At 38.1% G+C, this 124,580-nt stretch overlaps 4 protein-coding genes, 1 long non-coding RNA gene and 1 pseudogene across 11 annotated transcripts; 1 reads left to right on the forward strand and 5 right to left on the reverse strand.

The window, feature by feature from the left end:
* Positions 1–1,315: 1,315 nt before the first annotated feature.
* Positions 1,316–3,849, reverse strand: LOC122829955 (potassium voltage-gated channel subfamily A member 10-like). The gene is made up of 2 exons (XM_044114898.1): positions 3,769–3,849; positions 1,316–3,424 (listed from the first exon to the last, which is right to left on the reverse strand). The coding sequence occupies exon 2, from the start codon at positions 3,238–3,240 to the stop codon at positions 1,516–1,518; it is 1,725 nt and encodes a 574-aa protein (XP_043970833.1). The 5' UTR covers positions 3,241–3,424; positions 3,769–3,849; the 3' UTR covers positions 1,316–1,515.
* A 28,447-nt stretch (positions 3,850–32,296) lies between these two features.
* On the reverse strand, positions 32,297–38,264 carry LOC122832070 (potassium voltage-gated channel subfamily A member 2-like). Its single transcript, XM_044118441.1, has one exon. It carries the CDS (start codon positions 38,163–38,165, stop codon positions 36,663–36,665), a length of 1,503 nt encoding a protein of 500 aa, XP_043974376.1. The 5' UTR covers positions 38,166–38,264; the 3' UTR covers positions 32,297–36,662.
* A 13,802-nt stretch (positions 38,265–52,066) lies between these two features.
* On the reverse strand, positions 52,067–53,671 carry LOC122832061 (potassium voltage-gated channel subfamily A member 3). Its single transcript, XM_044118429.1, has one exon. It carries the CDS (start codon positions 53,669–53,671, stop codon positions 52,067–52,069), a length of 1,605 nt encoding a protein of 534 aa, XP_043974364.1.
* A 4,720-nt stretch (positions 53,672–58,391) lies between these two features.
* Positions 58,392–75,068, reverse strand: LOC122831265. 2 transcript variants are annotated; one of them, XR_006370665.1, is made up of 4 exons: positions 75,020–75,068; positions 58,906–58,982; positions 58,701–58,820; positions 58,392–58,595 (listed from the first exon to the last, which is right to left on the reverse strand). It is a non-coding gene; the product is annotated as an uncharacterized LOC122831265 (long non-coding RNA). The 2 variants fall into 2 exon arrangements; XR_006370664.1 differs by lacking the exon at positions 75,020–75,068 and adding an exon at positions 61,515–61,623.
* A 14,910-nt stretch (positions 75,069–89,978) lies between these two features.
* LOC122832086 (neurotrophin-7-like) lies at positions 89,979–121,496 on the forward strand. Of its 6 annotated transcripts, none has more exons than XM_044118516.1 (3): positions 90,009–90,059; positions 118,641–118,732; positions 120,284–121,496. In XM_044118516.1, the coding sequence occupies exon 3, from the start codon at positions 120,295–120,297 to the stop codon at positions 121,141–121,143; it is 849 nt and encodes a 282-aa protein (XP_043974451.1). In that variant the 5' UTR covers positions 90,009–90,059; positions 118,641–118,732; positions 120,284–120,294; the 3' UTR covers positions 121,144–121,496. The 6 variants fall into 6 exon arrangements, with proteins under 6 accessions (XP_043974418.1, XP_043974451.1, XP_043974443.1 ...); XM_044118508.1 differs by having other exon boundaries at positions 90,042–90,059; positions 118,628–118,732; XM_044118491.1 differs by lacking the exon at positions 90,009–90,059 and adding an exon at positions 101,228–101,885 and having other exon boundaries at positions 118,628–118,732.
* Positions 93,766–94,788, reverse strand: LOC122832112 (annotated as a pseudogene).
* Positions 121,497–124,580: the final 3,084 nt, after the last annotated feature.

Below are 124,580 nucleotides of genomic sequence, written 5' to 3' on the forward strand. Positions count from 1 at the left end.
TCAAAATAAGTTTATCCTTAGCAACATTTTAGGGTTGGCTGCGCAGTAATGTTTTCAAACCAAAATAATATACCAAAATTTGGACAGATATTTGATAAGTTCTTGGTTAGTTTATAAAAGTGTGGCTTTTACAGTAAAATGTTTTTGTACAATGCCTTGAAAGGCTGTTCAATCATAATGGTTTTTCAAAGGGGTATTTTGGGTCTGATTGGAAACTTTAATTCTTCAACTCTTGCTACACGTTCACAAACAAATATAGACCTGGGCTTTGATTCTACCCATTCCATCACATAGTACCGTATGTTTAAGCTCACTGTCCTCCTGGATGATGAACCTCCAAGTCTTCTGTTGTCATAATAGATTCTTAGCAAGAATTGCATGTACTTAGCTCCATCCATTATTCAGTAATTTCTTACCACCTTTCCCAATACTGCGAAAAAAGGCATGTCTACAGCATGATGGTGCCAAAACTGCAATTGAAATATAGTGGTGTAATTTTTGCATGTAGGTCAAAAGGTTAGATTTTATTCTAACCTGGTCAAAACAACATACTGTTTGATGTGTTCCCAATATGGGTTTTGGCATTCTGCAAGCACGACTCCTAATGGAGTCAAAAATGACTTCCTTTCAGCTACTGTTCCATGAGGATCAGATTTCCAGAGAGGATGACAGAACAGTCGACCTATTAACTGACGTAAAGTGTGGCTTTTTGAGGTTTCCACAGTGTTACCATGGGCTTCTGGCTGCTTTTTTAAGGAATTATCTCCTTGTGTAGTCTGTTGGTTGAGCTGGATGACAGTGGTGGGTTTAAAGTCTTGCCATGCTACCTCTCCATCAAACTAATTCTGCGTCAGTTTGTTTTAGTCCAAAATATAGGGTTTTAATAAAAATATACTGAGGCCTGCAGTTGTCTGTAAAGGTTCAAAGAATACGAATACTATTGCGGAGCATTATATACATTTAATTTGTGGTCATTGTTCTGATCTTCACCTTTAGCTACATTTGACATTAAATTTCTGAAAATTGTGTATAAATAAAGATGTGTGTTAAATGTCTTTTAACCAAAATAAGATAAGATTATGAGAAATAATGGCAAAGTTTATGAAAAAAACAATGTTAAAAATGAAACTGTTTAACACTTAATTTGCATCTTGAATGATAGTAATGAAAGATTTACATATCTAAAGCTATGACAAACAGTGAAGTCAACCTAAAATAGTCAAGAATGACAAAAATTCCTAAACAATAAAAGTGAATTTTTAGGTAAATCCACAAAGTGCCATTTTCATACAAAATAAATAGATAAACAAATAAATACAAGAGGTAAGTCTGGTACACACTGTTAGTTGCTATAAAACACTTTTTTTCACCAAAAGAATAAGTGTTTATTCAATTTTAAGTTCATTCTTTGGATTCATTCTCGCTAAAATTTAATTCCTTTCATATTTCCTACTATTTTTGCAACTAGATGGAAAAGTTCTTTCTTAGTCAGCAGTTTTTCTCTTTTTTTCTCTGTCAGATACCATTGACCTTACTAACTGAAGGATTGCTACCCTGTTTGGTACTTTCTTCCGCCTTTATGGCTTGCTCAAGAGCCTCAGTCATGGGAACCTTGTCCTCTGCTTCTGTCTCTCTGTGGTAGAAATAGTTGAAGTTGGAGACAATGACAGGAACAGGCAAAGCAATTGTTAACACACCAGCTATTGCACACAGTGTGCCCACCACTTTTCCCCCAAGTGTGATAGGACACATGTCTCCATAACCTACAGTTGTCATGGTCACCACAGCCCACCAGAACCCATCAGGAATGCTGACAAACTGTGTGTCAGGGTCATCAACTTCAGCAAAGTAGATGGCACTGGAGAAAAGAATAACTCCAATGAAAAGAAAGAAGATGAGCAAACCAAGCTCCCGCATGCTTGCTTTTAGAGTTTGTCCCAAGATCTGCAGTCCCTTTGAATGACGCGACAGCTTGAAAATACGGAAGACTCTGACCAAGCGGATGATACGCAAAATGGCCAAAGACATGTTCTGTCCTGAGCTCTCCTGAGGGGTTGTGGCCAGTTCTGTCATCAAAGTTACAAAATAGGGGATAATGGAGATAATGTCAATCATGTTCATGAGGTTGTGGAAAAACTCACTTTTGCTCGGGCACACCACAAACCGAACGATCAACTCAAAGGCAAACCAAGCAATGCAGGCAGTTTCAACAAAAAAGAAAGGATCGGATAATGTTTTGAGCTTTGCACCAGTTAAAGAGCCAGAGTGGGATACTTTGGACTGGTTAACATGTTGAACTATTGTTGGAGAAAAGAGGTCAGTCTCATCTCTGAACTCTGGCAGTGTCTCCATGCAGAATATGATGATAGATATGACAATGACCAAGACAGAAACTAGCGCTACACCCCGTGCTGCATTGGAGCTCTCTGGGTATTCAAACAGGAGCCAAAATTGCCTATGAATTTCATTATTAGGGAGAGGTATGTCAACATCTTTTATGAATCCTTCATCTTCTCTGAACTGTTCCATAGCTTCATGTCCGAGCTCATAGAATACTATTTCATCAGCAAACACATCAAGGGGAACATTAGCTGGTCTTCTAATTTTGCCGCCAGACTGATAGTAATACAAGATCCCATCAAAACTTGGTCGATTCCGATCGAAGAAGTATTCATTCCTCATTGGATCAAAGTACTCCATCCTCTTAAAGGGGTCTCCAAGAAGTGTTTCAGGGAACTGGTCCAGTGTTTTGAGCTGTGTCTCAAAGCGAAGACCAGCTATGTTGATGATGACTTTCTGGTCTCCATCATCCAATCCTTTTTTATCTGCAAACAGATCCTCACAGCACTCCTTTGTGAGTCGACTGAAGATTGTTTCACTTTCCTTCAAGCCTTCACTGTTTAACAGCAGCTTCCAGTTGGAGAGAATGCTGGCACAACTACTGCGACCCTTTATGCTTGGTGATGGCATCACTGGTGACTGAGGAACTTCCAGTGTCTGCCTTGGTGGAATGGGTAAAGAGGAGGTGGATTCCCAAATGTAGGAGGGCATTGGGCTGTAATGTGAAGGGGTGGAGGAGAGTTGATGGGGTCGTAGACAGTTATTGATGTCAGAGCTGTTTTGCTCTGGAGGAACATCCACTGTGAGAGCTGTTGTCTCATCAGCATAGGTATCAATCTCATCCTCAAGGGTGTCATTAATGTCCTCCAGGCTCTCAAAGTCAACCAGGGCCACCTCCATGGCTGGGGTTCAGCCAGTGCAATGCCTTAAAACTACTAGGATAAGAGAATCTCACACTCTGAGTAACAGAGGGATAGCTCAGTTCTCAAAATATGTAGCAGCATCAGCTCACCAGAGTTGAGTCTTTAGCAAGACTCATAGGACAAACAGGAAGCCATTGCTGTTCTTAGCTTTCCTTCAACACCTATAAAAGAAAAGACAGAGTAAAGAGAATTTGTCAGTTTTGATTAGTGGTTAGAGACTTTTTATACAGTACAGACCAAAAGTTTGTATACACTTTCTAATTGAATTCAATTAGAAGGTGTGTCCAAACTTTTGGTCTGTACTGTACATTACCTTTCTTAGAGTAAGAATATTACCATATCTAAAAATGCATTATTTTATCTTTGATTGTTTCAGAGAAGATTGCCTTCTTTTTGGAAATGGTATAATAGAAGAATCAGGAGCAAAGGGAGAATTCAATCTCAAAAGCATAACTGTGATTAAGACAACATGTTTCTACAGCCTTTTGAAGTTGCAATTATTGACCTTAGGGATGGATGTTGCAGTCATTAGCACTGTTGTCATGTGCTCTTTGTCCTCCTAAAGTTCATAAACACCCACATTATGTTAATCAGTCTCTCAAAGTTGTCTTGAGAGTGTGTGAATGTATGAAGGGGTGTTTTTCCTATGTGTGTGTACTGGCCTGAAAAATAATGGTGACTTGTCCAAGTCGTACCCTGCATCATGTTCAATGACTACTGTAGACAGGCACCAGTCCCTCTGTGATACAGCAAGAATAAGGACATAGTGGAAAATAATTTAGATACATTTTAAGAAATGTTTTAAAATTTCTGAAGAAATACACATATTTTCATGCCATCCCAGTGCTTATTTGAAGTTTTCATCAGATAAAACATGTAAAAATTGGCAAATAATCAGACAAATATTTTCTAATTATTTTTCATTTTATACAAGTTTGTAGTAGTATACCTCTGTGCACCTGAAAGGGAACATAAGTGTACCCTTTGCAGTGCCCTCACTACAAGCTACACAAGGACAGGGTAGTGCAAGGTAACCATGGCTTTGCATAAATTAATGCATAATTAATTGGGGTAAAGTAATAGCATGGGTCTCCCTTCTTCCAGACAAGACATTTAAACTGCACAATGCCATGTATTTTCTAGAGGCCATGATACTGGAAACCTTTGTCATTTGTGATTACCTTTAACTACCCTTGATTGCGTACCATTTAACTGGTCTAAAAAAGGCATAAAATAGAAATACTGAATGCAACACAGTTACATTCAGTTGATTTCAACACAGCTGAAATGACACCATGTCCCTGGAAACACATAATACTGCTCCTTTAAGTGACTAAATATGTGAATGAGATGTCTGCAGATGTTTAATTAAAGACGTCAGAGATGAATCAACACCTAAAACCAGCAATACTGATTGCAGCCCTGCTCTGCAAGAAATAGACAAAAAGCAAGTGAATGAGGAGAATGACATGGAAATTGTTGGGAAGATAAATGTGGGTGGAAGGACTGGGTGGGAAGAGAACTGTGCTGCAAAAAAGGGAAAGTGACAATGAGACAAAATGGGAGCTGTGATGTGGGTGGATGGATAGATGGGATGATGAGAAAGAACCTCTGGCTAGGAAAGAGAAATTATTTATCACAAGGAAGGAAATATATAATGAATAGGGCATGAAGGAAGCAAAAAGTTTACTATCATGGGATATAAATCAATCAGTCTCCTGTAAACACAAATACTTTGTTTTAATATTCCAGTATATTCATGATTAACAAACATATTTGCTCAGTTCTAACAAGTCAAATAGCATTTCATCTTTTGCAGTGTAACGTCTCTGAGAATGTATTTGTATTACCTGCCTTTTCAATTCTGCTGGAAAAGATTCAAAGGAAAATCCAACCCTCACATTTGGATCCAGTTACATACAATTCTGGTACTATATTCCAATAATGTCATAAATTCAGCAAGTAATATTAGAATTAATGAAAAATGGCGTGAATTTAATATTTGTCTATATATAAAACAGTGTGCTCACAATGACTATATAGTCTTATTATTAATAGTTAAATATTATACTGACTCCAAGCTCTGCAGGACTCAAAACACTGTACTGAAACAAAGTAAACAAAACTTTTCAAAAAGATTTGGATTACAACTAAAAAGCAAAATAGACTGTAAAATAGAAATGCATAATTTTTATCCTAGAATAAACTTAATATACTTTACACATATAAACCCAGCAAAAGCTGACCTCTGTGAGGTCAGCAAGACTTCTGTGAAATGTCCTTTTTTGAGCATCCATTTCATGGAATAAACCCAATAATAAATCTTTTAAACAGGTTGTAAATCAGAGAAGTGCATAAACAACACAGATTTTACCTTCTTTTAACAGATGCTCTCCAGATCTGGTCTTTGCGATATGGTAGAAAACTTCTACAACTTAAGAAAGATACAAGAATTTTCTGTGAGTTCTACTCCTCCTGCAACTTCCTGTTGCTCTTCTGCTTTAGGCGAGAATGCTTTATCTTTCATGGACTACACTGCGTAACCTTATGCTGAAGAAGAAACTGGAGCTGTGGCAAAGGCCAAACAAACCTACACACACACAGGCACACCCGCCTACACACCCCTACACACACTGATAAACACAGAAACCTGCACTATATCTGTGGCATGTGTCTGTGTATATTGACGTGCGTCTACATGTCAACATACATACACAGGAATAGATATATCCCATGGACGGCTTTCTTAGATTTTAAATGTGCTACTTTTCTTTGAAGTGTGAGTGGTATCTTGCTTGGACGGAGAGCCTGTTCATGCGTGTCATATGCTGTCTATCAGTGATCTAAGTGATGTGCTCAAGACCTTTTAGACTGGAACGATCCTCAGATTTCTCAATGCTTGACTCACCTTACACACACACGCCCCTGTCGTATCAATATCTGACTTATTTACAGTATCACAATGAATATTTAATATCTTACTTCACAATGCACTTGTTCAATACTGGTGGGTAAACAGAATGATGGAGCTCCCTTTACACAGCCTTTCACTTTCAACACGTCCTTTATTACCACTATCTTTAAGCCTTTTAACTGCCCACTGTGTCTAAGCTGTGTATCTTTAGAGCATAAATCTTTAATGACCATGAGTCTAAATTACTGTTTAAAATGTTCCAACATTTAATCGGAGAAACTGAATATCTGAGCTCCTAAAGGGGTCTCTGGATATCTTTTGGCAGCTAAATGTGAAGTATTTGGTATTATAATTTAATCCATTATGATCGTCTGAACATATCTCTGTTCTCTCACTGTAGAAATTATTTGTACAAAATGGTATGTATGGAAGCTGCGAGTCTAAATTTAAAGGGATGATGTGTACACTGAGACACATCAAGTTATCACAAATTATGTATATATATATATATATATATATTTTTAGCTTAAAAATATATATATAATTTTTCTAAAAAACATCATCTTTCTGTAAAGATTCTGTAAAGAATGTCAAAACCCCCAAACTACTTTGTATAAATAATTCAGTTCTTTTAAAGTAAACTCATAGTCAAAATGCCCTTGCACCTTTCAAAAACAGTTAAATTATCAATTAAATGACTCATGTTTACATTGATTCTACATTAAGATATTTAATTTGAATCCTGCTCAAAAAGATGAAGAATTGTTGAAAACATTGTGTTTTCAACAATTCGCTAATTGATGGATAATATTTATTTGCACGGTAAAACTTACCAGATTACGCATAAAGTTCCTAGGACAAAGAATAGACACTCAAAAAAAACTCAAACTTTTCAGTAAAGTTTCTCTATGCGAATTTCTTCAACAACATAACTTCAAAATTATACTATAACATCAATAAAATTTCTCATACGCTGGCAAATGAGCTTTGAAAAAAAAATTATTCACACAAGAAGTTTGCTTCTGGTGGAAAATGAGAAAGATAGTCTACAAAAATAAAACCAAAATGAACCTATCAGTGCTGTTTAGAAAATAAAACCTCACGAGTTATAATATTTCTTATGATATCTGATCCATTAAAACAACCCCGCACCCCTTACCCCTTTCTTCCCTCCCAGTGCTTGACCAGAATTTTAAAAACTCCATATTGATAACAATATAGTAATCTAGGTTAAAAAAACAAAGAAAAAAATATGGTGATGCATGCTGAGCCGAGCTGTGCACTTCAGTAAGCTATCCCCTGTGAATTTATTACATGTGGGTAAACACAAGCAGATGTTCTGGCAAATCTAGCTTAAGCCAATCCCTTGCTGGCTGGTTTGCTTAAAAATTAATATAGTCGGTACTTAACAATGTCAAAAGGTATACAGTTGAAACCGGATATTTACATATGCTAAAAAAAAAAAAAGTCACAAACGCTTTTTTTTCTCACTTTACGAAGTAAGTGGTGGCTTCTTCGTCACTGAAAGGCCTTTCAGCCCACGCAGATACAGGACTTGTTTCACAGTGGATAATGAAACTCTCTTACCAGCTTCATCCAGCATCGTCACAAATTCTTTAGTTTTTGTTCTGGGGTCAAAACTTCACACTTTGGACCACAATCCATTCATCTCTGAGACACAGAACCCATTACATTTATACTCGCATAAATTTGAACAGATGAACATGGTGTCTTCAAGAACTGGTAACTTGTTCTCTAGGATGAACCAGATATCTTTGACTGTGTCAAAAAAGAAAGCATTGTATTTAAGTTGTGGCCCTAAAATACATCTGCAGGTGTGACTACAATTAACTCAAATCTGTCAGTTAACCAAACGTTTGTGGAAGGAAGCCCAAAAAGCTTAACCCAAGTCATGCATTTTAAAATGCATGACTTGTGTTGAAACCCAAGTCATGTGTTGATTTTAAAAAGTCATGCATTTTAAAATGCATGACTTGGGGACTTTTATGAATTCAGAGAAAGTAAAAAAAATTAAAAAATAATAATAATAAAAAAGAAATGTTCTCACTATATTTTCTGGCATTTAGCGAACACAAATTCTTAATTATAACTTATCTAAACCAAGAAAAAAAATAGTCAGATTTAGCTTGAGACAGCAAGAAAAAAATGTCTTTTTATTCAATGCATGCAAATATCTCGTTTCAACAGTATATAGTTAAAATAAACTTTACTGCTTTGCTTGGTTTACTTGCTAATTTACTAATATCTCTTTCTAACATCCAACACCTTTCGAAAAAAAAAAAAAACAATATCAGAAGCTGCCAAAATACTTTTTGGTAAGATTTTTTTTGTCTGGGATGTGCAGGGAAAGATCTTGAGAATAGATTAAGCTTCTTATGACCTCAAACTAAAAGGGTGAATGAGAATCAAATTCATGGTTCTGAAAGCTCTGATGTTCATCTTAACACACAGGGTGCAAATGTTAATTTCACTCTCACCTCTGGACAACTTAGAAAAATAAAAAACACAACAAATCTCTGTATATCGTATTGCCAGTTTCTGTGCATAAATTTAAAAATAAGTAAGTAGGAAATAGAGTATAAATAATCCTGATTATTTTTCTAATACACATGGTATGCTCTGTTTAATTAATCTGAATCACTTCTGATACAGCATTGCATAATTTCTAGGTTACAAAATAGGGTTAGTCAGAAACAACTATGTACAATTTACATCAACTTTGACAAAAGCTATTTAAAAATTATAGGGCAAAATGCAGACATATCATGTATGCACACACTCACACTAAAGGGCAAGTTTAGTGTTCTTCTGCTTTAGTGGATGTTATGATTTTGAGTTGGCTAATTCCAGTTGATTGCTACAAAACTACACCAACATCTGAACACTTTCCTTTGCAATGCATTTCTTTAAAGAGTCAGTTTTTTATGCTGTAATTGCACAATTTCAACCCGGCTTAGATATCAAGAGGGTTCCCATAAGATTTGCCATTACAACTTTCTGTCAGAGGAATCAGGGATCCTCTATGTTGTTTATGGACAGAGCAAGGACAATTTCCACTCCTGCATTTGAATTAATTGGTGCAGTTTCCCAATAACCACTGCAATTTTCTTTGCTGTTCTCTCTGCAAGCTATAATCCAATTATTTGTATTAATTCCTAAATTTGCTGTGTGTTGTGAGCTCAAACTACAGACATTTAATTTTGGTTTTCAAACACCTAATAATCACAAATCTGTTTCATGTGTCTCTGTGCAGGTCCTGTGATAGACTGGTACCCTGGGTGTACAGTGTCTCCTACCCAATGATTGTTGGGACACTAATGCAATGTTGTGTGTGGGACAGGGAGAGTCCCAAATTGTAGAAGTGCTTTGGCTGGATGGGCTGGTATTTTTGGATCAGAATTTTGACCCTATTAAGCAGATTAATGCAGGATAGGCAGCTCAGTGCAATAAGCCGAGGGATCTCTTCCACTGGATCATCACAGATCCCAATGAGCTGGTGAGCGAGGCAGTTCTGTACTCAGGGAAGAAAGAGATTAAAAGTAAATAATCATTGATAGTATAACATGTTGTATTTTCTGATTTCAAATGGAAAACTTTGCTTCCATTTTCTATTTTCTACTTGCATTTAGAATATGCTTTTTTACAATTCTCTCTTGCCAGTTCAGAGTGGCAATGCTCTACTACATCTTTTTCTTCCAAGTGAGTGAAAGCAAAACATGACATTTTATGCATTGATCACCTGCAGCAATAGCACCAGGCCCATATTGTTCTCTAAAGCCGAACAGAAAAATTAGTAGTTGAACAAACAACATTAGGTCCTGAAATGTGTAATGCTAGAATGTTAACAAATGATCCCTTAAACCCTGTTTAATAGGAGGATGTGATCTGACTTCCCTCTAATGCTTTCAAACCAAATTAGATTGGAATATGGGAACTCGCGGGTCAAATGTAACACCCCAGACTGTTTGTTGTGTAGTGCCAGGTGCTCACCACCTGGCATTGAGTGCCAAGTGATGGGCACCAAGTATCAAAATCAAATTAATGTAAATGCAACATTCACTGCAATGGCAGTGGATAACGTGTTAACACTTTGTGCAAAAACATAGCACCAAGTGATCTAACCAATAGCAAAGCATTGCACAATTAAGTATCTGTTGTTGGAGATGTATGAATAAATCAGCTGGTTGATGGAATTGGCAAATTTCTGATCAGAAACATTCAGAAATCTGATCTTTTTTCAATTACTGATCGAAAGCAAAACATTTACAGGTTTAGACGCCTTTAACTAAATAGAGAAAGCATATTCTCTGTAGTAAATAGTGTTTAACATGTTTTTTTTCTATTTATTTATTTGACCTTTATTTATTCAAACTCATTGAGATCCAAAATCTCATTTACGGAGACTCCAATTATTATTATTTTTCTCCATTGTAAAATATTAACGCTAGTAAAAATCCTGTTTTAAAGCAGCTCCAATTCCACATGCATGGGACGTAAATTAATAAATAAACAAACAAATAACCAATCACAGCAGGAAGTCTGAAGCAACTTAAAATAGCATTTCCTAATTCTCATTGGCAACTTTTATCAGTGCCAAAAGTTGCTACAGCTTTCGCAAGTGACGCTGGACAAGATACTAGTTCTCTTACTCTACTCAGGCGGGGTACTAAGAGCTTTGCCTACAAAAGTGTTGTAATTTTCCTCCTTCCTATACATTCATATAAATAAGCTAGATTCAGATTGATCAGTTATCCAAACATATGTGTTTTCCACTGTGGGTAGAGCAGGAAGACACTTATTAAACAGAAATAATATCATTAGGCAGGTTTCCCTGTCAAACAGATTCCCCGTATCTTAGCTGTGTGTTTGGGAAATCTCTTTAAGATCAAACTTTGACTGATCTCTGATCCTTATTTACAATAATTGTAGGGGACAGTAAAACTTTAGGAATCCATTTAGCAAATTCAATAGCTTACGACACACTAGTTTAGATGCTTGATGCAAGCTGAATCAAAGAAGACTTAACTGTTAGAAGACGTCTGAAAATTACTTTCCTCTCACTGTGGCTTTCCACTCCATATGTCTTTCCAGAACAGCTTGGTTAGTTGACGCATCATCCCTGCAAGGCATTTCTAAGCTGTAAGCTGCTGATGTTGACATGGGTGTGTCTACAGGCCGCAGGCCAAGTCTCAGTGCAGAGCAGCTGGGACCAAAATCCTCCCTTGGCTTTCTGACAAGGCATGTACACGCAGACACACGCCCGCAAACACACATCTGAACAAAACAACATCACAAAAGTAAATCTCTTCCTGATAAATTAAAAGCTTCCTGTGGACAGTTTAAATAGGAAACTAGCAGATGAACTAATGTATCACTGGAGGCAATTATAAATTATTAGCAACCGGATGGGTACAGTCAAACATTTCCAAAAATTAAAAGAATATTACTGTTTAATTGAGGTACAAATAATCTGATGCAAAGTTAAATTAAGTCGCATGAAGGTCTTTTTGTTTAAGGATGTATGTATATGTAACATAATTTTAAACAATACTGTAACACAAACACACAATAAAAACTGGTGAAAAAAACCTTTAAAATTTTTACCACAATTTTATGTAAAGATCGTCATGTAGTACAAAAAAAACAACAACAAAAAACCGCTACTTATTTGAACACAAATTATGACTTGTACTTTTATTCATACTTTATAATAGATAAAATCTCCCAGATACGTAGCACATTAGGTATGCATGCTTAAAACATTTTTACCAAGCAAATTGAAGGATGCTTCCCCGGTTTGTGCCTCATATATTTAGCATAGTGTTCCCCTGACTGTTGATATGTGAATAAACACCATGGTGAGAACAAAAAACATGTCTGAGACATTCAGAAAGAAAGCTGTGGCAGCTTATGACGCTGGAATAAAAGATTTAAATAGGTGTCAAAAGAATTTTTAATAAATCGAATGATTTATTTCGATTTATAACCTATAGTAACCTATAGTATAACAATTACTATAGGTTACAGTGGAGACCATGTAAAACAAATGCTAACATGCCTAGCAGGCTAGTTTACACTGACATCAGACAACAAGATGCTAAAATTAGTTTTCAAAAACCATAAAATGTTATCACAGGACAGCTACAGCAAGTACTTGTAATTACTGGTATAAATGCTTGCCTGCATATTCAGAAAGAGACAACAAATGTTTATCTTTCATTGAAAGTGTGCAAGGAGGAACATTTACTCAAAAAAATCTGAAGGCAATTCTTGAGATTATTCTCTTTAGAGAATAATCCACTTCTGACATAGGAGTATAAAACTGACTCTGTCATGTTTGGTTCCAGTTTACGAACCCACATGCACGAACACAATCAGGAGACGCGTATGCAAACAAATAAAAGGTTTATTGAACAGAGGGGACAGGGTTGGGAGAAAAACACGGAGCAGGAGTCAGGAAGGGATAACCAGTTCAGCCTTAGGAGCAGATAGATGTTCGCTTGGAAGCAGCGACAGATCCAGAGCGGCGTGGGGTGGTAGTGAACCGTTGGAGGGTGGACAGGTAAGACAAACTGAGTGGGGAGCGAGCTGGCGGCTGATCGTGGTCCGGAACGAACGATCCTCAAAACCTCTCTCGAGAAAAACTCAGGAGGAATCCAGGTAGACCTGACAAGAAGGAACAAACACAGGAGGCGATTATATCGGGAAGATGCGCAGAGGGCCTTACTCTGGAACGATTTGTTACCAAGGTAAACAAACACTCAGGCAAGGAAGTGTCAGCTCGCCGCTTCTTAAATATCCCCAGCCTCAGTCAGCAAATGCGCCACAGGTGTGTCTCCGGGTTCGACCACACGCTACTCCAGGGGCTCTGCTCCTAGGCGGCATCTGGTGGAGGAAGTGGGAAGCGGCAGGCTTCCAAAACAACAAAAAGAAAAACAAAACAAAACACCGATCCTGACAGTACCCCCCCCTCAACGGACGCCCCTTGGCGGCCGAGAAGAGGTGGATGGCAGAGAGGCGGTGTAGTCCCTTATCAAAGAGGGGTCAAGAATAAAAGAACGGGGAACCCAGGAACGTTCCTCCGGGCCGTAGCCCTCCCAGTCGACGAGGTACTGAAAACCACGACCTCGCCGACGGGAGTCCACAATCCGGCGGACGGAGTATGCCGGGTGACCATCAACAACACGGGCGGGAGGAGGGGGTTTGGCTGGAGGGCAAAGGGGGCTTGACCGGACTGGTTTGACCTGGGAGACATGGAAGGTGGCATGAATACGTAGGGAGGATGGCAGACGAAGACGTAGAACTGTCGGACTGACCACCGACAAAATCTCAAATGGGCCAATAAATCTAGGTGATAACTTCCTGGACAAGGACTTTAAGGGAATATCCTTAGTGGACAGCCAAACCTTTTGACCAGCTGTATAGACCGGGGCTGGTGTCCTCTTGCGGTCGGCCAGACGTTTGTTTCGTGCGGCTGTGTGGTTGAGTGCGGTTACAGTTTCCTTCCAGATCTTATGGCAACGGCGGATATGATGCTGAACTGAGGTGACAGAAATCGCGCCCTCGTCAACGGATAATAAAGGTGGTTGATACCCCAGGGAGACCTCGAACGGAGACAACCCAGTAGCAGAAGAGATGTTGCTATTGTGGGCGTACTCGACCCAAGGGAGATGCTGAGCCCAGTCTTCGGGGTTGGAGGAGGAGATGCAGCGTAGGGTAGCCTCCATCTCCTGGTTCATTCTCTCGGTTTGCCCGTTGGTCTGGGGATGATAACCGGAAGAGAGAGCTGTCTTGGCACCTAATGCAGAACAGAACTGTTTCCAAACCTGTGATGTGAACTGGGGGCCCCGATCTGACAGGATCTCCTGAGGCATGCCATGCAGCTTGAAGACATGCTTAATCAATAACTGGGCGGTCTGAGCAGAGGTGGGAAGCTTGCGGAGAGGAATGAGATGGCAGGATTTCGAAAAACGGTCAATGACAGTAAAAATAGTGGTCATACCTTTAGACGGGGGTAGTCCAGTAACGAAGTCTATGGCGATGTGTGACCAGGGTCTTTTGGGAATAGGAAGGGGCTGTAACAAACCTGTGGGAGGCTGGTGGGATGACTTATTTCTCGAGCAGACGGGGCAGGCGAGAACAAACTCCTTAGCATCCTTGTGAACAGAGTCCCACCAAAACCTTCGATTAATTAGACCGATAGTGCGACTTATACCTGGGTGCCCGGAGAATTTGGATGAGTGTATCCACTTTAGGAAGCGGGATCGGACGGAGGTGGGAACATAGATCCTCCCTTGGGGACAGGACTCGGGTGGAGGCTCCAGGCGTTGAGCCTCACGGATTATATCCTCTACTTCCCATGTCACGACCCCTACAGTGCAACTAGGGGGTAACAATGGTGCTGGGCCCTCGTCTGAGTCATCAGGCGTGTAGAGTCTGGAAAGGGCATCCGGCTTGACGTTCTTGGATCCTGGGCGGTAGGAAATAGACAGATTAAACCGGGAGAAGAATACTGACCAGCGGGACTGTCGGGGGTTGTTCTGTTTGGCGGATTGCAAGTATGAAAGGTTTTTATGATCAGTCCAGACAACTACAGGATGTTCAGCTCCCTCCAGCCAGTGACGCCACTCTTCCAAGGCGAGCTTTATCGCCAACAACTCCCGATCTCCCACATCATAATTACGTTCGGCTGGGGAAAGTCTGCGGGAGAAAAAGGCACAAGGGTGAGTTTTATGATCTTGCGAAGAAACTTGGGACAGGACGGCCCCTACTCCAGAGTCTGATGCGTCGACCTCCAGAATAAACTGCTTGGTTGGGTCTGGCTGGATGAGGATGGGTGCATTAGCAAACAATGATTTTAACCGTGCAAAAGCATCCTCTGCTTCGGGTGTAAAGGTAAACGTTGTCTTGGAGGATGTAAGAGCCGTCAATGGAGAAGCCGTCTGGCTGTAATTACGTATAAAACGGCGGTAGAAATTGGCGAACCCCAGAAACCTTTGCAGTTGCTTCCGGGTTTCAGGTTTGGGCCACTCCAACACTGCTTTTATTTTATCCTCCGATGGTCTTACCTGTCCACCCTCAAGCACATAGCCGAGGAAGGTGACCGAGGGTTGATGAAACTCACACTTTTCGGCTTTGACATAAAGCCGGTTCTCAAGGAGGCGCTGGAGAACTTGTCGGACATGCCGTTTGTGTTCCTTCAGGGAGCTGGAATAAATCAGAATATCATCCAGATAGACAAATACAAAATCATTTATGAAGTCTCTTAATACGTCATTCACTAATGCTTGGAAGAAGGCGGGGGCGTTTGACAGGCCGAAGGGCATGACTAAATACTCATAGTGACCCATAGGTGTTTTGAAAGCAGTCTTCCATTCATCCCCTTCTCGGATTCGAAGGAGGTGGTAGGCATTTCTCAGATCCAGTTTGGTGAAAATAGTTGCTCCCTGAACGGGTTCGAAGGCGGAAGAGAGGAGTGGTAGTGGGTACTTGTTCTTAATGGTTATTTGATTCAGTCCTCTGTAGTCAATACACGGTCGTAGTGAGCCATCTTTCTTCCCAACAAAAAAAAATCCTGCCCCTAGGGGTGAGGTGGATGTTCGGATGATACCTGCTGCTAGGGAGTCATTGATGTATTTCTCCAGGGTTTGGCGTTCAGGGCGGGAGATATTATACAAGCGACTGTTGGGTAATGGGGCGCCAGGCAGAAGGTCGATGGCACAGTCATAGGGACGATGAGGTGGAAGTGACAGGGCTTTATCTTTATTAAATACGAGCGCCAGATCATGGTACTCAACGGGTACAGAGGAAAGGTCGGGGGATTCACTCTCAGAAGGATTCTTAGTCGGGGAGCTCGAGGGAATAGCTGAACGGAGGCAGGTGGCATGACAGTTAGATGACCAGGATTCTATGTGAGCTTTAACCCAGTTAATGTGAGGGTTATGGGCTAATAACCAGTTAAATCCTAGTACAATGGGAGAACTGGCAGCACGGAACACAAAAAAGGATATCGATTCAGAATGATTACCTGAAACAACGAGACAGACTGGCTTGGTTTTGTGTGTGATGTGAGGTAATGCTTTACCGTTAAGGGCAGCAACTCGGAGGGGAACCGGTAGTGGTTCTACCTCGATGGACATCTGTTTGGCTAGAGTTGAATCAATTAGATTCTGTTCGCAGCCAGAGTCGATAAGTACTGACAGGGGAAGAGACAAGTGATTATTTATGAGAGTTGCCGGAAGAAGGAGACGAGATTGGGTTGTGGGTGTTGGCTCCAACAGTCTCCCCGTCGTTACTGTCGGGCCTGGGGGTTTAAACGAACTTGACAGTTGGTAATGAAGTGGCCGGACTCACCGCAATACAGACAAAGACGTGACTGTAACCTCCTACGTCTCTCCTCCGGGGTTAAGCGAGTTCGCCCCAGCTGCATGGGTTCTGGCTCAGGAAGAGGTGTCGATGCTGGAGATTCCGGAGAAGTAGCAGGAAGGTTCTGAAACTGAGATCTAAAAGGAGCGTTACTACGGTTTCGTTCTCTGGCGCGTGATCTGATGCGGTTATCTATTTTTATGGTGAGACTAATGAAATCTTCTAAAGTCTCTGGTTCGTCTAGCGTGGCTAGTTCATCTTTTACCTGCTCGTTCAGAGCGTGGAAATAAGCACTCTTTAGTGCAGCTGCGTCCCAACCAGATGCTGCAGCTTTAATTCTAAAGTCAATGGCGAACTCAGAAACTGTTCTCTGACCCTGCTTGAGAGTCCACAGCTCTCGGGAAACTGCAGTCTTGTCGGTGTCACGACAAAAAACCTGCTTAAGTTCCTTTAAAAACTCTGAAAATGTGCAACCAAAATTGGTGGGGGAAGGAAACTTAGCCTCAGCCCACTCCAGAGCACGTCCAGTTAGCAGGGATAACATATAAGCTATTTTGGCATCATCATGGCGAAAACTCTGAGGTGAGTGGTTGAAAATGATTCCACATTGCAAAATGAAGCCTTTACACTTTCTGACGTCACCACAGAATTTCTCGGGCGCTGGCGGTCGTACCTCCGAAAACGTGGCGTGGCTAGAAGGATCCGGAACTTGAGCTGCCGCTGACGGTGCGTTCTGGTCCGGTTGGGCAGATCCCAGGAGGAAATGAGATATTTCGGCTAGCCGGCGGTTAGTTTCAGCTTGCCGGTTACCAAGCTCTCGCAGGGCTGCATCATGAGACTGAATGAGAGATTGTTGTTCCGCCAAGGCTCTCCTAATTGCGTCTGCAGGGGTAGACTGTTGGCCTGAGTGTTCTGTCATGTTTGGTTCCAGTTTACGAACCCACATGCACGAACACAATCAGGAGACGCGTATGCAAACAAATAAAAGGTTTATTGAACAGAGGGGACAGGGTTGGGAGAAAAACACGGAGCAGGAGTCAGGAAGGGATAACCAGTTCAGCCTTAGGAGCAGATAGATGTTCGCTTGGAAGCAGCGACAGATCCAGAGCGGCGTGGGGTGGTAGTGAACCGTTGGAGGGCGGACAGGTAAGACAAACTGAGTGGGGAGCGAGCTGGCGGCTGATCGTGGTCCGGAACGAACGATCCTCAAAACCTCTCTCGAGAAAAACTCAGGAGGAATCCAGGTAGACCTGACAAGAAGGAACAAACACAGGAGGCGATTATATCGGGAAGATGCGCAGAGGGCCTTACTCTGGAACGATTTGTTACCAAGGTAAACAAACACTCAGGCAAGGAAGTGTCAGCTCGCCGCTTCTTAAATATCCCCAGCCTCAGTCAGCAAATGCGCCACAGGTGTGTCTCCGGGTTCGACCACACGCTACTCCAGGGGCTCTGCTCCTAGGCGGCATCTGGTGGAGGAAGTGGGAAGCGGCAGGCTTCCAAAACAACAAAAAGAAAAACAAAACAAAACACCGATCCTGACAGACTCACATGGACACCAGACCCAAAGAAATATTTAACAAACTTAACACTGCAGAAGTAGAAAATAACCTAAATACCATTGTGGTGGAAGTATCATGACAAGGCATGTAAAAGCAGATACTGATTTTTGCCATTTAGATTTGTGTTGGGGAAATCAAACATGGGTTAATCGTGGTTAATACTGATATCATATTACTCATAAATAATAGCAAAATTAAGTTTTACGAAGATATTTAATTCTCACAACAAAAAAAGCCTACAAATGTTTTTACTCCTTCAATGTCAAATAGTTATTATTGAGGAATAATAATCTAACAACCTCACCAATAATATGTTTCTCAGGTTGTTTGCAAAGAGAGAAAATGTCATTTCCTATTTGGGTAAAAACACAAATTAGCAATAACATCTCTAACTGTTTTGACAAGGCATTTTTCACTGAGGGCACTGACTGATGCACCAGGCTGTTTCTATCTCTTAACAGCCTACAGAATATGTCTATATATCCACCCAACCACAGGCCAGCCATTATAAAACCATTCCTCCAGCTACAACTCCGTGTCTATGACAGACAAGACACTATAAAGACAAGACAGACAAGAGTACTAAAGAGCGCTTTAGTACTCTCAGAATTAAATGTTTCTTATTCTCTTATTTAATGCAAAAAAAACCTCAAAATAAGCATGTTGATATTATTCACACACACATTTGTGACCCTCTATGATCTTTTATGCTTTTTGTATAATCTCAAACATTGTTTTTTTTTTCCCCCTCGTAAAATGTATTTACCATTATACCCTTGAATTTGCTGTGATCTAACAATGCTCATTTACTCCTATTTGTCGATAAGCACAACCACAGGATTACACAGCAGCATTTAACGTTACTTAAAAGCAATGAAGTGTATGCTCTCATCTGTTCTATCATGCACCCAGGTCACCCACCCTCACCCTCTGGCATCAGTCTGGCACAGATGGGATTAAGGGTCTCTCATTTCCACAAATATTAAATTATTTTTCAGAAGCCTTTTTAGTGCCAGAACCAGACGGGGAAAATATGGACATCTGGTCTGACTCTATGACATATCACTAATCTCAGGTGGTGCACAAGCTAGCAACAGGCATGCTCACATATATGCACATAAACTGATGCACATGCACACAGGGTGAAGCCACATCTGCTTCTAAAATTACCACATGGCACATACTGTACTACTTTATTTGAGCCCTAAAGATTTAAATGCATGGAAACACGGTCTGTGCAAGATCTTTAATAAGTATGTAGTTAATTAGGCAACAGCTGGATATATCTTTTAGCAGGTGGTCATCACAAGGTCACAGGTTCATTTGTTTACTGTAGGTCTTTTTAAAATTTTGCTTGTTTCCGTAATAACCACTTGTCAACAATAGGATTACTCGCAGTGTAATCCGAAATGCGGGAGGTGCCACATTTTTTTAAGAAAACGTTTTATTTTTGTTTGTTTTTTCACACATTCAAATACAACCAAGAGATGTTGAACTGATCTGGGGAAATACTCTCTTGTAAATCTACACAGGGAACAAATGCCAGTTTCCAGAAAATGGCCTGTTGGGAGTATGTAACAGGGTAAAACGTCCAGTATCTGGCCGGGGATTAAAACAAGGAAAGACTAAATACACTCGTCCATCTTTTCGAAAAATGTTTGTAACTTGGAAAACGAGGTTGATTATTTAACATTTCAATTGCACATGCAGCAAGAGGCAGTTTGTTTATGTTTTGTCTGAAACTTGGCCAATATCCCTGACTTAATAATCCAGCTGGATGTGCAAACAGACAGCAATTAGACAGCTCCATTACATAACCTGAGCGTCCTGGTCTGGAAACTCCTCTCCGAGCACAATAACAAAATGGTGAAAGTAGTGGTGAGGATATACTGAAAACTCAGCTCCTGGAACATACATAATAACCATAGAGACAGTGGAGCAGACATGTTCACAAGTTTGCTCCCCCCCTCAACCCCCCAAGTCAAATCTAAAGTCTCAAATGACAGAAATAAACATTTTCTCATCAAATGGATGCCATCAACAATGCATTACAGTAGGCTGTGAATTCAGTTTCAACCTTAAATTTCATCCTTAGATATCATTTGAAACAGAAACATCTTAAAGTTCAAGAGTGAGCATGAGGATCATGGCCTTAACTCAACTCCTTTAGCCCCAGACATGTTAATCAGGTGAACGACGCAAATTTTAATCCACAATCTTAAAGCATCCTGTGTAGGCACACATGGACTGTGATCTTGATAGAGCGACTTCTATGACATGCAAGGACAAAATCATCCATGATGGGGGTTAATTGAAAATCTATGTTCTGAAAAGGGTTCAAGAGGGAATGTCAAATTCTTTATTTTTTTTAAAGAAATACAGCGTCCTTCTAGTTTGAAAACCTTGAAGTTGATTATTCTTAAATAGAATGATAACCTAAAAGTGAGAAATGAAATATGACTGGTAAATCAAGCTGCTTATTAAGGGTCAAACCAAAGTCCTTTATTACACAGTCAAGTTTGAAATGCATCTGTGAGGTCATAATGAAGATAAAGCTAACTTGAGCAGATTATGAGCAAAAATGGCTGATCCTCTGAAAGTCCCTGGCTAGTAAAGCAACATTACCTCATCCTTTCACAGAAAAATATGCATCTTAGAACCCTGGTATGTTACGAGACTATAGCCAAAGTCAAGTCCTGAGTGTTCTAAGATGCACTTAAGCATTAATCCTATTTCACATATTACACAAAACAATGAACACAAATTAAGTCTTTAGCAGAGGAAACAAGTAGGACAACCTCCCCAAAATGTCTAGTGTTATCTAGTGAAATATTTGTTAAAGCCATCTAGCATTCTCAGAAAAAAAGTCTGAGGAAAGGTTCTCTCAGCCTTCATTTCATTATCAAATATTACTATGCAACATCACAAATGGTAAAGTTCTGGGATTTCATGTTACAGGCCTCAATTCAACTTCAGATTTGTTTATCAGAGATTGATTAATGCCATAGTGTTTTAGAATAGCTACCCTCTGTTGGTGCATTTTATAATGTTGAGTTAGTCAGGTACTGCTGTAGCAAAGCCTTCCCAAACCACACTTCCTACTTTATGCTTTATATGTACACTGTAACAAATTGCTGTATAAAAACGGCCAAAACTGAACAGTATCATACTGTTTCTATTGAAAACGGTACTGCACCGTGAAAAACAATGCATTCTGGGCAATTATTACTGTTTTTAATAAAATACTGTAATATACTGTGAGTAGCATTGCATTTTGGGAATGATGTTAGATTCAACGGCAAGGAGACTCTCTTTAAACAGAACGCTACTGTATTTCACAAGAAGACACGTTGTTGTGACATGTGGAAGCAACCTCTAGAATTTTCTTTACAAGGACTATCCATTTGAATCCTGCATTTTATGAGCCAATCCGGTAAGTTGGAGCATAATTTATTTGTTAGATGATGTTGTCATACAGTTGTCATTTTTAAGCAGACTGTACTGCTTAAAGTTACTAAGCTAACTTAGTTAACTTAGTAGCTAACTAAGTTAGCTTAGTTAATCTTTCATGCTGTAATAAGGAAGCTAGCATAACATTTTTTGATATATCTTGTAGATAAGAAGGTAATTAATTAAAGTAATCCGTTTTCATTGTTACTTAGTTATTTGCCTGTAGAAACGTCTTTTTTTTTTCTTTTTTTTTTTAAGATTTAGTTCATACTTTCTTAGGTTGTCAGTAGAAATGTTAAGAAAGATGACCTAACTGGAGAATGAATAAAGATGGCCATAACTTTGCAAAGAAAAACAAAACTCATTGTGGTTTAAGATTTTCACGACAATACAATAACATGCAGATGACACAAGGTTTTGATTTATTTGTATTGCATGAAACACAATATCTTTAAATGAATGTTGTTTTAGAAATAATGGTAAAGGTAATTTGTAGAAGTCACAATACTTGTTATAATTTTTTTATTTTATTTTTCAGGTGGAAAAGACCATGTGACTGCTGGGCACTGGATGATCAGTCTTGAGAGCCATATTGTATGTGAGGGCATTCAACCAACCTTTGTGACAGGGCTTGCTGCACTGTTTTCAATGTACTACACCTACAATATCAAGAAGAGGCTGCTTGTACACTTGAATTCATCCAGAGGTAAGGTTTGTGTCCGCCTGTCCGTCCCCCCCTTTTCCCACCTAACACACCTTAAACCCTAACTCCTTAAGCATCATATGCTAATCTGAAATTACTGCATTTTCAGGCGCTTTCTTGATATCAACCCTGAAAGAGGGACCAAGGCCAGCTGTGGCAAGATCGTCTCCAAGAGGACAGGAAATACTGTTCAAAAGAAGTTGGTCACTGTCAACCCCCGTGTTTCAACTCTGCTAAAAAACCTCATGGACTTCGAGTGGAATTTCTTATAGGTTAGTGAGAACTTTCTAACCAGGCTATAAATATGGTTGCCCCTCCGCGCAAAAACAAACAAACAAACAAAAACTATACAGGCATGAAGGCAACTTATCCCTGAACAGGAGTGTTCTTGAGAGATTTTTTTTGGTTTAAAGGTCAGCATAATCTTAGACATCTCTTTTAATTTATAGCATAAATTTTGTTAAGGGTCCCACTTTCTGTTCTTCAGATATAATTTGTAATTTTGACTGTACAGGCACAATGTTTAACTTATCTTGGCAGTGTGTTGTCAAATATTGTTTCATTGTTTTATCATTTGAAGTTGGAGCTCTGATTTTGCCCTAAAGGAAATTCAAGTCTAAATGTTTCATTTAAATTTTTATCAAACTAAAATTTGCAATTTTTTTCTATGCTTTAGATTGAAAGTTAAATGTTTCATTTGTTTTATGTTGCATCATATTGTTCCTCACTTCCACTAAAAGTAGTATTTTGTATTGAAAAAGTAGTGTGCTGAGTTGTACAATGCATTATTTCATAATTTCTTTCATACTTATTTTATTTCAGACTAATCAAAAGGCCACACTTCATGCTTTATTCAAAAACTCTTTAAATCAGTTAATAAGAAATTTATTTAACAAAATAGATGGGGATTTTCTTACTGTTTTTCCAGAATACGTCTTACTTTGGACAGTTTACCCTCAACATACTTGTAGAAAAGGTTTAGGTTTAAGGCACACATACGTTGTTGTTTCAAAACCTTCTTCTTTATTATGTGGCCCACTAAAGACTGTGTATGAGTCAATGTTTGAGTTGGTGCTTTTTTTCCTAAATAAATGTTGGTTGACATGATGGAACTTACATTTTCTAAGTGTTTTTTTTAATGTTTCTATTTTGTATTGAAAATTTACAGTAGTAAGCTGTATGTGAATTCAACAGTATGATACCATAGAAAAACTGTAATATACTGGCAACACAGCTGCCAGTAATCTACTGTAAATCTGATAAAAACAGTAATGTGCTGTAATCAAAAGATTTCTTTTGTGACAGTAATATACTGTAAAGTTGATTACAGTAAGGGTACTGTATTTTTACAGTATAATGCTGGCAACCCTGCTGCCAGCATTATACTGTAAAAATACAGGGCAATTTGTTACAGTGTAGGTGCTGCTTTTTCTTTAAGCCTAGAATTGCTTTATGCCAAATAGACACATTTTATTTGAATTCAAAGATCCTTAACCCACAAGTCTTGGTTGTTGTCTATGTTGTATCAGGCAAACTTCAGCCTGGCCTTTTTTGTTTTTCCAACAAAACCAAAATTTTGCCATTTACATTTCCCATTAAAGTTGTGCAGTCTCTTTATGATTGTACAGTCATGCACTTTCAAATCAACAGCAGTAAGAACTTGATGTCTCAAGGTTTTGGAGACTTCTTTATCATCTTTTATCATTTTGATCTGAGGGTTTGATCCTCAGGACCAGAAATAAGGAAGACTCTAAACATTAGCTTCTCTGATAGTGTTGAGATGGTTTCCACTGTGAATATGCATCAATATTGAAGTATATTTGGTCTTTGGGTGATTAATACATGTATTCTTAGAGGGTATCTCCAGAATGTGTGTATTTTGGCTATTTGTGGGTAGTTGTTGTTCTTAAACCCAGTGAGTGCCAGGGATTCACTGTACTGTAATTAAAACACTTAGGATATTAAGTTAATCAAATAATCTCCCACCCAAAAAAATAACAGCAATGAAAAATAACATTTCTTTTAATTTCACCCTAAGTGTGTCAAAAGAAAAACTCACAAACTCATGAAAAATATAATTGAGACAGGCCTAGAACTCAGAAGAGCTTGACACTTTCCATTCCAGACCTTTAGAACCAAGTCAAAATATACAGATTTTACTAGAGACAGCTAAATGCTCTCTTTGTAGATTAAGGGATTAAGCAGCATTTCTCTTATTGAGTAAATCAGCACATGTCAAGTAATCTAATCCTTGCAGTTTCCAGTCAGGGATTTTACTTGAAAACGGTCATGTGACAATTTAAATTAATAACACATGTGTACATTAAATGCAGTCCAGTCTGTAGCATGAAAGTAATTTTATATTTCTTGAAATCTAAAGATGGCACTATTTATAGTTTTTGATGTCAATTTATATTTCTTACAACAGCAATATAATGTTACTATCTGGCAATCAAACTTAGAAATCACTGTTAGATGGAGAAGACAGAAGTTATTTTTAGACAGTATCTTTTTCCTTTTCATTTTTTAATTTCATTGTACACTAATATTAGTAAGGATAACCTCAGTTACAATCTTTCAAGACTGACCAGGAAGGATTAGCAACAACAACACATGCAGAAAAATTCATTTTATTTTGCTATGACTGCATAAGACTATCTTAAGAGCCTTCTCGACAAACAAATCTCCAAATGAAAAAGCTTGATTTCATCTAGGAAGCTCTAGTAGTTAAGTACTTCCTCAACAAAGCACTCTATTTTCAGAAAATAAATTTCTTGTGATTCCTAGAGATTCAAATAGAGATTGAGGTCTTCTATTATTTTTGAAAGCCAAATACTCACTCCTAAGCAATTTTATTATGCTCCACTGGTTGTCAATACAAATACAAATCAGTCAATTAGATGGTAGCAACTCAATCCGTCTATGCATCTAGATATGGTGCACTGCAAACCAAGCATCAGAATGGGTCAGAGTTGTTAGTAACAGAGCTTTTTCAGAACTGCAGATGTACTGCTGAGCTCACGCAAAACCATCAACAAACTTGGGCTACGCATTTATTGAATATTGTGATGTGGATTTAATGATGTGAGGAACTTTTCTTGGTCATCTTTAATCTCGCTAATAATAGCTGGGTATAATTTCAATAAATGGGAAATTGCTTGGATTTTGACACAGCCTTTCACAAATGTGATTGCTGTATGAATGTGTGCACATTCACATATGTGAACTCACCCATACACTGACGTGGTGATCATAGGCAAGTTGGGCTAAAGTGTCTCTACCCTGGGCGCCGTTGATATGTAGCTGAAGGAAGCTAGAATCAAATCCAGAAATTACAGAATGCAAAACAACTACTCTGTCCATTTCTGGACAGCTCAAATTGTGTAATTGGTTTGGTGAACTCTCATCACAGACTCTCATCAGCGATGTGCAGCTGAAAAATCTACTGCAACCATGTGATGCTATCACGTCAATATAGATCAAAATCTCTGAGGAATGTTGATGACAACTTGTTAAAATTCACAAGCTGCAAGAATTGAGGAAGCTGAATCGAGGACCTAAAGCTGTACTTAAAGGGCTACTTCATATTGTAGCTGTTGAGTGTACAGTATATAAACATCTGAACTGGTCTCTATAAAATTTTGAGCAATATATCACCATTCTCTATCAACTGCTGTCATTTCTAGATATCACAAATAACTTTAGATTTAAAGTGTTTCTACATATACAGCTTCTATATAAGTTGTAAAGCTAATCAACAGTCTTTAAAACAATCACTAAATAAAAAAGGATGCAAATGCAAAGGCACGTGCACTAGCAAACGACACTCCCTGCTAACAAAAACGTGGGCAAGCGTAAGTGATATCTGTTCTCTGGTTCTGATTGGATGGTTTTTTTGTGTGTTTTTGTTTGTTTGTTTACTTGTTTATTTTTGCATATCGAAACTAATATTTCCAATATAACAAACCTGTAGAACATAGTTGGCACATAAAAATAAACATAACTGCCTACCTTTAATAGAGAGGTGGTCCTGTGAACTTCAGGTGTCTTTAGGAAAGTTTGCCCGAAGGCATTGTTAGTCTATGCGCACCGGATCGCCAGACCAAAAGGCGCTTCCAGCCCTCCCCGCTACGACAGCTTGAGCTGGCGGGGTCACCGGCCAATCACTCACTGGGAGCAGATGTGAGTGATATAACCACGTCATAATTACCCGGTGTTTAATTTGGCCAATTCTCTTACTTTGTAAAGTCCTTGTTTTCATTCGTCCACCAAATAAGGCTGTGCGGTTTTCATCAGGGAGAGAGCGCGAGACAGAGAGAGCGAGCCAGAGGGAGAGAGAGAAGGAGAGAGAGAGTTGTGTCTGAACATCTGTCAGTCTGCTCACAACACCACACTTGAACGGTTCAATATGGATTCGTTTTCTGCAATCTTTTGAAGACTATTGTATTTGATTTGAAGAATGCACGTATGTACCTTGGATAGTTTCTTAAATAACAGTCCGTCGCGCAGCCCCCCAACTCTTTATCGACTTAATAGTTATCTGAAATTTCTAAGCTCTATGAAATTCAACGTACTTAGAAAGCTATAGATTAATCCGAAAATTTCCAAAGAGAGTGAAACTATAATTCATTATATTTGTCTGTTAAACAGCTGACCATCAGACCATACGGTTCCTGCATTGTGAGTTTGCTTTCATGTAGCAGCACCAGAAGAGGGCACCCGTGTAGCCATGTGTTCATGTAGGCTACATTTAAAACAATGCAAACTTTTCTGTTCGTTTTAGTATGCCTGACTGTTCCACCAGCACATATCAAATTCTGCTCTGCTGGTCTTTAAAAAATAAATAAATAAATAAATAAAAATAAAGATGGTTAAAAAGAAGCTATTAATTACAGAACTAATCAACTGTAATGAATTAGCCATTAAACACCTTTCATTTTACATCTATTACAGAAATTGGCCTTTGGACCTGCAAGGGTCCACAAGAAAAGCAACTGTTGATATAGCTGACAGGGTAGTCAGACAGGGAATACTAAAAATTAAAAGTAAGAATAGGTTTCCATCTACAGGCAGATAGTGACACTGCTGTTTGTCACACTAGCAAAACTTCAAGCTTTTTTAGACCCTTTAATGTACCACATAATGTATTCATTTTAGCTAACAGATATATTAATGGAAAAAAAAAACAGCAGTATCCTGATTTTGAAGACACTCCCATGTAAGGCCAAGAATCCCTGATGTTCAAATTTGGATTGGGAGATTTTACTCAGGCCTAGATAATATCATGGGGACAAAATGCATTTTACCCTTGTGATTTTTTCAATATGTTTCATAACTTAAATGAGGAAAACTGCTTTTATTTTTATTTTTTTCTGATTGTACAGAAACCTTAGCTCATCTTTATTTGCTTTTCACTATTACAAATACTTAATTCTAATGCACACTTCACATGTAAATCTATTTGTAAGATAATACTAATACTTAACATTCACATCTCAAAGAAGAGGTATTTCCCACAAATAGCCCCACAGTACAGATTTCATCCAGATATTGTTGAGGGCATCTTTTTTTTTCTTTCCTGGAAGCTCTGGTTACATATCCCAGCAGGTCTTCTTTTCTTCTCCCACTCATTTTATCCCACTGATATTTCTGTCTTGAGAGCTGTTCTACTGTAACACACTGTTATTTCCATATTTTCTTAACTGAGTGACACACTTAGAACAAGGTAAGGCGACAGTAAGGAGAAGAGATAGAAAAAGGAAGGTTTTGTTTTTTTCATAGGTTTTCTTACGTTTTTTTCTCAGCCACAATAGCGCATGGGTTATATAATTTGCAATAAAATAAAGCATATGAGACAAGAACATTCAAGCCTCTTCATTTTTAGTAAGTATTAGTTTAAAAAAAAACAAAAAAAAAACATGATAATAGCCAGTAAGTAATAATGTTTTCTAATCACTCAGTCACATCCCTCTAGATCCAAGAGTAATGCAATCTGAGACATTAAGAATAAAAATAAAAATTTGTAAGAACTTATTCGTGAACATTTTTCTGAGCGGACTGTGAGCCATCTTTCTTTTCATATTAACCTGGAAGTGAAACACACACCCAGATATCACATAATTCTAGCACTAAAGCAATTTTAAGCTTGTGAATCTAATGATCTAAAAACAGACAACATTAGAGAGAGAGGGAGAGAGAAACCAAAAACCAGAAGGGGGATTGTAGAGCATGGTTTTAGAGCTTATGAATTATTTATGTCAGTGGGATATTTTAAGGCCGTCACATTATGTCTGGGAGCGATGAGTTAGTGGGAAGTACAGAGAGAAGAAGATGAAGTGGATATCATAGCTTTTGTTTTTACTGTGGCTACTACGACTGTACTTTGCAAAGCCCTCAGTGACACGTACGCACTCACTAGCCCTTGATTCCTATGCCCTTATAAAAATTACGAAGGGCTTATAGAAGTGCTGCAAACGGGACATTTATTAACATATTTCTCCTGTGAATGGTACTTTTGCAGCATGGCATACAGTATGTACTCTGTAGTTTCTGTTAATAGATTCTGCACAAACGTATTTAATGATTTCATGTGCATACAAGTTAGTGTGGATTTTATTAAAGTACTTATAGCCACTTAATTGTAAATAAATAGGTGACTATAAAACACAAACGATTTGAATTGTCTGGCAAGTGGCAGAAATGAAGATGAATACATTTCAGCAAACTCCATAGCTGATTAATCTGTTGCTCAAATTTTTGCTTTTTGTCAAAACATTTGAACGTAACCAATAGAGGTGTGATCACTTTTATGTTTTCTACATGACAGAGTTGTTTTATTTTATTTTTTCAAGTTATTTGTAAAAAAAAAACAACCAGGAGGTTCCTGAGAAGTGACTGTCCTAAACAAGATATGTCTTTGTTTTATATTGGGAGTTTCTTTTTTTTTATTTATTTTTTAGCTTGAATCATGTTAATGTTTTCTCCAAGCCACTGTTTTATTTGGCTTGTATATACCGGTATGTGCTTTTGTTGCTGGCAAAACTAGTACATCAATGGAGAAAATACTTACAGAGGAAAAAAAATCTGTAATTTGGTAAATAAGCCAGGATAACCTTATTCTTTTAATGCTACTGAAATTAAAAAGGAATTTATTTATTCACATCTACAGTGGTAGATGCAAATCTTAGCAACATTATTATCATAGAGGTTCTTGCATCAAGTTCAGGAAGTGAATCTTCTGGAGCGTGCCATGATTGTTTAGGTCTGAGGGTATTTACATCCTCCTGAATGTATCTTTTCATTTCTCAAATTACACTGCTCGTGACTGTAGTCATTTTAACCTTGCTGTAACAAACTACTAACTCCTTTCGAGAAAAAAATACATCAAGACGAAGATTTTATGTCCTCCATTTACTCAGCAAATAACTGCAGTGATGAACAAAAAGGAAACATGCTTCAGTCGAAATAGGGGATTGATTAGAAATAAGAAAAATGTGTCATCTTATTCCAAGACAAACAGGAAGACAAATGTGAGCACCATAATGGAACAACATTCTCCCTCTGAGAATAATGTGGCATAGAGGAAAGTTCAGATTTACAGGCCATTAAATGTGTTATGCATAAGGTGGTAAATCAGTTCTCAATGTATTGGGGAAGTGCTGCCTGGCATTCATTTAGCTTATTGCATATGGGCTCAAATTGCATACAGACACAAGTGCACTTGTGCTGGTCAAGATGATTGAATGGAGGAAACTGGATAGGAAAATGTATTGGAAATAAATGGTTCAATATATCTTTATTACAAGCAATGGGCAATGTTATGCTCGGTTGACAGGGTGAAATCTATTTGATTTATTATTATCAAATAGCTAATATAAAAATTTTATAGGAATCACAAAAAAGAAAGGCCAACATAACACACAATGCAAAAACCCTCAAATGTTAGATATAGCTTGTATTTTGGTGAACAGATAACTGAATGAGACCCTTCTCAGGAAAAATAAATCTCACTATAACATTAACAAAACATGCTGCAGCATTGGATTGTTTGGAAAAAAGTGGCTTTAGTTGATGCCCTTAAACCCCTATTAAATATTGAATTACTATTTTTTATAACATATGTAAGAAATATTTTTTTTATGTACATAATCAGGATAATAAAGCAGTGGAAAATACCCATTAGTTATCATGAAAAATGCTAGACTGCCTTTCTCTGCTAACATACCGGAACCCAGTCAACTGAGACATCCAGAGGGAGTTCTGCACTCCACCTATAAGTCTGAGAGGAGAATCAGCTCAACCGCTGTGCATTACCTCAGTGCTTAGAGCTGCTGGAGCTAGAGGGTAATGAACAAGGGAGAAAAATCTGTTAGACATGAAGCACCGGAGAAACTCAAGTAAAAAAAACACAAAGGCAAGAGCAGATTAAGCAAAGATTAGGAGCCTCAAAAAAAGCTGATACGTTCCTGTTTATGTTTATGAACAGGAATGTCATATTAACTTTAATTAGCTTTCAAGGATGCTTTTGAACAATTACTCCAAAAGCATCAGTAAACAACAATAAACAACTTTAACAAATTATAAGATCAAGATGAACATTTTGGTGCCTAAGTTTGAACTTGTAGTGGATTTTCCTTTCAACCAGACCAAATCAAAGACTCAAATACATAAACACACCTTCAGCTGTTTATGGACATATGTCCCTTAGCAACTTGCTGGAAGACACATAACGATCTGATGGCTGACCCAATTGGGTCTTCAAACACATCAACAATCCCACATGCATATTAATATTAGTTTGGGAATAGATAAAGTGGGCTAATAAGCTTCTGGAATTAGCTTTAAAATCAATATGGGTGATTGATTGCAAGTCTCAAAACTACCTGAATGTCACATCGTGGTCAGCATAAAATTTCCATGTCTAGTGTGTCCTGTCTGTGCTAACTGTGGACCTTTGGAGAACACTTCATCACAGCCAAAAAAATAATATTTAATGCTCTACATTAAACATTTTTCTGAATTTCTAGTTTTACAAAATTAAGATTAGTTAGAAGTAAGCCCCTAAATATTCAGACCTGACTTGAATGTGCTAGAGAATATGTGGAGGTAACTAAAGATGTAGTGCTTATTATCAAATTAAAACAGAAGAAACATCCAAAACTCTGATCTGCAGCTATAAAAACAATTCTTATTGCCAAAAATATTTTTCAATTGATTAATAAGAAGCCTATAAACAATTTTCTGTAAGTGAAATGTAAATGACATTGGATTTTATTTTCCTCAAAAGTTATATTGGTTTTATACTAATTTATTACCTTTGAATAAAAAAAGAGAATAGAATAAGCACAAAAACAAAGCCAAGTAATTTAAGGAGTGCAGGTAAATGTGTGTGAAATATGAAATCTACAAGTTTATGATCAGTACAGAAATTTTCTAGTTAAAAATGTATCATTATTGGACTCATAAAAAGAAGCACAACAGTAACTTGTGTTTATATAGAAGTTTGTTTGTTTTTTTGTCTTTTTTTTTCTTTTACTGACATCATCATTTAGACCATTACATGTTCCAGTTTTACAATATTTCTTAAAATAATGACACTGGAAGATTTTCCTGACTTATGTCCATCAGAAGTCCATGTATACAGCATGGGTAACATTCCGGCACGTAATTCTTCTTTAGGCAACAACATACAGTTTGTTTCAATGGCTTTTCAACACAGTGGTGAAAGACAGCAGTTACACAGAAAATTGAGAAGAACCATAGGATTAGTTAGGCTTTATGAATGACACACAATTGGCTCAAGGTATAGAAGGTAGATAGATTAAGACACAAAGTATTTAAGCAAGGCCCGTGTGTGTATCTTCAACAAACCTCATTCACTGCATTTGATTTAATGACATTCAACAAAAAGCTATATATATATATATATATATATATATATATATATATATATATATATATATATATATATATATATATATATATATATATATGTATATATAGTGATTAGATTAGCAGCATATATCTCAGTTTTGGAGTCTATACATAGCAGTAGCTTAAAGCATTTTTAGACATAAGACATCATTTAAAGCATTAAAGCAGCTGGAAACTTTAGATAGATTAGCATGGCTACACAAGTGCAATCATCTGTAGGTTTTAGTCCTTGGTGGTCTTTAGGCTACACAAAGCCACATGTAGGTTTTCCATCCTCAGGCATGTCCATTAAAATCATTTTCCATAGGCAGTGTATGTACATATTAGTACACAAGCTATATGTTCAAATGGTCGGTTGTGGGTTTTTGTGTGTAAATATCCACCAGCTGGAGGCGTTTTCTGCAGTTCACATTCTGTTCTTTGACTCCTGTTGGATTCTCCAGGAGAACAATTTTGTCTCGGCAGTGTGTCACTTCAGTTGTGTGCTTGGTAACAAGAACTGAAAGAACAGGGCCCAAGGCTGAACTTAAAGTGGCATAGATGTTCAATAACAGAGTTTAGAGAAGCACAAACCACTGTAAAAAAAGAAAAAGAATAGAAACTTGGGTGTAGGCAGTGTTTATTTTACAACCTTTATCAGATGTACTGCATCCTAAGACATTTTTTCATGCTTCCTGCAATATAGGCCTTGGCAGACACTATAGCTTATCCCGTAAGCCAACACATCCTTTGTGAAGAACATCTCCTGTGTAACAGGGCATTCTGTCAGCGTCCCATATTAGATGTATACATATGTTATGTATGCAGCTGTCAACAGTACACAGGTACACATTAGAACACAATGACCGCCTCTGTCATTTGAGCTAGCATTAACAGGACTAGCTACAACATTGTCTCTAAAAGCTCAACACTCGGCTTGTGTGTGTGTAGAAGCTTTCCATTCCTCTAGTCTCTCCCGAGCACAAACATGCACAGATACGAATGTACGCCACACATCAAGCTTGATGGAACGATATGTCAGTGAGAGGAGCACTCAGACATTTCCTTGGAGCATTATAATACACTCAGCTGAGCAAAAACTCTAACTATGTATCTTGTTGCATCTACTGGGCTGGCAGCAGGTAGTAGCTGTTGTGCTTTTATTTGGACAGCATTTCAGTATTCAAGACACTGACTTGTTGGGCGAAAGAATGAGTAGCTTACGTCCAACTCTAGATTTCCAGGACTATAATCATACTTTCTCTATTTCCTGTCATAAATTATCTGTCGAGTCATAAGGACTCATAGACATACAGCACTCTCATATAATGGATTGTGACCCAAGTGAGTATTGGAATATAGTTAAGTCAGTTTAACACTTAAATGTTATTCATTCTACAGCATGCTACAACTTTAAAGGGCGAGTAGCTCTACAAAAGCAGAATAATACAAGTTAAGGAGGAACAGTAAATGGCAACCCTGCCTGTTCTACATTACTGCATTTATGCATAATAGATTGATACAACAGTTGAGCTAATAGGATGCTAAACAACTGAGATACATATAACAATCAGGCATAACATAGAGTGTTTGCTCTGTTTTGCTGTTGAAATATCTCTGACTTTTCCACCAGATCCCTAAAGGTGTGTTGTGTATCAGTAGTGTTAGCTGTATATCCTTCTAAGGTGCTTACACAAATGTATAGACCAGGGCGCTTTGATTCTTTCTGGTAAACTTTCACGCTGTACTTCTGAAAGGAGACCAGACCACAGGGATAACATCATGCAGCTACGTATTTAAGAAGGTGTTGCCAAAATGTTTGTTGAACAGGAAGGAAAAAAAAAAAAAAACCTCACTGACTGACAAGCACCAAAAATATAAATCCCTGCACCTTTTTCATAAGAGAACAAACAATGGAGCAACACAAAATTTATTCAGTCTGGGAGCAGATTTATTGCTTATGCATAAGAGGCAGGCCACACCGCACATCATACAGGACAGCAAGCTATCCACTATGTTCCTAATGTTCTTTCTTTAGTTTGCTGGATACTCTGTGTTTCCTACTATAAGCAAACTGCACAAGGATTCCCAGCATAATATTGAACGACCATCATATTAACTCCGCCGGCTTGCTAGTTCTCACAGTGAATCTTGATTCCACTTGTTTTCCATGTGAACAATGCACATGCACCAGTATTAACTTCTTCTTCAATTTGAGCTACAGTTGCTCATCTGTTGCATTAGGCCACACGGCACACTCATCGCTCAACGCCTGGATTAGTCAACCGTTGTCCCTTCCTTGAATCCTCATAGTTAGATACTAACAGTGTACTGGCATGCCCCTCAAAAGAAGCAGTTTTGAAGATGATCATGCAACACAAGTTATCTCTCCTCAAATTTGCTTCCAACCATGACAACCCATTTTCTTCTAACACATTATATTTGAGGGGAAAATGCACTCTTGCTACCTAGTATATCCTTCCAACAAACAAGAGACACAATAACAGAGTCCAGTGTTATCAACTTCTTCTGTCAGTGATTATGTTATGGGTAATAATTGCATGTTTTTTCAGCCTAAGATACAAGAGGGAACATGGCAGCCTGCATCTACAGTGCAGGAAAATAGGTGCCTTAATTTGATTTGTTCCAGAAGAACAAAGTTTACTAATTCAGATTTATTGATTGGCAGAAAATGACAGGGGGAAGTAGGCATGAAGAAGTAAAGCATTACATAAAGTCAATAAGTAAGTATTAATGTTTCTACTGCAGCTACAGTACCGCTTAATGTTGTCAGCAAGTTTCTACATAGATTTTAAAATGCTAACAATGATTTCATACCTGAATAACAGCCACAAAAAATATGTAACACTCCAGGTAAATGACAGACCTTATAACACTCAAAGTAACTTCAGTTGAGCTCCTTCTTTGGTTGAATGTGGTTCTAAAAACAATAGAGGATGATGCAGTATAAAGCATAAATAATCAAAAGCATACATAAGGTCGGTTTTCTGCAATATATATAGAATGCACCTAAAATCAGCTTCAAGATAAAGTACGTGACATATTAAAGTTTCTCTTTAATCTCTTCATAATATGGAATGATTTGAAGTCCACAACAGCAAAGATTTATGTTGGGCAGTGGTGTTAACATCTAACTTCACAGACAATTATAGGTTGTGGAATGTGGGGCATGTCCTAACACGGAGGTCACTTCAAGCACAGACATTTTACAGAGTTTCTTAGAGTCAAGCAGTGTGTACATCCAGGCATTTTGAGATTTTGTCAAATGAAAATACAGTGCATATTTTCAGACACTTCCCACTTAAATTCAGAGAGATTTGCTAAACAATTTACAGCACCTGTAGAGAAAGTTGTACAATATCTCTGCTGCCACTTTCAGTGATGATTTACAAAACTTGTAGGTTACTAGAACAGATATTGAGTTTTCATTTGCAACTTACCAATTCAAATTGTTGAAATTAAGATAAAAAAAATAAAACAAGAATAACTAAGTCCAATGGGTGTACATGATTGCAAAAAAGGTGTTAGGTTGTACCCCACGGTCCCTTACAGTGAAAGAGAAACAGGCACTGACTCTGAGCAATACAGTGAAAATATTCCCTATATCCTTGAGCTTTGAAAACATAAATGAGACATGTATTTAACACAATAAAAATATAATACAAAAATATCAAAAATATACAAAGTAAACATTCTCATCGTTCAGAGATAACATTTATTTTACTCTTCTAGTTGTCTGAACTGATTAGCCCAATAGTTTGGGTTATTAGTAGAGATAATTGACCTCTAGTTTATACTAAAAGAAACAGAGCAAAGGGATGAATGCTAAATGCAAATCTGCTTGTACTGAAACACCATTATGACTGTCTCAGACTCTCTGTTGCTCTGATGAGTATTCCCCCGACAGAATAGTGTGATTCTTTTTTTCTTTGAATCGGGACCTCTGCAGTTTGAGTAGCAGATTAAAGTTGGCCATGAATTCTCACACCAGACCTTTTGTCATTAGAAGCTTGGTTACAAATTCATAAAAAATGCTAACACTAAAATGATCTTGACTGTCCATTTTTGTCTGAAGCAGTTTACGTAATATAATACATACTACTGGTCCCTTTATGTTGCAATAATGAATTATTATTATTAATTAGGCTACTAGTTGGCTACTGGTGCAAGCAGGACAACCACTGTCACAAACTATTTCTACTGTATAAGACTAACTCCATGCAGACATGAAAATATCCTAAACAAGATGACTGGCAGTTCTGGAAAGTGCACTGTTTATTCTGAGTGACAGGAGAACTAGAGGTCTTCTCCATCTACCCTTTGTGTGAGTTCATCTTGCTCTCATCTTGTTCTGCTTTCTTATCCTTGGTACTATAATTTATGAGCAGAGGGAGACATCAATTCACCTTCCTGCAATACTAACAATGTTTGACCTTCCATTGCAAGTCACATTATACATCTGTACGCATTTTAGTGATATTTACGAAATTAGTATTGACCAGAGTGCAGTTTCCTGTTTTTTTGCCCTCTGGTCTGAAGTCCTCAGTATTGTGGTTAACAGGCTCCTGGATCTCAACATAGTCAGACTTACTGAGGGTGGATCCGCTCCCACTTCGACCACTCTTCTTCAGATCATCAGCAGAATTGCCTTTAGGCACACTTGGGATATTCAGATACTGCGCTTGTTCCTCACCCTCTGTCTCTCTGTGGTAGAAATAGTTAAAATTTGATACAATGACAGGCACGGGCAAGGCAATAGTCAGCACACCAGCAATTGCACAGAGAGAGCCCACAATTTTTCCTCCAATAGTGGTCGGTACCATGTCTCCATAGCCTACAGTGGTCATGGAAACCACTGCCCACCAAAATGCTTCAGGGATGCTGCTAAACTGTGAATGTGGCTCGTCTGCTTCTGCAAAGTAGACAGCGCTAGAGAAGAGAATTACACCAATAAACAGAAAAAAGATTAGGAGGCCCAGCTCACGCATACTGGCCTTCAGTGTCTGTCCTAAGATCTGGAGACCCTTAGAGTGACGTGAGAGCTTGAAGATGCGAAACACCCTTACTAGACGGATGACACGGAGTATGGCCAAGGACATGGCCTGCTGGCCAGCCTGGCTATCCTCTGGCCTTTCCGCAAGTTCTGTGCCCAGGGTGATGAAGTATGGAATAATTGCCACAATATCTATAATGTTCATAATGTTACCAAAAAATCCAGCTTTGCTTGGACAGGCAAAAAATCGAACGAGAAACTCAAAAGAAAACCAGATGATGCAGAGGGTCTCCACAATGAAGAAAGGATCTGTAAAATATTTTGAGGGGTCATACGTAGAGGTGGAGTTGGACATGGAATGCAGTGGGTAATTGTACATCTCCTCATCTTCATTTCGGAAAAGTGGCAGTGTTTCCAGGCAGAAGCTTACAATCGATATAAGAATCACCATGACGGAAATGATGGCAATGATTCGAGCTGGACCCGAGCTCTCTGGATATTCAAACAGAAGCCACACTTGTCTCTGAAACTCATTTTCTGGCAGTGGCCTCTCCTCTTCCTTTATAAAACCTTCATCTTCTCTGAAAATTTCCATAGCCTCCTCACCCAACTCATAAAATCGGATTTCCTCAGAAAATATGTCTAGAGTCACATTGACAGGCCGGCGGAGCCTCCCACCAGATTGGTAGTAATACAGGATAGCATCAAAACTCGGCCGATTCCGGTCAAAGAAGTACTCATTCCGGAGGGGATCAAAATATCTCATCCTTTTCTTGGGATCACCCAGCAGTGTATCTGGAAACTGAGATAGGGTCTTCAGCTGAGTCTCGAAGCGCAAGCCTGAAATGTTGATGACAACTCTCTCGCAACACTCATGGTCTGGCTCTGGGTCATACTGGTCATGAGGCTGACCTGAATGCGTTGCTGCTTCATCTGTAGGGTCGCTGGTGGCAACCGTCATGGTGGAGGAAGATGGGGCCTGCAGCTTTCAGGCAGGATGGGGCCACAGTGGGCTGGATGTGAAAGTTCTTTGCACCTGTGGGCTCGGGCACAGGCACCTCTGCCTGCAAAAAAAAGCTAAAAGGACAGAAAGAAGAGCAAGGCTGCAATATTAATGTAACCACTTGTTGTTCAACACTGTATTTACTATTAAGTGAAACAAATACTAACATTCAAACTGAATTTATTTTTTTGATTCTAAATCACTACAAAGACAAACTACCTTCAACTGTGCTGTATAGATTTCTACAAAAGGAGTAGATACTGCCAAGCAGAGCAGAATTAGTGACTGGAATGGAACAACAGGAGTCTCCTTGACTCTACTGAGTTTAAATATTACGTTAGGAGTTCTCTCTCACATAAGCACCCTGCAGAATCAATATTCTCACCATAATGCTGTATCCAATTTTACAGGGTGAAATTACAACAAGAAGATCTGATTAAAAGTTGAGTGCTTCTCACATTCTCAAAGGTGAATGATCATATTATATATGTGACTGGCATTTTTCTAAAAAAAATAAAGGAATTTAAGTGTCTATTGCTTTATATTTCAACTACATTTGGGAGGTAGTTCACATTATTTTTAAGATGTTAAGCCTGTTATGAAGCTTAAATCAGTATGCCTGAATACAATCTGAAACGTATGCCTATTTGTCTGTTAACAAAAATATACCTTGATGACAATGGCTCAGGTGATGAGTTTGGTCCAAAGTAAATCCCCTCTGACAGATGGGCTCCTTTTTGAAGGGTTATCAGTCCCCAGATGACTCCGCCTCTGCATCAAGGCGGCAGCGGGACTACAGGAGGGGGGGACAAGGTGTGAGGACGCTGGATCTACCCCCCTCCCCTCTGCGTCCAACAGAAACATGCTGGGCAAAAAGTACTACAGACTAAAGCCGCTTGGCTAGGTTTTGCTGGGAAAGGCGATTTCTCTTAAGATAATTTGAAAATGCTGTCATCAGCAAAAGCGGACCTCTGTTTTCTTCAGAATAACATGCGGACGCGACAGGCGGCAACAGCCAAGGTGATCCTCTGCAACCTCTTATCAGCAGAGGCAGTGAGGAAGGGAGGCTGAGCGGGAAACGCTGCTGGCAGCATTTTGATTCAGATACCCCATGCTTCAGCAAATATGTAAGGCGCAATCACCTGTTTGATTCTCAGACATGTTTCGCCCCGAGGGGCTTTGCATCTCTTTTAGCTCTTGAATTGTGATTTTTAAAAGCCAACCCCATGTACATTTCACCATCTTTTTTTTTCCTGATGGGAAATATCCATGAAAAATAACAAGTGATGCGCACAACAAGCGGATGCTTATGTTCACAACCCATTCCATGGATACGCAATCCTCCGATGACGTATTTAATCGCTAATAAGGACTTATGTTTTCTCCATGACTTTTAAAATAAAGCAGCCAGCCAGGTTCATGCACTGGGATTATCATACATTTAACGGCGTCTTGTTCAGTAAAGTCGGGTTAGTTTGGAACGACAGGTGCCAGACATGCTCAAGCCATTTGCAGCCATCCTGTTTGGAAGGACAGCCACAACAATCTTCATGCACTAAGCAAAGCAGCATAGCATTATCTTCGTACTATAGGATTGCTTCAGAGACTAATGGCATGCAGGAATTCACCGGGATTCTCTTGTTGAGCAGACGCATAAATTTTTATCCAGTTTGTTTCTTCTTTTGAGTAGCCTTCAGGTCGTTCTTCTGCTCCTTGTCATCTGTCCGTCTCAGCATTGGTTTGACTAACAACGACAGCGGCTATGTTTTTTTTTTTTTTTTCATCAGGACTATCTGTTTTTGAACCGCCGGCTCGTCTTCTAGTTTCTCATATTTCACTGTAATTCACCATAGTTGAGATGAGTGGGCTGCAGTTGGGCATTGCAGCGCATACTAAAAGCTTCTTGTGCGCCTCGCCCTATCCCTCTGCGCTCCCTCTTCCCCGACTCTCCCGTCCTTAGTGGTTCACATTAAAGAGGAAGCGTCGACCATCACAGTGTGGGGAAAACACGCGCTTCTACAGAGTGAATAAAACACAAGTGTTTCCCAAATGTTGTGAATCTATCACTTTAACAGATGCAACTTAATAACCTGATTTGAAGTAATTCAACCTTTTATTTTTGGTGTTATCACAGAAAAAAAAAAACAAGAGCTTGTTTTATATTTCTTCTCGTAGAAATTCATAATTTGTGAACTGCTTTTAAATGGACAGTTACTTTTTTTTAAAAAAAAAATAAAAAATATGTGTAATTATTTGAAACGTGTGGCGTGTTTCTTTATTCATTCCCTCAGATTTATGTTGTGTTATTTTCCACAATTACTGTTGCTACAAATTATTTCATGAATGCTTTAGCCCACAAACCAAAAATGGGGCAGATGGACAACTTATTAAATGCCAATGACTTCTGCAGATTGCGCTTTTTTATTGTTGTTACAGACATTAGAACTGGTTGCTGTTACTTAATTGTGCATTCTATTTGTTGTTGTTGTTGTTGCTTATTTCCAAGGTGGGGCAGGTTCATTAATGAAGAGGGAAAAATAAGAAAAATAAAACTAATGGAAAAAAAAAAACCTCTGCCCAATTTTTTCTACATAAGGACTTAAGTCCAGTATGATTGAATTGAGCATATCTGGTTGCAATGTCTGAAGTTGTGCCACTCTCTTTCTATTTTGAGGTCATGGACTGAACAGTGCTGGAACAAGTTACATGCAGTTTAATGGTTATAATGTGACAAATGGGGTATGAATACTTTTGCAAGCCTTTGCTTATAATGTTTAGGCACCATTTGGATAGTAATATGTGAGCCACTTAAGGTAGATGTTTAAAGCAAAGGGCTTTATTATCTTTAAGACAATTAACTTTTTTATCTCATCCTCATCATGCAAAACACACACGGCTAAATAAAAAAAAATTGATGCCATGTTATTAATGTTCTCACAAAGGCAATGATGACCTGCTCTTTAAATTATTAATCACAGGAATTAGCATGAGAAGTTTTGCTTCTGTTTTCACTTGCTTTTCTTACCTATAGTTGTAAAAGTAGGACAGGCGGGAAACCCAGACGTCTTCAGGCTTAGACCAGTACATCCTCCTGATCTATGCCACCCAGATTCCACTTTTATTCAAATTTCTTTGTGATTATTGTGCAGAAATGATAGACATTAAGACATTAGACAAATTAAACAACTCCAGGTTTCTCTGCTCAGAACTGGTGACTGGTTTCTGCACTGCTATCTACCAAGAACAAGAATTTGTTCCATTACAAATTTCTTTCATTTTAATTGTTTTGACACACTGTGGTTCCGTTTCATAGGTCAGTCCCAGTCCTTATTATTCCAGACCCTTAGAATCAATTAATATCCTAAATGCAGTCTGTCTGACAACAAGTAATAGGCTAAACACGCTAAATAAAAGCAACAAATAATTAATTAACAAATTAATGAAGTTCAAGTACAGTTAATAAACAAAATCATTTTGTATCAACCAGTCTAGAAAGGGTTACAAAGCCAAAGCTCCTTGCAACCAAAGTCAGGGCTATTATCTACAAATGGAGAAAACATTAACAGTGGTGATGCTTCTTAGGAGTGGCCGGGCTACCATAATAACGCCAAGAGCCACACAGATGACTCATCTTGGAGGACACAAGAGAACCCTGAACAACATCTAAAGCACTGCGGACTTCACTTGCGTCAGTTCGGGCCAGCATTGTCTGATTCAACAATAACAAAGAGATTGGCCAACAATGGCATCCAGCTCAGAGTTTGGAGCTAAAAACTATTGCTGATCAAAAGGAGTAGAAAGGCCTGTCTTCTTTGATGGTCCCTGGGAAAATCCTCACCTTTTTATATGCAGTCTGATAGGCAGAAGTGAATGAATGGAGGATGGAGACAAAATGAAGAAAAATAAGGTTATGACAGCAGACTGCAGGGGAGGAGTTTGTCCTGGATGACCTTTGCTGGTTCTGCAGCATGTGATCATTCACTTACAAACTGCAAAACCTTCAAATTACTTAAGTAATGCACTGATGTATGAACCCACAGTCAACCAGAGAGCACATCAATACGTTTGTTTAAATTTCGCAAAACACACTGAAAAGAAATAAGCGGGTGTAGAAAATAGATTTTGTAGCTACCAGGACATGCACATGCAGCATTGCAAGCAGTTCTGTCACATGAAAATTTCTGTTTTCTGTTCTTTACATCACAACACAATAGAAATACAATATTGAAAAAAAAAAACTAATTTAACTTATTTTAAAATTTGATTCTGGTGTAGTGAAGATGTTGCTTTGTCAGATTTATTAGTGATTCTAAATTTAGGTGTAGTAGTAAATGTCTTTCTCATTTATCTTACACATCTGGGCCTCCCTTCTGAAGCTGCTACCCCTGCGGCCCGCCCCGGGACAAGCGGAAGAAGATGGATGGATGGACAGATGGATGGATCTATCTCCACTCATCCATTATCTGTACTTTGCCTCTCTTCAGTGGGCTTCTGGGCCACAAGGGACCCTGAGTGGACTAAAGCAGGCTTAGGAAATTAGTGTGTGAAAAGATTTTTTTTTTTTTTATCTCTAATCTCTAACTTTCACCTTTGTATTTTGTTTTTACGCTTTTCTCTCATTTAGCAAGTTTTGTTGCTTTAAATTTTTTTTTAGGAATTTATTTTTAAAGACCCTATGATGTCATGTTACATGATATTTTTTATCATAAATGGTCATCTGTGTAACATGACTGTTTAGTGCTTGTTGGTGGGAATACAAGCAATTTATTTTCAGTTCTATCTCTTTTTAAAATATTTGCCATTTTAATAGTGCAAAGTTTGATAATAAGATTCCAATATGTATGTGAGTTACAAATTTTCAGAATTTAAAGAATGTCAAAATCAAATATTGACCCACATGTTACAAGATAACACATAATCTGTTCTTAATATCTGGCATTAAACTGGAGTATATCCTTCCTGTTTTCAGTGAATTGGGATTGAGAAAATATTTTCTATGCCTAAGGAAAGAAAATTGGTCAGAACAATGTTTTAAAGATAAATTGTATTGCTTTCGTCAAATTATTACATTCAAATTAACAAATACTATCGCGTCTTCATACAATTTTGGAAGCCGATGAACAAGCTAACTTCTTAAACTTAACATAAATACTTTATATTTACATTAAAGCTGATCCCAACTTCCTAATGCTTTTGTTTTCAAACCTTCCTTTTTTGTTGTCCTGCTGCCTGAATTTTCTCTTCCTGTTCTCCTCAAGGGAATACCTATAAATAGAAACTGACCTTGGAAGTTCTTTACCTGCTGACTGCATTCAGCTGGGGTGATCACAACCTCTGCTTCCCTCAGAGGTATATTTACTCTCAGATGGGAGTACTCTAAGACTAATTTGGTTTCAAATGCTCTAAAGAAGGAGAACAGTGTCATTTTACTCTATCTAATTTGCTGACCTACAACCAATTTTCAAATCATTCCCAGATTTACCTGATCAAGATTAATGGGTCCAACACAAAAAGTAGCAATTAAAGGATGTCCAAGCATCTGCATTCTAAGGTTTAGCATGTTTAAACGTTATTCTGTCAGCCATAATCAACAGTCAGCTAACTGTGGCATGATGAGTGTGTGTGTTTTGTTTGTTTATGCCGCTTCTAGATGCACTGTGCAAAAGACAGCATTCATCCCTGGGGGAGAATAAAGCTACTCCCAGGAGGAATAAGAAGACCAGAGGGAAAAAAATAATCATGAAGAACAGTTATGTATAACTGACTGATTGTATGAAGTGATGATTAAGGATTGTGACATTGTCAGCAGGACAGGAGTTTGCAGAAAATCAAGTTGGAAAGGAGTGGATAGAAGAAAAATAAGTAGAGAAGGGTGAACAGATAAAGGTCACGGTGACAGTATGATGAGTCATTTAGTGTGGAGCACAGCAGCATCTTTCCCAATGTTATACTGTCACCCTCTCCACCATCTGTCTACTTGCTATGACAGTAAAAACTGCCATGACTGGCAGCAGACCACCGTTTTCCCATCACCGCTACAAAAAATAAAAATACAACGTATGCCACTGAGAACCACAACTGAAATTGAGAGAAAATATGGAATTGAAGTCATGTCAGTGTATCTCTCAGGGTGTTGTGTTCTACATTTTGTGTATCAGGTATGTGTCAGGATTGCCTGGTTGCTGATCAACCAATGAGCTTCCAGAAGTAATTGGATTTTTGTGAAACCACTAGCAACAGCATCAACATCCATGGCAACCTATTCTGGTTTTCACTGCCAAAGGCTGCTGAAGAGGAAATCACCACATGCAAAGTCACTACAACACGCCTAAAACACCCTAAATGATTGTCTTGTATAATATTTGTGGAAAAACTGAACATTTATGTCTTAATTTTACAATAGATTCTAAAGGTTCTATGAAAGGAAGCACAATACATATTTACAAATAATATTAGGAGCAATTTTTACTTTTAATTACTTTTAATGACAAAAGATCCCCATTCAGATGTGTGCTTGGATTTATTGAATATAATCATAATTTTTTTTAGTTCAATCAAATAGACGTATTCAAAGTCAATACATTCCATCAGCTGTGAAATTGAGGAAATTTAAGTAGCCACACCACAAAACCACAAACCCAACTGCCCCTCACCCACAAGATGCTGATCCTTAAGTGCTTTCTATGTGAAAGGAATAGTAAAAAGTTTCTTTGATGACTGCATCAACAAGAGAATCACATCCTCTTTGTCTAGAAGAGGGGGAGTTTTAAACATAGAGGTGGGATCAAAAACTAACAGAAAATGAAGTTATTGGCAGCAGTAGCTCAGTATAAGTCCCCATTCAGCTAAACAGAATTTATTAAAGTTGCTACATTATTGTCCAAAACATCTATCCATCCATCCATCCATTATCTGAACACCCTTCTTCCCTAATGGGGTCGGGAGGGTTGCTGGTGCCTATCTCCAGCTGCGTCCCGGGCGAGAGGTGGGGTACACCCTGGACAGGTCGCCAGTCTGTCGCAGCCAAAACATCTACTGTGGTTAAATTTTCTCTCAGGGGCTGTGTATAGTGTAGCAACAGGAGAGAGGTGTGTTAAACTACAAACCTGTTTCCTAGTCTGGATCCTGAGCTGTCAATCTTTCAGAGATTCCAAGAAGGAAGAGCTGCTCTGCCTAAACTGGGATGGATACCATCTTTTTGGATCAGACTGGATTTTTCCATAAATTTTTGCCAATTACCATTTATCATTTCCAAGCCATCGTCCAATAGATTCTGGAATATCCCTTTGTCATTTTTCAGTTCTGAAAAAAAGAGTTTATGGACTTCATTGACAAAATGTCTCTAGTATGACTTGTGTTACTGGCATTAGTCTGACTCATCTGCCGTTCAAATAATCTTAGCGCGGTGACTTTCAATCTACACGGGGGACACCAATCCTCTGTCAGAGACACACATACTGTAACAGATTATTGTAAATATTATAACAAATGCATGACAAAGTTTCACAGCTCCCACCCTTCTCAGAAGTTGCACGGACATACGGTAAATGATCTGGCAGCTATTACAAATGCAGATATTGGAAGTAGCTACTATATCTTCTGTCTACCTGCAGGGCTGAATCTCCCAGTCTCTTCATCTTGCCAGCTGCCCTCCTTTGTTTCTATGGAGATATTCTGCTGCAGAGCCAAGGGTGGTTGTGAGCTTCTGTGACATCAGATGTACGGTACTATAGTAACATCAGATGGAGCTGCAGGCATTGAATGAACATGCAAAAGGCAAAGTAACAGAAGCAGACAGACAAGGTTAGGAAAACCAACAGAGAAACATGTGAGGTAACACTTTTTCAATATGAAAAAGCATATTGGAAAGGAATCACTAGTAAAGTGGTAGGTTATACATTGAAGCACTAACTCATACCTGCTGTTATACAGCATGACAGTGCAACTGCTGTAAACCTTTGTGAGAATGTTAATATTTACCCCTTTGGCACAGACAGGATTTGAAGTTTTCCACTCTGCTCCGGCTCACTTCTGTTATCTTTACGGTCCAAACACGCTGCCAACACAGCAGGGAATCACCAAGTCTTTTCCAAGCCAAACATAAATCTCTGTAGCTTGTTCTGCTTCCTTTTTTTTTTTTTAAAGTCTGCCACAGCGTGGTGCATCTTTTATTTTCTGTATGCCTTTCTTTTCATTTCATTGATGTTTACTGACTTTGTGTTCTTTAAACAGACTGGACCTTTTATGATCTAACAGGGAGCTTTCAATTGTTTTGACATCTGTTGTGTTGGTGTGTTTTCCTGTGAAACAGAGACTATTGCTCACTACAAGAAAGTGTAAAACTCTGCTTGGTAACGTGATTAAATAATGAGGTTCCCTGTGTGTGAAAGATTCCATCCAGTACTGTATTATTTTAACAAAGAGATCTTCAATGACTACAAATATTACAAAGAACTGAAAAAGAGATTTCAATCGCAAGACTTTACAAAATAATTTTTTTCAAAGCAAAAGGGGAAAACATGACTTCAGCTTCTGTGTATGGTTGATGAAAACACAAGGGAAAGCATAATCAAGCTCAATAGCTGTGTTCATAAATGCTGGTGAACAACTAATCTTCGACACATTTAAAGAAGTAATTGAAAACAAAACAGAAACATTATACAACTGAACATACTCAGAGGAACTGATCAGATACCTTACGTGATGTCATCAGAGGCATGTGCATGTAGAAGATCGTCTCAGGTAGGATAGATTTTAACTTGATCATGTAATGGTTTACATTTAAAATTACAAAACAAACTGAAAATCTGACCATCAAATCTTGTTTTATAGAGACCAAACTGTATTTAAATTGACTTTGATAAAACAAGAATAAAGCCTGAAATATTTTCACAGGCTCGAGTCAGTTCTAGCATCTGTAAATAAGTGGAAACAGGCTGCAGCTCTTGTGAAAGAAAGACAGTACACCTCACAATCTCTTTATATGGGTCATGTTGAAGACAGTGGACAACAACGCAGAATAAATCCAGGCACACACAGCCTTCAACTGTCAATATTCTGCTCTATCCCAAATGGAAAAACAATAATAATAATAATAAAAAAAAAATAAAGTGCACTCTGGGATGGAGCTGAGACATGTAAACAAGTGTGTGTTTGTGTGCATGTCTAAAGTGTCTGTATTGACATGTGCCTAAATGCATTTGTGTTGTTCTTCATGAATGCGTCAAAATAATAGCAGCAGCCAGCACACTTGAGAATGTGTCTGTTTCACATATTTAGCAATACAGAGCACACTCATATAACAAAGGCATATGGCTAACAGTCTTTGATTGGTATCACAGTTTCATATCAGTCAAATCACAGATGGACTCAGTTTGTTGTTTTTTTTTTGCCACTTCTTTTTTAAACGTACTTTCAAATATTTCTTATTGTTTATTGTCCATAATTATTATCACCTGGGGGGGAAAACACATAAAAAACAAAGTAAAAAAAATTAAATAAAAAATCAAAGTACCCGTAAAGTGAAAGGTGCTTTGCGAAAATGCTGGCAGATTGCTGTGCTTAACTATCGTATGCCATTTACAAAATGTCCAGATGATTTATTTATTTCTTTACATCTAAATGACCTTTGACCCTGCAAAGGTTCCATTCATAGAGTATCAAGTCCAAACTGTGTGCTACAAAATGTTCTGAGAACAGCTTTATGTGCCTGTTGATTATGTATTTTTAATTGAAAAGTGGGAGAATTACTAGTCACCAATTGGACGGCACCCGTTGAAATTAAGAAGGCAGAGGAAGTAGCTCAAATCCACCAGGCCTATCCAGTCCAACAGAACCAGGACGAAGTCTCTGCATCCTGAGGAGAAAAATAGATTCACTCCAGGTTAGTGGATGACCTTAACCAATGGTTTACAATCCTGATCCCAGGGGCTCTGTGTGTCTCTACTCTAACATACCTGATTCAAATAATTGCATTACCTCTGCTTTGCCCCATTGACTGATGCAGTATCATTTTCATCATCCATTCATTTAAGTCAGGTGAAAGGCAGATGGGAAACCCATAAAACATGAGGGACTGTTTTTGAGGAAAAGTACAGAGAATCTCTGACCTAAACTATACTGTTTTAAATTTTACCATAACCCTTTAATCCCAGATGTACTATTTTTGACACGTCTGAGACCTCTTACTCAAAGTTCTCCCTTTCTCCTGAGACCTGTTGTGTAAAAGCTAGTTCTTCTCTTATTCCCTCTGGTGGATGATCTGAGTACTACAGGAAGCAAGTCCCAATTTTGATTAAAGGGTAATATGGATGGGCGCACCTAGTATAAAGGAATAATTTCATGGAGTACATAAAATTAAAATCATTTTTTTTATATAGTTAGAAAATAAAATGTAAAGCAACTAGATATTTAGTCAAGTGAATATTTAGTAGACTAAAAAAGCCAAGATTAACTTAAATATCCATAAATATTATATTTTTACAAGAAAGTGAAAATGTGTTTATCAGTTGGACTAATTTACATTTAAAATTACATTTTATGAGTCACTCCATCAGTTGTTGTAAGAGGATTGATTTGCACTATAATGAAAAATTTCCAAAATACAGTGATATCTTTATTTAGATATCACTGTCATCTAAATATTTAGTGCAATATTCTGTATTGCACTAAATATGTTTTTGATTATTCCAGACTGTCCAGGGTGAACACCGCCTCTTGCCTGGAATGATAGCTGGAGAAAGACACCAGCACCTCCAGAGCCCACTAGGGACAAGGGTGTTAGAAAATGAATGGATGGATGGATGGATGGATGGATGGATGGATGGATGGATGGATGGATGGATGGATGGATGGATGGATGGATGGATGGATGGATTATTCCTTGATGCTTAAGCCAATGTGCAATTTATCAATGTATCACTGAAATAATTTCAATATTTTGATATGTAATTTAACAAAAACTTTTTCTGAGAATTATTTTACGTGTCTGACTTTGTGGGGTCACGGTAATTTAAAACACATAATGCATTATCATGTTTGTTTTTTATTTACCTTGAAGGGAGGCAACTGAAATGAGATCATCAGGGGATCCAGGACATCGGAGCGGAAACAAATTCTTTCACCTGAGGGTTTGAGAAGAGAAAGAAAGAAAAGGTGTCAGAATTGCAGAGTATGTCACTCTGATAGTCTCATTAACAAAGGAATCATCTTTCTTCTTCTTGTTTGGTCCATGCCAAAACCCACATTGGAAATGCTCAAAATTCAAATCAAGTTTTGCAATTTTCTTTTGATCTTTATTCATACATGTTCAATTATTTACACAACACGTCAATGACAATAGACCTGTTTTGATAAAAGTAAAAATAAAAACATACAAACACAGTAGTAACACAGTTAAGAATGTCATCTTAATTAATTACGTTAATAAAATATAAGCTAAAAAGGTGAGCACATCTCATAATAGCTGCATTTTTACTGGTAGCTGTTCAGCTGAGGCACTGTTTTTTTTTTTTTTTTTCAAGAAATAAAGTAAAGTGTTTAATAGCATAAAATGCATAATGTGAACTTTAGCAATGAAAAAGAGAAGTAAGTAAAATATAGAAAACAAAGGCAAACGCAAGTGACAGAGAAATACAGTAAGAATTAGAAAATTAGAAAAACAAAAGTAGAAGTCTGGGTTGTAAATTAATGGGACACAGATTGCAATATTTTTCATTAAACTTTTTTATCCACCTCTTTTGAACATGCTAAACATATAACAGCATATAATGTGGAACTTAATGTTTTACTTCAAAGGGCAATTAACCCGAATGCATAGACATCGGTGCATTTATATAGCCTCCAGAGGATAAGCCATCACAGAATAAGATAATCCATAACACAGGTGAAGAATGAACTGTTTTTTGCTTGTTTGTTTGCACTTTTTGTGTTTTATCCCTATGTTGGTGAACCTCTGGAGAACACAGAGGTTATGAAAGCAGGTGTGAGCCACATCGCCTGTTAGAAGCAAACAGTGGCCACCAGGGGGCACAGCTTAGACACGCTGATTTGGCATGCTGTTGCTGGTCCTACTGATTTTATATCCAAAGTCAAATGAAGGTGAAAGGCAACCTGGACACAAAGGAAGAACATTTTGCCCTTTGCACAACGTACACAGAGAAGCACACTGGCTGGAAGGCTAAACATGTGAAATATGTGCACCTGTAACTGATCAGGTGCCAGATTATTGCAATTATACACTTATTTTAAAAAAGGCAAATAACTGTGATGGACTGGCAACCTTTCTGCCTTTTGTCCAATGACTGCTGGAGACAGACACCTGAGAAAGCTGCAAGGAAAAGCAGGTAAATAGAATAGGTGGATGTATGTATGGATGAACGGATGGATGGAAAGATGTTTTCCACAAAAACGAGATATCCTGATAAATGCCATGAAACAAATCTAAACGCCACAATTACCTGTTCTTTCATGTGTGTGGGAGCCCAGTGCACAATCATTGATGTTGACCTGCTTGTTTGAGTTTTTTTTACGTCAAACCTTTGTCTGGCTACTAGACACACAGATATATAAATACTGTAAGACTTTTTCAATATAAACAAAGGGGTCACAGACAGAACTTACCATTTTTGTCAGTGGAACAGCATCCTCCGATGGCCACCCGCAGTAGTGCACTCGGGACAGTCGTGCAACGTATTCCCAGTCCATTCATAATTCTTCACACGCTGCCTCTTCCTTTCAGTCTCCCACCACAACACCGTTTTGAGTCGTGGCTCGGGATTGTTGACCAGTTCAGAGTGACTGAGGTCTTCACTGAATTTTTAAATTTTTGATTTTTTTGTACCGGCAATCTTTAACAGTCGTTGAATCTGAATGTGTTTTGGTCTGATTGATTAAGACACCGAAAAAGACAAGCCACTCACTAGAATCTCCAATATAGCTTTGAAACCATCTGGGAGGTTACTGTGGAAACAGTGATGCTATGGCAACGGTGACTTGGGGAGGGGGGAAGGGTTACCGAGGAAACACGCGTCACTATGGAGACTGTATCACAGCGGGCTCTATTTGAGGCTACCGCAAGAGAAACGCGCCCCATCTTTGATCGGAGAACGCGCCCTATTTTGTCTCCCTCCTCACGTGTGTCTAGTATCTATAATGAGACCCTGACGGCGGTCTTGACTCTGGTGGTTTACGTGGAGCTGCTTACGCATCAAATAGCCTACCAAGACATTTTACATCTATGGATTTTTTTTTACTTTTTTAAAGACAGTAGTATTTAGACTAGACTTTAACGCACAATAAAGGTATACCACAGAACGGTTTATATGACATAGATATATATTATGCTGGATTACGTCATTCTGACATGATTTATGCTTGACCACACACAGAGGCTACACATATTTAAGTAACTCCGAATATTAAACATATAGGCTATTACTGTCGAATCACGACTCTTGACGCATAACACCGTGTGAGCGTCCTTTATCAGAAGCATCTACTTGTACTCGTCTTTCACAGTCATACAGCTTTTGTCTCTACCTGTTGTAATGTGCTTAACATACTGGCCACTGCACGGCGCACAGCAGGTTCGTTACCGCTCATTCGGAGAGCAACAGTAGATGGCAAGGTGGAGCTCGTCCTCTTTTTGTAAGCAAGAATTACTTAAATATAGGCCTATAGAGTTTTAAAAAATCCAAATTGTTGGAATAGCGCATCTCTTTAAAACAGACGGGTTGTGCCCATTTTTATCCCCGCCCTTTTGCTCTCATTTCATCGGCCGTTGTTTCCAAACGCTGCTGCATATATGTTTTGACTCATCACGTCCTCCTGTGCCCAGGGGTCATTTATTGTAAAGCTGGCTACACGTCGGTGAAGATCTTTTTGTTTATGTTGACACAGTTCTGAGAGTTGTTCTGAGCGGTGGTCGTGGTGGTCGGGAAGTTCGGCTGCTGCTTGAACGCACTGTTGATCCCGTGCTCCTCTATCACCATGTACTCGCTTTTACTGAGTGAGGAGGAAGAGCGAGTCTTCCTCAGCTCCTCCGTGTCCGCCAGGGGTTGACAGCTCCCCACGTGCAGATACTGCGCCTGCTCCTCCCCGTCAGTCTCTCTGTGGTAGAAGTAGTTAAAGTTGGACACGATGACGGGCACGGGTAACGCTATGGTCAACACACCCGCGATCGCGCACAGGGACCCCACAATCTTGCCCCCGATCGTCACGGGGTGCATATCCCCGTAACCCACGGTGGTCATGGTGACGACCGCCCACCAGAACGCGTCCGGGATGCTGCTGAACCCCGACTCCGGGTCGTCTGCCTCAGCGAAGTAGACAGCGCTGGAGAAGAGGATGACCCCGATAAACAAGAAGAAGATGAGCAGCCCCAGTTCGCGCATGCTGGCCTTTAGAGTCTGCCCTAAAATCTGGAGGCCCTTGGAGTGCCGCGAAAGCTTAAAGATGCGAAACACCCGAACGAGCCTGATTACGCGCAGGATGGCCAGAGACATGGCCTGCTGTCCGTTCCCCTGCCTCTCTGCCAGCTCCGTGCCCAGGGTGATGAAGTAGGGAATGATGGCAACGATGTCAATGATGTTCATAATGTTTTTGGAGAACGTGGCTTTACTCGGGCATGCAAAGAAGCGCACCAGCAGCTCGAATGAAAACCAGATAATGCATAGAGTCTCCACCACGAAGAAGGGGTCTGAGAACGGGCTAATGAAATAGGGCAGCGTGCCATTTATCAGAGGCGCAATGGTGATCGGGTCCCTGTTCTCGTCCCTGAACTCTGGCAACGTCTCTAAGCAGAAGATGACAATGGAGATGAGAATGACCAAGACAGACACTATCGCGATTCCCCGGGCGGGACCCGAGCTCTCTGGATACTCAAAGAGCAGCCACACCTGCCTTTGAAACTCATTCTCAGGCAGCGGCCGCTCCTCCTCCTTAATAAAGCCCTCGTCCTCTCTGAACTTCTCCATAGCCTCCTCGCCCAGCTCGTAGAAGCGGATCTCCTCAGAAAAAATGTCAATGGGCACGTTAACAGGTCTCCTGATGCGCCCGCCTGACTGGTAGTAATAAAGAATGGCGTCGAAGCTGGGCCGGTTCCGATCAAAAAAGTATTCGTTCCTGAGGGGGTCAAAGTATCTCATTCTCTTCTTGGGGTCCCCCAGCAGCGTCTCTGGGAATTGTGACAGCGTCTTCAGCTGCGTCTCGAAGCGCAACCCTGAGATGTTGATGACCACCCGCTCGCAGCACTCATGGTCCGGCTCGTATCGGTCCAGAGAGTGGTGGCCCGGCAAAGCCGCCGACTCCTCCAGCATGTTGTCACACGCCACGACCGTCATCACGTCGGCCTCTGTCTCGGTGTAGCCGTGGTTCACCAGGTTGTCGCCTCTGGTTTTGGTTACGCTCGGCGGGGGTGATTGCAGGAGACTGAGGTGGTCGTCCATGCGCGGCTGAAGTCGCATGCAGGGGCGGACGCCTCGCCCCCTCCGCGGACCCCGGTCAACCACAGCCGCCGCCACAGCCTCGGTTCTTCCACGTCTCTTTCTCTCTCTCGCTCCTCATGCGCCTCACTTTCGCTCTTCTACTGTTGCCGTTCCCGCCCACGGGAGAGAGATCTGGATTTATCAACCGGCGATCCACCCGCCTACGGCGCGCCGCTGATTCCTTTCTTTTTCCAATAGTCCGCCAATAGCAGGACGCACCGATACAGAAGACACAACAGACGGACGTCATTCAGTACTTTAGCTTGGGCGTGCCAGCCTCCCTCTGCCCCCATCCCCACATTGTGCTCACACACACACACACGCACGCACACGAGCTTACGCTCTCATTTTAAACAAGGTCATTCCTCACAGACAGGACAGTTTCAATTAGGCAACTTATAAATATATCAAAGCCCATTTATTCTTGAAGAAAAAAAAAAAAACCAAGAGTCTGCTCTCAATTTCCATCACCTTATAGGTTACTTCTTAAATTCAAAAGCAGCAAAACTGAACATAAAAGTATTTGCCAGGTGTTAAATGTGTCTTGTATATCACTTTTTGGCCTTAAATGTGATGTATAAAAATGAAACGGCATTGTTATGTTTTACAGACAATACATAAAACTGTAACTTTTAACTGTAGTTTAACTTCTTATTCTGTTTACAGCGTAGGATAAGTGGTGTATGGATGTAAACTGATTCACTACATAGCATATTTGCTGTTTAGCTCAAAATTGTTGATACCTCTGGCTGATTAAGATTTAAGAGTTTAAAACTGAACCAAGAGGTTCAAGAAATGACCCTAGTTCCAATCGACAGGTGGCTGGGCCATTCCAAAACATTAACATCCCGTCCACTCAGAAGCAAAATGTTGGTAAAATTAAAAGATTTGTTTATACTTAGAAAACTCTCTGTAGTTATGCTGTAGGCTTACGCTACTGGAAGACAAAGTGATCACTTTTTCCTCACTTCCTTCTTCCATCACTCTCCAGTTTGCACTACTTGCCATTAGTTCAGCTGTGAACTTTGTTTTTTTTCTCACTACTTTTTCTCTCTATAAAAGCTGCATCTGGTCTGGCATTTTCTTTGGCTGTTTTTCTTTCTTAGAGGGGGGCATCTGACTCTTAAAATATAAAACCCAAGTGATTTTCTGCTGTCGCAATGAGCTCATCCAGGATGAGTGAATGCTACAAGTCAATGACTTGAGGCAATCTGTTGGGCTTTGTCAGATAGAAACTTTTGAATAATTAATTGAGGTTGTGTTACTCTTTGATAATAGGATTAATTGGAATGTATGCGTGATTGAATTGAATATTTTTTAAAGTGCCTCGAGACATTTGTTGTGAATTGGTGCTTTATAAGTAAATTGAGCTGAAATGAAATCGGACTGTTTAACTAATCACTGTAGTTTGGTTTATATTTGCAAATTTAGTTTGCCAGGTTTTAATTTGCTTTATTTAATTTATTGTGATTTTCAGGGGGGGGGTATATAAATGTTACTGTTGGGGACAGTGGCTTGCTGTTTGATTCCCAATTTAACGATTTGTTTTTCATCCACCAGCTGTGTTGTTTGACCCACTATAAGGAACCCCTCATTGTTTAACAGTCTTTCTTTTTTGTAGACACATGAAGCCGTGTGAAGTCTTTTGGGTCGTGTTAAAAGATATCAGCTTTGCTATCTGCATGACACAGGAAAAATTCAGGAAATGGCACAGACCTTTTCATTCCCCCAAAAGAACCGAACACCCACATGTGATTGGTTCTCTCCCAATCATTTGTTGATACCTCTGGCTGATTGAGAGGTATCAACGTGCCTCAAATATGTATGCATTTGTTTCTGTGTCATGTGCGCTGAGGGAAAACTAAATAAAAGCATGACAGCTGACAGCTAACTGAGCTGAATCTGTTCAGTACAGAAAACACCAAACCGATGAGGCATCATTAAGTACTTCGCCAGTTGTTATGTTTGCTCTTCTGATGTCTTTTACAGATGGAGCTGACCTTGCAGATGTGTCCAGCATTTTAAATTTTTTTATTTTTTTACCTTCACTTTCTTAGGTTCGTTACATGCTAGCACACAGGCATGCACTTTGACGAGAAATGGAAGGAAGAAAGCACAAAAGGGAGGAAAGGGGAAAAAAATATAGAACCAATTGTGAGAGATGTTTGTGCTTGTGGCCTAACAACATCTGCTTCCTCAAGATTAAATTAAAGTGAATAATAAATGACTGAACTAATCTATAAAGTCTCTCATTGGTGTAGGCAATCTGTGCCAACACCCAGTCACATATATTCAGCCATACGTATAATTTACAGTATGAATGTTCAAACTGCTGTTCATCCATATGTGTAGGAGCATTGATTTATGCACAACAAAGTAAATATATAGAGGAAAAGATGTCATAACATTAAAAAAATACATAATTGTGCAAAGGTGATATAGGGTATGCATTTCCATTTTTGGTTTTCAAGATTCTACACAGATCAGAAGCTTTGATACAAAGATCCTGGGCAGGAATGTCTGAAATTTATGACTTTTTTTAATGACATTATTTTTGATGGTCTAATATTCAAGCAAGGGGAAAAAACTGTATGGATCTTTAAAAATAAAGGTTATGAGCACATGTTAGTTTTTGTGTGGATGGCTTCACATTTAAAAAAAATGTTCAGCTTTGTTGTCCTGTTGGAACATCTAATAATGTCCAGGTTCCAAGCATCACAATTGAACTCTCGCTGAGAAGAAAGAAAATTGGTGAGGTTCCTTGGAAGGAGCCATCAAAGGTCAAACCTCTCAACTTCCCAGTGAAAAGTGCAAATAGAGTGCAAATCAACAGAAGAGGCATCTGAACCAAAGCTGATACTTTTAACATCGGCTCTCCTCCACTTGGACAAGGCAAATGTTTTGTGAGGACAAGCTTCATAGTTGGAGAAGGCAGATATTTGCTATTTAGTCAGAACAATAAGTGTGTTTGAAGGAGTCACTGAGAAGCTTTCAGACTGAGCCTCTAAACCCACACCTACTGCATATTGCTTGTGAGAACCATAATTTCAGTGTTTTTTATGAAGGCTCTTTTATCAATGAGATACTTTTATTTTTATTATTATTTTTTTTTTTACATACGCTGTTATCTTTGAGATATATCCAGGGATCTTCAGTTGTTTTTGTGGGAGAACACAGCAGTCTTTTAACACAGAGAGGGCGCCATATGAGGACACATTTGCCAGCCTTGGAATCCCAAGACTGATGACAGAGTTTATGTCCTGAGCTGTTTGTTTTGATGTGCTGGCTCTCTCCTATACGCACACACATCATTTCAGCTTTATGGTGACTCCCCTGTGCCAGCAATAACAGGTCTGCTGTGCAACAACCTGATTTTGGATCATAAGGACGAAACCGGTTATTACACTGTTATTACACCCGGGTTTTTATGACAATGACATCAATTAACCATTTACTGTAGAACTTAATTTCCATCTGAGGAATTGATGAAATGTAATTGCAAATGTGCAAACCTTGTGGATGTTTTTTTTCTCCATCTTTACTTTCACTGTAAATGTGCAGAAAAGAACAGTATCTTATTCTTGCTTCAACTTTTTAGAATTAGAAACTTTGTGTCTTTTAAAGACCAGCACAACTTTTATTCATCCTTCACAGTTAAAGTGATTTAAATGGATGCATGTAGCTGTGGCACATTCAGTTTAGACCCTGTTTTCTTATTGAGGCCACATTGAAGCTGTCTTGCACAAAAAAAAAGGGCCAGTCAGTCTACAGGGACAAAGCTCTGGGACAGCCAAAGGGCCTTCTTATGGTTTCCTCCCTCCATGTTAAATATAGGTCCACTCTAGCTCCCTTATTAACCTACGAAATGAGGCTACCTTTCACAGAGCACTTGAACGCATCCAAAGTGGAGTGTAGCAGAGTCAGTGAAACAAGAGTCGAGAAGCAGACGAAATCGGGCCATTTGAAGAAGGAAATGCTTTGCTGGCTGAGCTTGTGAACATCTGGTGACAAGTGAGGAACCATATTGGTTTGGATAATTTTTTTTATGAATGCACAGCAGCATGCACTTGAAAGACTTCTAGGGAAAGGATGACAAACAGGTGTTCTATAGAAATTGTACACTCAGTTTAAGTTTCCACCAGTAAACAATTTCATTTCATTAGAATTTTACCACAAATACAATAATTTGTAAGCTGTAATTAACCTTTTTTTTTCTTTCCATATTACTGCTACTGATATCAGGAAACATTTTGTTTTGAGCTGATTGTTTTCGACTTCCTCTTTTTTGCTTGTCTTCTTTTTGTTTTGCCATTTTATTATAAATGTTGAGAAATCTACTTTTAAAATGCTACTGCTTTTATAAGAAGAAATGTGGCAAACTAAAAGATGAGCTTTGGCATGTTTTGTGGGATTTTCTTGAATTGTGGGACTGCATGCATTATGAAGCTATGTTCCTAAAATATCCCCTCACAATTATTGATTTATTAAATCTCCCCTGAAGTGTGACGACATTTGATGGAATTTCTAGTAATGAAGAAACACAGTTTTTTTTTTTTTTTTTTTAAAGTACTACAAAAGTATTTAAATATATATAATAAAATCTATTTGGAAAGAAATACATTGTATTTAGTCTTGTAAATATCACAGTGAAACAAGCTTAAATTTGCATAGCTTTTTTGTTATTTCTTGCTAAGTTACTGCAAGTAAATATAATGGTCACTGACATCATAGTACCTTGCAAAAACTATTCATATGCATAGAACTTTTTTTGCATTTATGGTCTTGTGATCTCTAATGGTGAAGTGTCTTTGGTGCTGCTCTTGTTTTCACCAACATGCAGGAGGAAGGGCTGTCCTGGTTCCACACCAATGAGGAAGGCTTTAATTCTGGCTCCCATCTTTGACTAAATAAATAAATAAATAAGTAGCACAGCTACATTTAAATAGCAAACTCAGCAAATGACAAAGTGCTTCTACAAAGAAATAGGCTCACTAGGATAACGACATACCTGCATATATCCAACAACATGGTCCACGATTTGACATGAGCTCTTTTGGCATTTTACTTGTGGCCTTTGGACGTAGGAAGAAGCACATGAACCAACAGAAGAATGCCTGTTTTTCTTAGCCTGGAGTGAAAACAAGAAAAATAACAGAAACATTAGGATACTAAATATTTTAAAGAGAAGTGTGAGCAAACCTAATCAGGCCCACCTGTGTGTGTCACCATCATATTCATTCAAAATACTCTGCCCCTCCCCCCCTTTGGCCTGCAGAGCATTTTTCACGACCTACAAGACAAAGCATAAAAAAAATAAAAGCATTAAAAAAAAGTCAGAAATAATTACCATGAACACAGCTCAGACATTAAGCATCACATAATCATTAGGTGTTATAGAAATTAGTGAGCTTACAAAAACATTCTGGACAGCATTAGAAGTCATGCCAACCTTTCTGAAGAAATGTGTTGAAGTCATCATAACTTTAGTCACCAACAGGACGTACTAATGAAGAAAAAACATTTTGGCCTTTTTTAGATGTGCCACAGGTACAATACATCGGAGTCAAATGGCCAAATAACCTCCTCCTTGTGTAGATCAGTTCTCCAGAGTCCTGCTAATGACCTAATTATTCTATTCAGATGTGGTGCAGCAGCAGCACATCTAAAAATTGCATGACAGTGGCCCTTCAGGACTGGAGTTTGACACCTGTGGCATAGATCAAGTCACCGGGCCAGTACAGCCACTCTCCCCATTATGCAGTCTACAAGCAAAAACTTAAAGAAAACGACACCGCAACTAAATCATGTTAACTCAAATGGCCTTCAGATTTTTCTGCAAGTTTTAATTTCAACCACCTGATACCTCGTGCTACTCAGGCAAACACGTGACGTCACAAACCAGACAGAGTTGGTGTTAGTGTTAATTTAGAACTCAACACCAGACAGAATTGCTTTTATTTAACTCTCTGGAATAACACCAACTCTTTAGGGAAAATAACACTTGTGTTGTTGAATTAGACAAAAAAAAAACAAATGTTGAATTAGCACTATATTTTTAACATACAACATCAACACTGGAAATCTAACACTTTTGATATTGTTGTGTAGTTAAGGATCTGAGGCAATTCTGTATTTAATATCTCAAAAAATATGGCAAAAAAATATTTATTCTCTCCATGCACAAAGCTGGTAGAGACCTGATCCAAAAGACTTGCCGTTGTGGCAATAAAATCACAGCACAAAGTGATTCCATAAAGTGTTGAATCAAGTTCAAATTGGTTCATATTTTCTATCCAGTTTTTACCATCCTACTTCACAGCTATGTAAGGTTAGATTTACCACATAAAATCCCACGAAAATAAAGTTAAAGTTTTGATTGTGAAGATTTTAGCACCATAAATTTCTCTTTCATGTAGGAGTTCATCTTATCCCAAAATTACTCGAGTCTTTGTTTGAATTAGAAACAGACAGAGTCTGAAACTCCTTCAGCCGCTGCTTTCTTGCTTCTCAGCTTGTGCAACTTTCTCTCCAGGCCCACATCCTGTTCTTTACCACATGTCCATAAACAGCTAGTGCACATAAGGGCTGCCAAAGAATATTTGCAAGTGAAGGGTAGGCTTGTGGAGATAGAGCATTTGCACGTGTGAGTAAATTTATTGCAACATTCAAATGAACATAACTAGTGACACAGGATGGCTGGAGTGCAGCTGCAGATGACGGAGGATCATGGGAGGTAGATAGGAGCAGAAGCACCAAATGAAAGAGGACAGGGCCATCTGTAGAACAAAGCCTGACATGGCCAGGAGCCATGTCAGGGCCAACTGTAACCCCAGCAACGGAGGGAAAAATGTGGGAGAAAGGGTAAGCATGGAGGAGGAACATTGTAAAATTTCAGCTGGTCAAGACACTGTGTACTTGATGGAACTTATTGGACTTTTTTCCATGGTATTTACAGAGAAGGATATAAATAAATCTCAAGCACTTTCATAAAGAATGCGTGTGCACTGCAGCACATGGTTGGACAAATACTGGATAAACATATTGACACAACTGCATACAAGGTCAGCCTTGCATGTGTTTCATGTCATAAATATGAAGATGCCAAGCAGCAAGCTGTATGACAGTTTACATAAAACAGTAAAGTCTTAGAGAGTCATGGGATTATTATGCTGCAGTAGTAAAACCAGGGTATCCTCTGTTTTCCAGTCATGAATTATGTTTAGATAGAAACACAAGAATAGACAGCAAAAAGAAAAAAAATGACTTGGGAAGAAAAGTTCACAGAGATTGATTATTAAAAATGATACACCTCATCTTAAAACACTGGAGTCGATGCAGGGTTTGTATGGTTACATAATGCCACACCCTGCTGAGGTTTCAAAGCAGGAATATGTTCATGTTTCCAATAAGTAGGTATATTCTTATCTTGATAACTTAAACAATGAACATTTATAAAACAAAATAACTTTATAAATCAATGTGGTCCAGTCTCTCTGCTTCTTAAGAATGTTTTATTAAATTAGAGACAATGAGAAACCACTTCATGAATAAATCCACACTGGACCAGGAGGCATAAACAGCTTGGCTAAAGACCAGCTAAGCATTTACACCTGGTTCAAAGTTGTGCTACATGACCTTTACATGATCATGTCGCAACATTTAACGTGGGGAAAAGTGAAAACCTCAAATTGTGAAGCCACACAGTACACAATAAAATCATATGTTAAATGTTTTTGCAAAGTTCAAGGGGCAGTATTACGTAAAATCAACTTTTTGGACGTTTACGTCATGTTATAAGGTTATTCCCTCATCAAAAACATACCTGGAGTGATGTGTTGATTCTTTCAGGCATATTTGAGAAATGCCTTAATCTCCCATGGTAACCATTCAAAAAGCTGAGGGGAACCGAACACCGCCTCCGAGACGCAGAGCACCGCCTGACCCTGACCCCACAGCTCCATCAGTCAGCAACCCCAGACTAGCCAGCAGCAATTAGCAAACACCTGGTGGAACTGCACATCTGGTGAGCTAATTGCAGGAGCTACTGCTCTGCACTATGACAATAAAAATGTTGTTAAAAGGTTAACAGAGGAGCGATGTTAAGTCAAATTCCAAAATGTGTAATTGATTTTGACTAATTAAGACTTACTGAATTGACTGTGTATTTCTGTATATTTGCCTTGAGATGACTTTTGCTGTGAAATGAATTTGTACAATAAATTGAATTGAGGTTATCATATAGAAGAAACAGTGTGGCATCTAGATTTGCATATTTCCTATAAAGGCTAAGGTGTGCAGATTGAAACTTGACACTGCAAATGTCACTTGACACTAAATAAAAAAAATATATTTTCAACCATCCTTCCTTGCTTTATTTTAGCATTGCTACCTTGTTTCTGTTTGTATTTTCTTCTGCTTATTCTGAGCCTACAGGTCATTGTTTATTCATTTTCACACTTACTCTGAGTTAGTTAATTACTCTCTCAGTGTAAATATACCTCCAGGTTGTTCTTTATCAGATTCACATTGATCCTCGTCTCCTTGTTCATGCAGTCTCTTCCAGTTCATGCTCAGGAAGGTTTGGTTTATTCTACCATTGCCGTTTTGTTACTTTTGCTTAATGAGGTTTGCCTTAAACCACTTCCCTGCTTCCCGGTTCACTGATTAGGCACTTCTTATCCTTTTCAACAATAGCCTGTGATGCATTTTAAAGGACAATGCTACACTTTTTGTGCAGATGTTTTAATTTTATGTAGATTATTACCTCTTGAACACATTTGTTCATTTATTAATGCAGAAAAAAAAAAGATTTTTGGAAGTTGTAAAAATGACATTAAGGATGCTTGCAATGGAGTCAAATGCAAAGAAATATTGTTTTAATGAACACAAACCAGGAAGCAGATAATTTGTAAAGAAGCTGACAAAAAAACTAGAGGACCTGGTAAGTGACTTGCTGAAATAATCAGACTAAAGAATGATAAACCTAAGCCCAAAATCCATAACAGCATAAAGTCAAATTCATATGTCCAGTCTAGTTCTCCTTTACTTAAAGGGTCCCTTATATTTCAGTCACATGACCAACGACTGTCATGTATCTGAAACTGTACTGTCTTTAAATAAAAACCATAGTGTTCTGCAGTCACTATACACATTTGTCTTCCAAAAGTTGAATGTATGTATTATTAGAAATGTTTAAACTGCAAGCTGATCACGGTTACATTATTTTGCCTCCAGTTATTTCTGTGACACTACAATAGGAAACATTTAGATGAATAAGTAATTATTGACCTTAACGTGGAATCATATTTCTCACAATAAGTTAAGAGGAAAGCTTATCTGTGTTAGTATTGAAGAGACCATTTCACTGATCTGTTAATGAGCTGATAAGACATTTTGGTCTCATGCCATATTTTTATACAAACACATATTACCTAAGTGACTGTCTGTGCAGGATATTTCTTCTCCAACCTCTCAATCATCCAACTCATCTTTCTTAATTCCCAATCACTGTCATCTCTCAAAGGTGTCGCCTTGATAAATAATTCAGCACTGGCATTTAGGAGTCTGCCCTTACGAACAGAGGACACACACATTTAAAAGGCGATATCACTCGTCTGGCCTCGATGTACTTTTCTGCCTGAGCATAAACGATGTAATTGTGAGGTTTCTATGTGTGTCTAGATGAAAACATGCTCAACAAAAGCAGAACGCAAAAGGGCTTTGTGAACTACAAGTGAGCTCAAATGAAGGATTTACCCTTTCAGCTGCAGCTGAATGAATAAAAGAGTGAGATATAATACAAGCTTTCAGGCAGCAGTAAATATAACTAAGGAATTATTTTTGATAACATAATTTCAAAAAAAGATGCTGCTATGGAACATATTGAAAGAAACAACATGGTTGTTGTAAATGCAACACTGAGTGACTGAGAACAAAGTAAACAAAGGAGTATTTATATTGAAGGAGGATCAGCAAACAAAGGTAAGTCATGGGAAGAAAACAAATCCAAAACGAACAAAAGAAGAAGAAAAATCAGAACATGTCATAAGAACTGGCACGGCACAACAAATACACTGAATTTCAACGAATATCAAAGCAAGTTTACAACTTGTGCATGGTGCATTCATATTTGTGTGACTGTAAATAGCCAGTTGAGTAAAAGATAACTTCCTTTCCTTTTGCACATGTCCCAGATCTTCACTACCAGATAAAAGTATTACATCTTTTTTTCTACTACATAATTTGAATTGTTTTTCCTTGATTTTCCTCTTCTTTTCTTCTCTTCTTGCCATGATATTAACATCAAAGATAACTAACAGAACCATTTCAGCAAAAATTCTACCATGTGCCCACATTTAACTATATTTTATATACGTTAAAGTGACCACTGGAGAAAGGCACCACAATGGATAAAGCATGTTGCACAATGGATGGGCGGATATGTTAAAGTATCGTATTGCCATTATGAAAGAATGACAGAAATCAATCATCTAAGTCAAGGTATTGTCAACAATCACATAAGAATCACAAATTCAGAGTTTAACCTATTAAATTCACTTCTCACACTTGTACTCCGACATATTCGCCATCTTAATTCAAATCCACTGTTCTTGCACAATTTTACCTGACAACTTGCTTTCTTCAGTATAAGAAGCCTTATTTTTATATCCTCTTGTCACCTTGCATTTTAATTCCCTCTTCCACCAAGCACATTGTGTGACTTTGATTCTGTTCCTGGTAATTAGATGCACAAGCTGTCAGTTGCCAGTTGTTGTGGAGTTCAACATGATGAAAGAAGTAACCCAATTTTCCACCACTTCAGATAGAAAAAACCTTTCGATCTGATTATCCCCTGTAAATACAGACACAAAAACATCTAAAAGAGATCTAAAACCACACAAAAGTGTTCAGTCCCCTTAAACCTCTCAACATTTGTATCTCATTATAACCAAAGATCTATAATGGGTTTTACTGGAATTTTAGAAACCCACACAAAGCAGAGAAAAAAGTCTTCACTGGAAGAAACGCTACATGAACACATTTAATAATAATCTATCTTTCTCTCCGTATGACATGGTTTTATTTGGATCATATCCCTTTAACTCCAATAAATGAAACCCAGGCCACCGGAATGCCTTCAGAAGTCACCACAAAGAGTCCACCTGTGTGTAATTTAAATACAGCTGTTCCGCCATGCCTCAGAGGTTTGTCAAAAAACAATGGTGAGCTAATAGCATCATTGCCATGAAAAGAATCATTGGGATTGAATTGAATTTTGACCAAGGAACACACCAGAAAGGTCATGCAGACGTTCACCTTCCAGCAGAAACCCGAAACACACAGCTAAAATTGAATGGTTCAGATCAAAGAATATGCATGTGTTCAAATGGTCTAATTAAAGTCCAGGCCTAGATGCAATTGCAATCCATGGCCAGATTAAAATTGTTGATGTTCACAGATGTTCTCCTTCCAATCTGAGCGAGGTCAAGCTGTTTTGCAAAGAACAAATGCTTTGGTATTTTTAAAAGTGCAAAGCTGGAAGAGGCACACACCAGAAGATTAAGATGTAATTGAAGTAAAAGTGGCTGTACAGTGTATTTTCTCAGGATGTTGCTGAAAATAAATGTGCACCACATGTTCCCAAATTTGATTTGTGAAATGAAATTAAATCTCTGCATCATTTTCCTTCCTGCTTTATTGTATGTCCTACTTAGTTTGTCACTTAAGTCCCAATAAAATTCATTTATTTTGGAGACATAGTGTATAGAAAACGCATAAAAATTCAAAGACTTTGAATGCCAATTGCCAGGCAATGTATTAGTAATCAAATGACTAATCCCTCCTGGAATGTGGAAACTGTGAACCCATGCCAATGACGATGATTCAAACACTTAGTGTTTTAAAAGAAGGAACATCTGTGCCTTTCTATCACCTCTGGTATAACAGACTTCAGAGCTTTTGGAAGTCAATGCTGTTTAGCTTTGAAGGAGAGAAGTTGTTCAGAGCACAAACGTACTGTCAGCACAACAGCATTTTGTTCCAACTTCACCTTTACAAGAGGGCAAAGGGCTAATAGCACTGAGACTGTGAAGGACCTGAGCAACTGAAGGAATCAGGGCAAATAAAATCTGTCCCAGAAATAGCCAGACACACAAATACCAGATGCACTGCGAGGAGCTACCCTCAATTTTCACAAACCCACTTTGACAGATGACTTCCTCCGACATCCAGCAGATGTGAGACAGTGTGAATTAAATTTATAGAAAGAAGGAGAAACACACAGGCGAACACACATGTAAAAATGCACACTCATACACACATCCAATAATCACAATGAGACTGACACTGTTAAATCTCAATAACATCGCAGCCAAGCATCGTTTTGGCCACCTATCTGCTTCTCTATCACCATTTCCAACCTTTTCTGGCTTTAAATTTATGCCCAAAACACCTGATTTCGAAAGGATTATAAATATTTAGCATTTGTGCATGAGAATCTATTACTGCTACTTTGTGCCGTGATAAGTGTGGTATGTTTTAGGGCTTGAGGGGTGGGGGGGGTTGGTGGGGGGCAGAGGGTGTTGGGGTCATTCAAAGGGAAGACCAGTGTTTGAAAAATATTGAAAAAGAAAATCATGTTGACAAAAAGGTGAGACAGAGAGGGTGTGAGGCTGCAGGAGCTGTGCTTGTTCTTGAGGAAGTAATTTCAGACGCATGTGGCAGAACACAAGCCTAAGAGTTGTTGATGTCTAACCTCATTTCCAGAAGCACACCATGGCTGAGAGGCTTCTACTAAGAACATATGGGTTACATGATTAGAAAAGTAAATGGAGGGGAAAAAGGCCAAACAGGTAATAAGCTGAGTTCATGTGCGTTTTCCATGAAGAACCATGGACACCATTCTTCAGCTCTTGTTAGTTTGATTGTTATTTTGGAAAAGCTTTTTTTATTTAATGACAAAAGTAATACTTACAAAAGTAATTAAATACAAATGGAACGGTAAAGTAAAAATACTTTTCAGTTGGATATTTATAGTCTATAGTATATAGTTGTTACCAGCCCTGCTTCATTCAGGTCAGAATAAAAACATTGAGGAAGTGTTTGATTTAAAAATATCTACATAAAGAAAAAAAAATAGAAATTCACATCCTCAAAAGAACAGTTTCCATTTACCTATTATGATTCACCAGTGGGGAGAGTAGATAAAATTTTTATTAAGTACTAACTTAATATATTATAATATAATATAATATAATATAATATAATATAATATAATATAATATAATATAATATAATATAATATAATATAATATAATATAATATAATATAATATAATATAATATAATATAATATAATATAATATAATATAATATAATATAATATAGTAAAATAAACAGATAGAATAAAAATTAAAACCAGCTTTTAATTAAAGTTTTTTTTCTTTATTTCCACTTCACAGGCATTCCTTACTTTTTGCATTTTCTAACATTACAACCGCCAACACAAAGAGTTCAAGCACAATTTTGAATTTAGGAGAATAATACAAAAAGTACATTATTTGGCCTCTGGAAACGTAACAGACATGTCCCACTGCAAAGGGCACAGCTGCAAATAGATCATGTGCAAAGAGTTGAAGTTTTATAAATCTGAGTATGGTAATAAATTCCTACACATATTTTAATTGTAGTGCTTGTTTAGCCAAAACTGATCTGCGCTACAGGTTGAGAAGCAAATTGCACAGACTCTGAAAGAGTACAACTAGCGAGATTAAACGCAATTTTACTTTCACTGATCCAAAGACATTAAAGAGGCATGAAGTACATCAATCTAGAGCAAACTTAAACAAACTTCAACTTCACATCAATGAGAAACAAGTCTACTTTGCAACAAAGAAGCAGAACTCACTGTAGATACCAAAAGAACGCCATGCAGGCACTGACTTACTGAAGGGAGATAATGGCTAAGGGAATAAAAGTGTGGTAATTGGAAGCAAAGGACCAGATGTGTAGGAAGAGTGGAAGACAGGAATGAACGCCCACTGGAGGAATTTCTCAAATTAACGCAGGACAAAACAAGAAAATAAAGTGTCGCAGGGTGCAAAATGAAATGCTCAACTAACACCCAAGGAAGGACGGGATGTTCAACTTGTGAGTTTGTACGAGGGAAGGTCTTTCCAATGAACCAATAATTCCCCTCTGCCCTTCACTAGCTCTCCTTATAGTAACAATACCCAGTAGAGGTATTTTAATAATGTAAGAGATGGTGAAATAAAGCTGCCAACCAAAGAGCTTCAGTCCCCAGTGCCCCGAGTGAATTATTCACCACAGGCAGTGATTAGTAACAGGCAGACGGACGAGCAGAAAGACTTTGACAAAGGTGTGGGGAGAGTGACAAAGGATGCAGATTTGACTTGCAGGAGAGTGGAAAGGATGGCATTCACATGTTACGTAACTCAGAAGTATGAAGAAATGTTTATTTCAAATAGTTAAATAGGAACAATGAGGCATCCATTCATCCATCCTCATGGAACAATATTACTTGAACTGAATTGTCATTTAAGTCAAAAGCCTCAATCTCTTTTGATTCCTGAAAAAGTTATGAAACTTTTTTTGGGGAAAAAAATAACTTTATTGCCAAATCTTTCTTCTGCTTTAAAAAAACAAACAAACAAAAAAAGATTCTGTAGGTGATATATTTTATCACTATATTTTACCTTTTTAAAATATGCAAATTTAATTTACTTTCAATTAATGAATACATTCAAGAGGACTTTTTTTCAACGAGTTAAGGATTTGTTTTCGTTCACTTCTTGCCCTTTATATGAGAAATGCTGGGAACACATTTTTTCCTGGCAAACTTTTCGTAATTATGATGCAATTAGTGACTTAAACACACTGAGCTCGTGTAATTTCAGTCTTTATTTGATCACTTCAACGTAATGCAGCATAAGACGTGGAAAGAAGCTTCTAATTAGAAGCTTTTGGCTTAAAAGGAAGTGTGCCACATTCAGTAATCACTTACACATGTGCACACATAGAAAGCTCCTTAAATTTCTTTGCTTCTTTTCAGGTGTTTACCATCCAACCAAGCGGGAAATGAAAATGAAAATGAAAATGGTGAAACCCTGCGCTTCACATCTCTGAGGGAAATACAGTCACCAGTTAATTTTTTTGTCTTTTCAGTTTACAGTTTTTCCAGGACTGATGAAGCTGTTAGATAAAAAGTTGGTTACCGTACTTGTTTGCACGTGTGTCTGCATTTGTTTAAAAAAAATAAAATAAAATGCATCCTCTCAGGCGCAGTTTTTATGTGTTAGAGATAAAGATTACATTAAAGCTTAAGGTAGGGATCTTGGTTTGGGAAGGCTGACTGTCCAAAAAATGAACATAAGTCAATGCACAGTCCTGTGTCTCTCTCTCTCTCTCTTTCTCTTTCCAGGCATCTCTGTGTGTGTCTAGCATGTGTGCATATGTGTGTAAGTGTTTGTTGACGGCGGTAAAACGTCCCTGAGTTCTGTTTATGTCATGATTACACATGGTGGAATAATGCTTCTGGCAAACAGATGGAGTCTCTCTGTGTTAGGGCTACATAATGCAATTTCTATTTGCTTTTATTCACGATGAAAAACAAATGTATTGAAAATGTTCTGACTTTCAAGCACTTCTTATTTAAATAAGAAACAAGAGCTTTAAATTGTAAAGTTCTGCATTTTTTAACAAAATTTTTATTATCCTTTGCCTTTATGATGCCTCTAAGGCCTGAGGCTGATTCCACTAGCTTAATTACCTTCTCAGTTTACCATTTAGTTCTGCACAGGTCTGTTAGTGACCCACCTTTTTAAAACTAATCTGATGGGGCAGAAAAAAAAACTCTTAAACCATCAGGACATTAGTCTTTGAGAACCAGGATTGGACTGCAGTTACTTAAATTGTTCATATCTTGGAATACCTGTCAAATTTATTTTGACCCAACACCATTTAGGGTCTGAGAGACCAGGTCCAAGATTTTTAAGCAAGTCCTTTTATAAACAGGAAATTGGTGCAGAGATTGAAAGGTTGGTGTGATATCATCCATCAAAACAACATCTATTTACGAACTGGATAAAATATAAACCACACAGAGGAAGGTTTCCTCAACGGAATAAAACTGTGAACCGCCTTGATTTCTTCTTTGTCATAATTATCCTAACAATATAACATCATGTGCTCAATTTCCTGTCAGCCAGGGAGCCTAAGTTAAGCCTGATGAATGTGTCTGCAGAGCCAGAACAGAACACCAGAACAACTTGCTAATTACTACAGAACTGCACTCATGCGCCTTCGTAACACAGAAAGTCCAGTTGCAGAAAAGCCTGTTTTGACCATCAATACTCATGTTGATTGGAGATACTGCCCTTGAAGTTAACTTTTACAGACTTCACAAGTTTAAAAAAATAATTTTCCCAAACTAAGTTTCAAAGTCAATCAAATTACTTTCATACATACAACTAAAAATCTAAAGACAGGACTTAAGAGGAGAGTGCATAGAAATAATTTCAGAAATATTTAAGATTTGACGGCAGTTCATACAGACTGATCTATCAAAATCACACCTGAGCAATGTGACTTGTGTCTACTGCTCCTGGAGTAATCCTGAAGGTGTCCTTATCAAGAAGGGCATTTCGACAAATAATTGTTTTCAAGTGTACAAATATTATAGACATTATTATGCACATATTTGTTTCATTTGTTAAGGAGTCACTTGGGTGTGACTTTTTTTTAAATCTGAAAAGCAGTTTGAGTTTTAAGTTAATGTGATTTATAAAAAAAAACTCTGCCAGGCAAATTTATTTTGAGTGATTTTTTTTTTATTTTTATCCCACATGTTTGGCAGTTATAAGCCCTGATGTGAAATTAAACTCAGATTTCTAAACAAAATGTTTAATTACATCTGACTCAATAATGGGAGAGGCTTTTTCACAAAGGGCCAGACCGCACTTTGTGAAAGGGCGGTCTGGCCCTTATATAATCTTTATCCCTCTAATAATTAAAATGATTATTTCAAAACAACATTTTGTATTTACTCCGGTAATCTTTATCTGATATAAAAATGTGAATGATGTTCTGGAACATTTGTCCTACACAAAAAAAAGGTAAAGCAGATTTCTTTCTGGGGAAGGGCATATTTTTTTTACAATGCAATAACACTAAATAAGGCTGCTCCTAGTGGTTATGATCATTAAAATTTTGGAAATTTAATGTATGGGTTGGTAAAATGCTTAAGAGTAAAACCAATAATTTTTCTCGACTACTGTTTCAACCGTCATTTTTGCCATAGAGATTCTCCAAACAACTGCTGCTCTCCAGTGGTCTGAATTTGAAACTGAAACCAAATTCATAATAAAAAAAAAAAAAGGTTTTCACATTTTTATCCTATATCAACCAAGAATCATAACAAAAGGGAATAATTAAAGTGGTTCAGTAAAAAATAAAAGACTCAGTTTTGACAATAAAAATGTTAATGAAGAAGCACGGAAAGGAAGGAAGGAGTAAGTTTTGAAGAGAAAAAAAAAAAAAGCAAAACAAACCAGAAGAGATGTAGAGACAGACTGTCTTTGTTCTGCCATACAAAAGAACAGACAAAAAGCCACGGACACCTGATCACCAGAGCCTTCAACCAGTGAGAAACGGTGAAAAGGAATCAAGAGAGAGCCAGACGGGAGCATGAGGCGCATTTTAGTTGTATGTGTGCATCCAAATGAATGTGTGTGTGCCTTCAGTGTTCAGAAGGAGTCAAAGCCGGGGAACAGGTCCCCATTGTGCAACAGGGAGTAATGAAGGAGGTAATGAGGGTTTGAGTTTCCAGAGCTGCCCATTATAAGTACACCATGCTTGGGCCCAAGAGAGCCAGGGGGCCAAGAGAGCAGAGAGGGGGTGGTGGGCATCAGTGAAGATAGGGTAGCTTGATCTAGATAACAGTGAACAGCCATCTATCTCAAATATCAAAGGGAGTAAAGGTGAAAAGTGAATTTAATAACTGCAAACTGCTATTGTTTAATATGTCAAACTCTTATCTTGGATTTAAATAAGTTGTTCTTGCAGATGTTGAAGTAGGATTAATTGGCAGGTAATTTTGTTTTATTTCTAGAGCATAATGGTCGGCCACCTGGGGGCAGCAAATAACATGGGAGCTGAATCCAAGTCTCCTGCACGTGGAGGGTAATATCTAAACTGTCTAAAATTTTATATCAATTTTATAAGTTCAGAACTAAGTTTGTTAATAATAGCAAAGAGTGATTTAGAAGTAGACTTCATGTACACAGCTTTCAGAAATAATCTTGTTTTCATCAGATCCTGAACAGGAACACAGTTTTTGCTCAATAGAAAAACTTCACCTTACTTTACATGTACCATAGTTGAACCTGAAAATATATTCAAATTAGCCAAAAAAAAAAAAAAAAGACTTTAGTTGGGTGAACTTAGACACTGATTAAGTTTTGATGAGTGTTTACTTTATCTTTTTATAATGTTTTTTTTGTTTTTTTTTAAGACTGACAGTTTAGCGCTTTCCCCATTACTTGACATCTCATTCCAGCATGGTTACTAAAAAACATGGTCACGTCATCATTTTCAACAGAGCAACACGCTGCCAGCTGAAAAAATATTTATTTCTGCTTTATTTTAATTTGGGATTCAGCAACTCTATTGCTAAACTACATTTACTGAAGTTTAAAACCTCATAAATCAAATCAAACAGAGTTAATAACATATTGTTTTTTTAAAAAAAAATTATATGTGTACTGACACCTCATTGTGAGCATTACACAGTAAAACTGAGCTGACATGTCCTCTGCCAATCTAAGTCAAGCAACTCCCACCCATCGTGCAAACAGAAAAAACAAAAAATGGCTCATTGAGCAAACTGAAAAGCAACAGTGGAAACAGTCATCTTTAATGGCCAGGTGAGGAGAGATTTAGTGCGATACATGTGTATTCATTATGTGAACGCAAACCAAATTTGAGAGCTGTCATCAAAAGCCAACATATTTGTGGGATGTAGGAAGTTGACTTTACAGGAGGGGAAACACAAGGTGCTTCAAAAGGATTAATATATCATTAATAATCAGCACACTCATGTCAATAGAGTTTCTATTTGGTGTCAGTATAGTCTTCCTTAGTGTCCTCCTTCTGTGTTGGGTCTACATAAGATTTTTCTTCCAACACAAATAACCTTTGATTGTTCTCTGTGTATGTAGCTGTAGAGCCTTCAAACGCCACCTTGTCATTACGTTGCATAGAAGTCTCACTCTGTAAACTCAAGAGACAGACACGGGGATTTGTGCAGGACCAGCTACCAAGTGGAATGTAAGCATTTGGGAAATGTGAGAACTTGTCCACAACTTTGCACTCTGCTTGCAGGTCGAAGCACCATTATGGTCTGGACTCATGTGGATGTGTTTATACGTGGTCTGAAAGCTCAAATTGTGCTCAACTTGTGTGAAGAAATGATTCAGGGGTTCTCTTGACAATGAAAGAATAATGTAATAAAAGAAATAATCACTTTATGTCAACATCAAAAGCATAGATGTTTTTTCTTAGGTACTCTTCCCCAAAAAAGGAAGGCTAGAATGGGTAAGTCTGAAGGAGACTACGGAAAAATAAAAAGTAACACCTTTAGGTTATTTGGCAATTTGCCATCGCAACACTGAGAAGATTGTATGTGAGTCTGCAAATCATTACATGGTGAAAAACAACAATGTGCTCACATCATTACATTTGGAAACACCTCCATCAAGTCTCAATCACACATGTTAGGTCTCATTTTGGATCTTGAAGACTAGCACGTTGTTAGACTCAGAGGAGCAAAGCCAACAAGTGACAGTCCAGTCTGGAAAATGTGGATTTCAACTCTTACAGAGGTTAGAGCATGACATTATATTAAAAAGGGTTTAAGGTTAGTAAATTATGAAAACAACAACAATAAGAATTACATATCCAAACTTAATTATGAAGTCATAAATGCAGCTAAGGAGTTTTCTGATTCATGCAATATCATTTATTCCAACTGAATCTCATCAGGCTTGGTTCAGAGACTCTAACACTCAGCGCTCAGCTGCCCTGGAAACTGCAGCTTGTGGGAAAAATGTTGTCATGAGGAGCTGATCAAAAAATCAGAAGTGAGCTTTAGGAAATGTCTGCCCACATTATGTTCGTCATCCAATAGGAAATTTTGATACTTTAAACTCAGGCGTGACGAGAACAAGAATGTACTACAGCATAGAAACTGCTGTCTGGGGCTGCTTAAAATTATAAACTCTAGATTTTAACATATTAGTAACCATTTAAAATTAACTACCCATGAATTTTTAGAAATATATATTTCTTTTTCAAACAGACAAACTAAAATAATTCATTAGATATTTTGATTTGTTAAATATTTTAGACAAGACTTTTTTTGAGTTCACATCGTATTCATAAAACATAAAAGCATCAATACATTATGCATAATCAGGTAGGACACAGGAACGAGAAAAGGCAGTTGTGTTGAATCAACCCAAATTTGTGGTAAGGATAGTTGAGAATAAATAATTCTGTGTTTTCTGTGTTTTCCTTCTATCTCTTTTAGCTAGTTGCTAATCTAAACCTAAAGGATATTTTCAGGGTATTCAGGTAAGTTTTAAATCAGTTCTTTGGCCTTGCCAACTGAAACTGAAACAATGTGATTTCGAAAAAAAAAGAAAAAGAAAAAAAAAACAGCAAAGAATTTGTCTGCAATAATATATACTTATCTACATTCTCCAATTTCTCTGGGAATAAACATAACAGTATAATTTTTTTTTTCTCTCACAAGTTTCTCTTAATTTCAAAGTCAGAAATGAAGTATTCATCTTTATCAAGAATTAGGATAAGGTTCAAGTTTTTAAACAGCTGCACAATTTAAACAAAGCTATATATGAGCAAGAAAAAAAAAATACTTATACCAGTCACACATTTTTTTACTCCTGTGGCACGGGACCAAAATGCAAATTATTAGATACACCCATCTTAACTGCAATTATTGCTTCCTGCCCAACATGTTATGCTTGTAACATCTAAGGTTTAGTGGTTGTAAAAATTGTAGAAAGTGACTATTACTGACCACAAAATAATGATTTGATTGCTTCTCAGACAAGCAAAACTGCTGGCCAAGCAAAAATACTTTAAAGAATCCCAAATGTCAAGTCTGAAAGCAATCAAAGCAACAAGAATGTGCATTTCAATCCCAAGTCATTCAGTAACTTGGCAGCTTTCCACACCACTTATTGTGCCCTATTGGCCTGCAGCTTCATCCAAATTTATTTATACTTACTATGAGTTAAGACACTGTTGGCAGAGTGAAATCTTCTAAGGATTGTGATGAAAGCCTCAATTTGATTTTATTGTTTACTTTCAATTTATTTTGCCAAAACAAAAGTTATCTTATGGTCAAGTGATTGGAACTTTTGGGTTACTCAAAATATTTTTAAAATACTGTGCTTTTTCCAATGCATTTGTAAGTTGTTAAATTTGGAAAAAAAAAGTAGCCAACAGACTTCAGATTTATGTCTCTAAGGTTTACGAAAATCATGTGCAGAAGATTTAAATATATGTTCATATGAACCTTTGTAAAGCTGGTAATAGGTTTTCTCTGATCTCCTTTTTTTTCAAATAAATCTCTCCATCAGTGTTCTGGTTGACATGAGGCTGCAATATCAAAAGCCCACTCTCTGTTTGATCCCATGTTAAATTTCAAAGAGGGACACTTGATCTGTGCCCTGGATGACAAGGGTGAGGTCAGAAGGTGTGGGCATGGGAAGAGATAAGTGGCAAACAATAGTGAGTTAGAGGAACAATCGTGGTTACTTGGTTAGTAACTTTACTTCTTAGTGTATGTATGTATAGGTTCTTAGTTCTTTAGCAATCTTTTTGCTAAATCCTCATCAATTACCTGTTTGTAGGAAAGCAAATTTCTTACATTCAGTGGTTGACTCGAGACAGGCTGTAAGCTTTGTTGAAAATAGTGAACCTAAAGCTAGGTTTATAATTGACGTGTTGAGCCGGGCACACAAGGCCAATGCGCCGTTCCACCCCTTCACTCGTGTGTTGTCACAGCGCTTGGTTATGCACCTCTGAATTTTTGTAACTTGATGCGAATCGCACATGCCACCTTTCATTCAAACTGGACGATTTGTACAGTTTTCTTACAGAGCAGGTCCCCATGTACTGGCATTTCTAAAAGTCCTCTAGATGAGTGAATTTTCATAAAATACTGCACCAATGTACCCTTCAAGTATAAGCACCACGCTGTTTGCTCGTCCTGTTCGCACTTAACACAAATTTTCAAATATCTCAGCATTTACTTTACCCCAAATACTGGAAACCTCCAGATCATTCTTGCTATGATAATTAAGGTTTCCCAAGTCCTTGTCCTTATTTGGCCTACAAAGATATGTTACACATTTTACTGGTTTAACCAATATCTGCTGTTCAAACTCAGCCTAGATTAGCCCATTAGAACATTTTCATTGTCAATGAAAAGACGTCTATGCATATCAATAGACGTCTTTTATGTGTAGTCTTTTCACCATTTTAACCACATTTTTACATTAGTAAATGGAAGTCAACATCATTTGCTCTATTTCTATTCAACTGAAATATATATAAAGGGTAATGCTGGCTATTTGCGGAACTAACCAGTGTGTATACAGAGGGGGAGATCCCAACCTGTAAAGTGGCAGAATCTACTTTATGCTTGCTTCTAGTTCTCATATGTCTAGCGGCACTGATGATGACTTTGGATGTACCAATACGGAATACAGGTGAAGTGGCAGATTTTATTTTATCATATCTTGTACATTTATTAGACATTTTTATTGATATGTAAAGAGCGTCTTTATGAAATTCCTAAGTCACAGTAAGCCAAGGTTCAATATGCTACATTGAAGACACTGACTTTATGGGCTTAATGGTGTTTTGAAGCAATAGCAGGAATTTTTAGAGTTCAAACTGAGGCCCAATTGCCTTTCAGGCATCAAGAAATTCTGCCAGAGCATGTGACTGTGTTGCTCAGAGGACTTCATGAACGACATTGAACTATCTTGGCTATGACTGCTGAAGCAAAAGATCAAGGAAGTTTTATGTGTCAGACCTGGGAACAGATGGTGGGAAAAAATGAGCTCGGATGAGGCTGCACTCGTAGCATATTTACTGTGACTTACTTTTGCTGTAAATTTCTGAGCTTCGAGCGTGTTTCTTGCAACGTTTAGACTCAGGCATGAAAAGACAGGAATTATCAGAAGTAAAACACGATCCAATCAAGAAAACTATCAAAAGCTTAAATCTGAATAAGTGTGTTTTGGCAGTACTCTGATAAATCTCTTATTTGAGAGAGTCCATGAATGAAATCACTGTCGCTAGCTATCCCCTAATTCATAAACAAGACATAAAACTGTTTTCATCTGCCCTATAAAGCAACAAAGAAAATACCACCCGCACCAATAAAACCTGGTCTAAATGCTCTTTTAAGGAGTTAAGCCACTTCTACATCTGTTAAATATTTTGAAAACAAGAAGTTACCATAATGTTCTTGACAACTGTAGTGACAGTATAGATTGGAATAAACCCAGATAAGTTCTACTATTTTTGTATTTTTTTTCCTCTTTTAAAGCTTCACTGCTTCCCTTGTCACAGAGCTTCTCAAGGGCAGGCACAAAAAGTAAAAACAAAAGTGAAAGTCTGCTTCACATGCTTGAGAGCATTTTGGTAGGCACCAGGCAGAGTTTAAATGTATGGATGCCAAAATGTTGCACCATCCCAAATCTTTATGCAATCTAGAAGCCCTTTGTGAGAGATCCGATTGGACACATTGGTACTGATGCGATAAACCATAACCTTCTAAACACTGAAAGATCAAATGAATAACACTCATTACCTCATCATCATTCCTCCTGAAAGTGGATGGGAGAAGTTAAACAGTTAATATTTTGTTCACATGAAGTGATAATGTAGGTGGTCTGGTGTTTGTGTATTGATTACCTAGACACATGTGGCACCAGGATTCCATATCTGAACAAGGCAAGTCATCCAAAGCAGTGTAATGGCTTTGGCAACATTCTGCTGAGAAGCTGTTGTTCCTGCCGTAATGTGGATGCTTCTTTAAAATGTGTCATGCACACTCTTTCATAAAACCAGCATTCCCTGATGGTGTCACTGTCTTTCATGGTCCTTCCATAATGTGTCCTTCCATAACTGAAAAATATGTTTCAGGGGAAGGTTTGAGGTGCAGAAGTTTGAGGTGTTGACTTGGCCTCCAATCTCAATCCCATTGAGGATCAATGCTATGTGCTGGATAAACGAGCCTGATTCATAAAGGTCCCACATTCCAATTTACGGCGCTTAAATGATCTGCGGCTTTCATATTTCTATGCTCACGAGAATGTAACGTGCAAGTTTGCTTCCAGTGGTGTCTATCGCCATAGAAATTTCCATGAGAGTTCTGCCTCTGCCTGATTCAACCTTTGAATGAACTTGAACCATGATACATTGGAGGGTTTCCACATGGAATTATGGAAACACGGATAGTTTAATTCAGCATGCTCAAGGAAAATCTAATGAGGAATTAGCAGGACAAAGAGTCTGGCTTACTCACATAAAACAGAAAGTTTTGATCAGAGGTGGTCTCTGCTTTTAATTATGGAGTGAATTAATGAAACACACAACTCATTAGGGGCAGCAGTCAGCATTTTCCTTTGGTTTTGCTGTATGCATGTGCTTTTACATGCATACAGACAGGCAAGCCCCTTACTCATACGTACATTTCCACTTTTATGACACAACTTCCCGAAAGCTTGGGTAATTATCTGTGATTAAATAGGGAGAAAGTTCACACCCTGGAAATAAAATGTTGTTAAAATGAACTTGTTCTCCCACGAAGCAACTAGAACAAGGCTATTTGAGTGAATTATGTTGGCACACATCATTTCCATCATTTCAAGTATTCCTTGGAAAATTCCCTAAGAAGGCCTAGTCCTCTACTGGATCAGAAAATAGCTTGATGAAGAAATAAAAGTGAATATACAGGCAAAAAGACATTAAAATAAAACCACCCAGCCTAGGTTATTATAAAACTATTCTTTCAGTCAAGCAGTAACATTAGAATATGCCACATAAACATTCACATCAGCGTAGTGTGACGGTTCATGAAAGTGTCAAAAACACTGAACACAAACAGATCTATTTCGGGGCTTTTCAACATAATTCAGCCTTGAAAATTCTTATTCATCCAGTCAAAGATAACGATCCCTAATAAATAGGGTAGCGCTGCTTTACCAAAACACATCCCATAATTCGCTGTTATGGCTGATTTTCTTTTTCAATTCTGGCCACTGGCTTCCCTTGCATTCAGTCACATTCCTCCAGATCGGGCCGGTTGTGCAGAGTGTGCGCTCCAAGCTCTTATGCAACCGAATACATCACCTGGCAAATCAAAAGACAGCAGTTACCCCATGCTTTCTATTTCTACATCCAAGATTTTTTTCTTTTTTTTTTTTTTAAACTAAACAATAGCAGTGTTACCAAAACTTTCTGTTGCTGCTAAAATGCATGTGATTGTCATTAGCGTGGAAAACAATAGTCTCCTGGTTTAACCCCACCTCACTCAACTCTGACCTGTTATGGTTTGCAAATTGTAACTCTATCCTGCAGAATGTCATACGGCGGTACAATACGGCGTGGAAGCTGACGCTGTACTCAGCATATGTGGACAGGATTGGTTTACGAGGGTCCAATCTTTTATTTAGTATGTGCCAAAGTGCTCATGTGTATGTGTGTGTACGCTGCAAGAATATGAAACTCCGTTTGAAAGAACGTCAGTAAAAAAAATTGCTAACCAGGCAAACCACAAATATGACTAATGAAGTTTGACTATACAGTCTGAATTTTGCGTTGCCTTTGTGGTTTTTTTACTTCATTAGATGCAAGGAAGGGTCTGTGTGTCCATATGGGAATGATATTTTATTTAGCAGATGTCAGTGCCCCTGGTCACACTTCTCTGAACAAAAAGACAAACAGTGGCAACCCAAAACCACAGGCCTGAATGGCTCTCTTGTAATAACCCTGACAGCATTAAAAATAAACGGGAAACATGGCAATTACCACCTATTAGAATCAGTCCTGCTCAGCTGCACAGTCTGCAATGAGTACATGGCCTTTGTGTATAGCATCTTTTTGTGTATCTTTCTTGACATTTCTGAAATAATTACACAAAATCTCTGCCAATTTTTTTAAAAAATTCAATAATTCTCAGAGCAAAATGAGCACATTTACGACATGTTTCTTACGATCTTAAAACTGTAAAGCAACATTTGCGCCAACATACCGTAGATTGAAAAATAAATTCAAGCCGTTGCCACGTCATGGTTCTTGTTAACGGGCACATTCAGAGCAGTAAGTGTTTACTTACTTTCTACTGAGGGAGGGAGTCTGGTTTGAAAGAAGTTGTCTCTTCCAAAAATCTAATATGAAGCAATATGCAATATGTGTCAAGTCACTGTTATTCAATTTTACCATTCAGTGAAAAAGCTTTCCAAATCAAGCTGCCATTGTTGTTTACATTAACGTGTCTCGAGTCACCGCTGTTTCAAACATTTCTGCAGCAAAAGCTTGTCTTTTTCTGGAAACGTCTTGAAAATGAGTTTGTTACTAAGAGTCATACATGCTGCCACAGTAAGAACTTTTTTTTTTGATAGCTTTCGTGTGTAAACACTTTGAGACTTCCTGGCTGGTTGTTTAGCTCTTTCCAACAGGAAGAAATCCTCCATCAGGTTACTCAGTCATTTAGGAATGGTTTATCATTAAAAGAGGCCATATAATCATCTCTTGAGTTTTATAAACGTACTGGGCCACGAAAGGCATGATAAGTCTAGTTAACAGGAAGACCATTTTTAACACAACTTGATTTCCAGCTAAAGTCTTCTTGAACCAAATATAAACTTACGTGATATTGCTGTTCTCATTTTGGCTTTTCTCTTCTGTTTATTTTTTCTCTTTCGCATCACAGCAATAAGACCAAGCTTCAGCCAGGAATGGATGGTGGAAGCTACAGCTAAACATTGTGAAGTGCTGAACAAATTAGAATGTCCTCACAAGGAAGATGTGCAGGAGAAGTGAAGTGGATAAATTTATGAATCAGCTTGTCCCGTACAAGTTTACGTGGATTGCCTAAAAACACCTTTTAAAACAAAAAAAATAGTAAAGATTCTAAGTTGATTTATGGTGTAAATGAATTGTGTAAAAGGATTGTTGCATTGCTTGCCTTTCTCCACTGACAGCTGAAAATCAGCACCAGCAACTGCAGTTGCTATGATAAGAATTAAGCTAAAAATAAAACAATAGAACATAGAAGTTTAAGATTTAGTTTTCTTAAATATAAATTTAAAAAAAATCATAACAATAGTAACATACCTAAACAAATTTTTATCTTTGGAACATCTCTGCTATAAGGCAGCTTTGGCTTTATATATTGTTTATCTCCAGTCATCTGCTTTGAAGCAGTACTGATTAAACTACTGTCCTCCTTTTGACACAGATGACAGAACGTATTAGCTGATTAGCATTACAGCAGGGATTTTCCATCGTCTGGCCGTCCCTCAAGACATCAAGTGGAAGCCCAGATACTGAGTTATAAACACATGCTAATAACCCTAGACACCTGTGAATACTTTAGAGTAAAAAAGGTTTTTCTCTGGATTATTCCCAAACAGACACACAATCATGTGCAGCTCTCGACAGTCAAGATCACATCTGCATCTTTAAAAGTGTAGAGGATGCAGTGAACTTTGTTGAGTTTCCATGGAACTATTTCCTCCAGTCTTTGTGATTCATCTCGAAATGTGAACAAGCACACACTCTCACACACATAATCCCTCGTGCAGACAGCTATTGAGGCCACCTGGTAACAATCAGCCAGGGCCAGGGGTTAAAATCATAGCTTCTTTAGTGTAGCAAAATTGGTAAACCGCAGGAGAAGACTGAATGTACTTGAGAGAAATATATAGGCACCCTTCTGTCAAATTTAGATCAGAGTTTGATGGATTAAAGACCCTAATTAATTCCTTTTAATTTCCGGTGTCAAATTACACCATGTGATACATTTCAGTAAATGTTCCTCATTGGTACATGTAGTTCTTAAGAATATGTGACTGGTAGTAAACAGGCCTACGTGAGGTCCCTCAAATGTAACTTTTATCTTTCTGCAGTTAAAGTGAAAATTAACCTCTAACATCACTCCATTTCCAGAATTTGTCCTCGCGTCGTTGTAAATGCTACTTTCATTCAGTTTTTTTCCTGCTGTTGAATCAGCACTGATCTTCCCACTGCTTCATGCTTTCTCCAAAATAGTAAATGTTGGTTTAAAAACATTTGAAACTCAGAGATTTTATTTTTTTTTTCTGTAACAGTTGCTAGTGTGATACATGTCAGTAAAAGTTCCTCGTCTGTAATTTTATTTCTTAGGAATATGTGACAGGGACTAAACAGGCTGAGGTGAGGCTACTCATATTTAACTTTCAGCTTTCCCCAAAGTTGAAAGTTTTTTACATTGCACAACCACGCTCCAAGAGTTGCTCCAACATGGGAAATTATTTTTTGTTACCTTTAATTTTATCCACTACTTTTGTCTCTGACTTGTATGCTGAATGTTTCTTGGCCCTAATGATGCTTTCCCTTCATCCATTATCTCACACACTTGAGTGTGTTCATTTAACAAAATATAGTACACCAGTAGTTGTTGAAGGTTCCATTACTAAAGCTTATAAACAATCAATGTAAACCACCAGTCTGTATTAAAATAGTTAATACAATTCATATTATTTATTTAGATTTGATGATTTGATGTGTGCACTGGATTTCTATCGATTTATTGAATGTGTAAATATTTATTAAACTGAAAGGCCATTCATGTTTTATTTAGGTTTTTGTCTTTTGTTGCACAAATTAAAAAATATATTCAGGCTATGAACCAACAATTCAATCAGTGAATTTATGTTTTTTTTTCTTAAACACTCCCTCTCACGGAGACTTACTTACATCTTCTGACAACTAGTGTAACTACACTTGTTTTTTATATGATGCAGTAATTGAATCTTTTGAGACAATTGGTTTGCATACATTTAAGTAAATACCACCTATTTTCCTGCTCCACATACTTAGCTAGCAGTTTGCCAATTAGCTTCCCAGTCTGAATTTCTGGGCAATGTCTTGATTCAGTCAAATCTTTTATCCTGTATTTCCTGAACTCTGATATTCTACTACATTCTACACCAAACCTCTTGCCTCTTTTCCACAGTTTTTTCACTTAGTTCCACGACTGCAGTGGATTTTATAGTCAATGTTAAAATCCAGCACAGAGTCTGAAGCGATGGAGGAAATTTACGTCAATATGGAACCTGTTGGACAAACTGCATCTAATCACACAGGTAAGAACAAAGTTACAGAAAAATCTAATATGTATTTCATTCAGTTTTGCTAATGTTAAGGTTTTTGTTAAGGTTGGAGCAGCTCCAAAGTTAGGCTCGGCCTCCTGCTTGGGAATCCTGAATGTTTTAATTCTGGCTGAACTCATAGGCCTCAGTGTACACAGTGAGTCTTCTTCTAGTCATCTTACAGATGTAAAATGAGTAAATTTTATGTTTCTGTTTTTTTTCTACTGATCAAATAGCAAGGGTTTAAAAAAGAATAAAGCTTGGTGACTCAAAGTGTTGCAGAGAGGTGAAACATTACACTATGTTACATGAGTTTGATTCATTTTCAGCAATGGCTGCATCTGCAGTCGTTTCATGTCTTTAATATCTCCTCTTTTTCAAACTATTTACCCAATGATTTATTGTTCAGTGTTACCTCAGTTTAAATTCTACAGGCATAACCAAAACCATGAAACTATTTCATAAGTCTTAGGTGAAAATATGGTGCCACTTCTTTTTTTGCAAACATGTTTGTTGATTTTTTTTTTAATTTTTTTTTTTCCCAGCTCATGACATGACAGCAGATTTTTCTGACATGGGCAACATTCTGACCGAGCAGAACAGCAAGTTTCTCTCCATGAACGCTAACTTCACTGAAACGGCTCCACAAGCTGAAGACGCTTTAAGGTTTGTCAAAACTTAAAAAAAAAATTGTATTTCTTTAAAAACTGAATTCTACTCTGAATTGTAGTGTATAACTAATACCTTTCCTTTTTGGTTTAAACGAGTATAATGTAAATGAACAACTTTCATTGATTTTATTAAGTGCTCTATCATTTGCGTGTGCTGAAAAACAACTTTGTAAAGCAAACTAAACTTTGATTCTTTTCTCCATACAGATCAAACAAACTTCAGTTGTTCCTGTTAATCCAGGGGCTGCGGAAGAAGAGAAGAGCAGATCCAGTAGTGATGGGTGACTAGGATTTGTGTTCACTGTGATATTATTCATTAACAATAATGTAGCTTATTAGTATGCTGTTACATAAAACCATAAACATAAATTGTACACTTCCAACTGTTGTGACTCATAAAGCAACAATTTTACCGGTTGTACTCCATGTTTTTTCTTTCTTGCTAAAACTCTGACACGATAAACAAATGTTGGAGGACGGTTTTGTGCAGAGGATCGGTTTAGCATGATGAGCTCTGATTGTGTCTTAATGTGACTTTTACTACTAGACTTTATGGAACTCCAGTTGTGTCCGGTAATAGTGGATTAAGCTCTATCTTGGTAGAATTATATTTCCAATTATTTACTATCATTTGTAATAAAGTGATGTCAGCACCATGGATTCAACAGTGAGGAGTTTGTTCTAGTCATCTTAAAGATGGAAAGAGTCAATGTTGTGCTGATTCTGAGTAGCTGAATGATTAACTGAATGACTTTTTATTCATTTCAGAGTTCATTAAGTGAGGTTATTCATTTTGTAGTGGTCCTAGTCTAAGAAAGAAAGAAACAAAGATCGAGAGCAGCAAATATTCATGCTAGTTCCACAGGCTTCTCCTGAAAATATGGATCAAATCAGTCATTACAGGGTAAAAGTGATTTGAAGAGGGACAGTGTATAAACAAGTCAAACTTTAACTTTAAACAAGTCAGAGACAAAAGTAGTGGATAAAGTTAAAGGTAACAAAAAATAATTTCCCATGTTGGAGCAACTCTTGGAGCGTGGTTGTGCAATGTAAAAAACTTTCAACTTTGGGGAAAGCTGAACGTTAAATATGAGTAGCCTCACCTCAGCCTGTTTAGTCCCTGTCACATATTCCTAAGAAATAAAATTACAGACGAGGAACTTTTACTGACATGTATCACACTAGCAACTGTTACAGAAAAAAAATAATAAAATCTCTGAGTTTCAAATGTTTTTAAACCAACATTTACTATTTTGGAGAAAGCATGAAGCAGTGGGAAGATCAGTGTTGATTCAACAGCAGGAAAAAAACTGAATGAAAGTAGCATTTACAACGACGCGAGGACAAATTCTGGAAATGGAGTGATGTTAGAGGTTGATTTTCACTTTAACTGCAGAAAGATAAAAGTTACATTTGAGGAACCTCACGTAGGCCTGTTTACTACCAGTCACATATTCTTAAGAACTACATGTACAAATGAGAAACATCTACTGAAATGTATCACACTAGCAAGTGTTAAGAAGTACTTGTACCAATGAGGAACATTTACTGAAATGTATCACACTAGCAAGTGTTACATATTCTTAAGAAGTACTTGTACAAATGAGGAACATTTACTGAAATGTATCACATGGTGTAATTTGACACCGGAAGTTAAAAGGAATTAATTAGGGTCTTTAATCCATCAAACTCCAATTAAAATTTGACAGAAGGGTTGCCTATAAAGTATGATGCAGTCACCCTAATCGAGCTTAAACACCTTTAAAATGTTCTTATTTGCCTATTGGTTCAACCTCTGTGGCTTGCCAAGCTCTAAGTCAGAAAAGATAATAACTATGTCTTACTAACTCAACTGTCAAAAACTTTTCAAAAGAATATAAAGCCACACATTCAAGAATTTATGTGTGCTAGTCCAAATTAAACAATGGCAAGTTTAGAAAACAGTATTGTTCAGTTTGGGTTCAAACACACGTCAAACTTCGCTGTCAGCTAGAGGGAATCACAAGATGACATTTTAAATCTGAGCAAAAGCACATAAAGTGAGAAACGTTTAGCTAGATTAGATTTGCTGATGTTATAGTTCAAGCCAACATTTAAGTTAAAGTTAGCAATACAAAACCCATGGAACACAAGGTGGCCAGAACTGGATTCAAAATACCACAGACGTTTAAGCCCATTGTTAAGGCTCAAATGTCAATCTGCAGGTAAAATCTACAAGCTTCTAAAGCCAAAGATGATGGTGTTTTCCTTTTCCTGTAGTTCTTGTTATATTAAGCACAAAGGTCTGTATTGTTCTTTGTATCACATTGAATGTCTTTTCTTCCACATGCCCAGTAAACTGTGACTGTGACGGCTTTTGAGTACCCTGCCTCGCACCCGAAACGTTCGCAGGAGATAGGCACCAGCACCTTTCCCGACCCCTCTAGGGACAAAGATGGACGGACAGACGGACTGACTGACTGACTGACTGACTGACTGACTGACTGACTGACTGACTGACTGACTGACTGACTGACTGACTGACTGACTGACTGACGGACGGACGGACGGATGGCTTTTGAACAACATTGGTGACCAGTGTCAAAATGCTGGACTCATAAGTTCTCCTTTACTTTCAATGCGGAGGATATGGTGACCAAAGCGATGAGGCCCTCAAACTGCACATTCTAGTGCTCCAATATCCTCAGTCTGGAGTTCCTCCCCAAATGTGTATTTGTGTATTAAACATTTGACTTTGACTGAAAACAGGACACAGTAACTCTCAGAGCCATGTCACACTCTCCATACATGTTTCTCTCTTCGCCTGTACCTTTCCAACATCACTCTCTGCCTGTATTTCTCTTCTTATGTTCGTTTTGTTTCCCATTCAGGATGTAAACCAGACCTGGGTCAGATGATAACACAAAACAAAAACCTGTTGCTACAGCAATTACTACAATAAGCAGCTGTTAACAAAGAATAACATCTGCAAAGGGAGTTTATTGTACAGCACACCATGATGGGTTTGTTATGGAGTCCCTTTGCAGCACATTGAGACCTAAAGATATCAGTAAAACAAAGCAGCATGACAAAATGCAATTCATTCATCATGTACTATTTATTTCTGCGTTAATCCTTCAAAATTGCTAATTTTACTTTTTTTTGTTTTTTTACAATGTTTACAATTAGAACACATATGTATTATACTTAAATATGAGTATACTTTAGTTCTGTTTTCTCTTTTAGTGTAACAAACTGAATCACACATCCAAACTTTCACAACCCTGTTTCTCCTGCTGTTGTTTGACATGCTTTACTAGCTTAAAAATTAAAAGTAATTTTTCACACCTAATTACAAAACGATTACTATCCTGACTTTATTCAAACACATGGAACAAATTTCTGTCCTGCTTGAATGGATGTCCATCGTTGAAAGGAACTAGGCATTCATCCAGTAGCGTTCTCCATGAACGACAAAAGCTCTGGTCACAATTTTCTAACTTATTATGGTGATAGAAGATTGTTGTGGGAGCAATTAACAAATCACATACCTAAACTAATAAAACAATAGCCGATTAAGCTTTGATTTGACGTGGGTTCAAACCTAGTTCTGTGTATTTGGGACCGAGTAAACAGACCCAGAAATAATTGGGTATCTGTCAAGCTGTCCTTTTCCAGGTGCTTTAAAAAGCAATATTTCTTTTAAATTTGTCACACTTTGGATAGAGCTTAGATTGACTCCATATGGGTACACCCCAAACTGGGATTTGATGTCATCACTTAGATACATGAAATAACTACATTCTTCATGGACGGACATGAGTTTGTTCTTAATATACTCCACAAATGGACAGAATAAATTAAACACCCGAAATGTATTGGTGGGACTTGTGTGAAGGGTAAATCTAGACAAGCCCTATTGGGCAGTTTTCTACACAGTATAATTTGTGTTTAATTTTCTATTTTTGTAGGAAAAAAAAGAAAGAAAAAGGAAAAAACTGATTGCACATTTTGATTTCTCAAATACTGGATTTATTTTTAACTTTCCCTCTGCTTCAATAGATGAGCTCATAACCCAAAAACAATCATTATTTGTAAATCTTGTTTGCATACATTTGTTCCAGTTCTACAAGTGGAAGCTTTGAACTTGGAAGCAAATTTTATTTGTTGATGAAACAGTTTAAAAGTTTTGAGAGGCAGTGTTATTTATTTCCCAGGCACATAGCACAATTTCACTGTACAACCAAGTAACTAATAAACTTACCTCCAGTTGTTATGAAAATGCTATATACATCAAATATGACTTAAAAGAAATTTGACTTTGTATTTTAACCCCTTGAAATTGGACATCTGTCTATTTAAATACTCCTGCTCTTTCTGAAACTCCACCTTTAGGAAATCGTCACTTCACTTCTATAGTAATCCTTTAAAAATGTTTTTGCCAGTGTTGCACTGAGAAGTTTTTCATATAATGAGCTCAGCAGATGCGCAATTCCTCCAAGTGTTTGCTAATTGGTTCTGGCTAGTCTGAAGGAGCTGTATGGGTGCGTGGGTGTGTGTGTGTGTGTGAGTGTGTGTGCGTGTATGTGTAGAGGGGAGGGGGAAACTACCTGAGCTACCACAACCTCTGAGGAAGACTGTGCCTTGAAAGTGGCGCTCAGTCCAAGCAGGCTTTGTGCACAGCTGAATGGTTGCCATGGGAGATTAAAGGATTTCTCAGTGTATGAAAGAATCAAGGCAATACTCCAGATATGTTTCTGTGAGGGAACAACATCATTTTGTAAAGCTCAGAAAAGTTTTCTTATAGGTTCCCCCAAGTGGCCAAAAAAGTAGGATGATTAATAAGAAAATATATCATGTTCCAGATCCAAGCATTCACTTTGAATAGGTACAAACCAAGTATCTGCATAATTCTCCTACGTTTTTTGAATATGGTGTGAGGATTTGGTTTTTCTGTGTGTCAGTTTAGTTCCTGTGTTGTCTCATCTTGTCTGCCCTGATTGCTACCAGCTGTTTCTCGTTTTCCCTGACTACCTCTTGTGTATTTAACCCCACCAGTGTCTGTTTTTGGATCCTTGTCGTTGCCGTCATTCGTTTGTATCGCTGATTTAGTTCTGTGTCAGTGCTTGAGTTCCTAGTTTTTGCTCACCTGTGCTGCCTGGACTTTTATACATGCCTGTTATTTTTTCTTTGAATCATCAAATTCAGTTGCAGCCTCACCTCTGTTTTTGGGTCCACATTCAACACCCCGAATCATGACACAGCTGGGTCATTTCAGTGACATTTGAGATGTGGTTTGGTCAATTTTCAGTGCATGTTTGATCATTTTTACAAATCTAAACAATGTAATTCTGTTAGAGATACATGCTACATTGTTGCATGACTAGTTACTTGGACACCATGCTGTTCTAATGGTTTTGCATCACAGCAAGATCGTCTCTTGTTCAAATTTCAGCTGGAAAATTTATGAGTAGAGTTTGCATGTTTTCTGGGTATACTCTTACATCCTCCTGCCGTTCAAAAGCATATATGATACTTTATCTAGTACATCCAAACTGACCAAAAGCCAGAGTGTGCATCACTGTTTGACTTGCATATGCCTTTCTTGGCCCCAAATAGGACTTTCAATTTGTCATACGTTTACCTTGCAACTTGCCTCCAGATTCAGGTAAGCTGTCTGAATAGGATAAAAGTACTTTGACCTTAGGCAGCTTGCAGAAAAACTAGTTTGAAAAAACCTGTTTTAAAAAATACTGAAGACTATTAATATCCAAAGATCTTTTAAAGCTCAACAAATCTGATTGTGGAAATAAAATTGTCCATTAAACGCAAGTTGAAATTTACTTCAACAAATTGTGTAACACGGTAAGCGGTTCCAACTTCGCTGAGCAGACACAGGATATTTGAAATCACTTTCGGCTCCGTCATGAAATGATTATGGAACAGTCCCAAACGTCGAAAGAAATGTTGGAGCTCTGAACAGAAAGAAGAGTGAAGCCACAACATCTTTTCCCTGTTAGGGTGCAGCTATCTCACTTCATTGACCTGTGTTGATTACAGAAGTGTCTGGCACAGAGGGTGGGTGTGTCTTGCCAAGCTCTAACCACCCAGGAACAGCAGAGCAGACACATATATATCCACGCATATGCACCAACTTGAGCAACACTTGTTCTTTGAAGCTGCAGTTTCAGACTCTTCTTGTGATTTTGGGAAGCCATACCTAAAACGGCAATGGATCATGGTGAGTCTGGACTTATCATCATTTCCAGTCATTCAGGACTAATTAGTAATTTCATTCCATTGTGGTGATGTTTTTTATGGGGTTTTTTCTCTATGTGATTCAAAAAAGTCATATTCACTAGTCCTTACGAAGCATCGCCAGATGTTTTGTAAGGACATTACTGACTTATCACGTAGCTCATTTTAATATTTATTTGTCATTCGTCAACATATTGGTTTTGGCACCACATTATTAGTCTTTTATTATCTAGCCCTAAAATGTCTTGTAGATGTTTCAGGCAATGTATGTAGGAATTATGTTATTGTGGTTACAAGAAGTGCCAAAGTTTTTTCAAATGTGATAAAAATGGGTTTTATACAACATGAGCTATGACTGTCACATTAGTTTGGATGTGCCCACATTGCCAAAAGTACCATAACCCCCTTTAGTGAAAATGCTATTGTGACTTACCTAAAAAGTGAGAAAAAGTCTCTTCTGACTACAGAGAACATTGAGGCTAACCAAAGCCAGTCTGTCTATAAGCTAACTGAGTGCTATTAGGAGGAAGATGTGGCCTACTAGATGCAACAACTGAGATGAGTTTAATAAGCTGCTATTAAAGTGAGGGTATGATGTAAAATATACTTTTTTGAGCAGTACATCACGTTATAATGTTATTCTGTCATCAAAAATATACCAGGGTGTTAATTTAATTCTGTCATACATGTTTGAGAATTCCTTTACTCTCCCGTACCAGCCGTTCAGAATGGATAATAGTGTGTGGCCTCACCAAGCGCCACATCTTCAACACTACTCCTCCCCGGAACTAAGGTCTCCAAGACGAGCTTCCACCTTGCAGAGTACCCCTCTCTCACAACTTCAACACTTAGGTCCTCCAAACAGCAGCAGCAGCAATTAGGAAATATCTGGTGGAGCTTCTGAAGTCATCATAGAAACTACTTATCAGTGAAATGCTGCAAAGAATGTTACAAAGTAAATTGGAGTATGGAGAAATGTTATTGCGATGATATGCTGAGGATCAGAAAAAGCAGGATCTTCTTAAAGAGACAGAGGCCAAATTTCAAGATATTTAATTGCAAAGTGTTCTTTTAACCATCCATCCATTTTCTGTTCACCCTTTGTCCCTAATGGGGTCGGGAGAGTTGCTGGTGTCTATTTCCAGCTAGGCAACACAGAGACATACAGGACACATAACCATTCACACACCTAGGGAGAATTTAGAGAGACCAATTAACCTGACAGTCATCTTTTTAGACTGTGAGAGGAAGCCGGAGAACCCGGAGAGAACCCACGCATGCACAGGGAGAACATGCAAACTCCATGCAGAAAGACCCCGGGCCGGGAATCGAACCCAGGACCTTCTTGCTGCAAGGCAGCAGCTCTACCAACTGTGTCACTGTGTAGCCATGTTCTTTTATGCTTTTGATATATACATCATTTTTACTAAAACTGAAGGTAACGTAGTTACTTGATTGTGCAATGAAATAGCAGTTTGTGCTTGGAAAATTCATAATACTTTCCCTTTAAAACTGTGTGGGGATCCTAAAAAAACTAAGCAAAACCACAAATCCTCATAAAGGCAAAGAAGTGTTTATAGAGTTGTGTAATATGAGCAGCTCTTTTCTAATCATTATGTGGAGGAGAAATTGCCAAAACTAAGATATAGAAAATATGTGCAAAAAGGAGTAAAACTGAAGAAAAGTTCCAAGTTGTTACCAGCCATTATTATCAATCAATCAATCAATCAATCACTTTATTTTGGTAAATTGTCCACATTAAACACAAGAAACAACAAAAGAAAAAAAGAAAAGAACAATAGACAAACCCACAGTTTACCAAAAAAGGAGTAGGCCGAAGCAAAGCTTATTCTTGCCTACCCTAATTTATGAATTTAATGGCTGGTGACAACTCGCAAAAGCCATTATTATGAATTTCCTTTTAAAACACTACAAAGTATATGATTTTTACTACCCCAAGAACAACACTTGGTAGTAAGTGTTGTAGTCTAAATTGACAGTAAAAAAAATAATACAAACATTATAATTTTTCGGCAGACATCTAAAACAAGTTTTATTTAACTTCATTTATGTAACTTTTATTTTAAATAGCACCTGCATGTAACCAGTGAGTTCATCAGAATGTCTATTGATTTGAATCCTGTCCAGGCCTCTACCAGCGAACTCAATGTTTTGATTAAGGCTCAAAGATTCTTGGAAATGGAGTGTGTGTTGCATGTATTTATTTGTGCTAGTGTAAAATATTGCCTTCTAAGCCCATGGTAACTCCAGAGCAAGCTTGTAAGTTCATTTGTATTTCATGTCATGCGTTATTTTTTCAAGGATCAATTTACAATCTGATTTATTCGGGTGTACCTGAAAATAGCTCAGAATATATGCCTGAGAGCTCAAAAAGGCCTGGATCAAACGATAGTTTTATGTTTGTGCAGGTGATTAATGTCATTTCCAGTCTCAAAGGTTTGATCTTGTTGAATGCTTGTCATGTGACTCATGGCAATTTTACTTTTACCATGTTTTTGTTATGGCAATTAAACTTTTAAAATGTTAGCACACTTTTACATTTAATTCTACTGCCGCATAACATACAAGTGACATGCTGTACTAAGTTTTACTGCTTTAAGCACTGTTTGTCAAGCGTAAAATATTTACTTCTTTCTTTTTATCTATACTTACCAGCCCTTCCAGACTTGGAAGTTCAGCCTTCCTTGACCAATTAAACTGATCTGTGTGGCCACAAAGCGCAACTGAGAGCACTTTTAGTGCAGTTTTAAAAGCTTCTTAAGTGCAGCATACCAAGTACTCATTTCTGGGAAGATTTCTCCAGGGGGCCATGAATATCCTCAAAAACATTCACACATTTATCGTTTTCCACTTAATCTCCTCCTTCCCAAAATCAGCATTCCTCTTCGTTCTCTACATCCTTCATTTGTCTTTTTTTTTTTCCGTCACTCTCCTGTCTAGACTCAGATATCAGATTATAGCTGCCATTCTGGAGTACTGAGTGGGTTTGGATAATGTTGCCCCTTTTTGACTACGTTTTCATCTCGCTGCCAAGCTTGTTTTGGTGATTATGGAAAGTTCCTTAATTATTAAAGACACCACCGTTATCTGAACCAGAAGCCTAGAATTGTTAAGAACTTCTTCACCTTCAAATGTTCTTTGTCCTTTTAGCATCCTTCTCCGCATTAACTCCCACAGAGTGGTTGTTCTGATTTGTTTGTGTCCCAGTGGAAGAGTGGAACCTGACAATGACAATCGTTAAAGCTGACATCCAAAACAAGAAGGCTGCCACATACATGAACTGGACATCTTTGATGAAGGATGGTCACTCATCAGGCTGGTTTCAATGCAGTTCTCTGAGAACAAAGCCTAAAATCATTCGCCTAGCTCCAAGAATAAAGCCAACCACTCCATCCTCAAAAAGCACCAGTCAGATTACAGCACTACCACAGAATACCAAGCAGGAAGAGTATTGCCACGAGGGGGGAAGGAGAACGATTAAGAAATCTCATACCTCTCTGATATAGTATCAGTGCTACTTTTATTTTAATGATAACCAGCACTCAAGCAGACTGTCACTCTAAAGACAACACAAATCCTCCCATTTATCTGTAATTCCTTGGACAAAGCGTCCTTTTACAGTTAATATGGTGAAGATCATAGCAGCACCCATGATTGCCATCATGAAGTTATGGAAACGTGACGAGCTCAGGATATGTCACATTGCTGCAGCCGTCCTCAGAACAGCACACCACCATACTATGTACTAGGTCCAAAACATACTAGTTTTGGAATAATGCATGCCAGCTTGGAAATCATCCCTAATATGATAATAAACATAGGAAGAATCTTGAGGAAGCCCTGATGTTAGACTCTTTGGCATCAGAGATGTTCTTTGCAGCCATAACTCACTGTACAATTACTTAATATGCACACCATTACTAAATTGAGGCAGGGATCTGACCCAGCAAGACTTCAGGCCAAGGGAGGTCAGGATCTTTTGTGCCTTGCAGGATTTTTAGAGTGTCTTGTTGAGCATCTGAGATGCTGTTTGCAGGATACAGAAAATGTCAGTTTTGGTGAATACAGAAGAACGGAAGTGATGTTTGGATTGACCTGCAGGTTTTTGAATCTTATCCTGCCAAGACCTCCATTTTGGATAAAGTTGATCCCTATAAGACAGAGCACTTCAGAGATTATCAAGAATGCTTGGACTGAGTAGATGACAACAACCAGACCTCCAGTGACTTTCAGCACAGCTGTCATTGTGATGAGGGGGGGATGATGAAAAGATAAAGGTTCCACCCTTAGGATTCCTGAATGAAAAAGCCTCCTGAATAGAGGTTCACAGACAGCTTAGTGGAGATGTAAAGCATGAGAGATAAAGCAGAAAACACACCTTCAGGCACCGTCCTCCCTATTGTTTGGACAGGTACTCTGTCAGGGTGTAAACTCCAACACTGAATATACACAGCAACAGAGGCAACGGTAGTGTTGAATTCCAACGCAGCTACACTAAACCCTGCAAGTCCAATGAAATGCTCACTTCCTAAGCTGCTGACAAGGAGAGATGCTTCCATAGCACCGCAGTTCATGGATCAACCAGCCATGAAGTAGCCTCTCACTGAGCCTCTATTGGCTTGTTGCATTGCCTGGAAGCCAATTCCAAGCACTACGATAAAGTAGATTAGGACAACAATGTGGTGATATTGGGAGCCATAGTTGAAGACATATGACTCCTAGCTTCTTGTTGTCTACATTTTAGTCTACATTTAAAACCTTGTGTAAAAATAACCTTATTGACCTTTACATCATGTTATAATGTTGTAAAGCTCATGTTTGAAGAATTCTTGAATCTCTGGTGGCAGCCATTTGGGGATGCCTAAACACTTGCTCTCATGAAGCACTGCTTATTTTCACAAAGCTCCTCCTCTGAGCCGCTGTCCCCAGCCGAGCTTCCGCCTCATAGAGCACCCCTCCCACGCACCTTTCCCACATAACTCCTCCAGAGTAGTGGTGGCAGCAACTAACAAGCAACCTGGTGAAACTTTCAGTATTATACAAGCTACTCCTGAGTCCAATGCATATAAGAATGACTGTAAACGGCATAATGGCAAAGTATTATTGGGATAACATACTGAAAGTGAAGTGTCAGAAAGAGTAGGAGCTTCTTCAACTGCATCTACACCAAAAGAGCATATATAAGAGTGTATACAACCTTGCTGTCGTTTATTAACTTTTAAGCAGTTATTACAATGGCAACAGGCAAAACTGTGTTTGGATTGTTTGTTAGTGATGTGTGGGTGCCAGATCTAAATTATCATGTTTGTAATAATGTGGTAATTGAGGTTTTCCTGAAAATGCAATCTTACTACATATACAGTACTAACAAATTTCAACTCCCATGCATTCCAGTCATATACTGTAATCACCTTCAGGGTTCTTACAAGCCTTCACCTGGTTGCTAAACTATTCAGATTAGTCACAACTGGAAACACCCTGGGATCTCTTAAGCGTCATAAGGTGAATATATATATAGATATATAAAAATTTGTTGGCTTAAACTTATAACCCTGTCAGAGAAAGCAACCCTGCAATAATTAATAGCCAAAATTGACAGACTGCCATGTAGCAGGATAACAGTTTTATATTAATACACTTAACTCTGTCACTTGAGCATCTCAACATAAATATGCCAGAAACATTAAACCTTTTCCATTTCAACCCAAGGAAACACAGCTTCTCATTTGACAAGTTGTGTTTGGACCTGTGTGAGCCACATGTGTATATATGCCTTCCTATTGGTATGTGAGGGGGTATGTGCACGAATGCTCATGTTGACCCAGTTTAACCCTTTCAAAGACACTCTGTGGGGTTTTCAAAGAGTAAAGCCAAAACAGCTGCAGCTTTGTTCAGATACCAGGTGTCTTTTTTTACTCACCTCTCAAAATTAACTCACATTTCTTCACCTCTTCTCACCCAAATATTCTGTCTATCTGTGGTTGAGTTTTGAAATTCCTCTAAAATACTTACAAACTGTCAACTTCCCTTGCTTAGTTAAATCATTAGTGCGTGCTTTTGAACGACAGGTAAATACTTTCTTCAAGAGAATTAGTAGAAACTTGCAAATAGCATTGCGGCCATGGAAAACAGGTTGGGTTGCTATCTTATTTACCTGGGTGAAGCCAAAGATGTAGTCAACAGGAAACAGAATTGCCACCATCTCTTAATGTTGACAGGTTTTGCCTTCAGGCCTTGTAACTGAGAAAACAAAACCCAAAATGGAGCAATGGTTGAATAGTGTGCTCATTTTGGCAAATGTGCAATGTTGAAACAGGTTTTTTCTTTGCTTGGCTCTTTTCTCCAAGTAGTGAAGGTCAAAAAACATCTTGAATCCAGCATCTGAAGCCTCTCGTAGTCAAAACGTGTAAAATTGATCACATATTATCTAATCTCCCGTTGTTTTCTGATTGTACGTGTCACACAGTAATAATGTGCAACTGAATCAGGCTTACGGAATTTTAAAAATTGCTGGTAATGGGCTAATAAAAATCAGACTTTTCCTGTCATGTAATGTTGTTACCCATATAGCAACAAACACTGTCATTACTGCATGACTCACTTCAAGGTATGAGTTCAAGATTGGACCTTTTAGAGCTTTTGATTTTGCATTTTGCTCTATACCAGTTAATTATCTTGAAACTAGTATTTAACAAAGCATCAAATTCTCTGTAGTCATAAAAAAATCATGTAAATCAGCACATCTGATGCATTATCTGCCGCAACTATTAGGAACAATCACCTGACAAAGCAAGTAGCCTGTGCAGCACAGTCTATGCCATCAGCATCATTCCTGTCAGAAACAGTGAGGAGAAGACAGGCATTTTGTTTTTCAAGACAAATTCAAAATTCTGTGTTCAATAAAGATATCCATAAGAAGCTCTGATGTGTTTTGATGTTTAATTGTGTAGGATACCAAGTGTTTGTTGGCAACACCACAAATCAACAGATACCTGCTTGTGCTTGCTTATTGCTCAGCTATGCAGGGCTAATGACAAGTGAAAGCAAAAAGGAAAAAAAAAAATCTTTAACTAAATGACAAGAATGATGTTCAAGAGCTTTGTAACATGTTGAGAATATGCTCTTACATGTGCTGCAGTCGGGTGAGTCACGTCACTGTCACAATAAATGGAGGGCAATGACTGTTGAAACTGTGTATCCCATATAATCTCTGTAAAACGAGAAATACTCCTTGTGACTTTTGCTTTTCTAGAACCGGCAAAAGTCAAACCACAAAAACGCTGGAAATTATGTGTGGAAATTAGGTTAAGGGTAAGATTGTGAGAATGCTAAGGTTTTCTTGTTCTATCTTTGGCTATGCTTATGGCTTAACCACAGCAAGATTTCGCAATTTTGGTGAGGGCAAGAGTTAAATGATTTCCTGCTCATAGTTAATGTATTTTATTACTTTACTAAGACCATTACTAGCTCTGGATCTTAGACACTATGTATTCTTGTACAAGGTACGTATTCCATATTGATTTTGTAAGTACAGTCAATAAAACTCTCATGCTGGAGTTCCAACATGAGAGTCTGTTCTGTGTGCATATATACACACACAGAACTGTGTGTAGAACAACTAGTCATTAAACTAGACATAATACTTATAAAAATGTCTGAAATATAAAGTTCAAATAAATGCCTAGAAAATTTGTGTCAAACTAAAAAGCAGATATTGCTGAAGATTGAAAGAGCATTTGAGAGATTCTACCGTCATTAATCTCAATACTGACTCTCATCCCTTCACTTTGGCAAAGACCCAGACGTGAAATTAACACAAGATGTTGGTAGATTTAAAATTTCACAAAGATCTCTGGGAATATGTTTCAGTAGCAGTGGGGCATATCTCAGACACAATGGTGAGAGAGGCTAAAGGTTACTATGCTCATTTTCCCAGTATCCCAGAAACACAGTAAGAGACACAGGAACACATAAACACACACAAGGGGGTTGGGTTTAATAAAGTTCTTGATTTCCACTGCGAAAAGATTGGACTTGGAGGACAAGTGTGGGAACAGTTAGAGAGGTATTTAAATTATGAAATCATCTTGGATATCACACACCAGGATATACACGTTTCCTTCTCTGTACATTACATGTTTTCCAGTGATTCCAGATCCATCTATGCATACTGTGCGTGATGTGTCTGAAACCGAACCGGGCTGTTTTCTCTTCTGTGTCCGTCCCTAGTGGGACAATAGCTGAATTCTGTATAGCAAGACCGTGGGTGGAAGGAGACAGAAGAGTCAATGAGTGAAGAGCCTTCTGGGGTGCGTCAGCACAAGGCCATGATGAGGGTGTAGGAGGATGAACTATCTAATGGGCAGAGCAGCAGCTATTCAGTTACCTCACAGGACAACATGCATACATAGATGTGAGTACCTTTAACAAAAGTCCAGATGATATTACGCATGGACACCTAGGCAGACTGCCACAATCAGTGGTCTTTATGAAGGTTTTCACTGTGACTTGGGGGCTAGATGAAATAATGTTTTGAATATGTCAAAACAATCTCCCCGATGCTCACCTAATTAACAGACTGTCGGTGATTCATACTGGTTTTTGCAAGCATTACGAAGCACTCCTGATAATGTTGTAACATGTCATAACTATTTACTCTACTGCCAATGCAAAAAATGTCACATATATTAATATCATTTATATTTAATCCAAATTTTTGTATGTTCAAACTTTAACTTAATAGATTCTGGGCTATGTCTTAATTGGCCAAGTTTCTTGCATTCAGAATATTTAAATAAATGTCATATTTAAAGCCTTAAACACACACATTAAATGTGTAACACAAAGATGAATTTAATGAACAAAACAGGATTCATAGTTCAGGAAGACTCCTCAATTATCAAGTCAACTGTAGACAAGAGGGTGTGTCTGGCTTCAGATGAAAGGGCGTTCGTCACATCAAGCAATAATGGATAATTGGAAAATTCCGATATCTTACAGAATGTACGTCTTTCACCATTTGCAGAGTAAGACAATAGAAAAATGTTTGAGAAGTCTGGGAAAATCCAAGACCAGAAACCAGAGTGAGGGAACCATGCAACTGTCAAGGTTAGATCTCCAGAGGTTTCTGTTGATTCAGTTTTGCTCGAATTGCAGAAGGCTGTCTTTGATAAAAATGTGCTTGATGTTGACAAGCCTGCTTGCAGTCCATACCTGTCTAATTTCTAACAACTTATTGTGCATCAAAAAGGGAGAAATCATTTGTTTCATTAAAACCCTTGCAAAAATTGTTCTACAGATTGCAGAGGATTTTAAACAGAATGTGGAAAGTGGACAAATGCGTTTTTATCAGTTATTGAGAGGGTCAGTAAATAAAAATGATTTATTTTAATTTAGGGCTTCACCAGCGCCATTGTGCTTCTGGTGTTTCACATGTTATTAGACAAAATGATTTGGTACTGTTCCTTGAATAATGAAAAAAGTTAAAATATTTTAGAAACTGCTCATTCGAGACATTTCCTCTATATTTCAGTGTTGATTTCTCTTTAAAAAGATAAACAAACTTTTACAGTTTCTCAGAAGAAGGTAAATTTCTTGACAGGAGATTATCATAGACAAGTAGCAGTTCTATGATATTCACATAAACCAGAATAGATAACAGGAACTGGTCCTGAAACTACATGAGCAAACGCTGTCCAATTTGGGTTCTGATCAGTTTCTTCATTCTGGGAAATGTAGTTCTCTTAAAGACAAATGATAGGAACATGAGTACTTAGAATATTGTGAAAAACTTGTCTTGTCCGTTGTAAAAGTTGTGCGTGCGTGTGCGTGGGTGTGTGTGCGTGGGTGGGTGTGCGTGTGTGTGTGTGTGTGTGTGTGGACACTCTCTATCTTGAAGTAACATTTTGTGCCATGGAGAAACTTGTCCAACCACTTGACTGCTATGTCATTCAGAAAATTATTAACAGAGACTGAAAGGTGTTGTTGAGTGCTTTCATGAAAACAAAGACCGTTTTTTTATGTGTTGCCTAAATTGCATGTCACTTCATCTATGTGGTATTCATTTGTGAATAATGCATTGTAACAAAGAAAAATTCCCTATTTTACTGCTTGAAATCCTGCCGCAAGCACAAAAAATACTGCACCTTAAGATAACAGCCTCTTGCAGACAATTCATTGTGTCTGGATTAAAAAAATCTTTAAAGATGTTTTAAAGTACTCTAGTAAAATGCAACTGAGAAAAAGTAAAATAAAATTACATTCTATCCAAAAACTGTGATCTAAAACCCACTCAAATTCGTACACAAAGGATATCTGCAGAAGCCCCTGTGTTTAAAATGCCTCAAATATGAGAATATGGCTGCACTCTTGACCTCTTCTCCACCCTCTCAGTCAAAGTACTCAGCCCTCTTCAGCCTTTCTCGCCCCTTAACCAACCACTGAGCGGGGTGCAGGGCCATAGTTCAATATCTGGGGTTTCCCCTTTCAGAGGCGTGATAACAAGGACAGAGGCGGTTTTGACAGTGACCGTCTTGTACGCACGGCCAAACACACACAAGCACCCATGCATACTGCTGGACGTCTGAAAGGGAACAATGTTCGCTTGGGTTTGAAGTCAACCCCATGGGGTCAAAACTCTTTAGCGGTAAGAGAGTCTTCTCATGTTTTTACTGGTTTTCCTTTTAAGGCTACTTTGAAACCCATAAAGTCATCGATTATTTAAAACGATATATCTCAATTTTTCAGACAAAACAATACATTTAAACTTCCCAGCAAGAATAAAAAGCGATGACACAGACACACAATCCCTCCTTTCTCTTTCTTTCTTTCTTTCTTTCTTTCTTTCTTTCTTTCTTTCTTTCTTTCTTTCTTTCTCTCTTTCTTTCTTTTTTTTTCTCTTCTGTTGGTTGGCATGGTTGGGATATCTGAGTGTTCAGCGCTAGGGGCTCTAACAATGATACGGTTCAGGTCAAGGGGAACCTTGAAAGGGAAGACACGCACAAAACCAGAAAGACTGTGCAGAAACATGTCCGAGACAGTATGATAAGACTTATATATTCATAAACAAGAAACTCAGAGAAGTGTGGCGATACCAGAGCAGAGGGAGTCTGTTGAATGCAGGGTGTGGCTGGCAGCTACTAGGGTGATGGGATATCACAGTTTCTCGTTTTGACATTTTTCTTTGCTTTCTTCACATTGTCCGCCGGTGACAAGTAGCAGAACTAAATGAATTCCTGACTCCACCAGACCATCAAACTTCTTTTCTTGTACATGCATGCATGTGCAAATAAACTTTATTTTAGGCATGCGTAATTTTCCAAAATCAACTCTTGGAATTAAACAGCGTGGGAATTTCATCAAAGTGTTTGAGAATCGGTTTTATTGAGTTTCACTCCTTTGACATGTTGGTGGTTTTTCACTCGTAGTCAAACTTTCGTAGTAGGTTATCTCAAGAAAGTTGTCAGAAGGGACCCCTAGCGACAGGACTGGTTAAAAGCATTTGCGCTTCAGAAAGAGTCGCACAGAGGAAGGAGTGGAATGAAAGGAATACATGAATGACACCAGCACTAGGACCTGCAGGGAGGAGACTCTCATTAAAAATCACCACAGACTGTGGGAGGCACACAGACTGAAGTGGATGGCCCAAGACCTGGATGCAGAAGCGGGATTTTGATTTTGGGATAATTCTTCTGCAGCTCTGGGGAAAAACAAGAGAAGAGGAATATAGCTGACTTACTTTTCAACTTTTTTCCAACAGTGGAGAGAGGAGAAGGAGCATTATTACGTGGTGAGTTTTGTTCTTCTGATTTGGGAGTTGAGATAAAACCTGAGGAGCGTGCATGACGTTTATTTTTAAAGACTCTTTTCTTTTTTTTTCTTTTCCTCCTTTACCTGCTTCTTAGTGAGAGTGAAGCCCTCTTGGTAAAGCTGAGGTTAAGCACCAGGCAGTTAGTCCTGCTTGCTGGGAAGAAAATTCCAGCTGGAAACAGCACACAGGAGGTGCCATAAAAAAAAAAAAAAAGTTTTACAAGATAACACTGCTAATGTTTGTGGTGCCATGTGCTGTCAGCATTTTTGCGTCACACACAATCATTTTCTGGGTTTGTTTAGAGAGCGAGAGGGAAGGACTGGGTCGAGCTTCAGCAGAGCAGAGAACAGAATGGAAGATTAGAGAAGAAAGAAATAGAGTTCTCCAAACTTCAATGGGAAGTCATTTACTGCTCAGTAAACTCCTGGGACATCAGGTTACCTTGTCTCCCCCTCTCTCTACCTCTTTTTTTTCTATCTGTCTTTCTTTCCCACTCATGTTACACAACCCTCAAAAGACTTGTAGATTCTGATGAGCTCCAGTGTCTAACATGAAGTTACGGAGGTTATCTGTGGGAGGAGCCTGGTGCTTGTATGGGCGTGCCTTTGAACTTTATTATTATTATTATTATTATTATTATTATTATTATTATTAATATTATTATTATTATTCAACTGATTTTTTTATGTCCAGAGTTGTATTTTTATGTTTCAAGGCAAGTTTTGTCAATTTAACACTGACTCTATGCCTGTCTGTAAACTCCTACATGGAATTCTTTTCGGGCTTTGACAAAGCAGGAATGTCTTGACAAACAAACATTTACTCACACAAACCAACATTAGACATCAAGGGCTTCAGGAGTAACTCCGATTTAGCCATATGGCAAAAGGTCGAGTTGATCTTGTTTTAAATTAAATATTAGCATCAAAACACAAGTGTGATACTAAAAGAAATGTTGATTTCATCACTTATTATTGCACTAACATCAATGTATCTGTGCTGCTGTTTTCCTGGGTAATTAAGCATCAAACTTGCGTATCAAAGGCAAAACTGTGGAAGGTAAAAAAAATAACAATTCTTAAGTGATTTTTGTGGCTGGTGTGAAGCAATATGGATGCTGACAATTTTTCAATGACTTCTTTTTAGGACACAAAAGGCAAAAACCCCATGGTGTGTTTCATCAAACCTCCCCTCAGGTTCATGTTGCTTTTATTGTTACAACTGCACATTCAAAATTTGTTTTCTACAGTGTCCCAATCCTCTTTCTCGCTGTGTGAAATAAATATAAAAGAGAGACAATTTATTCTTGAGGAAAAGTTTGTTATTCTGTCAAATTTCTTGCTTAGTGAAAAGAGGTGAACTAAAAATCTCCTAAATCTTCACTGATTGCTTACACATGGTGTAATTCATCTGTTAACTGTGTGCCATGGCTGTGGCCTGCTGGCATAAAAGTATGCTTCATTGATGAATAAGTTTGAAATTTATTCTTTCAAATTGTTTGACTTTAAAACAGATTTGCACCAATTTGTCACGAACTAAGAAGCGAACCTGGTGCCAGAGCTAAAAACAGCTTAAGGCATTTGAACTCATGTTTCTATGTGTATGGAGGGCAGATGGACAGTGCTGTTTTCCCCTTCAGACAAAGATGTCTGTGATTATTCATGACCCTCTCAGGTTTCCCTTTGAAGTTGAGTTACTGCTTTTTCTCTGTTAGCACCAGTGTATTCCTGTGTGCATTGTTTATGTGTGTATTTCTGTGTAATCTGTGTGAGTGTGGACTGCGTGTTGCAGAGCGAGCAACAGCCACAGAGAACTCTGAAGAGACTTGTACAAAATTCTGAATGTCTTGCATGTTAGTGCAAACGATGACGTATGCTGGGTTAGCCAGAGGTTGAAACGTGCTATACTATTTACACGTTTGTGGAAAATAACCACTTGTTATTAACAGTCATACTGGGTGTTCATCAGTCTAATTTGAACTGTTAAATATTGCTAATATAATATCATGATAGCTTTATCATGTTGAAGCCTGATACAGAAAATAACTATTTACAAATCTGATTAGAGAGAGAGAGTTAATTAGTTCTATATAGTATATGAGTTTTTGAACTTTACTTTTTCCCTTTTAAATAAACTGCAAAATGCTTAGTATGATTGGTATTGTGTTTAAAACACGCAGGATCCTCATCTCCGTCCCAGCCTCTTATAAACGTTTTCCACCTAGGTTTCATCTTAAATGTTTTTTCATCTGCTATTTGGTTTGTGTTAATATATGTTCCTGGTTCTGTCAGTTTTGGATTTGGATGTAGACCAGCGGTCTTCAGCTCCAGTCCTTCATGGCCAGAGTCCTGCAAGGCTTAAATGTTTCTTAGCTTCAAAATGCCCGAGTCAAATAATCAGGTCATTAGCACGACTCTATCTGGAGAACTTGCATACTAAGGAGGTAATTCAGCCATTTTATTGTTTGCATGGACACATATAAAAGCTGCAGGACACTTGGTCTTGAGAACTGAAGTTGAAGATCCCTGATCTGGATGGTCCCTTCATCTTTTACGCTCATTATTGTGTTTTCATCCAAATATTAATTGAAAACAGTGACAACTGTGCTGTTACAAGCTAAACATGTCATCTGTCAATGTTACCAAACTTTCAGTTTCACATTCTCCAAAAATAATCTAATATGTGAAACATATGTGACAAATAATTTGTGGTAAATAGGAAAGAATAGAGAAACTGATTTGTTTTTTAATCACCTGAATGGAAAATACATATATAGTTAATATCTGCATACCGTACATCCTTGTTACCATTCTGCAACAAGTGCTGCTAAAATGTTATTGATGGAAATGTCAGTTAGAATTTTAACTACTAATGTATTTTTCCAGTTGTCATTCGTAGCTTAATACTGGACTTTAAGAAAATTTGTAATTTTTGTAACTATGGGTAATAAATAACCAACTAAATAAAGAAACGACATGATGTTGTCAGCAAGTAAAAGCGTCATTTTTTTTCACGTGAGTGTATTTCTTTTTAAAATTCAACTGAAATTGTGATTCAGAGACTTGCAGGAATCTCATCTACATTTTCAATCATATCTTGACTGACATTTTTCACATTTGGAAAAGCAGTAATGTTCTCAGTCAAAGAACAGTTATCTTCTGCTTGTTTTTGCTGCCTATAACGCAAATTTTAGAAAAACAGAAATAACTACTTAATTTTAACCTTGTGTGTATGGCTTCAGCAGTGGCTATGTGATAATAGTAAATTAATAATTTTGAAGAGATTGAATTGGAATTAGGCTGTACAGAGGTGCAGTTGGTAAACCTGTGGCCTTGCAGCGAGAAGGTCCTGGGTTCGATTCCAGGCCTCCGTCTTTCTGCCCAAATTTTGCATGTTCTCCCTGTGCATTCTTTTAAAACTTGGAGTCAAGGAGAGTTAGAGTCAAGATGGTGACAGGTATCATTGGCACACCTAATGTGAATGCCTGGTACTTAAAATATAACAGAAAACAAAACAGCAAGCAATCCATTGCTGCTGCCCTCTCCCTCAGGAATTTCCATCTAAAACAAAAAATACAAATTCTCCAAATGCATAAAAGATATATATATATTTTTTTTTAAACAATAATTGTTTTGTCTTCACTTCACTTCTTTTATTCTAAGATAATGATGATGTTCGGTAGCTGACATTTTGCAAGCAAAACATTTTCGCACTGACCAAACTCAGGTTGCACAAAAGTTTACTCTGCAAGCAAAACATGCAATTTAGTAAGTGGAATCTTTCAATCAACCTTCCTGTAGGGAAAAAAACAAGATGTTTGAACATAGACAGGAAAGCATCTATTTACAAGAGGTAAGGAGGTGATCATTCATGGCTCATAATGTAAATTGAGCATGGTTCTCATTTTATTCAGCACTAGGGTTTAAGGGCATCTGGTGGAAAGCAGCCAATTGTAAGATCTGTCTGGAATCAGTGGGAGGGCACAAGGTCAGAGTTCATCCTTAGGATTTCATGTCTGAGCCTACGGAGGAAAATAGACATCTGGTAGTCATGGAAGGTCAGAATTTAAAACCATAAACACAGGAGCTTAGAGCAGAGACCAGGGCAGAAAATGGGAAATGTGGCCAAACTTAAAGCTTGAGAACTGGTTCTTCCTGTGATTTTTTTTTGTGCATTTTTAATATGTTCTTTTAACTTGTGTACAGCAAGTTTTGCTTCATTATCTAATGAGTTATGTGACAAATTGAACATTATTTATTGCTGTTAAAGTTACTTTAATTAAAATTTTCTCACAAAGTCCAAAAGCAAGGTTGTTTACGAACAGCACCGACGTCTGATATTTAGATCTTTCTGAGATTAGAGAGACAAGTTGTCTCACATGTTTCGTTTCTTCATCCAGACCTGTTTTTCTGCCTCTTCCTATTGTACCATAGGTTAAATCATCATACTCCCATGTTTCGATTTTTCCAAACAGAAAATTAAACCCAGGGCTGTTGCTGTGTGAGTCAGCGTTTGACTTTTGGCGTTCTTATTTTTGACAGGTGCTACGTTTAGGTTTTCAGTCTTCCTCTGTGTGATACTTTTCTTGTGTTTGTGAGCACAGTACATGCTTCAAAAAGTGACACCTGAGTGTGCAGACATGTCTGCACATTCTGCATTAAATGCCTCTCTGGTGCTTAGCTATGAGTCGCTGTCTCATCATGCATGTGCAAACACAGTAGCTGATAAATCATCAAATTGCTGAAACCTTTTTCAGAGCAAGAATAACTTTGTCATGGTGCTAATCTGTTGACTTAGTGCACGTCTTCTGTTTTGAATTGTTTCGCTGCAACTCTTTTGATATGTGCGCGTGTGTGTGTGTGTGTGTGTACATTTGGATTGTTTTGATGACACCGTCTTCGTCTCCCTCTTCCTTGCCCTTTATCCCAAATGGGATGCGGCTCGTCTGGACATGACAAGAACCTCTACCTTGTTGCCACCATCATGGTAAAATATTTCCTTATTGTACAGTTTACTGTACAATAAGTACTGCTTGCTTCTGATTAAGAAGCAAGCAGCATTTTGGGCTCTTAAAAAGATGTTCTTTAGTGAGATGAATTCATAAACATTCATTCATTTCCTGTCAGAAGTCAAAAGAAACAGGCATGTTGGGTTTTTTTTAGCAGTTCTGTGAATTATGCACATGTATATATATATATGTCTACTTGGATGTGTATTAAACGCATACACACACCTTAGCCCCAAGGATCAAAGCAAGGCCACTCACTGTGCACTTATTTGGATTGTTCTGATGGGAGAATGCACAGAATGCAGAGGGATGAGCCACTGGCTAGTTGCTACAGACTGCTCTCAGCCAGCAGACAGAATTAAAATGCCGTCCTTGCTTACATCTGTGTTAGCCAGAGAGGATCCCTAAATCACTATGACTTCAAGGACTTTATAAGTGCTTTTCTTGGCCTTCATCTTCAAATTTTCTAATAGAATTGTCATCTAAAATCCGAGTATTCATGGCGTTTCATTAAGATTTTTCACTGGACAAGAAGGCATTTGAGAAGACTTGATTTATCAGAGATTACATGCACAAGCAGAAAACACAAGCAGCTGAACTGGAAAGCAGGCCCTTTATCTCTTTCACCATAGATCTGCTCACACACTTAGCATGGCATGCTGCTTGCAGACAGAGGATGGGCCTGGGAGGTCCCACACAGACAGGTGGTTGACATCAGCTGGAGGGGGGGGAGGGAGCGAGGGCAGAGAGACACAGAAGCACAGAGAGAGAGAGTGATGACAGAGTGATGTAGAGACCACACAGAACAGAAAATGGTGGGGTCAAGTCTTTAGTAAGCATGACGGCAAACTGACAAACACCCGGAGTAACATTAGACTTTTCTTTTTTTTTTTAAGCTTGGTTTGTTGTCTACAGAATGCACAGCAGTCTTGCATGTGGAACTCATATAACCAGCAAGTAGAGGTAAATTTATGCTTTATCTTGTTGACCAAAAAGGTTGTCATTTTAAACATAATAAGATATCTGGTTAAAAAAAAAAGAAACGTGTGTTACTAACGAAAACATACATGGTTCATTAGAGTAATTAGATTCACGTTATTTATTGAATTTGCTTCGAGAGTAGTTCTTTGCAATTCAAAAAACACATTTTGAAACTCTAATAATATAACCCAGTGCCATCAATCATCAACAAATAATTGTCTGTCTTGCCAATGATATTTTAAACTTAAATATATTTAAAAACACTTTCTAAATTAAAGGTTGAGAGACTGAATATCACTAAGTGGCGATAATTAATTTCAATAGATACATCTTTATTAAGACTCCAACCACAGAGCACCAAAAATTTTAAGGTTTTTGGTTTTACCATTTAGTTGAAATTGCAAATAGGTGTATACAATACCAAAAGGACCATTCAAACAATGCACTGTTTGTGGTAAATGGTAAATGGACTGAACTTATATAGCGCTTTTCCAGTCATTTTGACCACTCAAAGCACTTTACACTGGAGTCACATTCACCCATTCGCACTCACAAACACACCCATTCATACACCGATACGCAGATCGGAAGGCAATTTGGGGTTAAGTGCCTTGCCCAGAGGCACATCGACATGTGGCAGGAGGAAGCTGGAATCAAACCTACAACCTTTCGATTGCAAAGGCAGTAACCAGAGAGCCACAGTCGCCCACACATATCCTTATTTCTGATGCAACATATACAGATTTTTTTTGTCTACAGGGCCACACCCATGCTTGTGGCACCAGGACAACAGCGCAGCAGGAAAAGGGCACAATGGAAAATTTTTGGTGGCTGAGCAAGCACATCAGTATCTTTACACCCACATCTGAAAACATGCAAATTTTACCCGACAACTTGCTCCTGATTAATTCTCTGTTTTGTTTTCTATACCGCACAGTCACAGGTGCCATTGAAATGTACGTACTTGCATGTCAATGGTGGAGAGGTCATTAAAGCGCAGATTTGTAGGAAAATGAGTCAAGGTCGACTCAGGTTGGTTAGTCATGTGACTCACCCTTAGTCAGCTATCTATATCTGAAACACAGCTAAGATTTATCTCATGTAATTACTGTTGTTGAGTTTCTCCGTTGGAATTAATAATGTACAAACCGCTTCCACACTGTAATTATTCTGATATTAAGCTAGATTTAAATCAAAGTATTTATCTACTAATGTCACAAAAGAGGTTGACGGTTTTTGGAGGGGGCACCCGAATGTGGGCAAAGGGAGGCAGAAGTGGAAAAAAAATAAATCTGTGTAATGAAAAGGACATCCTACAAAACCAAAGTCCAAGGTTCAAAATTTCAAACACAAAATGAAGACATTAAATACATCCCAAAACAAACCAGAAGCATTGAGGGAAGGATTACCCCACACTGGGGTAGCTTCAAGCAGAGTACATCAGCTAAGGATGGATGAGCCAACAAAGAACAATGAAAAACAATCAACTGATGTACTGAGTGATAAATGGAGAATGACATTGAATGCAGGTGAGTTAATCAGGGGATTAGGAACAGCTGTGAAAAATAGTAAACAGGGAGAGTGAAGGGAAGATGAATAATTAACAGAGAGGAAGCTGAACTAGACACATAAGATAATAACTGGGTAAATTTTGTAAATGACAGAATTAAGAATATGTACAAATCCTTTGGCAATTATTTATACAGATGGAAGAAATGCAAACGATGGGGCAAAAGTACAAAGAAAATAATAGGATAAACTAGGTAACTAAATATGGAGGAATTACCTAATACGTCATAGCCTTAATGAAAATAAACAACTGAATATGGAATAAATATTTTTGTTACAGTGATAAACTCGGAAATATTTAGAGAGGAACACAAAAGAAAAAAAAACAAACAGGCACAAGCACCCGTCAATAGTTTCTTGAGAAGAAACATTGTGCTGAAACTCTACCTGGCCTCTGTCCATGAGTGATTTTTAACTCCCCATTAGGGCCATTAGCTCAGCTCTTGGATTCAAGTTAACCTAAAATGTTGTCCCTTGTTATTAGTTTCCTAATACTTCAATCTACTTTACTTATATTCCCAATACAATATTACATTCCCCTTCTCTAGCCTCTCTTATAACTTTTTGTTTCTCCCCAACCCTTGATGTATCCGACTTCTTTCTCTCCATTTTTCCATCTTTGTCCTTGTCCGTGGCCAAACAGGCATTCTTGCATCTGGCCCTCCTCTCTAGTCAATGCTATGGGATTTTAGATTCTCTCCAGGAAGGGGGAGTTACTGCCATAGCTATGCTAAAAGATTAACCACTTGTCATGAGAAGATTGCTGAATGTCAAGGTCATAAAAGCTAGGGTTCTGGAAAACATGTTAATCATTTTGTTCATTCTGCCTTCAAGGCCTTAAAAGACTGGACTCCCACGTCCACTGGTCCACTTCAGGGAGAGGGTGGGTTTACTGGGGCTGGACCCAGTTGTAGCGAGGAGAGAGAGCAAAGCCTTTCCCCAATACAACTGGGATGCTCTGCCTCCAGAGGTTGGTATCAGCTAGTTGCATTTACTTCGTTTCATTTATTTGAGTACAACTAGTGTAGTTTTAGGAGGCCATATTTTGGATCTTTAATAAAGTTAAATTATTATGAAGTATTGCAACTCTTACTTGAGTAAACACAATCCTATTTTAATAAAACACACACACGACCATATATATATATACAGTATATTATATATATATATATATATATATATATATATATATATATATATATATATATATGTGTGTGTGTGTTACAAAACACCCCTCCCGACCCCACTCGGGGCAAAGGTGTAAAGAAAATGGATGGATGGATGGATGGATGGATGGATGGAAGGATGTATATACACAAAACATACACATTGCTCCTGTAAGCATTTGTTTCATCTTAATCTTTAAAACGCCACAATTTGCACCTGACTTTATTTTTTTTCTGTCACGATATCCCTTTAAATGTTAAATCAGATGCTGTGATCTTACTTGAGTAGCCTTTTAAACAAATACTTTTTTTTACTCTTGCTTGAGTATTTTCCTTGATGGTCATTTTTTACTATTGCTTGAGTAAGAATGTATTGAAGTAGTGCTTCTCTGACTTGAGTACAATTTTGGAGTACTCTGCTCCTGGAATATGGACAACCTTTGGTTACCCTACTGCTCAAATTTACATGTACGAGCCCAAGTGATACAACTATCACTTGGGGTTTTTTCTACCCAAAATATTTTACAGAATATATAGCTTTAAGTCAGTTGGTCTCAAACTAAGACAATAAAATCTTTAGATTATAATACATTTTTGACTTGAATGAAAAAGAAACACTTCAGCTAAAAAAGAGAAGAAAGAATCCCTCATTGTTGTATTATATTCAAATGCAATTACTGCTGAAATGAAAGTCAGAAGAAAATGTTTATTTTGGAGTTACTCATAGATCCCACAAAGTAATAGTGCTGTGTTTGTTTTGAATTCCCTTCAGGAATATCACAATGACTCAATCTTACTGTTAGTGATTCATGCTTCAATGTAGTGTAAGTGCCTTGAGGTATTGTTTTGGTGTGTTTATTCAGTGTTAATGTTGCTGTTTATTCAAAGTTATGTTGTGAGAATCTGACACCGGCCCAGCCGTGACATTGTATGGTACTATGAAGCTGCAAAATCTATCACAAATTTATCATTATCACAAAATGACTGAATGCAATATGCATATTGTTGGTGTTAACTAATTATTTAACCTTCCCCTGGTCCTACCTTGTAGCTCAGAAGAAATGCAGCAAATGTCACGGTCAGACAGCAGGGATGCCGGGGGAGTTGTCCCATCATGTCATCAGTTTCAGACACCAGACATACAGTACACAGAAAATAAACTCACAAAAGTGCATATGGGGTCAGAGAGAACTCACCAGACATAATAAAAAACTTGTGGGAACCCTGTCTTTTAAGATGGAAAGAGGGTTAAGTACTAAGCCTTCATTATGCCTGTATCATCTTTGGTGAAACATGTTATTTAATACAGCATAAACATTTTAGAAGACAACTAGTAAGTTGGTCTAGTCAATACAAAACTACTTTAAAGTAGTTTAAATGCTAAAATAACAATAGCCAAAAGCTATTTTTTATTAATGTTTAGTTTTCCAAAAGCTAGATCCAATTTATGCCATTTTTGTGAACCAAAAGGAGAAACAATATTTTTTTTTTTATTGTTTATTGCAAGTCATATCACTATTGCAACATTCACTAATATCATTGCATGCCATATGCTGTCCTGACACTGTGCAGCCCTAATACAGTTGTTCCATATGGTAGTTAAACAACTCAGACTGATATTTTTGGCAGGGTAAGTTTTTAAATTAACACAACACAAACCACACAGAGCTGTAGATTTACTTCAGAAAGCTAATGGATCAGAAAGAATCATTATCTGCATCATCATCTGCAGTTGGTTCAAACTCAAAAAAATCATTATGTTTATTTGTGGCTCATATGAAAAAAGGTAATTTCTTTACCACAGAGGAGTAAAGGCACTTGTAGACACAAGTGTGTTTTCAACTGCACAACTGTCTTGAAGTTATTGGGGACACACTTTATAGGATGTGAAGTCTTATCTCATATATAAGATGGTCTTCCAATGGGTCATTTAATAGCTTCTATGGCACAGTATGGTCATTTTTATCCAATTTAAATTAAGTTTTAATGGGAAGGAGACATATAATCTAACCTTGACCACAAAGATCCCTGGATTTTTTTTTATTTTTTTTTTTTTATCAAAAACAATGATTGTGTAATCTTCCTCAGAGACAAGACAACATTAACTCATCCCAGTGCTCTCCACCTGCACATATAAACTTGCATGGTTCTGAAATCTGTTCTCTGTTAGACACAGAATCTGCTACTCAGGAAGTAACCTCTGGCTTATAACTGTGAGCCAGCTCTAATTCCAGGAGCAAAAAGTGGAGATACAGATAAATGAAAGACCTTCAGAAAAAACAGAGTTGGATGATGACTTTTTTTACAATCCCTTGTTTTCATTTTCCACACCATGCCTGTTCTGATTCTCTCAGGATCTCCCTCAAATGTACTTTTGTTCATTTTTTCCACAGCTAGTAATCAAAACATCTGTGGGAACTGATAGTCTGTGTTTATTACAAACTTTCTTTCGTCTCTCTTTTTTGTGGTTTAAAATTGGTTGATGAAGGATTTAATTTGCTCCAGAAGTTTATTTGCATAATAAGGTTGAGTTATGAAGCATTCAGATAAAATCTCAAACCTGCATACTTACCTGATTCATTTTATTATTATTTTGTTTTTTATTTACATTTAATTGGAATCTACATTCAAGGGTTTAAAATGCTGTGCCTGTGGGCTATAAAGTTTAGGAATGTTGTAGAGCCCCACTCAATAAATCCATCAAGTTAATACAATTTGATGTGAAGAACCAGCATCACGTTTTTTCTCCTTTGAAGCATTTCGACTCTGCAAGCCTTTTGAAATGTTTTTTGGACTGCGTGTTACAACATTGGACATTTTATTGGGGAGTGAAGTGCGTTAGCAGGAAATGTATCTCTGTCACATTGGCACTGGTTGACTCATTCTTCCAGTATCCTGAACTTCAGGGCAGAAAATGTTATGTTTCCAGTATTTCTGATTCACAACAGCTCTCTTGGGTCGCAAACCATATGACTTTAAACATAAAAAACATGTGGATACGCATTTAAAAATAAGGTATATCAAAAGTTCATTGAAATAGTTGTTCTTAACTCAGTCCAGAAGTCCAATAAATATAAGGTCCTGAGCAGATATGTCCCACCTCAGTACAAATTTTCTACAACAATGCGAATATTTGTTCTTCCATTTGGGTCTCTACCGCACCCAGGCATTTTCCTGTGGGTGTTCTACGTCATTGCTCTAATTGGTGTAGGACGCATCTTCTGAGCTCTTTGTAGGAATTACTATTCAGTGGAACTCTCCTACGTGTTGTACAAAACTTAATGGAGAAACATTATGATGACGTCCTGAAGGCAGAGTGTCAGATAGAGCAGGAGCTTCAGAGGCCCAACTTCAAGGCGTGTAATTGCAAAGTCAAATTTTGTTTCAAGTCATGTTTGATTTATACAGTGTTTTTTTCTTAACCCCTCAAATGGTGGTATCCCAACCATGGGACAAATCCAGTTTGTTTGAATACTCTGCCTTTTTCACCGCCAGAAGGGTTTAATTATGCTATAAAATGGCATCATAAATAGGACCTAAATTGGTTATATTATTGTCAGATTCACTTCCTGCACTTGAAGAGTGGCACCTCATGGTTATTTAGAGCTTTATGCAAGTTTAGTTATTCTTCAGAAAATTCTTATGCTGTTCAAAGTGTCAAAGAATAGGAAGATTTACTGTTGTGCTTAGCAGCATGCCAATAGAGGTTCATACATTTAAATGTGATATTTCAACACAAAATTTCTACAGCATCATGTGATGAAATACAAGCCATAAGAAGTGTTTACTAACATTGTGTATAGCTTGGAAAACTTTTTCTATACATTTCTAGAACTATATAGAAATCATAATTTATGGAATGTTAATATTTTTTTAAGGCTAAAATGGAACATTTTACTTAAATAAAGGATATTTTTGCTTATATGTGAATTACATCTTTTGGAGTTATTTGAGGTGGCTGACCCCATCCTGACATCACTTAAGAACACACATATTTATTTTGACATTGGGCGTTTCCATGACTACTTCTCACAAAGTAGACTTCTTTTGCAAACAATATGACATAATTTTACGTGACAAAAACCAAATTTATGGCGGCACCGCGGTGCTTGAAAGATTTTCATTGCCTGCTTCTCCAACTGAGACTTTGTTTCTCATGAAACATTGAATAAATAATGATTGCAATAGTAACTTTTAATTTGAACTAGGTACTTTCATTTCTAATCACACAAACCCCAAATGTCAATCTCACTTGTGGGAAGCAAGCTGACCTGGCAGCCATCCCACTAGATGATTATTTCCAGTGGTTGACAGCGAGAGGAAATGCACTACACTGAGCTGTTGAGCGACTCAGAAAAACTGTTTACCTTTCTCAGTTTTTTTTCTCTGCTACTCCACTCACTATCTTCTTTGCTCTACCTTCCCCCTCCTCTGCTGCTGTCATGCTCTCCTTCTCACCCGCTCATAATCTGATGCCGTTGTCATCATGCTGACAGATGTGTGTGTTTGTTTGACCAAACCGCTGAAGTGACGCTCCTGCTCATCTTTTAACAGGGACTTGTTACTAATGACTAATGCACACCACAGATAGGACAAATCTGTCACTTACTGTAAACTAACCTCGTACGGATGGAAAGCAATGCTCGCCTTTCATGGCGTGGGCCACCTGCGTTTTCTTTACTGTTCACCTCAGCCAAATTTAATTACATGGCATGTCACTGGTACATATTAGTAGATCATTTTTTTTGTTGACTGGCTGACAAAACAAAACCAGGCTACAAGAATCTGTTGTGTGTATGGCTTGGCTCCAATGGCACTGGCTTAGAGAAAGGTCTCTGTCAGAAGGGTTTCCGTCTACAGGACTTGTTTTTATTATGATAGCCTTGCAGCTGAGTAATCTGTGATTTTTCTCTGCTTATATACATTTTGTTGATTAAAATAATCTCTCTCTGCCTAAACAATTGCTTGTTCATCCTTGCGGTGCCTTGCCATGCTCATGTTGTCATTGCATACGATAGGGAGAAATTCTACAACAGAAAATGTTTCTGATTAATTGGAAAAAAGGGAACCTCCTCTTTTTCCAGTAAACTATGCAGGGCTGATTCTGCCACATACCAATTCTCCTTGGAGGGCCCTCTTATTGTATAATTCATAACAACTTATTAAACAATTGCTTTGTTTACATGACTATGTGAAAACGTGAATCACACTCTGTCTGTTCTTCCTGTTGCTGTGAGAGTTTTGGAATTTCTTCGTCATCATTTGGACACAAAATCATCTCCTCCTAACATTCCAGTTCTTTCAAGAGATATCTCATTGTTTAGTGTATTAATGATGCACCAAATAAAAATAGGTTTACTTGTGGCTATGGGATTGAGATGTTGCGCTCTGCAGAACTTTTTCCACCACATTGCCATAGTTTGTAAATCTGTCACTTTTGGAAAACTGATGTGAACCCTGACAAAAGCAAACACAGTCCCAGGTGAGCCGTCATATGTGTCAGTCTGAGCATTAGCAGCAGTGATCATAAGCAATCACCATCTGTTGCACCTTCTGAACATTTTAAATCTTTTTGGAGGAGTCTTCGACTACTCTTTATGTTAGATAGTTGCAACAGCTAACAAAAGCTTGGAGGCTTTTGTTTATACATGTTGCTCTTAAGGTCGGACCACAAAATTTGAATCAGATGCAAATGTTAACTCTTCTTGGCCAATGTGACACATGGTTTTATTTTGTTTGCTCTGCTCTGGATGTTTATGCAGCTAAGTGACCCGTTTTCAACGGCCAGACTGATTACTTAAGTATGCAGAGCGTAGTGGATCAAGTGAAGAAATAGTTGACATCCGTTCGCCGTTCGTGGAAAACAAATGTTTCCACGAATCCATAATTGCACAAAACACTTAAGAACTCATCTGAATATTTTCCTGCACTAAAAAAATATATTTCATGCATTGCAGTAATGTGCACGTTTCTTAGCCTATGTACAGTATTACTGTGAGAGATTTTGAGGCAAATGCTGAGGTAATCCTATAACTCAGAAGTGTTGTCTAAAACTCTCTGACCCCTGTGCTCATGGGAACAAGTGTTTACTCTTCTTCCACCAGTATTAAACAAAAGACACATATTTTCAACATTAAGATCCTACATGCTCACCTCGGGCCCGGCTGCCCGTCAACCTGGATCAGTCAGTTTTCCCCATGTTTGGACCACCTCCGGATGTGTATATGTGAAGCTGAGTGTGTTTGATTGTGTTTATTGAACCCAAAAGATATCCCTGTTCTATCAGTTTGTCAAAACAATAGCTATCTGCATGGCCAAAGATTACTTGGTTGCCAAAGCCAAAAAGAAGCATCAGCTTCTATAAAATGAGAAAAACTGAGTGCTACAAAACAAATCAAAACATGAAACTAAAAGTAAAGACATCTGAGGTATATAAAAGGGTTAAATCACACATTGTGCATACTGTTCACAATCTTCAATATTACATTTTGACTTTGCATGGGCTACAGTCTGCCTTTTAGCTGTCTATCACATTAAAATCTGTCCTAACTTTGTGTGGATTTATTTTAAGTATTATTACCCAGCTTGTAAGATCTGTCAAAAGGTTGAGTTATAGTTGGGCTTTTGAAAAGGCACTTTTTCAATGCCTTTAAGGAGTAAGCACCTGAATGCTTCCAACTCGGTCCACATGCTAAGAGATACAGTGAAGCCACGCTGGCAGGATGTGGGGAGTAGTGTGTGTGGAGAGGGTTGAGGCAAAGGGCATACTTGCTGGGTAGGTCTTAGAACCCATTGGCAACTGCTTGCAGTTCTACATGCATTTGTGGTTGTAACATGACAATATCTGGTCCAAGTTGTATTGATACTTTTGGAAACTGTGTCTAACTGCCTTGCACATTGCCAAATGAGGAAATTGTAGTTTGAAGAAAAAAATGTAATTATAGCCTCTAACAATATTAGCTTGTGGGAAAATACCTGAGCATGGATTTAAAATACCAAATTTATTCTCTGTAGTCCAGTTAAGATTTCCAAAGGGAGCTGAGCCAATAATATTTTTGCTAAGCCTCAGCTCCCTGTCTTTGTAAGTTGGTGGATACAAAGCAGGCAGTACCAACACATAATGGATCTTGCTATGTTGGAAAAGAACATTTTTTCAGAGGAACTCTATGCCTCAGAAGGTAAAATTAAAAACAGAAACCACTGTGTTTTTGTTAAGAAATATACCATCGACCACTAACCGCTTTCTGAGCTTTGCTATATCCAACCAGAAGGCTGCAAACTTCACAAGGCAATAACATTAAACTTGAAGAGGTAAATATTTGCAGCACCCATAAACTTTGTGGCATTTCAACACTGAGACTGTAACAGCGAGACGAATGCAGCAAAACATTGTTGATAAGTAGTAACTGGTCAGCTTCAACTCACCTTAGTGACCTCTTGAATATTTGCATTGTTGAGAGACATATATTCATGCACATTAAGGCATCTAAATATGCAAATTATTTATACAAACACACTCATACATATTCCTGCATGCACATGAATGGGATGTATTTTGAAGTTGGTATGGCAACATTTCAGTGTATGTATTCATATCCTTTGAGTGGTGCATGTTTGACAGCTTTATATTAAATAAAGTGCATAGCTTTTAAAGATGTGTGAGATGCCCCAAATACCAATGAGTTACAAGTCTTAACTTTGAAAGTTTTAAATGGTGAGTGTATGCACTTCGACTGCACTAGATAAAATGTGGAAGCTTTACCTTTAATTTGATTTTTTTGTTTGTTTGTTTATACAATCCACTGGCACATATCAGCCTGAAAGAAGACAGCTTGATATTTTGAGACACAATAATTTTGTTACTTATGCAATGGTAACTTTGGCTTCCAAAGGAAAAAAAAAAGAAATACTATATCAACCTTAAAGACTATTGATAGTTACTTGTTTTAGTAAAATTATATTTCTTCTAGCCTTTATTTTGTGTATGTGTATCACAGAGCTATGGTCCAGAGGGTCCAGGTGGCAGGCATGAGGGCCCCAGTCTTCATTGGAGTTTGGCTCTAGAGTCCATAGGAGCTTCTTCAGTTGGACACATTTCACAGGTACATATAGACCTTGCAAAGCAACAAAAAAAAGACTGATAAGAACAGCAAGACTGGAAGTGTTGTGGTCAGTCTTTTTCTGAGTTATGTATTTATATAAATATTCTAGATAAGTGCCTTGCAAAAGCATTCGTATCGCTGGGTCTTTTGTTTTAGATTTTTCATTTTACAACCACAACCTTTATTTTATTTCTCATGATACATGAACATGAAGAGCTGGACCACTGTGAAGAGGAGGGAAAATCATGATTTCCCTATTTGTTTTTACAAAAAAAAAGTCTAAAACATGTGGAACTTTTAGAAGGATTCATCAGCTACTTTCTCTAAATGGCTTCTGACAAACTCCAAACAGGACTGTTATTTTAGAGTTATTTCACATGAAGGTCCTGTATGTGGAGCGCACAACTAATAGTTCTCCTGTCAATAGATTCTTCCATAAGCTGTTGCTCTCTGGAAGTCCTCCAGAATTACATTGGGCCTCTTGGCTCCTTGCCTGACCTGTCATTTTAAGTGGATGCTAATGTCTTTGTAGGTGTGGATCTGTCAAATTCTTCTCAATTTAAATAATTTAACTCTGACACGTGTGTTCCTTGGTGTTTGCGGTGCCGGCTAAAGTTATTTAACAATCCTATGGGTGTCAGGGAACTTGCTTGTTTGGGATTTGGCTTTTGTATTTATTAAATATTTTCTGGTGTTTTATTGATGTTTTAGAAGTTGGGCCAACGTTTCCATGATTCAAGTATACAAACTGAAGCAAAGCATTACATCACAACATTAGCCATTAGCATTAAGACAGAATGAGCAGTACAGGTGCTGGAATGGTGGTGTCATAGTGTGAATGGATCACGTCCTGAATCATGCTGGAAATTGTGTATTGTGACTCCTACCACCGTCACCCCAGACAGTCTCAGTAATTGTGTCCATCAGCAAGACGGTGGTCAGAGGGTGCCATTTATCGTTTAGTTCAACTCCCTTTGTGTTCATCTTCCTCTCTCAGTTTCCATTTTTCTCCCTGCCACATCTGTACCGCATTTTCTCTGATTAGCTTCTTTGTCATTTCCTCAACATGAAAGCTACTGGATTTTGTTCGTTTCTTGCTGGATTTTTTCGTTAGACTGTCACACTCATGCCAGTTCTATGTTCTGTTCCCTTAATGACTACTGTAAAAGTCTCTATTTATATTATTAAAGAGACACTCCAAGCTTTTGCCTCAGGTTCTGCCGGCATTTTGGTCCAACTAGAAACCAAATACAACAATGCCTTCACAGAACACCTGTTTTAATACTGGCGATAAGGTACACACAGGTCATTTATATTTACTAAATGAGTAACTTGTGCAGGTCACTCTTTGAACTTGATTATTTTAGGGTTATCAAGGTCTATCAAAAAAATTACCAATGAAATACATTATAGTTTGTGGGTAGAACATTGAGATAAAATACATTAGACTCAATTATACATATGTTCTTCTAAGCTACTCATTGGTTAATTTCTCAAAAATAAAGCTGTTGTAATAGTGCTAATTAAGATGATTTTCTGTCTTTGACCCAGGACGTGTGCCCATGAGGTCATCACTACTGGTTCTGCTCCTCCTGATCGGCGTCCAGGCTGTACTGAACATGGGAGGGAGTTTGGCCCAGAACCCTGGAGCAGCCAATAACAGAGCAGGGCAGCAGGAGACAGCAACAGCCAGGGGACAGCTTTCTCAGGACCAAATTTCAAATCAGCAACACAGTACCACCCATCCTAGAATCAAGAGGACACAGAGTGCAGCCTCAAACATGCACAACAGAAGCCCTGTCATTGGGCGCTCTCCAGCAGGTTCCTCTCCAGACCCCTCCAGCCCAGTGGTGGACCCGAAGCTCTTCTCTAAGAGACATTATCGCCCTTCACCTCGTGTTGTCTTTAGCGAGGTAATCCCTTCACATGACGTTCTGGATGGTGAGGGTTATGACTTTGAAGGGATGAGGGGGCTGAGGGTAAGGCGCAAAGCAGGATCACACACCATGCATCGAGGAGAGTATTCGGTGTGTGACAGTATAAATACCTGGGTGAACAAGACGCGAGCCACAGACATGTCTGGAAATGAAGTGACAGTACTCTCCCACGTTACAGTCAACAACAAGGTAAAGAAACAGCTTTTTTATGAGACCACCTGTAGATCCCCGACAAAAAGGAGTTCTGGAATCGTACTCGGAGCACGAGGTAGAAGACAAGACAAGACAGGCAACTCTGGTTGTCGAGGCATTGACAGCCGCTACTGGAACTCCCACTGCACCAACACAGACATATATGTAAGCGCCCTGACCGTCTTCAAGGAACAGACAGCCTGGCGTTTCATCCGCATCAACGCTGCATGTGTGTGTGTTCTCAGCCGGAATTCTTGGTCAAGAAGACGGGACACTGACTGAGGTGGATCGCTCTTGACCACTGGACTATGAAAGCAAACACACATTTCTACAAAACAGCCACTGCAGCTTCTATGCCAATGCTCCTATCATACACCCACTGATAACAGCAATCAATAAACACACGCACACACACAGATTTCTTCAATCAGTCCCTTGTTCCCTGACCCTACCTCAGTCAAAGAAGTCCTAGTAGTTTTAAGTTATGAGGACCGCATGTTATATTTATGATTTATACAGACAAATATAAAAGTATATACAGTATGTGTATATATACAAAATTATTTCAACTTTTTAAATGTTAATGTTATTGTTGTTGTGTTGTCCATGCTGTTATTTATTAAACACCTCAGTGCTTGCCTGCCTGGTTGTCTCGTTTTTATCCCACTCAGACAGCCTTAAAGTGCTGTGGAAATATTTTTGCTTCTCCCCTTACTTGCTTTTTTGTCACACTGAAAAGAAATTACACCAGGAAAAAAGCGTATGGTGGTAAATAAAAATTAGTTTTTAACTATTATTCCTTTTGTGATTGGATATAAATAGCTAAACAATTGATTGAATCACGCTTGACGACAATGGTTTCCATCAAAAGTTTGAGATAACTGACGGTGAAACTTTTACATCACCACATAAGGATTTTGGTCGACTCCTCCTTGCATAATTGTTTCAAATTAGCTACTTCAGCTTAAATTCAACCGGTGGTTTAACATTCTCCTTAAAGACTTTCTAGTAGAGGGCAGAATTTCATTTATAGAAAGTCCTTCAGTTGCTGAGAAGCAAGGCAACAACAGACCATTACACTAGCATCGGTGTTTGATTGTCAGGTGTTTTTATTCTCAAATATTGTACTTTTAAACTAGATGTAATGGGGTGTTCTGAAAATTCATATTTTTTTCTAATCAGAGACAAAAGTAATTTTCTTAGAGTCTTTGGAATTGTGATGTGTTTTGGCAGATTTAAAAAGGGCCTTTGTGATCTTTAGGGACAGCAGTGTTTCTCCCCATAGAACTCACATGGATGCCATTTTTGCCCAGTCTCATTCTGATAAACGCTGATCGTAAATGAGGAAAGAGAGGTCTGCAATTTCAGATGATGTGTTGAGTTTTTAGTGACATCCTGGATCAGTTAATACACTCTTGGAGTAATTTACCTTATTTGTTTCTCAATTTGTGGGTAATTTCTCTCACTGTGATTTGGTGGAGTCCCCAAGCCTGGTGAGTTGCCTTGTAACTCTCCAGAATGACAGATCTCAATGACTTTGTGTCTCTCGTAAGATCAAGGTATGATGGTTTTTGAGACAATGTAGCTTATATTTTGTTGTCAGACTGGTTCTATGTATATAACTTTTTGACTATACAGGAATCCATGTGGAAAAATGGACTCCTGTGGCTTTTAGACAAGCATGGATTATGTACTTTTTTTCCCCTTCTTTTCAAAGTTAAGAGGTTCGCTAGAACAAAAGTTTAACATTTATTACAGTGTGCCTACTGAAGCCATATATGAATCCGACTTTGAATGAAATTACTAAAGTAAAGCACATTTCATCCCATTTATTCCTGTTCTGACTGTTAGGTGAACATAGTTAATTCACTCAGGCAAATTATTATATTTTAGCGGACAATGCCGCCCTCTTGTGGTGAAAAACAGAACAGTGTTCCCTCACCTCTCCTCACATCACCAGGTGCCTGGCTGTTCTCTCACCCATCACTCTTGCAGTATAACAAGTACACAATGTGTTTCCAGGAAACATCATTATGCCAAGCCTGTGTGATCAAAGGTTTTTTTTCTTCTTCTTTTTTTTTTTTTTAGAAACTGACTTTAGATAAACTCCATTTGGCAGAAGCTACTGACATGCATTGAGAGTTACTAACAGAGCACTGCCTCCTTTTGATCCTGCAACAGCAGCTGTGAAGTTATACAAGGTATTAATGTGCATAACACTATGTAAGTGAAGCAGAAATCACAGAAAATATGCAAAGAGTTCTAGATTATGGGGTTTTTTTATACCAAAATCAAAAACTTACCACTTTCACAACTCAGTCCAAAATTGCCTTGAAAAAGGGGCGATTGTTTTTGCCAGTTAACGAGTCTGTGAAACAGAATGGTGGACAAGAAGTTTACTGACTTGAAATGGCTTTAACAGGACGTTGGTGCTCAAAAACCATCCAAAGAGGATGAAATAAAACATTTCAGCAGGGAAGCAGAATAAAAATTCCTCAACGGCAATATGAAAGACTTAGAGCCATTTATTCAAATTGCTTGATTGCAGTTGGTACCAAAAGAGGTATCTATGTGTCCCTGAAAACCTGTAACAGTGGTGCCACCTTCGCAGATGCCAAAACTGTTATTGGTCTGATCCAGGACATTGATGAGTCTGCACAGACAGAAGGTGGTCAGAACCAGCTGAAGCTTAACCCACACAAGATTGCAGAGATGATGGCAGATTTCCAGAGAACGCCCTCAACACTCCCTCCTCTTAGCCTCCTCAGCAACACTGTGTCTAGAGTGAATTACTTCTGGTTCCTATGAACAACCTGATATGGTCTTCACACATAGAGGCTGTCTGGAAGAAGGCCCATCTGAGAATGTACTTAATGTGGAAACTCAAGACTTACAACTGGCACAGGAGCTGCTGGTATTACTGCTTGTTTCAAAGGTAAGATACCACGTAGACATTTTCTTAACTCAGAGTATCTTGATAAACAATTAAAGTCCACAGATCAATATTGTGCATATTTGCACCAATTATAGCTTTTCTTGTTTTGTTGAAATACTGTCTATATTTAAATGTACAAGAATACATACTAAGGTATATCAAATGTCTTCTTTGAGAGAGAAAGCAAAAGGACAATGGCATAACTGAAGTCAAACTAATTGTTCATGTGCACAAACTTGGAGAATAAAGCTGATACTGAACAAAATAGAGAACTATTGCAGCCTTAAGGTGAAGCTTTTAAATGACCACCAGAGGGCGGTACACTGCCACAGATGGAAAGTGTCCTTCACATTCAAAACATCCCAAAGTTCTGCTGTTGGTTTATTGAATAATGGCTTTCTCAAATACGTCAGAAATGGCAGAGAAGCTGAAGTAGATATGGGTGGAACAAGAACAGTTATTACATAAATATGATCTCAGTATGGTCCCATGAACTGTCTATTTCGAACTCATAAGTCAACACAACATATGTGCTATAAATGGTCTAGTCATCTATTTACATTTAGCTGTTTCCATTAAGACCATGGCTTACACAAATAATTTCCACCCACATTAACATAGCAACTGAACCACCACTGGCACAACAAACAAGCTGGGACTTCTTGGTCTTATCTGCATGTCCTTTTACTCTGGACAGGTTCCAATCTAAACTTTTCTGTTCTCTAACCATACTCCACCGTTCTTCCACTGGGTCTGAAAGCACAAGTTTGCAAGTTTGTAGCTA

This window comes from Gambusia affinis, linkage group LG01 (genome assembly GCF_019740435.1).
Source record: "Gambusia affinis linkage group LG01, SWU_Gaff_1.0, whole genome shotgun sequence".
Classification (NCBI taxonomy): Eukaryota; Metazoa; Chordata; class Actinopteri; order Cyprinodontiformes; family Poeciliidae; genus Gambusia; species Gambusia affinis.

Excerpts from the sequence above, each read along its gene's own strand:
- LOC122829955 (XM_044114898.1), bottom strand. The coding sequence starts at position 3,240 with ATGGAGGTGGCCCTGGTTGACTTTGAGAGCCTGGAGGACATTAATGAC.
- LOC122832061 (XM_044118429.1), bottom strand. The coding sequence starts at position 53,671 with ATGCGACTTCAGCCGCGCATGGACGACCACCTCAGTCTCCTGCAATCA.
- LOC122832070 (XM_044118441.1), bottom strand. The coding sequence starts at position 38,165 with ATGACGGTTGCCACCAGCGACCCTACAGATGAAGCAGCAACGCATTCA.